The 133,113-nt window shown below is 43.7% G+C and overlaps 2 protein-coding genes and 2 pseudogenes across 12 annotated transcripts; all 4 read left to right on the top strand.

Moving 5' to 3' along the window:
• The first annotated feature begins 16,596 nt into the window (after positions 1 to 16,596).
• On the top strand, positions 16,597 to 23,562 carry LOC103227369 (putative golgin subfamily A member 8G; annotated as a pseudogene).
• A 68-nt stretch (positions 23,563 to 23,630) lies between these two features.
• LOC140708548 (golgin subfamily A member 2-like) lies at positions 23,631 to 24,475 on the top strand (annotated as a pseudogene).
• A 9,483-nt stretch (positions 24,476 to 33,958) lies between these two features.
• Positions 33,959 to 42,137, top strand: GGCT (gamma-glutamylcyclotransferase). Its single transcript, XM_007981720.3, has 4 exons — positions 33,959 to 34,220; positions 38,077 to 38,222; positions 39,846 to 39,981; positions 41,527 to 42,137. The coding sequence occupies exons 1-4, from the start codon at positions 34,080 to 34,082 to the stop codon at positions 41,668 to 41,670; spliced, it is 567 nt and encodes a 188-aa protein (XP_007979911.1). The 5' UTR covers positions 33,959 to 34,079; the 3' UTR covers positions 41,671 to 42,137.
• Positions 42,138 to 55,167: 13,030 nt separating this feature from the next.
• Positions 55,168 to 106,366, top strand: NOD1 (nucleotide binding oligomerization domain containing 1). 11 transcript variants are annotated; one of them, XM_073008999.1, is made up of 16 exons: positions 55,170 to 55,567; positions 57,713 to 57,820; positions 74,482 to 74,629; positions 74,713 to 74,906; positions 75,276 to 75,364; positions 77,503 to 77,824; positions 79,244 to 79,418; positions 81,542 to 83,366; positions 86,189 to 86,272; positions 87,516 to 87,599; positions 88,339 to 88,422; positions 90,824 to 90,907; positions 92,407 to 92,490; positions 95,680 to 95,763; positions 100,723 to 100,806; positions 105,183 to 106,366. In XM_073008999.1, exons 6-16 carry the CDS (start codon positions 77,624 to 77,626, stop codon positions 105,253 to 105,255), a joined length of 2,862 nt encoding a protein of 953 aa, XP_072865100.1. In that variant the 5' UTR covers positions 55,170 to 55,567; positions 57,713 to 57,820; positions 74,482 to 74,629; positions 74,713 to 74,906; positions 75,276 to 75,364; positions 77,503 to 77,623; the 3' UTR covers positions 105,256 to 106,366. The 11 variants fall into 11 exon arrangements, 10 of the variants coding, with proteins under 10 accessions (XP_072865108.1, XP_072865104.1, XP_072865105.1 ...); XM_073009003.1 differs by lacking the exon at positions 57,713 to 57,820 and having other exon boundaries at positions 55,169 to 55,567; positions 92,407 to 92,487; XM_073009004.1 differs by lacking the exon at positions 57,713 to 57,820 and having other exon boundaries at positions 55,169 to 55,567; positions 87,516 to 87,551.
• The last annotated feature ends 26,747 nt before the right edge of the window (positions 106,367 to 133,113 follow it).

Here is a 133,113-nt window from a genome sequence, read left to right on the forward strand (position 1 = left end):
GAGACCCTGGACCCTGCACCAGATTGAAGGGAACAGGAAGTGCTCTGCCCTCCCCAAAGCAGGAAAACAAGAGTTTGGCCCTTGTAAATTTCCATGCCACATCAGCATCATCCTCAATTTCCTGGAACATTATAGCAATGAATTTGTAGTTATAGTTGATGTCCTCTGATTCCACTTCAGAAAGTCCAAATATAGCCCAGAATAGTGTCTTAAAACTCTGTTGTGAAGGCTCCATTTTGTTTTGCACCAATGTAGTAGGAGTAGAGGTTGAATATTCCCATCATAAAGGCCACAAACACCACAATGAACACATTCCTTGAGTGCTCATTAAATCTGTTTTTCTCTAGCAGAGGCAGGTTAACCATGAAACTGAAGCTTCAAGATGACTTTACTTGCCCTATGCAAAGCAGCCCATGATTTATTTTTTCTGGGGACTACTGACAACCCGGCCTGTGCGTCAACCTGTAAGCATCCAACAGCCGGTCTACTGTACAAATAGGTCTTTTGTCAGACACTTGATTAACCCAATATACAGCCTTTCTTGTTGGATTAGTTGGATTAGCCTCCTGTTCTTTTCACTGTGCTGCTTCCCAGCTTTATGTCAACAACTGAAAAATTCTTTCTCCTAGGGAAGCAGACCACGGAGTTGAGGAACTAATAACTAATTGAATTTCTCCAGCATAATCAGAACCAATCATTCCTGCATGCACAGTGACACCTCTAGATCTTTCTTTTTTTTTTTTAATTATACTTTAAGTTCTAGGGTACATGTGCACAACGTGCAGGTTTGTTACATAGGTATACATGTGCCATGTTGGTATGCTGCACCTCTTAACTCATCATTTACATTAGGTGTATCTCCTAATGCTATCCCTCCCCCTCCCTCCACCCCACGACAGGCCCCGGTGTGTGATGTTCCCCACCCTGTGTCCAAGTGTTCTCATTGTTCAATTCCCACCTGTGAGTGAGAACATGCAGTGTTTGGTTTTCTGTCCTTGTGATAGTTTGCTCAGAATGATGGTTTCCAGCTTCATCCATGTCCCTACAAAGGACGTGAACTCATCCTTTTTTATGGCTGCATAGTATTCCATGGTGTATATGTGCCACATTTTCTTAATCCAGTCTATCATTGATGGACATTTGGGTTGGTTCCAAGTCTTTGCTATTGTGAATAGTGCCACAATAAACATACATGTGTATGTGTCTTTATAGCAGCATGATGTATAATCCTTTGGGTATATACCCAGTAATGGGATGGCTGGGTCAAATGGTATTTCTAGTACTAGATCCTTGAGGAATCGCCACACTGTCTTCCACAATGGTTGAACTAGTTTACAGTCCCACCAACAGTGTGAAAGTGTTCCTATTTCTCCACATCCTCTCAAGCATCTGTTGTTTCCTGACTTTTTAATGATTGCCATTTGTGTGAGATGGTATCTCATTGTGGTTTTGATTTGCATTTCTCTGATGCCAGTGATGATGAGCATTTTTTTATGTGTCTTTTGGCTGCATAAATGTCTTCTTTTGAGAAGTGTCTGTTCATATCCTTTGCCCACTTTTTGATGGGGTTGTTTGATTTTTTCTTGTAAATTTGTGTAAGTTCTTTGTAGATTCTGGGTATTAGCCCTTTGTCAGATGGATGGATTGTAAAAATTTTCTCCCATTCTGTAGGTTGCCTGTTCACTCTGACAGTAGTTTCTTTTGCTGTGCTGAAGCTCTTTAGTTTAATTAGATCCCATTTGTCAATTTTGGCTTTTGTTGCCATTGCTTTTGGTGTTTTAGTCATGAAGTCCTTGCCCATGCCTATGTCCTGAATGGTATTGCCTAGGTTTTCTTCTAGGGTTTTTATGGTTTTAGGTCTAACATTTAAGTCTTTAATTCATCTTGAATTAATTTTTGTATAATGTGTAAGGAAGGAATCCAATTTCAGCTTTCTACATATGGCTAGCCAGTTTTCCCAGCACCATTTGTTAAATAGGGAATCCTTTCCCCATTTCTTGTTTTTGTCAGGTTTGTCAAAGATCAGATGGTTGTAGATGTGTGGTATTATTTCTGAGGGCTCTGTTCTGTTCCATTGATCTTTATCTCTGTTTTGGTACCAGTACCATACTGTTTTGATTACTGTAGCCTTGTAGTATAGTTTGAAGTCAGGTAGCATGATGCCTCCAACTTTATTCTTTTGGCTTAGGATTGTCTTGGCAATGTGGGCTCTTTTTTGGTTCCATATGAACTTTAAAGTAGTTTTTTCCAATTCTGTGAAGAAAGTCATTGGTAGCTTGATGGGGATAGCATGGAATCTATAAATTACCTTGGGCAGTATGGCCATTTGCATTATATTGATTCTTTCTATCCATGAGCATGGAATGTTCTTCCATTTGTTTGTGTCCTCTTTTATTTCGTTGAGCAGTGGTTTGTATTTCTCCTGGAAGAGGTCCTTCACATCCCTTGTAAGTTGGATTCCTAGGTATTTTATTCTCTTTGAAGCAATTGTGAATGGGAGTTCACTCGTGATTTGGCTCTCTGTTTGTCTGTTATTGGTGTATAGGAATGCTTGTGATTTTTGTACATTGATTTTGTATGCTGAGACATTGCTGAAGTTGCTTATCAGCTTAAGGAGATTTTGGGCTGAGATGATGGGATTTTCTAAATATACAATCATGTCATCTGCAAACAGAGACAATTTGACTTCCTCTTTTCCTAATTGAATAATCTTTATTTCTTTCTCCTGCCTGATTTTCCTGGCCAGAACTTCCAACAGTATGTTGAATAGGAGTGGTGAGAGAGGGCATCCCTGTCTTGTGCCGGTTTTCAAAGGGAATGCTTCCAGGTTTTGCCCATTCGGTATAATATTGGCTGCAGGTTTGTAATAAATAACTCTTATTATTTTGAGATATGTCCCATCAATACCTAGTTTATTGAGAGTTTTTAGCATGAAGGGCTGTTGAATTTTGTCAAAGGCCTTTTCTGCATCTATTGAGAAAATCATGTGGTTTTTGTCTTTGGTTCTGTTTATATGATGGATTACATTGATTGATTTGCATATGTTGAACCAGCCTTGCATCCCAGGGATGAAGTCAACCTGATCGTGGTGGATAACCTTTGAGATGTGCTGCTGGATTCAGTTTTCCAGTATTTTATTGAGGATTTTTGCACTGATGTTCATCAGGGATATTGGTCTAAAATTCTTTTTTTGTTGTTGTTGTCTCTCTGCCAGATTTTGGTGTCAGGATGATGCTGGCCTCATAAAATGAGTTAGGGAGGATTCCCACTTTATCTATTGGTTGGAATAGTTTCAGAAGGAATTGTACCAGCTCCTCCTTGTACCTCTGGTAGAATTTGGCTGTGAATCCATCTGGTCCTGGACTGTTTTTTTTGGTAGGCTATTAATTATTGCCTCAATTTTAGAGCCTGTTATTAGTCTATTCAGGGATTCAACTTCTTCCTGGTTTAGTTTTGGCAGGGTGTGTGTGTCCAGGAATTTATCCATTTCTTCTAGATTTTCTAGTTTATTTGCATAGAGGTGTTTATAGTATTCTCTGATGGTAGTTTGTATTTCTGTGGGATCAGTGGTGATATCCCCTTTATTATTTTTAATGCATCTATTTGATTCTTCTCTCTTTTCTTCTTTATTAGTCTTGCTAGCAGTCTATCAATTTTGTCGATCTTTTCAAAAAACCAGCTCCTGGATTCATTGATTTTTTTGAAGGGTTTTTTGTGTCTCTGTCTCCTTCAGTTCTGCTCTGATCTTAGTTAACTATTTGTTGCCTTCTGCTAGCTTTTGAATGTGTTTGCTCTTGCTTCTCTGGTTCTTTTAATTGTGATGTTAGGATGTCAGTTTTAGATCTTTCCTGCTTTCTCTTGTGGGTGTTTAGTGCTATGAATTTCCCTCTACACACTGCTTTAAATGTGTCCCAGAGATTCTGGTATGTTGCGTCTTTGTTCTCATTGGTTTCAAAGAACATCTTTATTTCTGGCTTCATTTCGTTATGTACCCAGTAGTCATTCAGGAGCAGTTTGTTCAGTTTCCATGTAGTTGAGAAGTTTTGAATGGGTTTCTTAATCCTGAGTTCTAGTTTGATTGCACTGGTCTGAAAGACAGTTAGAATTTCTGTTCTTTTGCATTTGCTGAGGAGTGCTTTACTTCCAACTATGTGGTCAATTTTGGAATAAGTGCAATGTGGTGCTGAGAAGGATGTACAGTCTGTCAATTTTGGGTGGAGAGTTCTATAGATGTCTATTAGGTCTGCTTGGTGAAGAGCTGAGTTCAATTCCTGGGTATCCTTGTTAACTTTCTGTCTCATTGATCTGTCTAATGTTGACAGTGGGGTGTTAATGTCTCCCGTTATTATTGTGTGGGAGTCTAAGTCTCTTTGTATGTTTCTAAGGGCTTGCTTTATGAATCTAGGTGCCCCTGTATTGGGTGCATATATATTTAGGATAGTTTGTTCTTATTGTTGAACTGATCCCTTTACCATTATGTAATGGCCTTCTTTGTCTCTTTTGATCTTTGTTGATTTAAAGTCTGTTTTTTTCAGAGACTAGGATTGCAACCCCTGCTTTTTTTTGTTTTCCATTTGCTTGGTAGATCTTTCTCCCACCCTTTATTTTGAGTCTATGTATGTCTCTGCACATGAGATGGGTTTCCTGAATACAGTGCACTGATGGGTCTTGACTCTTTATCCAATTTGCCCGTCTGTGTCTTTTAATTGGAGCATTTAGTCCATTTACATTTAAGGTTAATATTGTTATATGTGAATTTGATTCTGTGATTATGATGTTAGCTGGTTATTTTGCTCGTTAGTTGATGCAATTTCTTCCTAGCCTCGATGGTCTTTACAATTTGGCATGTTTTTACAGTGGCTGATACCAGTTGTTCCTTTCCATGTTTAGTGCTTCCCTCAGGAGCTCTTGTAAAGCAGGCCTGGTGGTGACAAAATCTCTCAGCATTTGTTTGTCTGTAAAGGATTTTATTTCTCCTTCACTTATGAAGCTTAGTTTAACTCGATATGAAATTCTGGGTTAAAAATTCTTTCCTTTAAGAATGTCGAATATTGGCCCCCACTCTCTTCTGGCTTGGAGAGTTTCTGCTGAGAGATCCGCTGTTAGTCTGATGGGCTTCCCTTTGTGGGTAATGCAAGCTTTCTCTCTGGCTGTCCTTAACTTTTTTCCTTCATTTCAACTTTGGTGAGTCTGACAATTATGTGTCTTGGAGTTGCTCTTCTCAAGGAGTATCTTTGTGGTGTTCTCTGTATTTCCTGAATTTGAATGTTGGCCTACCTTGCTAGGTTGGGGAAGTTCTCCTGGATAATATCCTGAACAGTGTTTTCCAACTTGGTTCCATTCTCCCCGTCACTTTCTGGTACAACAATCAGAAGTAGATTTGGTCTTTTCACATGGTCTCATATTTCTTGGAGGCTTTGTTCATTTCTTTTTACTCTTTTTTCTCTAAGCTTCTTTTCTTGCTTCATTTTATTCATTTGATCTTCAATCACTGATACCCTTTCTTCCACTTGATTGAATCAGCTACTGAAGTTTGGGCATGCATCACATAGTTTTTGTGCCATGTTTTTCAGCTCCATCAGGTCATTTAAGGTCTTCTCCAAACTGTTTATTCTAGTTAGCCATTCGTCTAATCTTTTTTCAAGGTTTTTAGCTTCTTGCAATGGGTTTGAACATCCTCCTTTAGCTCAGAGAAGTTTGTTATTACTGATCATCTGAAGCCTGCTTCTCTCAACTTGTCAAAGTCATTCTCCATCCAGCTTTGTTTCGTTGCTGGTGAGGAGCTACGTTCCCTTGGAGAAGAAGAGGCACTCTGATTTTTAGAATTTTCAGCTTTTCTGCTCTGGTTTCTCCCTATCTTTGTGGTTTTATCTACCTTTGATCTTTGATGATGGTGACGTACAGATGGGGTTTTGGTGTCAGTGTCCTTTCTGTTTGTTAGTTTTCCTTCTAACAGTCAGGACCCTCAGCTGCAAGTCTGTTGGAGTTTGCTGGAGTCCACTCCAGACCCTGTTTGCCTGAGCATCACCAGCGGAGGCTGCAGAACAGCAAATATTGCAGAACAGTAAATGTTGCTGCCTGATCTTTCCTCTGGAAGCTTCATCTCAGAGGGGCACCCAGCTGTATGAGGTGTCAGTCGGCCCCTACTGGGAGGTGTCTCCTTGGGGGTCAGAGACCCACTTGAGGAGGCAGTCTGTCTATTCTCAGATCTCAAACTCCGTGCTGGGAGAACCACTACTCACTTCAAAGCTGTCAGACAGGGACGTTTAAGTCTGCAGAAGTTTTTGCTGCCTTTTGTTCAGCTATGCCCTGCCCCAGAGCTGGAGTCTACAGAGGCAGGCAGGCCTCCTTGAGCTGCAGTGGGCTTCACCCAGTTCGAGCTTCCTGGCTACTTTGTTTACCTACTCAAGCCTCAGCAATGGTGGACGCCCCTCCCACCACCTCGCTGCTGCCTTGCAGTTTGATCGCAGACTGCTGTGCTAGCAGTGAGTGAGTCTCCATGGGTGTGGGACCCTCCTAGCCAGGTGTGAGATACAATCTTCTGGTATGTCATTTGCTAAGACCATTGGAAAAGTGCAGTATTCGGGTGGGAGTGTCCTGATTTTCCAGGTACCATCTGTCATGGCTTCCCTTGGCTAGGAAAGGGAATTCCCCAACCCCTTGTGCTTCCCTGGTGAGGTGATGCCCCACCCTGCTCCATGGGCTGCACCCACTGTCCGACAAGCCCCAGTGAGATGAACCCAGTACCTCAGTTGGAAATGCAGAAATCACTCGTCTTCTGCATCACTCACACTGGGAGCTATAGACTGGAGCTCTTCCTATTCAGTCATCTTCAAACCTCTCTAGATCTTTCAAGTAATAGACCAACTGTTCCTGAGGGCAAGGGTCCCCCAACTCCCACGAGGACCCCCTCTGGCAGCTCCCCAGGAAGCAGGGAAATGGAAACTGTGCTGCAAAGCTCCACAGCAGCACTGCCCGCCATGGCGGCAGACAATTGTTGCCATTTGTAAGGGCACTGGCTATGCCATACATGCCTTGGTTTATTGAGGTGCTCTCTGAATAAACAAGCCTCAGATTCCACTGGGTCTTAGTGCTACCAATTGCTCCAGGTTTTAATGTTGTAACTACAGGAGTGGAAAGTTTTGGAGCTAATTCATTTTCTTGCCCATTAAGGGAAGAGAGAGGAGGTGGCCATTCACTTAATTCAGCAGGGGGAGCCGATGGGCTAGTAAAACTTTTTTTTTTTCATTTTCCCTTTCTTTTCTTTAATTTCCTCCATTTCCTGTTCCTCACATTCACAATCTGAATTTAGTTCTTTATACTCGTCCTCCTCTTCCTCATCTGAATCTGCCTTATCATCTATTTGAAATGGCTCAGGAGTTGCTTTTATTAGCGTCCACAATGACCAGATGGAGACTGGAATTTTTACTCCATCTTTATACACTTCTTTAAAATCTCTGCCAATTCTCTCCCATTCCTCCAACTCCGTAGTCCCTTGTTCTGGGAACCATGGCAAAACTGCTTTACTGCACTAAAGAGTGAGTGACAACAAATTCTGAGTACTAACTTTCACTCCCCCTCTTCGTAATAAATGTCTTAAGACATTTAAATAAGCAGAATGACTGCTTTCACTTTGTCCCATTGTTACCCTGGTTCTTCCAAGCGCCCAACTTTCCCACTGAAATTCTTTTAGATGTCCTTGGGTATCCTTTGACGAAGTGTCCTCCATTTTCACATGCTCTAGCATTCCTTCATTGGGATCTTTTTTGCCTCACACTGAGCAGCCAGAAATGTTGGGGTGATCAGACCCAACACCAGGTCGTGGGGGTGACAAAGTCCAGCAGAGTCAAAGGATTGAGAAATAGACAGTTTGAGAGAGAAAGGTGGGACACCAGGGGGCCATCACCATCGTGGAGGCTGTGAAGGCCCTGAGTGCTTGGGAGCCCAAGCTATTTATTGGTAATCCAACAAAGAAACAGGTGGTGAGAATGTGGAGGTCGAAAGGACACGTTGCATTAAGCACATGATTTACAGCTGTGATGGTTTAGCATTCATATGGAACATGTTCTGCTACTTGAGATAATGGGAGTAGGAGCCGAGGAAGGCTAGAAGCAAAGAGCCAGCAAGCCTAGATACATTCTAGAGGACATGTCAGACATGCAAGCCCTGCCTCAGTTTCTCCCAACACTCAGCTTTTTCCCAACAATTGTCTTAGCAAAAACTCAGACTCTGTTCTCCTCAAACCTTCCTTTTAGTTTTCAAGCTGTATTTCAGAAGTAAAATAATATAATTACATTTAAAAGCTGAAAATAGATTATTTTTACCCTAGCAACACTACCTGAGGTACTATCAAAAGCTCCATCCAGAGGAGGGTCAAGAACACGGAAATAAAAGAAAAGAACACCTCTATTCGATAGCAGCATTGTTCACAACAGCCAAGAGGTGGAAGCAACCCAGTGTCCACCATGGATGAATGGATAAGCAAAACGTGTCATGTACATACAGCAACATGTTATTCAGCCTTAAAAAAGAAGAAAACTCTGGGCTGGGTGAAGTGGCTCACGTCTGTAATCTCAGCAGTTTGGGAGGCCAAGGCAGGTGGATCAGGAGCTCGAGACCAGTCTGGCCAACATGGCGAAACCCCATCTCTAATAAAAATACAAAAATTAGTTGGGTGTGGTGCTGTGTGCCTATAGTCTACTTGGGAGGCTGAGGCAGGAGAATGGCTTGAACCTAGGAGGCGGAGGTTGCAGTGAGCAGAGATCATGCCACTGCACTCCAGCCTGGACAACAGAGCGAGACTCTGTCTCAAAAAAAAAAGAGGAAGAGGAAGAGAAGAGGAAGAGGAAGAGGAAGAAGAAGAAGAAGAAGAAGAAGAAGAAGAAGGAGGAGGAGGAGGAGGAGGAGGAGGAGGAGGAGGAGGAGGAGGAGGAGGAAGAGGAGGAGGAGGAGAAGAAGAAGGAGAAGAAGAAGAAAACTGTGACACATGCTACATGCTATACCATGGAGGAACATTGACATGACGTTAAGTGAAATAAGCCAGTCACAAAAAGACAAATACTATGTGATTTCTCTTATATGAGATGTCTATAGTAATCAAATTCATAGAGACAGGAAGCAGAATGGTGATTTGCCAAGGGCTATGGGGAGAGAGGCAGGGAGAGTTGTTGTTTAATGGATAAGAGTTTCAGATTTGTTAAGATGACAGAGTTCTGGAGAGGGACGGTGGTCACCACATTGTACAGCAACGTGAATGTGCTGAACACTACTGACTTGTACACTTAAGAATGGTTACAATGGTAAATTTTATGTGTATTTTATCCCAATTAAACAAAATTGTAGCCAAGCGTGGTGGCTCACATCTGTAATCACAGAACTTTGGGAGGCCAAAGCAGGTGGATCACTTGAGCCCAGGAGTATGAGACTAACCTGGGCAGCATAGTGAGATCCCATATCTATCACAAAAAAAAAAAAAAAAAAAAAAATTAGCCAGGTGTGATGGTATTCACTTGTAGTCCCAGCTATTCAGGGGACTGAGGCAGAAGAATCATTTGAGACTGGGAAGTTAAGGCTGAAGCCAGCCACGATTGCATCACTGCACTCTAGCCTGGGTGACAGAGCAAGACCCTGTCTAAAGAAAAAAGGGGGCTGGGAGCGGTGCCTCACGCCTGTAATCCCAGCACTTTGGGAGACTGAGGTGGGTGGATCACCTGAGGTCAGGAGTTCGAGACCAGCCTGGCCAACATGGTGAAACCCCGTCTTTAATAAAAACACAAAAATTAGCCTCACGTGATGGCACATGCCTGTAATCCTAGCTACTGAGGAGGCTGAGGCAGAAGAATTGCTTGAACCTGGGAGGTGGAGGTTGCAGTGAGCCTGATTTCCCACCAATGCACTCCAGCCTGGATGACAAGAAAGAAAAGAAAAGAAAAGAAAAGAAAACAAAAGAAAAGAAAAGGAAAAGACAGGACAAAATTTTAAAGCAGCAATATTTAAATATGTAAGTATTCAAGCAACATTCAAATCGTATCTTCCTACACAAGTTTGAGTAGAAAAGCTCTCCCCACCCCCACTGTCTTCACCCCTACCCCTTAGGGTTTGCTCTGGATAAGGGGAGAACAAATCTTCATAGTGTCACTTTCTTCTTAATCTGGACTTGTAAGAAAACACAGTTGTGTTTAAGAATATGAACTGCAAATGAAAACCAGCTTTCCAAGCTCCTCCTCATTCTCTGTGTGATCAGCGAGGCACAGGGTGAGGATTAGGTGGTTTGGAGGGTGCCGACGAGGACTCCAAAATGGCAAACAGGAAGACCCCAGACAGGGTCAGGAAGTGGAGAAAAGTGCAAGTAAAATTCTTCATAGTGAGGTACAGCGAAGAGGGTGATTCTTCCAATCATGTGGGAAAAGTGAGTTTTTTTATGGCAAAGGAACCTTATTTCCAATTATGCTGCTTTAGGAAAATGTTCCTCTTCCTTGACACAGATTCCCGCTGCACCATCCCGGAGCATTGTCTGTGCATGTGAGCTCTACGTGTGGGCTTCTGTCCAAGGGTTATCCTCGTGGGACTGGGAGACTGTCCGCGAAAGGAAGGGCTGTGACTTCGCTTTGCCCTGTGTGAGAGAGCTGGAAGGACCCCACCCTGGGGTGTCTGTGCCCACCCTGGACCTCTGTTGGAGCTCCTCGGTGACATTCTAAACTAAAGTCCCGCTCTGGGAAAGGGATTCCTGCACGTTGCTGGGCTCCACTACGGGCTGTTCAGGGTATAGGGATGGAGGCCAGGAGAAGGCCCGCCTGTTAGGGAGGGCTGTATGCTTCCCTCACACGGGCCATGGAATCGAAGAGAGCCAAATTCGAAAAACCCAAAGCAAGGCTGAACTTAGCTATGCCTGTCAGAGAACTTTCACCAAGTATTTGATGTTTTTCCTCCTTTGATTCGGGGAACCATATCTGGCATTCAGTTTAAAGGTACTTTTTCTATTGTGGAAATAAATGAAGATGTACCAAATGAAATCAAGCAAAGCCTATTTATTGAGAGCCTGCTCTAACAAGGGAGTCACACGCCATCGCTTGTATTTTGGAAGAGATGCGAAAGCAGGCAGAGGAGTGGGAAAGCTTCCTAACGGAAGAAAGGGGTGGCTTTACCAAACCCCAGAGCCACAGCTTCTTGCACTACCCTGCACTGTCCTCTATTGTCTCTGTCCTCAGGTCATCTTTGTATGAGAGCTGAAACAAGACCGAGGGTCACCTTATTTTACCTTAGCTTGGGACATGTGCGGAGTGACAGAGTTTTCACTATTGTGTGTCTATCCAGGAGCCACCTTGAAAGCTCCACAAGTATTAATTTGGGGATTACTAGCAAGTAAGCAAATTTGCAAATACCGGATTCACAAATAATGAGGGTCAACTGTATTTGTAAGTGACTGCTAGGACCTGTTTCATGGTAATCCCTTCCCCCAAGAGTGTGGAATGTTTCTTTAGCTTCTTTGATAGTTTATTTATTCATTCATGTCTTTATTAAATACTTACTATAAGCCGGGCTCTGCTTTAATCTGTGATGAACAAATTAGAGATTAAGGTCCTGCCCTGTGGATTTTGTATTAGAGTAAGAAAGACAGTTAGCTAAGTCTGGACCTCAGGGGGTGAGGCCCAGTTTGGAATTATAGATTCACTTGACCAAGGTGAAACCTGGTGTGCCACCTCCTACTTCACGTCCCCAGACATACTTCCAGAACATTTCTGTTCTATTCTTGTGTACAAACTCTTCCTTTTGAGCCTCTCTCCATTGATGCATGTCAACCTCTACTTGTCTTTTGTTGATTTTGAGGCCACTTGCCCATGATACTGGAAGGATATTGAAGAAGAATCATACTGACCTGGTTCTGCTACCTACCAACTGAGTTACTTTGGTCAAGCTCTTGGACTTCTGAGACTGTTTCCTAATTTCAGAAGTGGTGATACAATGTGTGCCTGGTGTGTTGCAAGGAAGAGGCACACACATATCACCTTTGGTGGTGAGGGCCGAATGTTAACTTGGATGGAAAGTCATCCAAGCAGCCATATTGTCTCTGGCCCTAGTACTTTCAAAACCTCACAGAGCATTAATTTAGCAGTATTTAGGATAGGATTTGAGTTCTGAAGACCTATAGTGTGGTTATTTGTTCATATGGCTGTTTTCCATACTAGATCATGAGCTCCATGAGGGCAGGGTCTACAGTTTCATCTTTCTATCCTAGGCATTCAGTTCAGTGCCTGATACATAGTAATAGAGGCACAAATGTTTCAAAAGTTGAGGAATTTTCAACTCTTCCTGAAAGAATAGGAAGATATAAAGGCTTCTCAGAAACGGTATTATTTAAGTTTTTTGTTGTTTTTTTTGTTTGTTTTTGTTTTTGTTTTTGTTGGAAATGAAGTCTCACTCTGTCACCCAAGATGGAGTGTAATGGCACGATCTCAGCTCACTGCAACCTCCGCCTCCCAGGTTCAAGCAATTCTCCTGCCTCAGCCTCCCAAGTAGCTGAGATTACAGGCATCCGCCACCACGCCCAGCTATTTTTTGTATTTTTAGCAGAGATGGGGTTTCACCATGTTGGGAAGGCTGGTCTTGAACTACTGACCTCAGGTGATCCGCCTACCTTGGCCTCCCAAAGTGCTGGGATTAGCTCCTCCTCATTAAATGCCCAGCCTATTTAAGCTGATTCTTTAAGGGTGAGTAGAAATTTTTTCCAGGTGAATAAAACCTTGAGACATTATTCTAAGCAGAGACCAGCAGGTGCAAAGACACAGGGATATAGAGATGTTGAAGTTTACCAAACACTGCTAGATGAAGAAAACAAAAAGGAAACAATCAAAATCAAAACTTAAAATTAAAAATCACCTAAAAAAAAAAAACTATGAATGGGCTTGGCAAGAAGTCACATCGCAATTGCGTTATCTGTAACCGTAGACAGTAATGGATGGAAGTTTTAGGGAAAAAACATAACATTCTCAGGTTGTTGGCAGAGTATCTAGAACAATTTAGAAATACAGGTATTGAATTCTGGGAATAATTACACTGTAGTGAAATCATTTCCTTGTCTGCGTATGAAGCATGTATGTGTCACACATTTTTCAAGGTGCTGAAAATCAGACTCTTCTCAAGGAGCTCATGAGCAATCAAGGGAGATGGATGGGTGAGCAACTGATTATCATACGAAAGTGAGGTAATAGAGATATGACTAAAATGGTATCTAAAGAAGAAAAAGGAATTATTCATAATATATGGAGTGCTGAGGAAAGATTTCAGAAATGAAGCCAGCCGGGCTTGATGGCTCACACTTATAATACCAGCACTTTGGGAGGTGGAAGTGGGAGGATCCAGGAGGATCTAGGAGTTCAAGACCAGCCTGGTCAACAGAGCAAGACCCTGCCATCTCTATATTTGAAAAACAAATAAATATTTTTTAGTGAAGTGTTATTTGAGCACTCTGGAGCACCATACAAATATAGGACAGACTGAAGGAATGTATGCAGCTTAATTTAACATTTTTTGAAATTTTATATTGCAGAAGTAGTACATATTTACTGTTGTGAAATTAGAAAGAATTGATAGGCAAGGAGGGTGGTCTGGAAAGTACTCCATAGATCTACCATACTGAGACAATGCTTAATGCTTTGATGGATTTATTTATTTTACACTTTCTATGCATATGAGTGTATTGTATACATATGTATGCATGGTTAAATAGAAATGGTTCTCCTTTGTGTTCCGTTTATCCATTTATTGTTATGAATGAACCCCAAAGAGTATGTTTGCTTTGCCCGAGGGAGTCTTTTGCTACATACTGCTGTACATAATGAAAACTAAAAAAGGGGCTAACTTTTCAGCCTCATGATCTTGTGGTGATTCAAACAGAGGCTTCATCAAAGGCAGATTCAGAAATGAACTTGGTGTGTGTAGGTGGTTATGCTTGGCATTATTGTTTGTGATAGTATGATAGGGATGATTTTAGTAAGATAGGGATGTTATCAGTGTCTGCCAAAAGGGAAGTGGTTAAGTAAACTGTGGTACATCCAAATGATGCATACTGCGCAGCTGAAAAGAAGAATGAGAAAGACCTCTGTACTCATGTAGAAGAACTTGGATATATTGTGTGTGTGTGTTAAAAAGAAGAGGAAATTGTATCATATGGATGGTATGCTACTTTTTGTGCTGAAAGAGTAGAGTAAGAATATACATGTGTATTTGCAAAGATAAATTCTGAAAAGATATATAAGAAACCAATTAAAAGCGTTTGGCTGTGGAAGGAGAATAAGACTGTGAATGGGATTTTGCCACATACTTTTATAGTTAGATTTTAAAATTTTCTGGACTATGTATTTGTACACATGGCCCTTTTAAAAATAAGTGAATGAAGGAATGAAGTAGGATTATGAGAAAGAGATAAGAAAAAAGGATCTAAGGAGCTGCCCAACTTTTTAGTACCCAGTGAATATTAATACATAACAATAGCAGCAAAAATTGGAAGAGTAGCCCCAGTAAGGTAAGGAGTCAGTCTTTCCTTTGTCTTTTCCTCAATTTCATATATTAAAAAAATACTCTGAGAACAATAAAACAATTTGAAATATAAACGTCTTCAGAGCTCTTAAAATAAAAGGAAGATGGGGCAGCTTTATGTAGTGCACTTTCCAAAAATGGGCTTGTTTCCCTCAAGAGGCAGGGATGGGGCCTACATGGGATACCTACGGGAGAAAATATAAGAAAAAGAAAAGAATTTTAAATACAAATAAATGAAAATAACACTTCTCCCTGATTATAAAGGAAATCACATTCTTTTTGTGATAATTTGGATGACAAATATTAAGAAAAATCTTTAATTTGCCACTCAAAACATTCTGGTTTGTTGCTTTTTATACTTTTTTATGCATGTAAACATTTTAAAAAGTAGAATCATAATAGTCTTTTGTCACTTACTAAATTTTGGGCATATTTCTGTGGCAGTAAATATATCCTGGCATCATCATTTTTAATAGCTGGATGTATATTAAGTTAATCATTGCCACCACAGAGGTGAATTTTCTTATATATACATTTTAATGGACTCGAGCAAGCATTTTTGGACTGAATTCATAGAAGTAGAATTTCTGGAGGGTAATAATTTTTAGGGTCTTTAATAGAAATTTTCAAATTTTATCCTCCAGGAAAAGTGGCTCAGTTTATACTCCCACCACGAGGGACAGAGCTCCAGCTTCCCCCTTCCATTTGTCATCTTTGCTGGCTTTATACAGAAAATATCATTGTTTTCATGACATTTCCTTGATATCTAGTGCTTTTGAATCTTTTTTATATACCTATTGGCCATTTTGTGAGAAATGCCTGTTTCTCCATATCCCATTTTCTGTTGAAAATCATTTGGTTTTTTTCTGAGTAATTTAAAAGATTTCTTTATAGGCTAAGGATACAAACCTTTTATTTGTCATTGAGGTTACAAAAACTCCCAGCCTTGTGTGAAATTCAGGTAACAAGCAGTACACAGTGACATAACACAATTCTTGGTTTTCATGATTGCAAGTCATAGCCAAGTATCAAGTGAGAAATTCAGTTTCATTTGCAAGGCTTAGAGAAGCCAGGTGATTCTAGAAAAATGGGCCTTCTATTTGTTTTAAATTGTTAAAGACCTTTGAGTGCTTATTAAAATGAAAGCTTTTAAAATTTATTTTGTATTTTATTTATTTTGAGATGGAGTCTCACTCTGTCACCCAGGCTGGAGTGCAATGGCATGAGCTTGGCTCACTGCAACCTCCGTCTCCCAGGTTCAAGTGATTCTCCTGCCTCAGCCTCCCAAATAGCTGGGATTATAGGCACCCACCACCACACCTGGCTAGTTTTTGTATTTTTAGTAGAGACTGGGTTTCACCACGTTGGCCAGGCTGGTCTCAAACTCCTGACCTCAGGTGATCCACCCACCTTGGGCTCCCAAAGTGCTGGGATTACAGGTGTGAGCCACTGGACCTGGCCCAAAAATTTTGTGTTTTTACAGATATTAGACATGTTTCTTGTTTAAGAAAAAAATATCTTAACAATAATGTAGGAAAATAAGAGAAATGTTTTTCCAAAAAAGAGAAATCAGTGTGATTATTTTATCTTATTGGAATGTTGGATAATATAGTCTACTTCATTAATCATCAAGCGTGCTATAGATTTTCCATTTTTATAGGATCTGTATCTCAGTTAAGGTAATATGGGTAATTTTTGCACTGTATTTAAAGATGAAAAATACAGGCCAAAATCATAGACCTTGCATAGAAGCTGGGTAATGAAGATAGCTCTGGAAGAACACATAGATACACATACACAGACACACACAGATATATATATATATATATATATATATATATATCACACATATATTTTTTAAAGTTTTAAAGCTTTTAAAGCAAAAGCTGGTCCCTTCCCTCTCCCAGAGTGGGTGGGGACAGCAGTTTCATGGGCAGCTTTCCTTGTGAGCCACAGGTCCCCCTGGACACACTGCTGCCTGGCCATGCCCCCTTTCCCTTTCATCTTTCTCATTGACCAATGGGCTTGGAGCATTAAGGCCACGCCCCTATTCTGCATTCTACTGGGGCCCTGGTTACACCTCCTCTGGCTCAGTCACACAGCTGCCTGGTAGGTGACTGGAGGCGTTGATCAGTGCTGGCTGGGATTTCGCTGATGTTGCCCCAACCCTGCCTCTCTCCCCACCCCATGATGGCAGAAGAAACTTGACAGAGCAAACTGGCCATAGCCAAGAAAAAGGTAAAAACGCACCACAACCCAGTCACAGATCCCCTCCAATGACAAGACCGCTGCCAGAGTCCACACAACTCCTGAGGCACACCGGACTGGGCCCCCAACCCTGGTGCCTCTGGGCTCCCCCCACCAAAGTCTTGTCAATCAGCCCCGTCCCTTCAGCAAGCAGCGCAGTCCCTGCCCTCACCAATCACCCCAGGGTGACTTTGGGTAGGTGACTCCTGGGGCTTCCCGCTCCATTACTGTGCCCTCACCTCCTGCGCCCCAAACTCGACCACCCTAGGCTCTTTGGGCTTGTGTCTCCGAGGACCTGGGTACCCCAGCCCCAGGTCCTGTCCTCACCAGTTGTCCCTGCATGACTTTGGGCTGGTGACTCCTGGGGCTCCCTGCTGCAGACTCTGCCCTCCCCTCCTACTACATCATGGTCAACCTCCCTGGGCTCTTTGTGCTGGCATCTCCAAGGACCTGGGTCCCAACCCTGTGTTTCCCTCCCCCATTGTGGAGCAGTGACTTGGACAACGCACTGATGTGGTCCCTCCCCGCAACCAGGAGGAGTGGAATGTAGTGATGTCACAATCTGCCTAGGAACTGTCATTACTGCAAGACTGGTCTTTGATCTTACAACCCAGTCCCCTAAGTGTTGTCACCCCATTTCTGGTTCCTCTGGTCACAACACAAATTTCCAGCTGGAAGGGGAATGGAGACTATGGGACCTAGGAAGAAGAGGTTTCAGGCTGCCTTACTCCCTTAACATAGACATCGACAGTGGGAAAAACCTACACTTCCCCCAAGAGCTCAAAACATTGACAGTATCTCTAGGTGGCAATGGGAGAATGGGTTGGTTTGGTTTTCTCCCAGGCTTCTACTGTCCAGGGAGATCTTAACATTTTCTTCTGAGTTCTCCACCTCATATTCTAATTCTCCATGGTTCTAGGACCAGACTGCCCTTCAGTCAGTGGTCTCTGACGTGAGATTTGCTCATCTTCTGTGGAATAGATCTTGGGAAGCTGAACTTGACAGCTTGAATCTTCCTCATCTCAACCTGGGGTACTTTGAGTGCCACAGGATAAATGTGGGACATCTTTCTGAAGCTTCGGTTTCCCTTGATTCTCTTGAGATCAAGAGAAAAACATTAATGTACTTAAGGATAACAGTCACATAGGTTTCTAAGAGTATACCAGACTTCTCTCTGAAATGAGGCTTGGGTTGTCCTCTTTCTGATAAATACCCAGATTTATCAGAAAGGCTGCCTTCTGCCATGAGGACACATTGATATAAAAGTTTGAGAGGTACTGGTGCACTTCTTCACACTAACAGATGTGTGAGGATGTATGACTCTAAACCACATGGCATACAGTTCCTGCCTACTTAATGTTTAGTTTTCTACCTCTGCCTCTGGTTTTGGTCCCTGGCAGCTGCTGATTCTTGGCAAAACCACAGAGCTTGGAGTCAGAAGACTGGGTTCCAAAGTTCCAGTATCACCTTTTTCTTTTTCTTTTTCTTTTTTCTTTTTTCTAGCCATGATATCAATCCCTCTCAGTCACTAAATGATTGTGACAACACCTTGTACAGTTGTTGGTATCATTAAATCAGATGGTGTATAAGAGTATTTTGTAAAAACTGTAAAGGAGGATGTGGCTGTAGGAGTTGATAGTTCTCATGAGTATTACTGCTCTTCTTTCCCACAGTTAAAAGAATATGGGCATAGAAACAGCCCTGGTGTTCCATCAGGAGCAAAGAGGAACAGGAAAACAAATGGCAGTATTCCTGAGACAGCCACTTCTGGTGGTTGCCACTCACCTGAGGATGTGAGTCTTGGCTGGCCAGGCTCCTGGGGACAGGGGGCCCAAGGGGCAGTAGAGGGTAATTGTTAAAATTGTGGATGGACTGTTGGGTACTGGTTAAGAATTCTGGGTTTGGCAGGGCACGGTGGCTCACACCTGTTATCCCAGCACTTTGGGAGACTGAGGCAGGTGGATCATGAGGTCAGGAGATTGAGACCATCCTGACTAACACGGTGAAACACTGTCTCCACTAAAAATACAAAATAATTATCTGGGCATGGTGGCGGGCACCTGTAGTCCCAGCTACTCGGGAGGCTGAGGCAGAAGAATGGTGTGAACCTGGGAAGTGGAGCTAGCAGTGAGCTGAAATTGCACCACTGCACTCCAACCTGGGAGACAGAGCAAGACTGAATCTAAAAAAAAAAAAAAAAAAGGGAATCCTGGGTTTGAATCCTGCCTCTCTGTCTGCTAGGGATATGATTTGCCTCTCTGTCTGCTAGGGATATGATTTAGGGCAAGTTTCTTGAGCTCTTTGGGCCTCTCTTTTTACATCTGTATAATAGAGGTGGAATTGTTTGACTTCCATTTGTGAAGTTTAAATGAGATTTGCTATTGTTTTTATGTTAATCCCTAGTACATGGCCTGCTGTAAACACCCAGGATACCCAGATATGGTCTTTGATGTTTGATTTTCCTCATCCCCAGTCACAAGGGGAAGCCAGGACAATGAGAAGAGCCACTTGCCATCAGGAGTCACTGAAAGGGCCCGAGGGTGGGATGGTGGGGAGATAAGAACCATGAGAGAAGTTGGCATAAAGGAATTATGGGACAAAGCATCCAAGATAGGCAGAAAAGAAAATGTTGCCAGTTGATGGGGAAGTAAGGAAGTCAGAGGGCTTAGACACTGAGGGGGACAGAATATCTCCATGTTCACTCTCATCTCCTGTTGTCAGCAACAGGTATCCATGGAAGGACCCTACATCACCTGCTATCCTGAAGGATCTGGAGGTAAGAGGCTCTGGGTGGAGGTGCAGTGACTCTGTAGGCCAACCCTCCAACCTCCTCCCACAGCGGGGAATGGGTGCCCCTCTGCCAGCTGAGACAGCCCACACACCCCTCAGCCTTAATGATTGTTCTCTCTACCTCTCCCCCTACTCCTCCTCCACCTCCTCCTCTCTGCATGAGCCTCAGAGCCTGTGCCAAGAACTAGCAGTAGTCCTGGACTCAAGGTCCATAAAAATCAGTTAACTGAATAACACCATAACATTTTTGGTACAAGTCCAGTGGGGCCCCCTGATTCCATGCTGCCAATCCTGGGCTCCAGTTTCCCCTTGGGACCCTGAAGAAAGGGGCTGGGGGCCCCTGGTGCCAAGGACAAATAGGGAGTTGGGGCGCCCAGGCCTCACCTGGAGGGACCCCAGAGCATGCAGCATGGCTTTTCTTTTGCTGCCCTCTTTGCTGACTCTCTCTTCTCCAGACACCCCTGCTTGAGTCCTTGCTACACACGCCCTGAGGTTGTTGCCTCGCGGGGAAGTGCTAGCCTGACTGGTTGTCAGGGGCCCCATATTTCTGCCATGACTCAGTCCCTAATTTGCTCTTTGATTCTGGACAAGCCACCTCTCCTTTTTGGGTTCATGTTTCCAGAGGAGGTAGTGAGTATCAAAGGTCTCTGTTAGCTCTGAGAGTCCAAGATTTAAAGGCCCCCTAGAATGGAAACCTCAGGGACAAGGGCTCCTGTCTGTCCTTTCCCGTCCTATATCTGCTGTGAAGAACCATAGCTGGCCCATACATTCTCAGTAAATATTTATTGAATGAACACACTTTTCTAAATCACAAGCTGGCAGAAGGGAGGGCCTTTCTCAAACTCCATCTCTAGAGGTTTATGTTACTGTCCTCTCAAGAGATTCCAGATTCAGACTGAGTTCTGTGGCTGTGGGCGAAAACCAACAAAGACCCAAATCCTCTGTCCTTGGGAGCTTGAGGAGAATTTACCAGTTCATGTTCCCATTATGTCTGAGAACTTTGCCTTTAAAATCCATTCCTGGCCCCTGCCTACCGCTTCCTGGTCTGGGGAATAGAGTTGAGGGGGCTACCCTCTGTCACTTTAATTTGATTCTCCCCACAGAAACAACAGAAGAAACAAGTGGAACATCAGCTGGAAGAAGTAATGTGATTTATTTGTTTCCTCACGACATGACTGCTGGGTTTGGGGGGCACTCAGATGTAAAGGCCCCAGTCTCGTCTCGCCCACTCCCAGCTTGGGGAAGAAGGTTCACCCCTCAGATTCCACCCCATCCCCATCCCCATCCCCACAGAGTCTCTGATAACCTGGTCCCATGGGTGGGCCTGTCCTGGGGCACTGGTGGCATTCCAGGGGCATGTCTCTTGCTGTGCCATCTCTGCCTCCCCCTGGTAAGAGCTCTGCCTTCTTCTCCCTATAGGAAAAGAAGGCAAACAATGAGAAACAAAGCTGAAAGGGAGCTAGAGGTGAGTGGGGGGTGTGAAGTGTTCTGTCCTCCGGAGAATGTTTCTTTCCTTCTCTTTCAGCACTTGCTTGGTTTTTCTCCCAAAGATTCAAATCCAGAGATTGAATATACAGAAAGAAAAACTAAACACAGACCCGTATCACATGAAACGTTCTCTCAGATACTTTGAAGGTGGGAATCTGGGCATCCTGTCATCCTTCGATTTGGCACTTTGGCAGGTCTTTAGGGAGAGTCCTTTAGGCCCCATCTCAACTCTCTCATTACAGAAGAGTCCAAAGATCTGGCCGGCCCCCTGCAATATACATTGCAGTGTACAGGAGAGTTAGAGAAGCCTCTCTCTGCTGTCACTGCTACACAGGAGAAGAAGGAGACCAGTGTGAGTTCAACCCCTTGCCCCATCCCCTGGGAGCCCGCTTCGCAGATGGAGGAGTGAGCCTAAAGGTCCCTTCTGCAGGATGGAGTGTCCTGCCCAGAAGGCAGTATGGCTATTTCTCGCTGCTTTTGTGTATGGTTGTTAGAGGCAGCCTGGGGCTGTGTCAGCTGCTGTGGGTGAGTTGGGGGGCACTGTGGGGAGAGAGCACTGGACGCAGAGCTTGTAGGTCAAGTGTCTGCCCTGTCCTTACCTGACCATGGTCTTGACCAAGTCCTAGGTGGGGTATTGGGTACATGCACTGTGAAGATACAGAAGAGTACCTTTAGTATGTTACCATTTATGTAGAGAGAGGAAAAGTGTGTGTGTGTGTGTGTGTACATACTATGATAATATACGTAAAACATGTCTGCAAGTGTTCATAAAAAATTCGGGAGAGAGCAACAGGGTGATTGGGAGATACTTCCCTTCTGTACCTTCTGAGTTTTGGACTATGTGAATGTATCATCCTTTCAAAAAGTGAACAAAAGATTAATTTTCCCCTTCCTGTCTGTGCCCCCATCCCCAGCAAGAAAAATGAGCTTAGAGAATTGCATAGACCTGGGTGTTCAAATCCCAGCTCGGCCTAAGTGATCTAAACAAGCACTTAACCTCAAATACTCCATGTTTTTTCATCTACACAATAGAGGTAATCATAGTAACTGTCTCCTATGGTGGTTGCAAGGATTAAATGGGATTGCTAGCATGGTACCTGGTGAAGCACTCCATAAAGGTTCAGACAGTGGTAATAATAACAGTAACAACAATAGCAATAGTATCTGATCTCTCTGGGCCTCTGTTAGCCAGCTGTAAATTTGATCTCTTTTCCTGTCCCTTCCAACTTAACTGAGTTCTTTTAAAAACCAGACCATGGGCTTGGAAATGCCTTGATCTTTACTGACCGAGTTGTATATTGAGCCTAGCCCTAGCCCTTTTAAGGGGCACTCTGTGGAATGGCCCAGGCTCCCCAGATCGAAACTTCTCACTCTTCACCATCCAGGTCTCGAGCCGCAGTAAAGCACTTATTGAGTGGCAGTTAGAGCAGTCCATACAGGAGAAGGCACAGCTGAAAGCACACCTGACATGGGTGAGGTTTTGCAGAGGGCGGTATGTGGAAGGAAGATGACCCCAGGTGGCCAGGAGCAGGTGAGGACCAGTGACAGCCCTTCCTAACTTCTGTGCCCATTCTTGCAGTTGAAGGAGTTGCTTAAACAAGTCCAGCTAGAGAGAGATCAATATGCTCAACATATAAAAGGAGAGAGGGCCCGGTGGCAGCAGAGGATGAGGAAAATGTCACAGGAGGTGAGATCTGACCCTTCAGTGCACCCACCCCGCCCCGCCCCCCCCCCCCCCACTTAGATAGGTCACTGGATTGTTCTGGGCATCTGTAAAATGGGAATAGTACAGCCAGAGGTGGTCATGGGTCTAGGCTTTGTGGAGGTGGGGGCAGAGAGGGAGATGGTAGCCTGTCCAGCCACCAGCCCCTCTCTCCAGGCCCCTTTGCCCCTGTGCTTTGGGCAGGTTCGCACATTGAAGAAGGAGAAGAAGCATGATATGCAGTAGAAGGAGAAGAAGCATGATATGCAGAAGAAGGAGAAGAAGCATGATATGCATCAGCTACAGAAGTTGGAGAGGAGCTTGTCCAAACTCAAAAACCAGATGGGTAAGATAGGGCTAGTGTGACCTGGGAGCAGGACTGGCATCAGAGGGTCCTGGGGGTAGCTTAGAATGCCCCAGGGAGGTGGGTGGATGGAAGGGCTTTGAGGCAGAGGGAAAGAGGTCTGTGCCAGGAGACGGCAAGTCTTGTCATCTACATGAGCCTCAGTGCCCCTATCAGCAAAGAGGGCCCATTGTCAGCCACCCACAGGGCTCTCTATCTGAAAGTGGCTTGGAAGATTGGCTACCATCTGGGTGTGAGGAATCATTAGCAGTGAGGCCAAATTTGGGGAGCCTGAGAGGAGCTGTGCACCAAGAGGAGGGTTTTGTTTTTGTTTTTGTTTTTGATTTTGTTTTGAGAATCCAGAGGCACTTATTGTCGGCTTCCTTTCTCAGCTGAACCCCTGCCCCCGGAGCTCCCAGCAGTGCCCTCTGAGGTGGTGGGACTGTGGGTGGTATAGTAACATCTTGGTTCTTAAAAGTAAAAATAAAGAACAGCAGCTCATTTCTCTCTGGGGAGGGGCTGGCTCAGGGTTACACAGTGAGGGTGGAGGCAGAGGTGGGCCCACAGTACCTCCTTTATTGGGTTGTCTGGGGACCCCTCTGGTCACCCGCCACCAGGAGGTGGAGGAGGGCATCTGGACAGTGAGGAAGAGGAGGCACCTTGTCCCATGCCGAGTGTCCCGGAGGACCTGGAGAGCTGGGAGGCCACGGTGAGCCTGACTCCCCCTGCACCCATTTTGCCACCTTCCTCTGTGGTTCCTCCAAGACCCCTTTATGCTCTTAGTTTCCCTGTCTTCTGATTTCTCTGGACCCTCACCCCTTCCGGGAGCCAGTGGTCACACACCATTTAACCTGTGACCAACAGGTGCACTCTCTGAGGCCCCAAGGGAAGGGACTGTACTCCACCTCTCTGCCCCATTTGTTCTGTATATGCCCCTACAAGAATGCTTACATCTTGCCCTCAGGTGGCATTTTTCAAGTCCGCTGGAGCCAGTGCCCAGGAGGAGCAGGCACAGTTACGAGAGCAGGTGAAAGAGCAGACGGTGTGCTGCCAGCGCCTGGTTCACCTGGTGGCCTCGGCCCAGAAGGAGCCAGAGGCAGCAGTCCCAGCCCCAGGGACGGGGGCAAGTCTGTGAGTGGGGAGACCCACCAGGCCCTGCAGGAAGTCATGGAGAAGCTGGAGGTGAGTGAGTCCTGGCATGGGCCAAGAAGCGCAGGGGTGGGGCAGGTCGCTGCCGAGATGCGATCCCATTATGTTGACTCCAGAGTGGCTTTATGGAACTCCTGGAGGAGAAGGCAGACCTGAGTGAGCTGGTGGAGAAACAAGAACTTCAATCCATCCAGTACTGGAGAGAGAGATGCCAGCAGTGAGTGGGAGGCCAGGGCACGGCAGGGGTCTTGCCAGTTGCCTAGGCTGGTGTCAGACTCCTCAAGTAATCCTTCTGCCTCGGCCTCCTAAAGTGCCAGGATTATAGGCATGAGCCACTACACGCCGCCTGGAGTTTTTTTAAAAGTGCTTCATTTAAGTGTATGTCTCTAAGAAAATTTAATAATTGATTAAATATTGTTGAATAGACTGAAAACACAACATCCAAGCACATTAATTAAACAAATAATGCAAGCATAGCTCTCACACTCCATAAATGTTTTCTAGGTGTCATTCCAAAACCACTCTTTTTAGAGGATCTTTAAGAAAATGCTTGGCTGTCATCTAACAATTATACAAGATATTAAGAATTTACTGAGTTTACAGCTCTTTCTATGAAGGAAAGAATGAAGTCTACACCCAAGAGAAACACTGGAATTTTCATTTAAGTAAATCTGTATTCTCGTTTAAAATGTTACTAGTGCTCTTGTCGGCAATAGACACATGAAGCAAAATTTTCCTTTTACATTTGAATTTCAACTGCATTTAAAGTGTTATAAATACTATGAATACATAAGCTAAGGGAATGAATGTATTAACTCTGATGCAATTTGTCAGGTTTTAACAGTAGCGAATCTTGGGATCGGTACATCCCAATCCAGTATAGCTATGGTAAATGACATATAGATCGCTGAATTGTATTTCCAGGACTTTTCAAAAGTGACTATTAAGGTTGGCCATGGGATCTAGCAAGTTATTGTCTTAGAAGACTTGCAGCCTTCTCCTAAACCAGACTGGGAAAATTCTGGTTCTTCTATTCACTGACATCTCAAAGGGCAAAGAGGGAGGCACCATGAGATTCTGCAGTTGCAGGCCTCTCAGGATGAGACTGTATTTTTCCATACAGCAAGGCTGATTTGATCTGGCCTAATTCTCTGATTGATGTGCTGAGAGGCAGGACTACTTGGGAATGTATTCACTGTGCCTGATTTCTCTCTGGGCAATTTATTTGGCCATCAATCTTTTTATCCTCTTGACATTCAATTTCTAGATATTGGCCCAAATTCCATAAGATAGAAATTTTTGTTCTGAATTTTAATAATACATGTATTTTAATTAATAGTATATTTTAAAATAAAATACAACAAAAAGAAAAAAAAGACAAAAAAGAAACCTAAGAATATATGCTCAAAAGTGCCAAAAATACAAAAGAAGACAGAATTTTTAAAATAAAAGCTTTTTGTTCGACTTGCTGCTCTTCTTCCCAATTCCTCAATTCTATTTCTTTTCCTATAGGTGATCATGGCTAACATTTTGGTATTTGTCTTTCCAAAGTGTATAGTTATAGATCTGAATAGAAATGTAGATACAGAGATATCAAAGATGAGCATGGGCCAAGCACTCAACAATAAACTACGTTGGGTCTACTTTTCAAAGTTACTCTCAAAACAAGAATACAGATTGTTAAACATACTGGAATTTTAATACATTCTTTTTTTTTCCTCCAGAATATTTTTGATTTCATATATTCTGGCATGTTTCCTGCCATGTGGCAAATCATAAGCTGAAAGAGATATAAATATAAATAACACTATGTCTAACAAAATTTGTTCAGTATATGCTAAAGCATTAGTATAAATGTCTACATCTTAAGTCAGAGCTAAAGAACAAGTTTCTCTCAGTAAATCAAGGAAAGCTAGGGGAAAAGACCATAGAGAAAAAGGATATGGGTGCCTGTATGAAGCAGGGGAGGTTTTTGACTCTGGTTCAGCTAATTAGCAAATATGTATCATTCATGTGTGCTGTGGTAGGCACTGTAGTATGCATAAATAGAAGGTGTGGTCTTTGCCTCCAAAGGGCTTACCATCTCCTGAGAAATCCAACTAGTCAGACAGGAGAGACTCAGATAATGAAGGCTTGTGTAAGAGCCTGAATTTGATAAAGTAATGAACAAAAGACAGCCTCTACAGGTTTTTATAGATACGAGTGAGATGATAAAATCAAATTTAAACAATGTGTCTTCACACCCTTCTGGCCTTTCATTTCCATTCCATGAGTGCCACCCGGGCTTAGGCTTCCATGACTGCCTATTTGCAGTGACCTTGTATTCAGCACTCTGCCATCTCTCCCACTACTTCCTCCCAAGCCATCCTGAACACAGCCACATGTTTGATTTTCCAATGGTACACAAGGGAACGTCTCTGTTCAAAAGCCAAAAATGACTCTTCTTTGGTCACCAAATAGTCCGAACTTTTCGGTGCGAAACTCAAGACCCTCCCAGAAACGATGTTAATCTCCTTCCAGACTGTCTCCCATTTCCTAATATTAACTCCTTGCTCTGTTGAAATTGAAGCCATTTCCCAAAGCCACCTCTGTGATGTCCTTATGTGATTCCCGCCCTCTTCTTGTCCTCACCTGCAACCCCATCTCCATAGAAAAGCAGTCAGAAAAACCACCTCAGAAACTGTTGCAGTAATCCAGGAGTGAGATGAGGATAGGAGGGAGAGGCTAAGCGTGTGGGGATGAGGAGGAGGGTGGCACACAGGAAGTAGCCACAGACCTCATTGACTGATGGCAGATAGGGTGTGAAGGAGAGAGGCGAGTCAAAGGTAACTCATTTTCTGTTTTAGGCAACAAATACAAGTCTTTCTCAATAACTGCTCATCCCACATCCTTGTGGCTATTAGAGGTTGATATTTATTTCATACTGCCCATAAACCTGGGACCATATATAATTAATGATGATTTCTCTGTATTCTAGATCACAAATATATATATATATGTGTGTGTGTGTGTGTGTGTGTGTGTGTGTACCTTAATGCAGGCATAACCAAATACTTTGGGAGCCAGATGTCTTTAAGATACACTCTAAAATATTATTGTGGAATTAGATACAGTGCTTTCCGCATAAACCATTAATAGATACATTGAGTAAGAATCTTTATTCCATTCCCAGTGTGATTTGGAGTGTAAGACTTAGGAAAGTGCCTGTGAAACCCACAGTGAGAAATTCTACTGGGTCTTGACAGCTGGAGTGGGCACTCAAATGTGCCCAGGACTGTTTCTCTCACTCCCTTCTCTGCTTGAGCTGTGGTTTGCTTTCTCCTTCTCTGTAGCTCAGATCATCTTCCTCCACTTCTCAGCCCACACGTCTAAGATGACTGGGACCAGCTCTGAGTGTTTCAAATGTGTAGGTGCTCAGAGAGAGAGGGCCCCAACCCTCTTAGACTCAGGTACACATTCTCAAGGAAGAAAACTGGAACCAGCAGAAATATCAGATCCCTATGTTCCCTGACCAGTGCTGCCTTCTCTAGAAGGAAAACCTACCAAGAAGAAAAATTACAGCTGGAAAGTTGTTTGGTAAGCATGGAATCACCTATTTAATCTCTCAGCAAGTCTCAACTGCTCTACCATAAAAAAAAAAAAGCAACCCAAATCCATCCTTTTCCCAGCTTCACTCCCTAGTCCAAAGCCACCATCCACTCTTGTGAAAACCTCTGCAGCACACTGTCTTTCTTTTTCTCTTTTCTTTTCTTTTCTTTTCTTTTCTTTTGTTTTGTTTTGTTTTGTTTTGTTTTGTTTTCTTTCTTTTTGAGACGGACTCTCGCTCTGTCGCCCAGGCTGGAGTACCGTGGCGCCATCTCGGCTCACTGCAAGCTCCGCCTCCTGGGTTCACGCCATTCTCCTGCCTCAGCCTCCCGAGTAGCTGGGACTACAGGCGCCCGCCACCTCGCCCGGCTAGTTTTTTGTATTTTTAGTAGAGACGGGGTTTCACCATGTTAGCCGGGATTGTCTCCATCTCCTGACCTCGTGATCCGCCCACCTCAGTCTCCCAAAGTGCCGGGATTACAGGCGTGAGCCACCGCGCCCGGCCCCGTCTTTGCTTATTTCTTAACTCTCATTTTTATCCCCTTATAATTGATTCTCCACTCAGCATGCAGAATTATTCCTTTGAAATTCAGATCATATTCCTACCTAAACCACCCCCAATAGTTTGTGATCTCTTAGAATCCAGATTCCTTAACATGGCCTCAAGGGCCCACATGACCCGGCCCCTGCCTATCTCTCTACCTCCTCTCCCACTGCTCCTGTTTTTGTTCCTTCCACTCTAATCACTTGACCTCCTGACCTCAATCATGCTAATAAACTCATGCCTCATGTGGATTTATTTTCCTAGTGGAAGAAAATGCATTGATCTGTGAACACAAATACATGGTTTATCTGTTACAGTTCTCATTGCACATCAACAAACTGACTTTCTGATGTGTACATCCATCTCTTATGAGTCGGCTTAGTGTGAATCTGCCCCCTCTGGCAGTACCGACAAGATTGTGTTTCTCAGCCCACAGAGGTAAGACACAGACTCATGAGACCCAGTCTCTGTCTATACCACTAGAGTTCTACTGCCCCTGAATGGCATTGCCTGCACAGGTAGCTGGCCCTCCTCAGCAGACACACAGCCTTTGTACCATACAACTCTTCAGACTTGCTATGATGTACAAATGTCTTTCCTTGAAATGCTCTTCTGAAAATGGTAAATGCTAAAACTGATTACAGTGCTATTGAAAGTGGATGAGCAAGTTGATCTGCTGAGATGTGAAAACAAATTCTATTTTAATTTTTAATCTAAAATATTAGAAAGAATTTTGCTTTCCTATACTTTGCTATATTTAGTAAATAAACACTAATATAAGAATTTTGCTTTACTATAACAGTAGAACCCTCAGTTAACCAGGCAGTCATCATCTGTCACATAAAAGCTATCCTGAGGAGGAATGGCAGTGCCTCCCCTGGGGAAGAGGCTGATGGTGGCTCTGGCTCTCAGTCAGTCACTTTCCTTATCTCAGTATTTACTGTCATTTATCTGTGCTTAGCTAAACAGATTTATAAAGAATTAACTCTCACAAAACAGGAACATAAAAGATTTCTGCAAAGAATTGGACAGGCACTCCTGTTAAAATTGCAAGCAGAAGAAAAGAAAAAAAGAAAGGGACAGAGTCGACATTTCTCATACTTCTGGTACAAGCTCCTCATCATATTCACTGTGGTGTAAAAATAATGGTGATCTAGTAACATCTGACAAGGCCAGCCAAAATGATACATATAAGAATTTAGTCCTCCACCTAAGAGGGCTATTAGCAATACAAATTTCCATCTACTGTAACTTGTAATTAACTTTGACCTATATGTGTATTTCCCTTGAGATTGGCCAATGATTGATTGAAACTACCACAATTAATGACAGATAAAACAGCTTTTTTTATTTTAAAATTTCTATTTTGTGGGTATTATAGAATGTATTTTATATATTAACATACACATAATTATATACTATTATAATCATATATTAATATTAACATATAATTGTGTGTGTTCAAAAATGTTTAATGGCACAGTCAAAAAACTTTAAAGCCCACTGGATTAAAAGATGGCATTTGGGGTCCAGCACGATGGCTCAAGTCTGTAACCTCAGCACTTTGGGTGGCTGACGTGAGGGGATCGCTTGAGCCCAGGAGATCAAGACCAGCCATGGGCAACATGGCAAAATCCCATCTCGACAAAAAATACAAAAATTAGCCAGGCGTGTCGCACCTGGAGCCCCAGCTGCTCAAGAAACTGGTGAGAAGATCACTTGAGCCTGCAAGGTCGACGCTGCAGTGAACCATGATTGCACCACTGCACTCCAGCCTGGGAGACACAGCAAGGCCTTGTTTCAAAAAATAAGAATAAAAGATGACATTAAGAAGAAATCTGATCTCATTATCTTTATTATCAAGTGATTGAAGGCTATAATCATTATTTCATAATCTTGTAGATAATGATTGTACTTGAAAGTGGGCTGTTAATAACTAGATATATCTAGAGCACCAAGGTTTTACAATTGTTAAAGATTTGACTTAGAGTCAGACTGCATGGCTGAATCTCTGCTTCAGTCATTGCTAACTACAACCTGGGGCAAGTTAGTTGACCTACTATGCCTGTTTCCTCACTGTAAAAGGAGAATAATATCAGTACTTTCCATATAGGACTATTTTCAGGATTAAATGAGCTAATACATTTAAGAATTTAGGCCAGTGCCTGGCATTTAAGAAGTGCTCAATGAATGTTAACTAATATTAACCAAGCTTTGGTTAAATTTGAAAAAACAAACACAAAAACACAACTAACTTTGTTACCTACTGCCCCTTGCTGGCCAACCTGGGTTAGTACACTGAAGTCTATGTGGGGAAGCTAAATAAGTGCTTGGAGTAACAAAAGATTTTCAGTGTTGAGGGTAATATCAATGCTAAGCTTATGAATATTTTTGCAAAATAGCCTTGAGAAAAATCAATTGTCATGAAATTAAGTAATTAGCAAGAAGTATAGGAAGAGAAATTAAATATCTGTAACAATAATTAAATAATAAGCACATTTAGATTCTTAAGAGCAATTGAAAAGCAAGACATTTTAAATTGCAGTGCTCTGAAATAGGACCCTTGAGAATTTATAGGGCAATAGAACATGATTCGTCAAGAAAAGCAACTTGCTGCCTGAAATGACCAAGTATGTGTTTCAAGTTCTGCCTAGATGTTTGAGGGGTGGGAGGAGGTATTATCTTCCTATTCGCAGATTATATAATAATAATAATGCTATTGCTTATTGAGTGCTCACTATATGGCAAGGGCTTTCCATATATCACTTTTTTCCTTGTTCTTTTTTTAATATGAAAATATTCAAACATAATATAATGAACATCCGTGTACATAACTCCATTTAACATTTAACACTTTCTATATTTTTTGTTCTGAATTATCTTAAAATATAGATATCAAATATTTCAACCCTATATATGCCAGTGTGCAAGTCTAAAAATAGAGACATTTTTCTACTGAAGCACAATACCATTATCACACCTAATAACAATTGCCTAATATCATCTAATGCCCTAGTGAAAACTCAAATGTCTTCAGTTGTCCCCGAAATATCTTTTGTATCTGGCTTATTAAACCAGAATCAACAGAGGACAAGCCATGCATTTGGTTATTATGTTTGTTTGTTTGTTTGCTTATTTATTTATCTTTTGAGATGGAGTCTCGTTCTGTTGCCAGGCTGGAGTGCAATGGCGTGATCTTGGCTCACTGCAACTTCCGCCTCCCAGGTTCAAGCGATTCTTCTGCCTCAGCCTCCCGAGTAGCTGGCACTACAGGCATGCACCACCAGGCCCAGCTAATTTTTATATTTTTAGTAGAGACAGGGTTTCGCCATGTTGGCCAGGAAGGTCTCCATTTCTTGACATTGTGATCTGCCCGCCTCCACCTCCCAAAGTGCTGGGATTACAGGCATGAACCATCACACCCGGCCATGTTTTTAAAATTTCTTTTAATCTAGAGCAGCCATCCTTCAGTCCTGCTTTTTTTTTTTTTAATGACACTGACTTATTGAAGAGACTGGGCCACGTGTTCAGTAGGGTGTTCCACCATTTATTCTAGGTTTTTCTGGTTGTTTCCTCTTGATGTCATTTTATTCTTCTATTCTTGCAGTTCCTGAGACAGGAAGATAGATTTCAAGGCTTAATGATGTTAAGGTTAAAATTTTTTGGAAACAATACTTCAAAGATGATGCTGAGCTTCGTACTGCATCAGATTGGGAGACATTTAATGTCAGGCTGGGTCACTTTTATGGTGATAAGATGTATCTGGGTTAAGGTAGGAGGGGCAAGATTTCCCTGTGTTGTAAAAATGTAATCAATAGTAGGCCGGTCGCGGTGGTTCACGCCTGTAATCCCAACACTTTGGGAGGTCGAGGCGGGCAGATCACGAGGTCAGCCGATCGAGACCTTCCTGGCCAATATGGTGAAACCCCGTCTCTACTAAAAATACGAGGGTTCCTGTAGTCCCAACTACTCGGGAGGCTGAGGCTGGAGAATGGCGTGAATGCGGGAGGCGGAGCTTGCAGTGAGCCGAGATCGAGCCACTGCACTTCAGTCTTGAGACAGTAAGACTCTGTCTCCAAAAAAAAAAAAAAAAAAAAATTGTAACCGGCAGTAATCCCTGGGGGAATAATTTGGCCTCAACTGAATATCCTGTTCCTTATCACCTTTTCATCAAATGATATCATTGATGATCCTGGCATGAATCAATTATGAAATTCCATTATTCATTTATGATTACTTAGTTGGCATACTTTTGTAAAGAGAACTGTTCCCTCATCAACTGGTGCTCATCTATCAACTGTATTTCGGTTAGCCCGAAATACAGCTGCTACTAGAAAGGCGAATACCTGTTTGTTTTCTTAAATTATCATTTTGCAGAGTAAAGAGTTAGTGTAATAGTCATCACCAATAGTGTGGCAAATGAAGTTAATTTTTTAAAATTTGGATTACTCTTTGGGGGCAGTGACTTTTTTATGTTTAAAGTTTACAATCACTTTTCAGTTTGCGTCATTGTTATTTTTGATTCTCAAATTGTTCTAATTTTGGCCAGTTGGCGACTTCAGGCTGGCTCCCATGTCCTTTTAGAAGGACCTTGTTCGTCTTGAGAGTCGTCCTGACTTGCTGACACAAGTTGTCCTCATTCACTCCCAGCTTCTGACCTGGCATCAGTCATTTCTCGAAGGAGCGCTTGGTACCTTTTAGTGGGGGGTGGCATTTAGAGATTAATAGCTGGGTGTCAAGGATAGACAATGCTCCTATACACTTCATATTCATATTTTCATTCAAAAATTAACAATATAGGTTTTTAAAAAATACACTCAGGATGTGTGGTGAGGGGGAGGGGGAAACCAAACATAATATAGGGGTTTCTACTGTGATCCTAACTTATATTATGATCCCAATTTTTAAAAAGAGGAAACGGAGACCAGTGGTGCCCAAGGTTACTTGGCTAGTAACTGGCAGCATCGGAATTTAAGCCCAGGCATGTTACTTCCATCAGGGAAGGGAGTCCCAGGGCTCCAGCAGGCGCGGGTCTGTGGAGAGGGGTCAGGTTGATGACCAGGGCTCGGGGTGCGGGAACCAGCAGAAAGGGTTAACGGACCGTCCTGCCTGACTCCTCTAGGCCAGGAAGGCAGGACAGGGCGAGTTGCCGGGTGAGGGAGCCGTCGATGGAGTGGCCAGGGCCGCTGTTTCGCCTCAGATCTGACCAGAACTCCCTAAGGCGCAGAAAGCACCAAAGAACCACACGCGCGCAGCCTTGAGCAGAGAAACCAGTCATGCGCCGAGACCTTCAGCGGGTGCGCATCCGACCCGACCCGCCCGTGAGGAGTGCTTGCCCACCCCCCAATCAGAGAATCAGAGGAAGCCTTGAGCAAGGAGGGGCGGGACATCACTGGATCCTGTCTAATGAGGAGCCAGCGCCGGGTCGCTTCGGGACAGAGTATTTCTGAGTCTCAGCGGAAGGCGGAGAGAAGGCCGTGGGGATGGCCAATCAAAGGGGGCGACTCAGGTAGGTGGGGACTGGCAGCCAATCAGGAGAGCGCTCCCTCCTGACCGGCCCACGCTTCCCGCCAGTCCCCTAACCCTGAGGCTGCGGCGCGGCTGTCACTGCGCGGGAGTAGTGGGCCGCAGTGCTGCGCTCTCTGGCCGCTCCTTACAGCTCTGCTCCAGGCTCCCGTGCAGACGTGTAGTGGGACATGGCGAACTCGGGCTGCAAGGAGGTCCCGGGTCCGGATGAGGAGAGTTTCCTGTACTTTGCCTACGGCAGCAACCTGCTGACCGAGAGGATCCACCTCCGAAACCCCTCGGCGGCGTTCTTCTGTGTGGCCCGCCTGCAGGTGAGTGCCCCCGCCCGCGCTACCCACTCCGGGGCCGGGGGCACACGTGGCCGATCGGGTCAGGCATGCAGTTCTTCCTGATGAGGGTAGTAGGACGAGGCTTCAGCCTCCTGGGCGGGTCCACCTCCTCCGCTGGGCCCACTGCCCGGCGCTGCCCCGGCCACGGTGCCCTCTCAGGCTGCCCGGAGCTTTCCCCCTCCTGGCCTGTGCACCGGCTGCTCGGTCTGCACCGATTTGGCCTCTCGTCCACTAACTTAACAGTGCATTCAGTGGGTACTTCTGAGGAGCCTTCTTTGACCCGGGTCTGGGAATTGGTTGCTTTCTGCTCTGTACATACCTTTGTTACAGCACTTCTCACCTCGCATTGTGAAAATCCGTTTACCTGCCTTTCACTCCTCCTCTGAGAGGTCCTGAAAGCTAGGACCATGTCTTATTCGTAATAGTGCTGTGCTCAGTTAGGTCAAGGGCCTGGATGAACTATAACCAGTGTTGGTAAATCATTGCTCTTCAGCCCAGTCCATTCATTCACTTAGCACATATTCTTCCAGCACTTAACACTAGGGGTATAAACATGATTGAGTAAAGTGACTGTTTTGAGGAACTCTCAGCCTGTGGGAGAGAGGTGCCATAGAGTACGTACAAAACTTTTTGATAGCATCGAACGAGACAAACATGATCTCTGCTAACCTCGTCAGAGTTCTTAGTTGCAAGCAACAGAAACTGGCTGATTTAAGCAAAAAAAAAAAAAAAAAAAAAAAAAAAAGAATGTATTGAAAGGCTATTGGAGAGCTCACAGAATGACCAGGAAGGCAGGAGTACAAAGCTGACAAAACAGACAGGCATAAAGGGAGGCGCAGCAACTGTAATACAGGGGGCATCACACAACAGAACCAGCCCAGGGAGCCTCTTCTGCGCCACTGCTGAACTTGGTAAGCATGGATGCTGTATTGTCTACCACCACCACCACCTGCCCGGGACGCTGCCTGCCTCTGTACATCCCTGCAGTTCCTGAAACCCGAATGTGTCGGCCACTCTGGAGTCCCTGCTGTCTTGGGCACTAGCTTCTAATTGAAAGCCCCAGAATGTCTTGATTGGCTAAGTTTTGGCCACAAACCCATGCTATGACTTTAAGCAAAACTGAGAGAACCAACTTCTGGCCTTTGAAGCCTCAAAAATGGGAGTCAGGCTCTGGTACTCCCTATTCCCAAACTCGTAAAGTAGGGAATTTCCCAACTGTAGGAAGGGAGTCCAAATGCTTATAGTCAGGGCAGGGGGAAGAGATATCAAACAAGGGATTGTTCGGTTACAGGTATATGGTCCATCTTTAAAAGGGGGCATGCAAAGTGAAATGGGGTGTATGACCAGGGTACCTGACCTAACCAGGATGCTCAGGAAAGCCCTGCCTGAAAATGTGACTTTTAAGCTGAGACCTGAATGATTGCAGAGGTGGAAGCACACAAAACAGGGGACAGCATCTTCTGCAAAGGGCCTGAAGAAAGAGGAGGCTGGATCTTTCGGTCAGTGTGGCTGGAGGTTAGTAAGGGGAATGTGGCAAGAAGACTGGGGAGATGTGGAAGGGCCACATCTTCCAAGACCTCAGAAGCCAAATAAGACACACTGCAGAACTAAAGCACATGAAAGATCAGATTTCTATCTCCCAAAGCTCATTCTGGTCACATGGAAAATAGATTTGAAGGAGGGAAGAGTGGATATGGAGAGTTCAGGAAGTTTTTACAGCAATTTTTGCCAAAGATAATGAATGGCATCTTGAACTAGGGTGGTAGCAGGGCAGGGTCGATGGATTTGAGAACTAATTTGGAGATAACATTGTTAAAGCATAGTGATTGAGTGTGAAGAGAATATCAAAGATGACTCAGGTTTTTGGCAGCAGATAGGTGTAGGTGATGTTTGCAGAGAGAAGAAGAAAATCCAGTTGGGGAGGAGAAAATTTTAAGTTCAGTTTGAACGTTTTGAATTTGAAATGCTTGCTAAACAGTCAAGTGAACAGAATAATATTAGCGAACATTTATTGAGTGCTTACTGTGTGCTAGGCCCTGTTCTAAGCACTTCTTCTGAAGCTCAGATGAGAGATCTAGTCTGGGTTTAAAGATGATCAGAATATTTGAAGTCATTGTAGGGGATGAGAATGTCTTGGGCAAATTGCCAAATGAATAGAGAAAATGGCCTAGATCATGGGTGTCTAACCTTTTGGCTTCCCTGGGCCACATTGGAAGAAGAAAAATTGTCTTGGGCCACAAGTAAAATACACTAAAACTAACAATAGCTGATGAGCTTAAACAAACAAACACAAAAGCCCATGCCTAATTTTCGTGATGTCCGCCACCACAGGTAAGCAAAAAAATTCTTGCATTCAAAGGGTTGGACACCCGTGGCCTAGACTAAGCCTTGAGCAACTACAACATTTAAAAATCAGGTAATGGAGGAGGAGTTGGCAAAGGGAATTGAGATCAAGGAATAGCCTGAAAATCAGGAAAGAGGCAGATCAGGCGAAGATGGTTACCTATGTTCTACTGAGAAGTGGAACAAGATGAGGAATGAAAATTGTTTATTGCATTTAGCAATACACAACCAGTTAGTGTGAATTGTAACTTTTATCAGATCTCCTGGTGTCCTGCCAGAGACACGTGGTCCTAGAAGAACATCTCTTATGCTGAATAAAGGTACTGGTCACTCCAGCCAACCCTATGCCTGAGATGTCTGACACGTTTTTCGAGAAAATACAAGTGACAGGGGTAAAATATAAACCTGAAAAGGATCCTAGAAGTATCACTTAGTTTAACCTTTTAAATTTGTCTATAAGGAAACTAAGCTCTGGAAAGATGGAAAGAAATCTTCCTAGGCCAAATAAGCCATATAAGGATTCTGTTTTTTATTTGTTTTGTTTTTATTTTTTATTTTGTTTTTTCACGTAAGGATTTTTAATCTTCCCCAGGACTCTATCCCCTACTTGCCCACCTCTGTGAGGAAAGAAGTTAAACTAGAAACCTAGTTTCATTACTTACTAGTTCCAAGACCTTAGGCAGGTTGCTTGATCTTTCTAACCCACAGTGTTTATTGCTATAAAATGGGTATAAGAAAGTTGTTAGCAAAATAAAAGGGAATGGTCCGTATAATGCCAATAGCACTGAGTACAAAAGGATCCACCCACCACGGCCTCCCAAAATGTTGGGATTACAGACATAAGCAACTGCACCTGGCCCCCAAAACACACTCTTTTATCCACACCTTTGGGCATGCTCATCCCCTGCTTAAATGTCCTTCCCATTCGCAGTTAGTGTTAGCTGCTCTTATGATTACTGTAGATAAATTAGTATAATTCATGAGTATTAGTGTTCATAAGTACACAAATCATTCATCCTCAAATGCCAGGTCTCTCAGGGCAAATTTGGTGATATATGTTGGTAGGATACTCTACAGACATAAAAGAAGAGAGAATATTATAACCCACATGTAGCCATCACCCAGCTTGTCTCTAAGTAAAAATTTATGTGTATGTAAGAAGACTGGGAAGTAATTTGCAAAAATGAAAACAGTTGTGTTAAGGCATTGGGGTTATGGGATATTTTTTTTTCCTTAAACTTTTTGTTTTTGTTAAGATGTCTGTACATATTCAGTATATGTTTCATTTTTAAAGAAAAATACAAAAAAAATAGTCCTTGGGATCTGGGTCCTTGTCTGTTTAACTTTATATTTTCCACAGCTTCTTAGACATAGAAGGAACTCTGTTTATTGAATGTTTTAATTGCATGGAGTTCAAGGTAAATCCTTTTTATTTTGAGGAGGGAAATTTGGGTTCAAGTGGATATTGATCATATCACTTTGATTTCCTTTGTAGGATTTTAAGCTTGACTTTGGCAATTCCCAAGGCAAAACAAGTCAAACTTGGCATGGAGGGATAGCCACCATTTTTCAAAGTCCTGGCGATGAAGTGTGGGGAGTAGTATGGAAAATGAACAAAAGCAATTTAAATTCTCTGGATGAGTAGGTGGCTTCTAATTATAAGTTAAACAATAACTAATTCAGAAAGCAGATTATATGTGAGGATGTGTATCTGTGTGTTAGTTTTTCAAAACCACATACTACAGACATATTCATTATACTTTTAGAGTCAACGTAAAAGGCATGATAATGTGAGTTTGCTAAAAAGTCTAGAAGGGCTACACTTTCTGATAAAGATTTAGGGGGATGTTTGTAATCTCTTACGTAAAAGATAGAAGCCCTTATTTTTCATTCTATTGTCTTTTATAATTTTTCTTTGTAGTTTCATACTGTGAAAAGGCATGAAGATTTCTGTAATTGTTACATATTTTTGTTGATTTTGAAAGTTACTTGAATTCAGTTTTTAAAGAACAATTTTTTAAGATGGCAGGTGAATCAGTAAATAAGTAATACTTTGTAAAAGCATTTGACAACATGTTAGAAATGCTTTGATACTTTTTATAACTAGAGCTGTCAGAGTTGTGTGGCAGAGCATTTCATATAAAGAAAAGATGCAGAAGAGGCCTTGAGAAGAGAGGGTTATCTGACATGCTGGATACTTTACCTCACTTGTGAAGGAGAATGAGCCATCCTCTCTACCTTTTTTCTAGGTGGATATTCTCTTGCTGTCAGAACACCATCCATTTTTTGTAGCCCAAAGAACAATGTTTCAGGGGTATAAAGATGAAAAACAAACAAACAAACTGCATTGAAGCCTCTTTTAGGACAAGATAAATATGGAGAGTTATGTTAGGACTATAACAAGTAATATTATGTCTCAGGCCTTCTAATTGAAATGCTAAGCTAAGCTTACTTTTTTTTTTTTTTTTTTTTTTGAGATGGAGCTTCGCTCTTGTTGCCCAGGCTGGAGTGCAATGGCACGATCTCGTGCTCACCCCAACCTCCGCCTCCCAGGTTCAAGCGATTCTCCCACCTCAGCCTCCCGAGTAGCAGGGATTACAGGCATGTGCCACTGTGCCGGGCTAATTTTGTGTGTGTTTGTGTGTTTTTTAGTAGAGACGGGGTTTCTCCATGTTGGTCAGACTGGCCTCGAACTCCTGACCTCAGGTGATCGCCTGCTTTGGCCTCCCAAAGTGCTGGGATTACAGGTGTGAGCCACTGCACCTGCTCTTTTTTTTTTTTTTTTTCTTTTTGAGATGGAGTCTTGCTGTCTCCCAGCCTGGATTGCCCCAGTGTAATCTCAGCTCACTGCAACCTCCACCTCCCGGGTTCAAGTGATTCTCCAGCCTCAGCCTATTGAGTAGCTGGGATTACAGGTGTCCACCACCGCACCTGGCTAATTTTCATATTTTAGTGGATATGGCATTTCACCATGTTGGCCAGGCTGGTCTTGAACTCCTGACCTCAAGTGATCCACCTGCCTCTGGCTCCCAAAGTGCTGGGATTACAGGTGTGAGCCACCGCACCCAGCCTAAATGCAAGGCTTACTTTTAATGTGGTAAATTCATATTTTTTTTTTATCCCAAATACATAGGGAGCAAGTATGTTCATATGTAGTTAAATGTTTAATCCCATACCCCGTCTTGACTATTATAAAAAGACCTTACCCGGTGAGCTAAATTGGCTAGGTCAAATATGGTTAAAATTTGGCTGTTTTGGTTTCAGGCAAGAAGGGGTTAAAAGTGGAATGTATGTTGTAATAGAAGTTAAAGTTGCAACTCAAGAAGGAAGAGAAATAACCTGTCGAAGTTATCTGATGACAAATTACGAAAGTGCTCCGCCATCCCCACAGTATAAAAAGGTAAGCTATTTACAGACTGATGGTGATTACTTTTTAAATTTCACTGAGAGAAACTAAAGAATATATTGTTTTTAAAAGACTTTAGGCCTGACGTGGTGGCTCACACCTGTAATGCCACCACTTTGGGAGGCTGGGGCGGGCAGATCACCTGAGGTCAGGAGTTTGAGACCAGCCTAGCCAACGTGGTGAAACCTCGTCTCTACTAAAAATACAAAAACTAGCAGGCTGTGGTGGCGGGCACCTGTAATCCCAGCTACTTGGGAGGCTGAGGCATAAGAATAGCTTGAACCACGGAGGTGGAGGTTGCAGTGAGCTGAGATCAGGTGATAGTGAGATGCTCTCAAAAAAATTTTTAAAAAAGAAATAAAAGGCTTTGTATGTTTTAAATTCTGCATAAATATTTATTTTAATAAAAATGTCTTTAAATATAAAAATGATAGTTATTTACCTAATGTACAGATTCAAAAATATTATGTGTAATGATTGAATTATGTTTTTAAAACTATTTATTAAAAAAAAATTTTTAGAAATGTATGTGAGTCAGAATTCTAGACATTTATTTTCTTCCTTTCTTTCTCTCTCTCTATTTCTTTCTTTTGCCTGGCAATAAATTTTTGCTTCATTTTTATGAGGTAGGCATGTATTGAAGTAGAAAAGAATATTTATGAGTGTATTGTAACAGATTTAGTATCTCTCTCGTGCTCGCTCTCTCTCTATATATGTGTGTGTATGTGTGTGTGTGTGTGTGTGTGTATATATATGCTTTTGTAATGTTTTTCTCCCCATAACACAGTATTTTATGAATACCAAGATTCATTTTTATAGGGGAAAAACCATACTTTCTACTGCTGAAATGTTTGTCATCCCTAGATGGAGAAAGAAACATCACACTGCCTTTCAGAATCAGGGAAATCACCCCTGCAAGCACAAGACAAGAATGTGGGATAGAGACCCCAACATTCCTGTTCAGAACCCAAGCTTAGCTGTCTGTTGGCAGGCCAATCAGGTCATGGCACCTGTAATAGGCAATCTGGTTCCTAGGCCTCGTCTGGAATTTTCTAGTATGGAACCTAGAGAAATTAACCTGGTATAGATCTTGAAAGTATCACTGAACACAGTTGCCATTTATTCCCCCATGTCTAATTCAGAGCAAGGGTAAACTCTGGCATTATAACCAAAACTGCTCTCTGTAAACTTTAAATGTTTTTTGAAGAATGGTATTTTTTTTTTCTTAAAAGGCCATACAAATTCTATATAAATATTTTTGTCTTAATATTAAAATATTTAAAATCACATATTGAGAAAGTTGATATTCCATGAGGACGCTTCATTTGGCTTTGAAAACTCCATAGGCATTCATGCTCAGCGTGAGAGGAATGATGGTATTCTATTTGTTATGTAACTGTTTATCCTAGAGTTATCTGAAAGCTAGTATTTCATACCTTGAGAAGGCAAATAAAGCTGTGGTATGGTACATTAGATTATATTCCTAACTAAAGGGTTTTTTTGTTTGTTTGTTTGTTTGTTTGTTTTAACCATTTCCAGATTATTTGCATGGGTGCAAAAGAAAATGGTTTGCCGCTGGAGTATCAAGAGAAGTTAAAAGCAATAGAACCAAATGACTATACAGGAAAGGTCGCAGAAGAAATAGAGGACATCATCAAAAAGGGGGAAACACAAACTCTTTAGAACATAACAGAATATATCTAAGGGTACTCTATGTGCTAATATAAAATATTTTTAACACTTGAGAACAGGGATCTGGGGGATCTCCATGTTTGATCCATTTGCGGCAGTGCGCTGAAGGAGTATCTTACTTGGGTGATTCCTTGTTTTCAGACTATAAAAAGAAACTGGGATAGGAGTTAGACAATTTAAAAGGGGCGTATGAGGGCCTGAAATGTGTGACAAGTGAATGTGAGTACCCCTTCTGTAAACACTGAAAGCTATTCTCTTGAATTGATATTAAGTGTCTCCTTGCTCTGGTAAAAGATAGATTTGTAGCTCGCTTGATGATGGTGCTGGCGAATTGCTCTGCTCTGAGATTTTAAAAAATCAGCTTAATGAGAGTAATCTGCAGAGAACTGATAATAACATTTTGAAAATTGGAAAGATGGTATACTGTTTTTAGAGGAATAAATGTATTTGTGGTTTAACCTGTTGTCTCTACTAAAGTACTTCATTTCATTATGTTGTTAAATCATCACACATGCTGGGTCTGGTCTTGGCCATGCAGCATCTGTAGTAGAGTAGTATTGTACAGACTCTGGAGCCAAATAGCCAAGGATCAATTGTCTGTGCCACCGTTTATTCTCTGTGTCTCAGTTTCTTCACATATAAAGTGAGGATAACCAAAACGTCTACATCTTAGGATTATTTTGAGGATTAAATGAGTATATATATATATATATATATATATATATATATATATATATATATGAAATCTTAGGATAGAAAGTGGCATATAGTAAGTATTAGCAATTCTTATTTTATTGAAGAATTAAATTTGTCCAGGGCCATCTTTGGAAAATGATTTTAAAGTAGGAAAGTCAGTACTATGAAGAAAAAAATGTGGGGTGGCAGAGGCACTTGGATTCTTGGCTTTTCAAGAAATAGTGACCTTAAATTTATGTACTGAATAAGTGAAGAAAAGAAGAGTCATGCATATTAGTTATCAAAAATTCTCTGTGTCTCTGTGGAATGCAGTGAGCTGTGCCTTCTGAGCTGGAATGAGGCTGAACTAGTTGCAGGAGTATAAAATAAAAATGTGTTCTCTTATGAAAAATGTAAAAGGAATTTTCAGGCTACAGCTGCAATTCTGTAGTGAGGCTGTCATAGACTATAGGTTAGACCATATTTCACAGCTATCACAGTTCACTATTTCCCATATATCCTCTCCCATATTCTAGTTTTCTCCTTGTTCTTAATTCCTCCCAAGAAAACCAAGTTTGTCAGTGAGCAAGAAGAACCCACTTACAAGGCTTATAGTAGTATAGTGAACAAGGCTCAGTTTTGCTGTAGATACTAAGAATTGAATATTATTTTAATAATCTCTCACATAAATGACAACTTTGGTTAAAGAATTCAAAATGCTAACAATAAAAACCTTCATGTCTGCCTTTTAAGAAAAATCTGGGGCTGGGCACGGTGGCTTACACCTATAATCCAGCACTCTGGGAGGCAGACGTGGGAGGATCACTTGAGGATAGGAGCTCAAGACCAGCCTGGGCAACACAGCAAAAACTCGTCTCTACAAAAAAGTTAAAAAATTAGGTATGGTGGCACATACTTGTAGTCCCAGCTACTCAGGAGGCTAAGTTGGGAGGATCACTTGAGCCTAGGAGTTCGAGGCTGCAGCGAGCTATGATTGTGCCACTGGATTCCAGCTTGGGCAACAGAGCAAGACCCTGTCTAAAAAAAAAGATGAAGAAAGAAAAGTCTAATAATCATGAGAAATACTGTTTTTTAAAATTGTTTTCAAGGTAATATTTAAAATGCAAATGTTATATGTAGGAGGTTTCCCTTTCTACCAGTGATTTTAGCCCTCTAAACACAATACTCACAGATTCTGTATACACTATAACAAATAGTTTTTGAAAACCACGTCTGGACTTGCAAGGAAATAAGGAAAATCTTCAGGGTGTACCAATTCCTCCTCCACAAAAAGAAGAAAGATGAACTGTGAGCTGAAAGGACAAAGTACTGGTAAACAAATGATCCTGATGTTCTTGGGCACAAATGCCAATAATAGCTCCGGATTTGAACTACTAACCCTGGAGCACCCTTGCTGCAGGACAGGAAAACTGAACCTGAAGACTCTGTATGAAGCCAGGACCCTTAAAGAGAACTAAAATCGTCCTCAGTTGGTAGCCCCCAGCGGCTCCCGGCAGAAACAGAAGCAAATCCTCTCTGGAGAAAGCTTAAATTTAAGTTCTCAGGACTGCCCTTAAAAATGTAAAAGATAATCAGGAAAACGATACATCATGAATGAGAGCAGAAAAAAACTGATTTGTTAAGAAAAAACACATTTAGATCCCCAAGGTTTTAAGATACTGAAATGATTGGCTGGGCACGGTGGCACACGCCTGTAACCCCAGCACTTTGGGAGGCCGAGGCGGGCGGATCATGAGGTCAGGAGATTGAGACCATCCTGGCTAACACGGTGAAACCCCATCTCTACTAAAAAAATCAAAAAAAAAAAAAAAAAAAAACATTAGCCGGGTGTGGTGGTGGGCGCCTGTAGTCCCAGCTACTAGGGAGGCTGAGGCAGGAGAATGGTGTGAACCCAGGAGGTGGAGCTTTCAGTGAGCCGAGTCCGTGCCACAGCACTCCAGCCTGGGCAACAGAGCAAGCCTCCGTCTCAGGGAAAAAAAAAAAAGATATTGAAACTATTTAAAACAATATGAAGTAAGTATGTATGGAGACTGGCTTCTGTGAAGATGGAATAGGTATGATTTTCCCTATTCCTCTAGTTAAGAGCAACTAAAATCCTTGAACATTATATATAAAACAAACAGAAGAAGATTCTGAAAGGTGGAGAGAGGACAGACTATTCAGGGATCTCAGGACCCAAGGCACAACATGATGCTGAATTCTCAGTTTTCTTTTGCTTCATATATCTCGTACTTGCAACTTAAGAAATCAGCAACTTGAAAGCACCAATGAGCACAGACACACACACACCCCAAAAGAAAAGCCTGCTCTCGTCAAAGAACCAGGAAAAGGACAACCTAGTATGACAAAGATTTTAGAGAATAATCAGTCTATTCCAGTTATACCACAGAAAAAATTGTGGATGCCAGTCTCCACTCATGCCAGCAAAGGTCATGAGGAGAGCCTAGACTTCCACACTTGCCAGGCTATAATGAAGAACCCTAACCTCACCACCACCAGGTAGGGTCAGAAAAAGCTAAGTAGGGAGACTTCTGGCCATAACAAGACTCCCTCCCTCAAGATGTTGGTGGAAACCATGTGGGGAGCCTGGGCTTATACCACTATCTGGCAGTAATAGTGCCCCTGGCCCTTCCTGCTGGGTTGGGATCAAAGTTCAAGTAAAGAGTCAGGATATTCACTACCTCTCAGTGGTAACTAAGCCACTTTTTTTGTGGTGTTGGTGGAGGTCACATGGGAAGCAGTAACAAAGCATTCCCACTCCCAGCCAAGAAGGTATCATTAGAGAACTAGTGGGCAATTGAAAGTTCTACCCCTCCCACCGCTACTGTTACTCCTAAGTAACAAGGTGCATTCCACCCACCCCGCCCACTTTGGTGACAACAGAAACTGAGTGGGAAACCTGAACTTCTACCCGCACCTGGCAGAATTGAAGCAGTGCCCCCTCACTTTCTCCCGCTGAAGTGGTTTCAGAGTAAGCCAGCTAAAATAGTAAATTTAAATAAGATGTAGAATCTCATAACAATCTCCAAAATGCCCAGGTTTCGACTGAAAAATCACTCATTTCAACAACCAGAAAGGTCTCAAATTAAATGAAAAAAGACAATCAGTAGATGCCAAAACTGAGACAACATTAGAACTATCTGACAAAGATTTTAAAGCAGCCATCATAAAAATATTTCAGTGAGCAATGAGGAACATGTTTGAAACAAATGAAAATATAGAAAGTCTTGGCAAAGAAATAGAAGACATAAAGAAGAACCAAATGGAAATTTTAGAACTGAAAAAATATAATAACTGAAACTATAGACTCAACAGATGGGCTCAACAACAGAATGGAGGGGGCAGAGGGAAGAATCAGGGAACTGGGAAGATAGAGCAACAGAAATTATCCAATTTGAACAATAGACATAAAATATACTTGAGGAAAAATAAAACTATGACAGCCTCAGGGACCTGTGGTACTACAGTAGAAGATCTAATGCTTGTGTTATGGGAGCCTCACCAGAAGAGAAAGGGCAGGCTGAGAAAGTACCCAAATAAATAAGGACTAAAATGTCTCTCAAGTTTGGCAAAAGACATAAACCTACAGATTCAAGAAATGGAGTGAACCCCTAACATAAAGAAATTCACACCAAGTCATATCATAGTTAAACTTCTGAAAACTAAAGACAGAAAAATTCTTAAGAACAGCAAGAAATGACACCTTACCTTTAGGAAAAAAAACTATTCGAATGACACCAGATTACTCGTCACAAACTGTGGTAGCCCAAAGGAAGTGGCACATTTTTCAAGTGCTGAAAGAAAAGAACCATCAACTAAGAATCCAGTAAAAATAGCCTTTGAGAATGAAGGAGAAATCAAGACATTCTCAGAAAAGGGAAAACTAATAAAATTTGTTGCCAGAAACTTTCCCTAAAAGAATGGCTGGAGGCTGTTCTCTAAACAGAGAGAAAATAATAAATGCAGGAACACTGGAACATCAGAAAGGAAAAAATGATCATTGTGAGCAAAAATATGGGTAAATACAATAGACTTTACTTCTCTTGAGTTTCTTTAAATATGTTTGATTGCTGAAGGAGAAATTATAACACTAATGGTTCTAAATATATGTAGAGGTAATATTTTAAATGATTATAAAAGGGGAGGGCTCAGGGAAATAAGTTTTCTGCATTTTATTTGAACTGGTAAAACGATGATACCAGTAGACTGAAAAATTATGTATATATACTACCTAGAACAAACACTAAAAAAGTATACAAATAGATATACTCAAAAACACAACAAATAAATCAAAATGGAATTCCAAAACAATGTTCAAGTAACCCACAGGAAGGCAGGGATAAGAAAAGAGAGAAATTAAAAACAGAACAAACAACATATAACATGAAATGGTGGGCTTAAACCCTAACATATTAATAATTACATTAAATGTAAATGGTTTAAATACACAAGGTAAAAGACAGACATTGGCAGAGTGGACTAAAAATCATGACCCAAATTTATGCTGTCCACAGGAAACTTACTTCAACTAGAACAATATAAGCAATTTGGAAGTAAAAATGATGGAAAAAATATACAATGCAAACATTAACCAAAGGAAAAAACAAGTGGCTATACTAACATCAGATAAAGTAAATTTTAGAGCAAAGAAAATCACCAGCGACAGGGAAGGATATATGGTAACCCCTACCAATTCATTTAATGAAACTTGCATTATCTTGATACCAAAATCAGAGATAATACAAACACAATTAAACAAAAATAAGCCAATGGATCAATATCTCTATAGATGCAAAAATCCTTATCAATATATAAGAAAATAGAATTCAGGAGTGAACAAAAACAATTATACATTATAACCAGGTGGGGTTTATTCCAGAGATACAATGCTGGTTCAATACTTGAAAATCAATCAAAATAAGCCACTTTCTTTTAACAGGCTAAAGAATAAAGTTATATGATCATATCAATTAGTGCAGGAAAAGCATTTGGCATAATTCAACACCCATGCATGATAAAAATTCTCAGAAAAATAGGAATAAAGGGGAATTTCATTAACTTTATTAACATCATCTATAAATTACCTAGAGCTAACATTATATTAATACATAATAATAAAAGACTGAATGCTTTCTACCTAAAATTGAGAACAAGATGAGAATGTTTACTCTCACCAGTCTTTTTTTTTTTTTTTTTTTTTTTTTTTTTGAGACACTCTGTTGCCCAGTCTGGAGTGCAGTAGCACAATCATAGCTCACTGTAGCCATAAACTCCTGGACTTAAGCAATCCTTTTGCATCAGCCTCCTGAGTAGCTGGGACTACAGGTGCACACCACCACACCTGGCTAATTTAAAAAAATTTTTGTAGAGAGGGGTCTCACTATGTTGCCTACATTGGTCTCAATCTTCTGGTCTCAAGCAGTCCTCCTGCCTCAGCCTCCCAAAGGAGTGGGATTACAGGCTTGAGACACTGCACCCAGCCTGCTGTTACCCATTTTATTCAACATAGTGCTGGAAGTTCTAGCCAGTGCAATAAGGTAAGAAAGGGAAATAAAAAGCAAACAAATCAGAAAGGAATACATGAAACCATCCCTATTTTCAGATGACATTATTATCTATGTAGAAAATCCCAAAGAATCTACAAAACATATCCCCTTAGAACCAGTAAGTTCAGCAGCATCATGGGATACAATATAAACACAAAAAATCAATTGTATTCCTATATATTAGAAATGAATACATGGACACCAAATTTTAAAATGCATTACCATTTACAATTGCATTTTGATTGTATATTTACTTATAAGATGAAATTCACGTCACATAACAAAATTAATTTTAAAGTAAACAATACAGTATCATTTAATAAATTCACAGTATTGTGCAACCACGACCTCTACCTACTCCAAAAATATTTTCATCACCCCTAAAGGAAACCACATACCCATTAAGCAGTTACTGCCCATTTCTCCTTTCCCCAGACCCTGGAAACTACTAATCTGTTTTTTGTCTCTATGGATTTAGGTATCCTGGGTATTTAACATAAATGGAACCATACAATATGTGACCTTGTGTATGGTGTCTCTCACTTAGCATAGTATCTTCAAGCTCCATCCACATTGTATCATGTATCAGTACTTCATTCCTTTTTATGGTTGAATAATATTCTGCTTTATGGGTATATCATAAATTGCTTATCCATTCATCTATTGATGGACATTTAGATTATTGTCACCCTTGATCATTGTGAATAGTGCTGCTCTAAACATTTATGTACATATGTTTGTTTGAGTACCTTTTTTCAATTATAGATTCATACCAAGGAGTAGATTGCTGGGCTATATGGTAATTATATGTTTAACTGTTTGAGGAACTCCCAAAATGTTTCCCACATTGGCTGAACCATTTTACATTCCTACCAGCAATATATACAATTGCTTTAATAAAAAAAAAAGAAATACCTAAGTGTAACTCTTACAAAACATGTGCAGGACTTGTATGCTAAAAATTATAAAACACTGATGAAAGAACTCAAAGAAGATCTAAATAAATGGAAAGGCATGTCATGTTCATGGATTGGAAGACTCAACATAGCAGAGATGTCAATTCTCCCCCAGATTGATATGCAGGTTTAACAAAATTACTCTCAAAATACCAGAATAATTATTTTTCTAAAATGTATATGAAAAGTAAAGGGAACTAAAACCATTTTGAAAAAGAAGAATAAATTGAGAGGGATCACTCTACCCAATTTCAAGATTTTATGTTATTAGCATGGAGATAAACACATAGATCGATGGAACAGAACAGATAATCTAGAAATAGACCAACACAAATATTCTCACCTGGTTTTTTGGAAAGGTTCAAAGGGAATTTAATGGAGGAGGGACAGTCTTTTCAACAAACAGTGTCAGAGCAGCAATTAGACAGCCATAGTCGAAGGAAAAAGAAGAAAATAACCTTGACCTACGTCTCATGCCTTATACAAAAATTACCTCAAAGTGGATCTTGGGTTTAAATGTCTGACATAAAACTATAAAACTCCTAGTAAAAAAATAATAAATAAATAAATATAGTCAAAAATCTTTGCAATCTAGGGCTTGGCAAAGAGTTCTTAGATTTGACACCAAAAACATGATCCATAAAGGGAGAAATGGACAAATTAGACTTCACTAAAACCCAAACCAAAACCAAAAACAAACAAACAAAAAAAACCTTTGCTCTGTGAAAGACACTAAGAGAACAAAAAGACAAGCTAGGAGTGGGAGAAAACATTCACACACCAAATATAGAACTCTAAAAACTCAACAGTAAAAAAGTAAACAATCCAATCAGAAAAGAAGGCAAAGAGGCTAGGCATGGTGGTTCACGCCTGTAGTCCCAGCATTTTAGGAGGCCAAGGCAGGAGGATCACTTGAACCTAGGAGGTGGAGGCTGCAGTAAGCCATGATCATACCACTGCACTCCAACCTGGGTGACAGAGTGAGACCCAGTCTCAAAAAATAAAAAACAAAACCAAAAAAAATGAAGAAAACCCACGAAGTTACATTTCACCCAAGAGAAGACACAGCAAATAAGTGCATGAAAAGATGTTCAACATCATTATTAGCAGATTAAAACCACAATAATGTATCAGTAGCTCTATACATATATCAGAATGGCTAAAACCAAAAATTATGACAGCACCAAATGCAGGTGAGTATGCTGTGAAGTTGGATCCTCATACATTGCTGGTGGAATGTAAAATAGTACAGTCATTCTGGGAAAAGTTTGTAAGTTTCTCAACCCAACAGTTGCACTTCTGAACATTTCCCAGGGAAATGAAAACTTATGTTCACACATCAACTTGTATATGAATGCCTATAGTGGTCTTATTCATAATAGTCCAAATCTGGAGATAATGCAGATGTCTTTCAACAAACTGTGGTAATTCATACCAAGCAATACTACTTAACAATAAAAAGGAAAGAACTATTGACACATGCAACAGCCTGAATGAATCTTCAAAGAATTATGCTGATGGAAAACAACTATTCCAAAATGTTACATAATGTATGGTTCCATTTATGTATGATTCTTGAAATGATAAAACTGTAGAAATGGATAACAGACAGTGGTTGCCAAGAGTTAAGCAGAGGATGAGGTTGTATAAAGAGCAACATGAAGGAGCTTTGTGGTGATGGAAATGATCTATATCTTGACGGTATTAAAGTCTATCTTCTGGTTGTTATATTGTATTATAACTTTGCAAGATGTTACCACTGAGGAAAATTGGGTTAGGATACATGGATTTCTCTTTCTTGCAACTGTACGTGAATTTATAGTGATCTCAAAAAAGTTTAAAAACAAACCAAATATATATATGATGGAATACTATTTGTCCATAAAAAGAATGAGATACTGTCATTTGCAGCAACATGGATGGAACTGGAGGTCATTATGTTAAGTGAAATAAGCCAGGTACAGAAAGACAGATACTGCATGTTCTCACTTACATGTGGGAGCTAAAAATAAGTTAGTCTCATGGAGGTAGAGGGTAGAATAGCATGAGAGTTACCACAGGCTGGGAATGTGGGAAGGACAGCTGGGGTGATAAAGAGACATAGGTTAATGTGTACAAAAATAGAGTTAGAGAGAAGGAGTAAGTTCTAATGTATCAGAGTGGAGTGACTATAGTTATTGATAATGTATTTTATATTTCATAAGAGCTAGAAGAGAGGACTTGAAATGTTCCCAATACATAGAAATAATGAATACTCGGCTGAGTGTGGTAGCTCAAGGCTATAATCCCAGCACTTTGGGAGGCTGAGGCATGTTGCAGGAAGTCAGGCACCCTGAATGGAGGGACCAGCTGGAGCCGCAGCAGAGGAACATAAATTGTGAAGATTTAGTTTTAATATGGACACATATCAGTTCCCAAAATTAATACTTTTATAATGTTTTATGCCTGTCTTTACTGCAATCTCTGAATATAAATTGTGAAGATTTCATGGACATTTATCAGTTCCCAAATAATACTCTTATAATTTCTTATGCCTGTCTTACTTTAAGCTCTTAATCCTGTTATCTTCATAAGCTGAGAATGTATGTCACCTCAGGACCACTATTATGTCAATTGATCATAAAACATGTGTGTTTGAACAATATGAAATCAGTGCACCTTGAAAAACAACAGAATAATAGCGATTTTCAGGGAACAAGGCAAGACAACCATAAGGTCTGACTGCCTGTGGGATCGGGCAGAATAGAGCCATATTTTTCTTCTTGCAGAGAGCCTATAAACGGATGTGCAGGTAGGGAAGATATCATTGAGATAAGGACTGAAATATGCCCCGGTCTCTTGCAGTACCCTCAGGCTTATTAGGGTGGGAAAAAAAACCCACCCCGGTGAATTTGAGGTCAGATCGGTTCTCTGCCCTCGAACTCTGTTTTCTGTTATTTAAGATGTTTATCAAGACAATACAGGCACAGCTGAACATAGACCCTTATCAGGAGTTTTTTATTTTGCCCTTTGCCTTGTGATCTCTATTGGCCTCAGAAGCATGAGATCTTTGTTCTCCTTTTTGCCCATTGTCGCATGTAATCTTTGTGACCTACTCCCTGCTCGTACACTCGCTCCTCTTTTAAAGTCCTTAATAAAAACCTGCTGGTTTTGCAGCTCAGTTGGGCATCATGGTCCTACTGATATGTGATGTCACCTCCAGAGGCCCAGCTGTAAAATTCCTCTCTTTGTACTCTTTCTCTTTATTTCTCAGCTGGCTGACACTTAGGGAAAATAGGAAGAACCTACATTAAAATACTGGGGGTGGGTTCCCCCGATAGAGGTGGGTGGATCACCTGAGGTCAGGAGTTCAAGAGCAACCTGGCCAACATGGTGAAACCCTGTCTCAACTAAAAATACAAAAAAATAGCTGAGCATGGTAGCGGGCACCTGTAATCCCAGCTACTTTGGGAGGCTGAGGCAGGAGAATTGCTTGAACCTGTGAGACAAAGGTTGCAGTGAGCCAAGATCGTGCCACTGCACTCCAGCCTGGGTGACAAAAGTGAAACTCTCTCTCAAAAAAAAAAAAAAAAAAAGTAAAGAAAGAAAGAAATGATAAATACTTAAGGTGGTAGACACTCCAAATACCCTGACTTGATTATTACAATCTATGCTTGTAACAAAATATCACATGTACCCCATAAAAATACAAACATTATGTCTCAATAATAAACTTTTTTAAAAGCAAAAACAACTATGAAATAGTTTTTAAATTATAAAATCAACAAAGAAAAGGAGAGTATTAAAAATGACCAAGAAAGCTAGAAATAGACCAAAAAAAAAAAATCTAAAAAACCTAGAAAATAAAGATATTATTGTTAAAATTAAAAACTTAAATAGATGGTGTGTTACTTTCCTACTACTGCTATAACAAAATACCATAAATTTAGTGTCTTAAATAATACAAATTTATTATCTTAGGGTTCTGGAGGCCAGCATTCCAAAAGGGGTCTCACTGGGCTAAAATCATAGTGTTGGCAGGACTGCATTCCTTCTGGAGGGTCTGTGGGAGAATCCATTTCCTTGTCTTTTGCAGCACTAGAGGCCACCTGCATTCCTTGGCTCAGTCTCATTCATCCATCTTCAAAACCAGCAATGTTGGCCGAGTCCTTCTCAGGCTGCCATCTCTCTGGTTCTTCCTCTTCTGCCTCATTCTTCCACTTTTTAGTTCCCTTGTGATTACATCGGGCCCACCTCAATAACCCAGGATAATCCCTCCATCTAGGTCAGCTGATTAGCAATCTTAATTCCACCTGCAACCTTAGTGCCCCTTTGCCATATTCACAGCTTCCAGGGGTAGGATGTGGACATCATTGGGGGGAGATTACTCTGCCTGCCATAGACAGGTTAAAAAACAGATTCAAACATCTACGAAATAATTACTGAGTCAAAAGACAGAACTGAAGTGACTCAGAATGCAGCCAGAGAAACAGGATAAGGAAAATAGAATGAGAAGTTACTACATGGAAGGTAGAGTTCAGAATCCTAGAGGAAAAGGAAAAGTAAATGTCTAATTTTTCTACCATAGGCTCATATAAGGATAGACTGGAGGAATTAGTATCTGTGAAGGAAAATAAATCTTGGAGCCCCAAAATCACCAAGCTAAAGGGAAAAGTCAAGTTGGGGTCTGCTTAGGGCAAACCTGCCTCCCCATTCTATTCAAAATCATCCCTCTGGTCACTGAGATAAATGCGTATCTGATTGGCTCCTTCGGAAAGGCTGATCAGAAACTCAAAAGGATACAACGTTTGTCTCTCACCTACCTGTGACCTGGAAGACCTCCCTGCTTGAGTTGTCCCACCTTTCCAGACTGAACCAATGTTCATGTTACATACATTGATTGATGTCTCATGTGTCCCTAAAATGTATAAAACCAAACTGTGCTCTGACCACCTGGGGCACATGTCAGGACCTCCTGATGTTGTGTCAGGGGTGAGCAGCCTCAACCTTGGCAAAATAAACTTTCTAAGTTAACTGAGACTGCCTCAGATATTTGGGGTTCACATATCCTAGCCATCATTCCAGTTCTTACTGTCACACACGTCCATGTGAAGAGATCACCAAACATGCTTTGTGAGCAATAAAGTTTTTTAAGTAAAGGGAGTTAGGGGTGAGGCCTTTTTTTTTTTTTTTTTTTTTTTTTTTTTTTGAGATGAGTCTTGCTCTGTCGCCCAGGCTGGAGTGCAGTGGCGCGATCTTGGTTCACTGCAAGCTCTGCCTCCCAGGTGCCTGCCATTCTCCTGCCTCAGCCTCCAGAGCAGCTGGGACTACAGGTGCCTGCCACCTCACTGGGCTAATTTTTTGTATTTTTTAGTAGAGACGGGGTTTCACCGTGTTAGCCAGGATGGTCTCCGTCTCCTGACCTCGTGATCTGCCAGCCTTGGCCTCCAAAAGTGCTGGGATCACAGGCGTGAGCCACCACGCCCTGCCAGGGTGGGGCAGTTTTATAGGATTTGGGTGGGTAGTGGAAAATTACTGTCAAAGGGGGTTGTTCTCTGGCAGGCAAGGGCGGGGGTCACAGGGTGCCCGGTGGGGGAGCTTCTGAGCCAGGAGAAGTAATTTCACAAGGTAATGTCATCAGTTAAGGCAGGAACCAGCCATTTTCACTTCCTTTGTGATTCTTCAGTTGCTTCAGGCCATCTGGATGTATAAGTGCAGGCTTGGACTCAGAGGCCTGACCTTACAAGTTGGCACATTGATCCTATCAACTTTACGTTTGCAGTTTCACATTTGATTTAAGAACATACTTTCTCTTTCTCAGAAAGCAGCCTCTGATGGGAATTTTAATACTCACAAACATTAGTGACTACACGATTGAATGTACTTCTTCAGTGTGAATAAGTGACAACTTACTATAGCATCGATATCCTTTATGGACACGTTCCCCATTCAAAACGTTTTAAACTATTTTATTGGGGACATTTACCAGCACGTTAAAAACTCCTTTACAATTTATTACAGCATATGCATAGAACATAAAATGTGCACTGCCAAGAACAAATTTAAGGATAGGAAGAAAAGCTTAGATTTTTTAAAAAGTATAAATTGAAATGTATGCAGTGTTATTCAAATTTGATTACACTAAGCTCGATTTCCTCAGGACCACGTGTCACCTATTAACAAGTTTCCCTATCATGTCCAGGCATTGGCTCTGGTTGCAGGTGCTGGGTAGGCACTTGTAGGGGGACGGGCCTGGCACGATGACACCACGAATTCCCAAGTGTGTCACCTCTGGGCGAACTTGGGCCTGTTCACTCGGCCTTGCGCGGTGGCATCGGCTGCTCACCCTCTCGCACCGGGCGCCCCTCTGCGTGCAGCTTCTCTCGCCCCCCGCGCCCGACCCGGACTAGCGGCAACAGCAACACGGTGGGACCCTGCCTTGACCGCCCCCGCCCGACCGCGGCCTCTCCCAGCAGCCGGCAGGCTCTTGGGCGCGCCGACAGAGGGGCGCGGCTGAGGCTGTTGTCGCGGCCAGTTCCCGTTCCGGGCCCGCGAGGCGGCCGCCCTGGTCCTGCCCCTCCCTCGCGCAACTGCGGCCCAGCGCCCTCCCGGGCCACGGCGCTCCCCGGCCCCGGCGCCCCCGGACCACGGCGCTCTCTGGGCTCTTCTCTAGCTCTCAGCGGCTGCGAAGTCTGTAAACCTGGTGGCCAAGTAAGTCTCAGCGGCTGGGGATTCGCGCGGGGCAGACGCTTCTGGGATCCTGGGCGCTGCGAGCAAGGAGGCGCAGGGAGGCGGGATCTGCGTGCGGGCGGAACGCCGCGCGGCTCTGGAGGAGCTCTGGGTGGAACCAACCGGAGACACCCGCGAGTTTGAAGAATGTAACGAAAGTTGAGAGGGATGAACTTCACCGTCAGCGGAATCGTTTATCCCATTGTGGTCGAAGGCAGGGGTTCTCAATCGTGCCAGCATCTTGGAACCACCTGGGGAGCTTTTAAAATCCAGATGTCTAGGCTGCACCCTAGATCAATTCCGTCAGAATTTCACAGAGTCAGACCCGGGACTCCGTATCTTTTAAAAGCTCCCCAAGTGATTCCAGTGTGCAGCCAGCGTTGGAGGGTTTGTGACCAAAGGCTGGAAGGGCAGACAGGGGCCTTCATGGAGTCTTCATGGAGTCCCGCCTGCAGACGGGACAGCTGCTCCCAGTGTCCTGCTTGGTCCTGGAGACAGGGTGAGAACTTCCCTTTGGTTTCAAGCTCCACAAAGTAAGGAAATGAGACAATGCTTGGCAAGGTCGCCTGAATATCACATTCAAAAAAGCCTCCAATGTGCGCAGTGGTTTTAGCACATTGTGAAAAACATAGGAAATGACAGATGATGATGTCCCATTGGCTCTGCATTCTAGGAAACGTTTCGGTTGTTGGTGTTTGAAATTAAGTCTGGGGAAGCTAGTAAACCCATGGCCTTGATGACTTCTGGCCTTTCTGCTTTAAGGGTGAAGCCAGGGCTGGGCGCGGTGGCTCACGCCTGTAATCTCAGCACTTTGGGAGGCCAAGGCGGGCGGATCACCTGAGGTCGGGAGTTCAAGACCAGCCTGGCCCAACATGGTGAAACTCTGTCTCGACTTAAAAAAATAAAAATAAAAATAATTAACTGGGCGTGGTGGCACATGCCTGTAATCACAGCTACTCGGGAGGCTGAGGCAGGAGAGTATCTTGAACCCGGGAGGCAGAGGTTGCAGTGAACCAAGATCGCACCATTACACTCCAGCCTGGGCAACAAGAGCGAAACTCCGTCAAAAACAAACAAACAACAACAACAAAAAAAGTGAAACCAGAAGCCATGCTTGCCAAAGAGTCGAGTTTGTTCTCCCTCGAAGCCCCTGTTGAAGATTGAACTATCACTTTCAGGGAAGAGTAAAAGAGTAACTCCACGATGCATCTTAGAGAGGAGTGGATACCCTGTTCTCACCTGGGCGTAGATGCCAGGGGCCAGGTAGCTGAAATCCAGGCAAGCCAGGCATTGACAAAGTACAGACTTCTACCGAATATGCCAGACAGATAAGCAAGCTATGTTTAAAACAAACGGCAGAGTGGTAGAAGAGGGGTCTTTCAAAGATTGTAAGAAGAGTAGGTTTTATTTTTGTGGAGTGGAGAAATAAGTTCACACTTTGGAACCCATCAAATCTGGGTCCAAATTCGGATTCTGTCACTTCTATGCTGTGACTTTGGGCAAGTTCCTTGACCTCTCCAAGCCCCTGTTTTCCCACCTGTAAAATGAAGAGCGCCTCTCTCCTGAGGCTAGCATAGTTCGGCGAGATGATGTGCATCACACACCTGGAAGGTTGTGGCGCTGGCAGGTGCTTGGCAGGTGCTTGGCAGGTGCTCTGGCAGGGGTAGTTATTAGACACTGGAGTGGCAGTTTGTGCCTGTCAATTGTTTACTTAGTACAGCCACTATGAGGGAGAATGTTTGTCTATAAAATGTCCCCTTCAACGCTCCATTCCTTCTCTCACCCTGCTGCCCAGCTCAGGGCCTTAGCAGGCTTTAAGTCTGGAATCTTAGGCTGCAAATCCCCTCACTCCCCCAGGGCATATTAATGGCTCTGGAATACAGTTTTACTGCATGTGATAGAAATGAATGTTTTGACACACACACACACACAAACTGTGCTTAATTTTGAGACTTCCTCCCTTCTGTTGCCACATATATATCTTTTAAATGGCTTTCCAAGAAAGCTGGGCTGTGGACAGGGTCTCAGAATTAGTGTATGTGCACATACACGCATGTTGCTCCCTACTGGCAACATCCTCAGACCACACCCTTGATGTTCCTGTTTTGCTCCTGACTCTTGGCCTAGGGACAGTGAATCTTTCTTCAATGACCAAGGACAGTCAGGGATCTGAGGAAGAGAGAACCCAAATTCTACAATTGCTGATGCCTGCGTCCCAGCTGGAACTTTACCCTGGTACGTGCTCTGTGCATCATGGACGGTCACTTTGATCCTAACAGCAGCGCTTTTTTTTTCTAGTGTATGTGTGATCACTGATGTTTGCTTACACAAGACTATCAAAGTCTTATCTCTCATTCAAAGAAAAGGATTCAATATTTGCTCAAAATCTAAGATGTGAACGTAGGATTTAAGGTTTAAGTTACTAGTTTCTTCTATCATTCTTATTATTGGGGGGATTTGTTTTAGGTGAGAAGAAATTAGAAAAGGTAAAATGTGTACTGATGCTGAATTTTTGTCATGCAGAGGCTCTAGGTATTTTGCAAGTTTTCAAAAGTCCTGTTTTCTTTTATCTTCTGGGGACACTCAGTTGCATGTCACACAAAGGGCCTTCTTTGATTTACCCAAAAGGTCTGAACTGGTTTCTAGAAAAACTCTTTAGTGCATCAAATACTTGTTGAGGGCAAGTGTTGTTTCTAAACTTGACTCTTGTGGTGAGAGGTGAGTAGTCACTGGCATGTCAGTTAGTTGACGTTTTTTACCCACACTAGAAAGTTCATCCAAGCAAGACTTCCTGGCTTGAACTCTTATTTAAACATGTGTTTTATCTGGAAGTGGCACAGACCAAACTGTGGGCAAAGATTCCTGTGCAGAGTTGGCCAAGGCAAGCATGCCACCACCTCTTCCCTTTGCCATCCTCCCTGTCTCTGGAGCCATTGAGCCAACTGGGGATGATGCCACTCTGAAGGGATCCTACCTTGGTCCTCTAATGCGGCAGAGTTCCCTGATGAGGCATGTCCTTAGAACCAACAAGGCAATTTTGCATTATACTGTATGGAAATTAAAAGTTACTCTCTAGTAAACTGCCACTTTAGAATTTGTTTTACTGAAGTGTCCTTTTCCTCCAAATTATAGAGCACTGTAGTAAGGGCCCAGATAATTGCAAAGTGAATACCAGATTAGTGCCAGGTTTTGGTAGATTAAGATTTTAATAAAGCACGAACATCTACCATGATTATGTTTGTTTCAGAAAGTTGATGTCCCTTGACCTTCTGTTCTGTCATTGCCGCCATACAGGTTAGGGTCAGAATTGGGAGAATGTAGTCACTTGGTAGATATTTTCAGAGCCACCTGCAACTGGGCCTGGCAGTCACATATTGCTAAGTAAACTCCTTACATGGTAGCAGAGCCAAGAGCAGATGATGATTTACTTTGGAGAGTATTCTTGTTCTAATTCCCAAAAGATTAAAGGTCTAATGAGTAAGAACTTCCCCTGCTTCTTGTAACACATGCCCAGATTTCTGCCTATGACCTCAAAACCAAACCTTCTTGGAAGGAATTCGGGGAAAGCTAGGCTTTTTTGGCAGGGGATATCCTAACTCCTTACAAGACAGGCCCCTTCAGTGAGTGGGTCATTCCTGGACTCCATTTAACAAAGCTAGTGTTTATTCTTTTGTTTTGTGAGACGGAGTCTCACTCTGTCGCGCAGGTTGGAGTGCAGTGGCGCCATCTTGGCTCACTGCAAGCTCCGCCTCCCGGGTTCACGCCATTCTCCTGCCTCAGCCTCCCGAGTAGCTGGGACTACAGGCACGCGCCACCATGCCAGGCTAATTTTTTTTGTATTTTTAGTAGAGACGGGGTTTCACCATGTTAGCCAGGATGGTCTCAATCTCCTGACCTCGTGATCCACCCGCCTCAGCCTCCCAAAGTGCTGGGATTACAGGCGTGAGCCACCGTGCCCGGCCTAGTGTTTCATACTTAATATGAAAACAGGCATGTTGATGATTTCAAATAGAGATGTTGGATCTATAACGTATACCAGACATGTGGGGCTGAAATGGAAGAAACAATGGGTTTTGGAGTCAGAACCAGGATCAAGTTCCTATTTTATTACTTAATTCAGGGGTCCCCAATCCCTAGGCCATGGACCAGTACCAGTCGGTGGCCTGTTAGGAACTGGGCCACACAGCAGGAGGTGAGCAGCAGCGAGCTAGCATTACCGTCTGAGCTCTGCCTCCTGCCAGATCAGCGGCGGCATCAGATTCTCATACGAGGGGAACCGTATTGTGAACTGCACATGGGAGGGATCTAGGCTGCGCATTCCTTATCAGAATCTAATGCCTGATGATCTGAGGTGGAACCGTTTCATCCTGAAACCATCTCCTGCATACCCCCACTCGCCCACCATCTGTGGAAAAATTGTCTTCCACAAAACCAGTTCCTCGTGCCAAAAAGGTTGGGGATCGCTGCCTTAACTGTGACCTTCGCCAACATACTTAACCACTTCAGCTCCGTGTCCTGCTTTGTAAAATAGTTACAATAATGCCTTTCTTGTTGGGTAGTTTTCAGTATTTGATGAGCTAATCTATGTAAAGTGCTTAGCACATCACTCACCTTCTAGTAAGTCATGATTATGATGATAAAGAGTATGATGATTGCTTTGGTTCCAGGGCTGGTCTTTCCTTCTCCTAGCTGTGTGACTTCAGATAAGGTTTTTAATCCTCTTGAGCCTTGGCTTTTGAATCTGTAAAATGGGCTAACTCTATCTATCTGGAAAGATTGCTTTGAGGCTTGGTTTGATTACATGAAATGATGACAGGCCTGATCTGGTAGACCCTAAATAAGAATAGCATTTACATAGACTTCCTGTGTCCCACACTGGTCTAAGAGTTTAGAGTTTTTGTTGTTTGTTTTTTAGCATATTTTATCTTCCCAGTGACCCTGTGCAGTGGTTATCATTTGCCCTGTTTTATAGAGGAGACAACTGAGGCTCAACAAGATTAAATAACTAGCCCAAAGTCTATCCCAGGACTTGAAGCAAAGTCCCTGTTCTTAACTACTGCCCCAGCTGCTCAGTGAGTACCCCAGCCCCTGCTTATTCTACCTACCTCCTGAAGCCCACCACCTGCCATTAATAGTCAGATGTGCTTATGCTCTGTGTAGGGCCGTATTTCTGGAAAACAGAGCCCCTGCTTCCAAAGAGCAGCTTACTTAGGAAGTGAAAGTGGAGGCTCACTCCTCCTGTCGCCTCCTCCCACTTCCAGATAACCTTAAACCTCATCCATTGCTTAGGCTGGTTAATCTAATATCGACTGAAAAAAAAAAATCTGACACTGGTATTGACTAACATTATTAGAGTGGGTTACAATGTTAGTTTTGAGATAAATGTCATCTTGATGCACTGAGATTGTTAGTCTTTGTGTCATAAAACATGCCTTCACCCAGACAGATGTGGGGGGTATTTGGAAGACAGAAACCAGGCCTAGGAGATCCCAGGTTGAGACTCCGGTGGACAGCAACAGTATTGAAAACAATATTACATCGAAGGTACAGTGGTCTGTTCTAAGTACACCACCTTTTTTGACATTCCTTACTCATCCTCCCTCTCCTTTACCCCAGTGGCTTTGGCCTCTTCTTGAGTTCTGGCAATCTTCCCTGAGGTCTGGGTAAGTGTAATTTGGGGGCCCAGAAAGGCAAATTCTCTGTTGAGTGAGGTGTGGCTGCTTTAGCATTCCTGATAATGAGGTAGTAATTGTTTTTCTGACTTTCTGTGGTTGTGAAGTGCTCTGCTGGCCCCCCACCCTGGTGTGGAAGGCTGTTAGAAAGCTATTTGTAGCTCTTGGTTCCTCCTGGCATTTTGGGGCTTCAATTCTGCAACATGTTAATTCAACAAATATTATCAGAAAATCTTGCTGGTGCCAGGAGTCTACTAAGTACTTGGATTACAGCAATGAATGAAACAGACCCAGCCTCTGACCATATGGAATTTGTAGGCTGGGGGGTGGAGAGGATGTCCTAGTCAGCTTGGGTTGCTAAAACTATCATAGACTGGAGGGCTTAAGCAACAAACATTTATCTCTCACACTTCTGCAGGCTGGAAGTGTGAGACCTGTTTGCCAGCATGGGAGTTTGGTGAGGACCCTCTTCCTGGTTTGTGAAAGAGGTCCCTCATGTCTCTTGCTATAAGGGCACTAATCCCATCATTGGGGCTCCACCTCCCTGACCTCATTTAAACCTATTCACCTCCCAACAGCCCTATCTGTAAACACCATCAAACTGGGGGTCCTCCCTCACCATGTGAACTTTGGAGGGACATAAACAACAGTCCATAAGTGGGAGGTTAGGGCAGTAAGCACACAAGTAAATACATAATTATAACTTGTGGAAAGTGCTTTAAGTGAAAACAACAGCATGTCATGAGACAGGAGATCAGAGCGGAACTAGAATTAGGAGAGTCTGGGGATACCTCTCAAGGAATGAGCCTTTTCAACTAGGACTTGGGATGGAAAAAAGAGTGAAATCATGCTGGATGCAGGGAACAGCGGGTTCAAAGACCCAGAGGTGGGAGTGTTGAGTGGCTGGTGTGGTAAGGCCCAAGCCCAGGAGGGTACAGAGCTAAATAATGAGACATACTCAGGCCAAGCAGGGCCTCCTGGGCTGGGTAAGGATTTGGGGTTTTATTCTAAAGTGCAGAGGGAAACTTTGGAGGAATTTTCCCTCCTGACTTTTCCCTGTCATTCATAATATACAAGAAAAAGATCATTAACCACCTCTGTTTATTCAGATAATGAACAATCTCTACTTCTTAAGCTATATAAACCTTGTCTTAGTGTATAAAACAATTCTGGAGAGTATGGTTTTCAATCTCCAGATGAGGGAACTGAGGCTCAAAACAAAGTGAAAGAAGACAGAAACAGGATTTGGAGCCAGGTCTGCCCAGCCCACAACACCTGTTCCGTAGTTTTCTGGGACAGATGAGTGTAAATGGGTGTGGGCCTCCTAGGCACCCAGCGTCCTTCATCCGGAACTTCAGTGGATGGACTAGGGTGGAGTCCGGTCCTTCCTGGCTCTTTGGAAACAGGAACAAAAGACCCCGCAGAGTGGAGGGAGGTTGGGCATGTGTGGGTCAGGGGTTCAGAATCTGCAGGCACCAAATGTCAGGGACCCCTGACTATGGGAAGGGCTGTCAGTTTTTCATGCTAGTCTGTTCTGCTCCTCCTAGCTATTGCCCAGAAGTCCCAAAGCGGGTGCCTTCCCGGCTCTGTTCACCTTTGAAAATCTGAATTCGTCATTTGCGTGCACTTGGGAGGCCCAGGGTTTGGAAAAAAGAAATTCGTTATTGGGAGCTTTCAGGTCACAGGAAAAGCCTCCACTGTGTGGAGCCCACATCCTTGGCACCGCATGCTGACTGCTTCCAGGCATCTGCACTGACCCTGTTTCTCCTTCCCTGCCATGAAGCGGTCATAAGGTGGCAGAGCCAGATGTGTTGCAGGCCAGGTGTATCTTGGCTGGTTGGGCGGGCCTTCTGCTTAACATGGACCCTCACTTAGTGAGGGAAGAGAGCAGTCCGGGCCCAGGGGGTGCCGTGTCTGGGGCAGATACTTTAGGGGTTATGGCTCTGTCATCTTCTCAACCTCTTAGTGCCACTCAGGGTCACCACACGTAAATCCCTGGGTACTGTCCCATTTAGCTCTGTGACAGGTTTGTGTCCTAGATGCTTGCTGACTGTGTATACATGTTCAGTGGGGTGAATAAAAGTCTTCGACTAAGCATTTTGGCCAGCGATCAGCAGAGTGTTTATTTGCTGCGGGCCCAGTTTCAACTCCCACTTCGGTGGTGACTAATATATTTTGTTCTTGTGGAGTGCTTTTCATTTGATGAGCCCCAGACACTTTCTGTGTCAGTCCTAAATGCCATATCCAGATGTCCTCCAGCTTCCAGATCGGCCACTTCGGTGGCACTTTCCTCTGCATAAACACTTCAGCCCTCTCACAGAGTGGAGTTCCGGGAAACCGGTTTCCACTTCAAGGCTCCATTGTTTTCTGTTGGCTTTCTTCGTTAAGATATTTTTCCTCACTGGCCCCTCAGAGATGAATATCAAGTGCAGTGTTTTTGGAAACTTTGTTTTTCATAGCCTGCATAAAACCAAGAAAATACCAAGCAGTAGGTGATTAAGTACCAAGTCGCACAGGCAATGCTTTTGAGATTGACAGCTGGGCTCTGGTTAACCTTTTAAAGACAGCAGCAAAGGGAAATGCCTTAGAGCAATAGAAAATATTGGTGATGGAAAATTGAATTTATTCACCAATAAACTTGGTAAGTGGCATTCCCTAAGTGAGCCTGCGAATTATGAAAATCCACATATCAGTGGACATGATGAAGCACCTGCTATTCGCAGTGTACCGGGCCAGATTCATTCATTCGACGGTTCCTATCTAGCACCCTCTATGTGCTGGAGATAGGGTGACTCACCAGATGGACACTCTCCCTCGTCGTCAGTGCTGGCCTTGAAGATGACAGATGGAAATGCTGGCCTAGGCTGCCCTCTTGTAGGTCACAGCCAGTGCTTACTATGTGACCAGTGTTGTTCTAAATACCGTACATATGTGTATTAACTCATTGCATGCTCACAGAGATCCCTACATGCGGTAGGTGCAGTTATTATCTGTACTTACAGAGAAGAAAACAGAAGCACAGGAGAGAGCATTATTTGTCCAAGTCACATAGCTGGTGATTGGAACCAGATCACCTGGCTTTAGAGTCTGTGCCCTTCACTGCCACTACCAACCACTGTGAAAGGGAAATAATCAACTTAGGACACAAAGTTTCACGCGCTCTGAAGCAGGTGGGGATAGAATACCATGGGGCCTCCCAGCAGAAAGAGATGGGCTTAGGGGAGAAACAGAGTAAGGTGGGAACCCTACCCTTTTCCCAATCTGACAGGTGACATCCCCCTTTGGGGGGATGGAGGAAATGTTTGGCTACTGAGGGGGCTACTCCGGCCAGAAGTAAACAAAAGAAGCAACTGTCTCGGGGCCAGGAGACTTGGATGCTAGTTTTGATTGATCCAGACAAGTTCAGGGCCCTGCCCAGGGCCTCCGTTTTCTCATCTCTAAAATAGGTGGCTTGGACAACATTCTGTTTGACTTCTGGAGCCCAGGATTTCAGCAGAGAGGGGAGGAGCTGGCTCTCTGTGCACTCTGAACAGAGTTTCCTGACCAGAAGATGTTTGGCTCTGAGAGATGTGGGGGCAGGCATTGGACTTCCCAGAAGGCCCTGGCAGCTGTGAAAGGACGTATGCATTCCACTGTGGTCCCACCCCAAATGCTGACGTTGGCTGTGTCTGCATTCCTTTCTTTGTAGGCAGGGTGGCAGTGTCTGTGTGTCTGGAGCTCACACTATAAGGCACTTTGTATGAGAGACAGAGGGAGCTAGAGGGAGGGAAGAGGGAGTAGGGAGGGGAAGGAAGCCAGGAGGGAGAAAGGAGATACCGAGAGGGACTGACTTCCATCTGCTTTCAAATTCTGAGGGATTAAGTGCTTTCAGATACTTAAAGTCAATGGGTGTTAATGGAGTTAAAAAGCTTCCAGTAATAATTGTAGCTTCATCCATCTGCTAAATTTTCTCCAGAGTCGGCTGTCTATAGTATTCTGGTATGGCAGAGGCATACATGACCAGGCTTGTTTTCCAGGTTAAGTTCCTTAAGAAATTGTAAACCAAGCAAGAAAAACAAACAGACAACAACAAAACACAGATTGTTGTGGATTGTGCAGCAGGAAAAGTAGGACCCTGTTTGAGCTGACCAAGCGTGTGTATTCTCCATACAGCCCTGTCGAAGCTGTGTAAAATGTGTTCGGTGCTGGCTCCTGCCAGATGCTGTTGGCATGGCTTCATCTGCCCAGCTGGCTGTTGGGTACCTTGCAGAATGATGAAGCCTGTTGTTCACGTCATCACCACAACCCTGAACATCCAAGCAGTGCATGTCAACAAGTAGAGTAGAATTATCTTCTTTACTTGTAAAACTGTGGAGCCTGTGGATTAAATTCACCAAAATGAATCATATTCAAGAGAAGTCATTTCCCAAAGGAGAATTCAGATGTGGTCCCCACATTCATGGATATATGTGGTCCCCACACTCATGGATATATGTGTGCAAGTTATGCTTGGGGTTGGTGGAGCCCACTCTAATTGACATTTACAATCTGGGTTATATCACCTCTGAGGTAGGCAGGCACCTATGTGAGGAATGATGGCTTTAACTTAGTTCATTCAATAAATGAATATCAGTTATCTATTCCTAATGTCCAGGATGGTGGTGGGCAGAGTGTCTTAGAAGCCCATATTGTGTATAGCAGGTTGTGACTTTACCAGAGATGGCATTTGCTGGTTAAACTTTAGTGATAGGATGTGTTTTTAACAGAACGGGAAAGATTCCGAGCTAATTTTCTTGGTAATAATAGCCATTTGGGTTGGGGAGCTGATACTGGGTGGGAAAATGTGAGGCCCCTTGGACATCATCCATTTGCTGCTGAGAAATCAGAATTAAAACATCACCTGGTGTCAGAATGTTCCAGAAGGCAGTTGAGCTACTAATGTGTAAAGTGTTCAGAGGTATGCGTTATATGAAAAAAAAGAGGAAATACAAGACAAAGGAAATGAAACGTTTGGCAATCATTGAGTATTTCTTCAATAAGGTATTTCTTGTGGCTCTGGGATTTTAAAAATCCACTGGAAAGCCAGTATTGTTGACTTTTGCTCTGTACTATTTTTGTGGGGACTGATTATTTTTCACTTTATATTCCTTATTTCTGACTAGGCTTAATGGTAACACCCTAAGTTGATGGCCTTCTACTAAATTTAAAACAAAATACAGGCCGGGAGCGGTGGCTCACTCCTGTAATCTTAGCACTTTGGGAGGTTGAGGCAGGTGGATCACCTGAGGTCAGGAGTTCAAAACCAGCCTGGCCAACGTGGTGAAACCCTGTCTCTACTAAAAATACAAAAATTAGCCGGGTGTGGTGGCAGGTGCCTGTAATCCCAGCTACTCAGGAGGCTGAGGCAGAAGAATCACTTGAACCCATGAGGCGGAGGTTGCAGTGAACCGAGATTGCACCATTGCACTCCAGCCTGGGCGACAAGAGTGAAACTCCATCTCAAAACAAACAAACAAAAATAACAACAACAACAAAAAAACTGTTCCTATCCACAATCCCATCAGATTTACTGTGATACGTTTGCCAAACAGGAAGAGCTTTTTATTTATGTACAGGTGCACAGAAAGTCTTAACATCTCATCTGAGTTTGTTTGGTCTTAATGAACCATCGTTTAGTTTAATGAGACCCAGCATTTTTTCTCTAGGGCAGATGGGCCCTTTGAGTTGAAAGTCACAGTTCCTCAAAAGAAGACAGTCGCTGAGAATGTTGTGCTGGCCTGCCTGGAGATGTCCTGAGATGCCCTCATGAGGAAAAGGCTCAAAATATTTTAATCATGCAGATGTATAGCCTTCTTATTAAAAAAAAATTATGAATAACAGTACTACCCAATTCCTGGTGTCCTCTACCTTTCCAGAAGTAATTTTTATTCTCACACCGTGTGTCTTCTCACAGGTAGTTTTCTTGGCGTTTACATTCACGGATGTATGCCTATGGAAAATGTGGAGTGCTTTGTGTATTTGGAAGGCAGGGGATGTGGGCAAGCCATATAAATGTTATTATACTTTATATTTCTTTCTGCAACTTGCATTTTTCAATTGACAGGATGTCTTGAGGATCTTTCTATGTCAGTACATACAGCTCCACCATATTCTTTTTCATCACTGGTCTGCTTGGCTTTTATGGGTACCCACCCAATAATTCTAACAGAAATGATGGCTGTGGTTCTGTGGGGCCAAGTGAGGGGTGGAGTGAGGTGTCAGGACCAGGGATCCAACACGAGTTGGGAGAAGGTGAATGATGTAACTTCAGGACAAAGAAGGTGCATGTTCTGCCTATTTTTCTTCCTAGTGAAGTAATATCTCCCTATGTAGATGACTGCTAAGTCTGAGTTAGACAGGGAATGGTGTTATATTTTATCTTAAATTTTAATTCCATAAATATTTACAGTATCTGAAAAAAGGTTATAGTGACTTTTCTGTGCTAAGAGGGGTCCTTTACTGTAGTGGGCTCAAACAACCAAGGTTTTTTGTTTTGTTTATTTTTTAAGAAACAGGAGTCTCACTTGTCACCCAGGCTGGAGTACAGTGGTGTGATCATAGCTCACTGTAGCCTTGAACTCTGAACTTCTGGGCTCAAGTCATCCTCCTGCCTCGGCCTCCTGAGTCGTTAGGGCCATAGGCATGCACCGCCACGCCTGGCTGTCAAACAATCAAAGTTGATTTCTTTCTCATATCTTATGTCCATTGCGAGTTGGCAAGAGCTACTCATTGTGGTTATTTGTGGGCCTGAGCTGATGGAGCTGCCCCCGTCTTGTGCTAATCATAGTGCCAGAAGCAAAAAAAAAAAAAAAAAAAAATTGCACATTGATAAATTATGCAGTGATGCCTAAAAGCCTCCTACCCAAAGCAACGCGTTCCACTTCTGCTCATGATTCGTGAGTTAAAGCCTGTAACTTCAAGGGGGTAGGGAAGTGTAATCCTACCAGGTGTCTAGGAGAAGAACCTGAACTGTTTGATGAGCAGAATACTTCTACCACTGTGCTGGTTTTCAAGGAAGGGGTGGGAAAATCTTTGAAAACTCTCCTATGACCCATAAAGTTATATCCTAGAAGCCAGTCCTTTCTGTGTACATAAAATCACTGGCCTTTACCTGTGGCCGCCAAGGTGGCAGAGAGCAGAGCTGTTTGGGAACTCACTTCAAGAAGTGGTCAGAGCTTGAGGAGGGAGGGTCAGGACAGGAGCAGAGGAGGATGGCGTGGTACTGGGCCAGGTTCCATATGACCTGGATGCCAGCAAAGCTAGCCTTGGTTTTGCTTATGCTTGTATTTGTTTCCAACCTATATAGCAAGTATCCCAGTAGAAAAACTTACAGAATGGCCTAACTACACAGAGCTCACTGGTGAAGAACACTGGGTTGTAACTCTTAAGATAGCATCTGCTACATTGCTAAAGAATGTTTTACAACAGAGCTTAGATCTGTTAGGAATCTTAGCTGCTACTGTTGCAACACCAGTTTGTGGAAAGCTGTGTTATTTATTTTGAAATATAAACATTAAACAAAAGAGCAAATAATGATTCCCAACAATTGGGTGCCTAAAACAAGAGTGAAATCATGAGGCCAGCGTGGATGATGGGAAATGACTTTCTTGAGGTTTCTGTTCTCAGTCTGGCCCCATCAGTTGGGATGGAGTCCAGTCTTGTCTGCTCATCCTGGAAGGAAGGCCCTCATAGTCACACTGGAGCAGGGAAACCTCTGCTGGGTGATTCTGCACAGCATGAAGCTCCAGCTAAATGGATCATGTTTGCTAGTGTTTTTTAGGCTGCAGAGAACAGGGGCACACTAGGCTTTCTATGTTCATGGGGGTTTATTATAAAGATACACAAAATAAGGGAAGCTGTGGCTGGTGGCCTCAGCTGTGGGCAGTCAAACCCACACGTACTGTGGGTTTTTGAGACTCAGCATCTCTCTAAATGGCTCAAATTTAAACTCCCTGAGAGAGGAGCTCTAACCGGGTCTCCCTGTCACCTACCATTACAGAGGGCTGCAGTGGAGCAGACACCTCTGTGATCGTGCTGGCTGGAGCCCAAGGAAGCTCTTGAGAGCCACAGCACCCCCCTGTCTCTCTCTGCTCATTTCTTCTTCCACACATTCACCATACTTGTGATTCCTTGTTCTGTGTCTGTCAGTCCTGCCCGGTTGTAAACTCTGTGAGGGCAGGGAGCTACTTGACCTCTGTGTGCCTCAGTTTCCTCATGTGTAAATTGGTGGTAACAATGAGCCCTGCCATCTAGGGTTGTTGCAAGGATTGAGACGATAGAAATTAGTAAATGATTCGCTCATTACTGAGTGCCAGCCCTGGCCTAGGCATTTTGTGCATATTAACTCACTTAATCCTTACAGCAACATTTTGAGGTAGGAACTCTCACCTTGAGGCAATCACGGCACAGAAAAGATGGCTAACTTGCTAACAAGTGATGATCCTTATAATGAGTGATCTTATAATAAAGTCCCACTAACAGACATAACCTGAGAGTGCCCCTGTTCCCCACAGTCTAAAATCACCAGCAAACACGGTCCATTTAACAGGAACTTCCCTCTAATTTGTTCATGAGTCAGAATTTGAACACTGCTGTCTCTAGAGATCCCAGACACCACGGATGTAACCCTTATGTTGTCCTGCCTCTCACCATGTGTATAAAGCCTTAACATCCATGCTGATGCCCTAGTAAAACACTTGGTGTTAGCTATTATCAGACTAGGCCCTGCTGGAGCCCTTGCACAGCGCAGGGCCAGACATGAGGACGTGCTCAGTGGATCTCTGTAGAAGGAATGAACAAGGCTGCAACCTCATGGAGTTGTCCTACCACTCTCTGCCCCTGCCCACCCCATCGCAGCTATCCTGTGGGTCACACTGATGGGAGAGCACTGTCATGTGACTCGCAGCTGGCAGAGGCTGCTGGGCAAGGTGTCCAGGTTTGCTGTACAGGTCAGGCAGGCAGGGCCGGGCCGAGGAAAGGGAGACCATTTGCCATTATCTTTGAGCCTCTCTTTGGCACGTGGAATTTCTCAGATGCAGAGCTTTAAAGCAGCAGAGTGGCAGGTGAGTTCTTACCCTTCTTTATGAAAGAAAAACCAGGGAAAGCAAAGCATTCTGCTTTCTAGAAGCCCGGTCATCTGGAAGCCAGCTTCTGCAGCTCAAAAGAAGGCCTTAGCAGTTACAAAGAAACGCAAGATCATGGTGTGAAGCCAAACATGGAAAAAGTCAGTGTAGGCGCAAATGCACGCAGAGAAAAGCTGAGAGGAAGTGCTCCAAAATGAGAATAGTGGTTACTGCATATGGGTAATAGGGAACTTAATTTATTTCTCTAAATTTTTTTTTTTTGCATTTCCCAAGTTTTCTACAGAGAGCAGGTATTGTTTTATACTTACAGAAAAAGTTATTAAAACATAGAAAGGTACATGTAGAGAACATCTTTATAATTTTTTTTTTTTTAATCTTAGTATCTCAGTTATAAGAAATGCACATCTCCTCTCAGAGTCCCCTGGGACAGGGCAAGGAAAGAAAGAAGCCTGGGGTGAGAGTGACACTGAGCCTGGGGTGAAAGTGACACTGAGTGTGTGTGTATCTGTGGTTTCTCTGGGGCCACCCGATGATTCAGGGACAGAGTCCTGGCTGCTCTCCAGGAGGTGAGACTCCTTTCGAGGTCAATCATTTCCTGATGGGTCCTGGTGGCCTCACGAGATATTAATATAGTACAGTTTGGTCAGTACCCATTTCTGTTTCCCAGCTTATTAACACTTCCTATTGCTCATCACTTTTGTTTTTGTCTTGGGATCATTTTTCTTCTACCTGAAAAACTCTATTTAGTATTTATTTTAGTGCAGATATGGTAGCAACAAAGTCTCAGTTTTTACCTGGAAAAACTTTATTTTGCCTTTGCTTAAAAGAAAATCAGTTTCATGGAAGTGTAATTTCATACAATAACATTCACAGATTTCAAGCATATGGGTTGCTGACTTTTGACAAGTTATAGGTATCTATATGTATATTCATACATACAGACACACATATGTGACTGTATAAAAGGGAGAGAGCAAGCACTGCAATCAAGACACAAAACATTTCTGTCTCCCCAGAAATGACCCTTATTCCTCTTTGCAGTCAATTTCTCCCCTGCTCCCATCTGCCCCCTGCCTCAGGAAACCATTGATCTGATTTCTAGATCAGATTTTCAGAATCACATGAATGAAATCTTTTTTCTGAGATGGAGTCTCACTCTGTCACCCAGGCTGGAGTGCAATGGCACAATCTTGGCTCACCGCAACCTCCACCTCCCAGATTCAACCAGTTCTCCTGCCTCATCCTCCCTGGTAGCTGGAATTACAGGTATGCACCACCATACCCTGCTAATTTTTATATTTTTCAAGGAGACAGGGTTTCACAATGTTGGCCAGGCTGGTCTCGAACTCCTGGCCTCAAGTGATCCACCTTCCTTAGCCTCCCAAAGTGCTGGGATTACAAGTGTGAGTCACTGCACCCAGCCCTATGTACCCTTTTGAGCCTGGCTTCTCTTACTCAGCGTAGTATCTGTGACACTCATTCATGATGTATTCTTGTTTCATTGGCATTTATTGTTGAATTGTGTTCTACTGTTTGAATATACTATACTTTGTCAATCCATTCACCAGCAGTTGTCCTCTGTGTGAGCCACAAGTTATTCTATTATAACCAGGACTGGAAGTCCCTTGTTTTTTTTTTTAAAAAAAAAAAAAACAGTAAAAAAAAAACAAAAAACAAAAAACAAAACAACAAAAAACCCATCAGAACCCCTGATTCTTTTCAAAAGGCGGGTTTCTAGAAGGGGAAGTTACTAAATAGAAAGTTTTCAGAGTCTGTTGACACATACTATGTCAAAGGACTTTCCAGAGACTTCCACAGATTTACATTTCCACCAGTGGTATAGGAGAGTCCTGACTCACCAAACATCAACAGCATTTTTGTATCTTACTCTCTGATCTTTGCAAGAATGCAAAGCTGCCAAATTGTATGCAGCAGTGAAGGGAATTTTACATTGAGTATAAACCAGTAGGTCCAGTATGTATTTTCTTCCTGAGTTTGCAGAATTTTCAGTGACCTCACGTCTTTAACCTCTGTCTCACTGAGTTGCTGATGAAACTGATCTGAAAAGCCAATTAAGATCATTCCTGGCCGGGCGCGGTGGCTCACGCCTGTAATTCCAGCACTTTGGGAGGCCAAGGTTGGTGGATCATGAGGTCAGGAGATCAAGACCATCCTGGCTAACACGGTGAAACCCCATCTCTACTAAAAATACAAAAAATTAGCAGGGCGTGGTGGCGGGCACCTGTAGTCCCAGCTACTGGGGAGGCTGAGGCAGGAGAATGGCGTGAACCCGGGAGGCGGAGCTTGCAGTGAGCTGAGATCGTGCCACTGCACCCCAGCCTGGGCGACAGAGCGAGACTCCGTCTCAACAACAACAACAACAAAGATCATTCCTGGCATCAGTATTTTAAATGGAAGAACAGCAGGCAGGAACTCTGACATCTCACCACCCTAGCTTTTAGTGATTGCCCTGGAGTGGTGCTGTCCACTTAAGTAACCCCTGGCCACATGTGGCTCTTGAGCACTGGAAATGTGGTTGATCCAAATTGAGATGTGAGGTTAAAACACATGCCAGGTTTCCAAGCCTTAGTATGAAGAAAAAGAATGTAAACTATCTCATTAATAAATTTTGTGTTGATGGGCTGGGTGCAGCGGCTCTCACCTGTAATTTCAGCACTTTGGGAGGCCGAGGTGGGAGGATCACTTGAGGCCAGGAGTTCAAGACCAGCCTGGGCAATATGATGAAACCCTGTCTCTACTAAAAATACAAAAATTAGCCAGGTGTGGGGGTGTGTACCTGTAATCCCAGCTACTTGGGAGGCTGAGGCAGGAGAATTGCTTGAACCCGGGAGGTGGAGGTTGCAGTGAGCTGAGATCACACCACTGCACTCCAGCCTGGGCAACAGAGTGAGTGAGACTTCATATTAAAATAATAACAATAATAATAAATACATAAATTTTGTATGGATGACATAAATTTTGTATGGATGACATAAATTTTGTATGGATGATATACTGAAATATTTTGAGTGTATTAGAATTAAAATATATCATTGAAATTGATATATCACCTGTCCATTTTTACTTTTATTAATGTGGCTACTAGAAAGTTTTAAATTACTGGGAAGCTGTGTCATATTTCAATTCATCAGAACTGCTCTGTGGTCTTCTTTTTCCCTTTGAAGATCCGCCATCCTGCAATCCCTGCTTCCTTTTCACCAGAGCAGCTTCCCTGAATCTTCTCCTGGAGGCTCTGCAGACCTTTTATTTAGTTTGGAAGATCACATTGCAGGATGGGACTGGGGCACTGGTTTCTGTGAGGAGCCTGGAGTGGTGAATTGTCCCTGGGATTCCCTTACCCTGGGAACTAACCCTCTCTGAGGGCAGAAAGCTAGAAAGAAGAGGAGTTGGGAGGAGATGCCTGTGCAAGCCCCAGCTCCCTTCAGGGCTCCCTCATCGCCCACAGGCTCTACCCCCACCTGCCTTTGCCTTAGGAGATGGCTTTTGGTGGTGGACTCACCCTCCTCTGATCTCTGTTTCATTTTTCCAATTGGTGATCCATCTTTTGTTCTGCAGTGCGTCCTTTTTTCTGGCTGCCTCCATTAGCTTGGTTTTTTTCTTTGTGTATTCCCTGGAGCTGCCTTACCAGGATCTCCAACTTCAGTCCCCATTGGTCTGTACCACTGGCCTGGGAAAGCCCCACTGAGGAGAGCAGACCCAGCTCCCAGATACCTGGTCCTGGTCCAACCTTGGTCTTTTTGCCTGGAAGAGAGAACCAGACCCTCTTCATCAACTGGACCACCCCTTTACCAAGTAAAGAAAGGAAAGGATTGCCTGCCAGGGCCAGCAGATCTCTGGCTCTTTGGTGTTTCTGGTAATAAGTGCCCATGAACTTTAAATTGATCTCCAGTCTCCCATGGTATGGTTTTGGTCTACCCTTAGATTCTGTTTACCAGGACTGAGTTCAGTTTCTCTGCTTTCCTTTCCAACATCCATACCGTGTTAAGTTCTTGCTGAATTGAGCTAACTCTGCACACTTGATTAAATCTTAAGCCAGGGCTCTAGAAATGATAAAGCAGCCTCCTTGCCAGATGGCTGTCATATAATATATTGCTTTATTTAGGTGATTGTAAGTCAGGAGACTTTCCTTCAGTTTCTGCCTTTGATGGCAAGAGGTGGAGATACCTGTCTATGGCGGCGATTACAGAAAACATCTGGGAAGACAAGTCGCTGTTTTTATGGGAATCGTAGGCTTGGAAGAGACAGAAGCAGTGAGTAAAATGGGCCCCTCGTGGGAGGCGGGCAAAGGTCGGGAAAGGAGGGATGAAGGAAGTTGTGCAATACCCCTTCCCAGCTTTCTAAAAAATGGAGCATGACGTTGAAAAACGCTAAATCATGAAGTGAGAAGCGACTTCTTTCCAGTTTTCCCTCAGCCTTGTGATGATCTTAAAGAGAAAGTCTCAATTCTGTGCTACTGTGTCTTTAACATCTCTCAGATGCTTCCGAGAGAAAACAGGCCCCAACCGCAGCAGGACTAGCTGGAATACGGTAATATTGTTGTATTTCTGATGAATTAACTTTTGTGTTACTTTCTATGCATTGCAAAGGATTTTTTTTTTCCTGTTTCTAATGGTGACATAACATTCCTTTAAAATTATTAGCATTTTCAAAACTCAATTGAAAACAAAAAGTTAAGCAAATAAAGTATGGGTGTGTCTCAATTATGGCAAGAACAACCAAAAAGTGACTATGGTGGGGATGTTGAACGTTTAGAAAACACTGTCCTAAAAGAAGAAGGTACAGAGAGTAGTCTGATATCTGGGAATACTAGATTTTAAAATTATTCTCTTGCCAATTTTATTCATTCATTCACCATGTGCCACAATAATTTTTTTAAGTCTTTGTTCGATTTTGCAGATTCCAGAAAGAAATTGGAAATTGAAGATTTAAAGAATGTTGTTTTAAAATATTCTAACTTCAGAGAATGATGCCAGGAACTTAAAAAGGTATTATTAACTGCTCATTTAAATTTAATATTGTCAACTGGTATGCTTTAAATGAGCCAATTCTTTAAAGCTAAGGATCCTAAAGTGGGTCATAGAATTGACTGCCATGGAAAATAGCCGGGCGTGGTGGCTCACGCCTGTAATCCAAACAATTTGGGTGGCCGAGGCAGGCAGATCACTTGAGGTCAGGAGTTCAAGACCAGCTTGGCCAACATGGTGAAACCCTGTCTCTACTAAAAATACAAAAATTAGCTGGGTGTGGTGACACACACCTGTAGTTCTAGCTATTCGGGTGGCTGATGCAGGGTAATTGCTTGAGCTCGGGAGGCAGATGTTGCAGTGAGCCAAGATTGTGCCACTGCACTCCAGCCTGGGCCACACAGTGGGACTCTGCCAAAAAAAAAAAAAAAAAGAAAAAGAAAAAAAGAAAAAGGAGAAAAGGCTGGATTAGCATTTAATAACTTTTATTGGAACAATAACCAATATTTTCATCCCTTTAAATTTTTTTGGTGAGGATCTCTTGCCCTTCTGTTGCTGATAATTTTAAATTGTACTCTTTCCTGCTCTATCATTTGGGTTCTAAAAAGAAAGCTATTGCATGGGGTCTGGCATTTGATAGGTTAAAAAAAGAAAACATGGAAGCGTGTCAAAGAGCAGGAGACTCATGTGCCCTTGGTGGAAAAAAAATTGAAAACCACTGGACCTGAATGTTAACGGATGTGGCTTGTGAAACATATTAATGATGTTGATAGTGTTAAAAGATCTATGAACTTTTTTTTTGAACTACAAAAAAACTTTTTTTTTAAACTCTTTCTCTGAAATGCATGGGTTTTCCTGCCTAGACAAACGACAAAGTGGCCAATTCCAGGCCTTTCCGTTTCCAAGATCATTTTACACATGCAAGTATGCCTGGACAAGAAGAGGCTGAAGGGTCTTCTATGGGATTTAAAAAAAAAATTATTATTATTATTTGCTGTTATTGTTACAAGGAAGGTAGTGAGTTCAATTTTGGGATAACTCAGATAAACCCAAGTGTTTTTTAATGCCCAAATAAAATAGCTTGGGTCCCTGTTCCTACCCAGACAAGAAACTCAGCACTTGTTTTCAAGGGTTTCCAGAGAGATGCCTCTCTTGGGAATCTAATCCCGGGAACTCCGTGCTGGCTCTCCCTCTTCCTCCTGCACCTCTGCCCTCCCTCTGTCCCGCTTCATGCCACATGGGGCCATTGCTTCTCCCTCCTTCCCCAGGGTGCTTGTGTATAATAGACTTTGCTGAAGGTCAAGGACACGGGGGAAGAGGTTATAGCACAAACCAAAATGGGCAACAGTGACTGAGACATCACTGTCCACCGGTTCCTTGGCTCTGGCTACCACAGGAGACTTCATGCTGTTGTCTCTCTCCTTAGGCTATTTTGTGCTGAGACCCTGTCTCCCACCAAACCCCACAGGCCCTTCTTTCCCAGTTCTGGGCCTGTTCCCTGCTTGGGGAATGCAGAAACCTCCAAGCCCTGTTAGCCTTATTATGTAAAATAATACACCTTTCCATCTCTATCTCAGTCTAAGGTCGAAGCACACTTTTGCTTTATAGTAAGAATGAAGAAGTTTTGATTTAAAAATAAAAAAGGGTTAGCTATCTCTGGTCACCTACTCTAGTGATGTAACCCTCAAGCGCAAACAATTAAATTATGATTTTTTTTTTCTTTAATGCATCTAAGATAAAAGTTTTGTTGCAGACAGGACCTTGCTCTGTAACCCAGGCTTGAGTGCAGTGCTGTGATAACAGCTCACTGCAGCCTTGAACTCCTGTGCTCATGTGATCCTCCTGCCTTAGCCTCCCCAATAGCTAGGACTACAGGTGTGCGCCACCATGCCTGGCTAATTTTTTTTATTTTTTGAGAGATGGGGGTCTCACTATGTTGCACAGGCTCGTCTCAAATTACTGGCCTTACTTCAAGCTATCTGCCCATCTCAGCCTCCCAAAGCACTGGGATTACAGTCATGAGCCAACTTGCCTGGCCAGATAAAGGTCTTAAGCATGGCTCCTTCCTGCTCTAGGTAGAGAAACCCAGGACCAGTGGGAGGTGGGGTGGGCTCTTTCTGTAGCTTTTGCTTTGCTGATGATGTCATTGGTCTCTTCAGGGGATGCACAGAGTAGCAGGGGCCCTGGAGGGCAGGGCCTGAATCCTGATTGCCCTACTGCTGGGAGGACACACACAGCTGAAGATGAATTTCGGAAAAGTAGCCACTTGCTACTTTAACTATGGAAGAGCAGGGCCACAGTGAGATGGAAATAATCCCATCAGAGTCTCACCCCCACATTCAATTACTGAAAAGCAACCGGGAACTTCTGGTCACTCGCATCCGCAACACTCAGTGTCTGGTGGACAACTTACTGAAGAATGACTACTTCTCCACCGAAGACGCCGAGATTGTGTGTGCCTGCCCCACCCAGCCTGACAAGGTGCCCCGGGGACAGGGACGGGCATGGGCATTGTGTGGACCCCGGGAGCTGGAAGAGGCCTCTCCCTGCTGATCTGAGTGAAGAGCGTGGGAGTTTAGTCCAGGGGGCAGGGCTGCACTTTGGGGTACTAATAGCACACAAATGCCTGGGTTAGCAGGTTGCACAATCAGGTCTTTCACTCCTGTGTTTGTGTCTGGAGCAAACCCTGACATCTCAGTTCTCATTGCTGTGTGTATTGGTTCCCAGACACTTCATTTTTGGATCCTCTTTAAATTAGGAGGGAAAAAGAACATAAGCATAAAAGCATCTGCAGCAGCGATGTTCGTTCAGTGCCTCTGAAGACTGGAGGGTGCTCACTGCTGGGTGAGACTCGGAGGGGGACTGCCTCAGGTTCAGGAATGATGACATCCCATGGTGGGTCCACAGCGAAGGATCTTCCCCGCTCCACTGTGGGGCGCCTTAACAGCCCTTACTTTCACTGAAGTTTTACGTTATCTCCTGAAAAATAAAATAGAGACCACAAATTCCTTCTTGGTTAGAGGAATGACACAACCCGTTTATGACATGACCCCGCTGGGATTCAGAAGAGACCAGGACTGTTTCTGGGGGAAGCAGTAGCACACTCGTGTGCTTTGTTATCTTCTCTTGATTTATTTTGCTGCATTTTTAACAAGAAAAAAAAAGCCGTTTTTAACATATGGCCTGTCACCCTCCTGCTATGTGGCCGGGTGCCCACCTCATTATGACCAAGGGGTAGCTCTCCCCCTCCACTCTCATTCCTGCACGGCAGTTGTGTCAGGTTAAGAGGGACAAGGAGAAAGCTGGGCCCCATGGCTCACGCCTGTAATCCCAGCACTTTGGGAGGCCGAGGCAGATGGATCACCTGAGGTCAGGAGTTTGAGACTAGCCTGGCCAACATGGTGAAACCCCGTCTCTAATAAAAATACAAAAATTAGCGGGTGTGGTGGCAGGTGCCTGTAATCCCAGCCACTTGGGAGGCTGAGTCAGGAGAATCCCTTGAACCTAGGAGGTGGAGGTTGCAGTGAACCAAGATTGTGCCATTGCACTCCAGCCTGGGTAACAGAGCGAGACTCTGTCTCAAAAAAAAAAAAAAAAAAAAAAAAAAGAGGGAAAAGGAGGAAGAGAGAGAATTCCATAGCTACTTGTCTATCCTTTTTGTTTTTCGGCTCGTGGAAGCCTCCTGGTTCCTTTGAGCTGGGTGGTTTTATTTCTTGCTCAGGAGGTCATTTTTCAGATTTTAGGGCTCCAACATGTTGACTGTCACAGCAGCTGGGGGGATGGCATAGCTACCGGCTGTAGTAAGAACTCAGAGCCCTGCCCTGAGCCTGCCTGAGGGTCCTTATGGTAGGAAGATACCTCTCATGCCGCCCCATGCCCTCATGCTTGTGTCGCCTCCAGGTCCGCAAAATTCTGGACCTGGTACAGAGCAAGGGCGAAGAGGTATCCGAGTTCTTCCTCTACTTGCTCCAGCAACTTGCAGATGCTTACGTGGACCTCAGGCCTTGGCTGCTGGAGATCGGCTTCTCCCCTTCCCTGCTCGTTCAGAGCAAAGTCGTGGTCAACACTGACCCAGGTAGGAGTCAGCCCCAGCGAGACCGCAGGCACCAGTGCAAGCAGGGCCCTGGGGTTTGGTAATGGCTGGGCAGCCCTGAGTGCCACCTCAGGAAGCAGGCCCAGGTGCTACTTTGATTTTAGAAAGGAACAGCGGAACCCTGTCACCCAAGTGCAGCCCAGGTGGCTGCTATTGAACTGCCCACACCTCGATGGGCTGGTTTATAGAAGGGCCTGTGGAAGTGTGGGAATGGCCTCTGTTCTAACCGCTTGCATTCTTCCTATTCTGACATATGTAGACATTTTAATGGTTGCACAAATTCAAGGTTGTATTTTTTTTCTTTAAAAAAAATCTTTAGCTGGACATGGTAGCACACACCTGTAGTTCCAGCTACTCAGGTGGCTGAGGCAAGAGGACTGCTTGAGCCCAGGAGTCTGAGGCTGCAGCGAGCTGTGATTGTGCCCCTACACTTCAGCCTGGGTGACAGAGTGAGACCCTGTCTCTGAAAAAGGAAAGAAAAAAATTAAAAAGCCTTGCCAGTTTTGATTCTAAGCAAGGTATTCTGTCACCCTTGGGTGCCAGTCCTTATTTCCAAAGCACCATGGGAGACCCCATTAGTTAATTGATTCGTTCAATAAGTATTTTTTGCTGTACCCATTACATGCCAAGACCCTACCCTGTGCTGAATGTCAGGGAGACAGTGGTGAGCAAACACAGATAGGGTTCCTGCCCTCAGGGAGCTTCAAGTCTGCTGGAAGAGACCGCCAGTCAGCAATCTCACAAATGTGCCCTTGCAAATGGCAGTCAGCACAGCGGCCAGTCCAAGGCACATGAGAAGATATCATTGGGGCCAGGATCTGCTCTGGGGCAGGAGTCTTCTTTCTCTGCTTTTGAACTCTCCACTTTGAGACAGCTGTTGGTAACATACCAGCACCAAGGACCCAAATCCTGCCTTTTAAAGAATCCAGTATGTCATTGGAAACAGAAGCACAAGACAGGTGTGTGCTTAGGGGAAACAAGGCCAGCCGGCCGAGTGTCAGGGCTAGGCTCCGGCTTCCACGGCCCCTGCAGGTGCCTGCCAGCCACTGCCAGCTTCTGACTCTTGTCTGCTCCTTCCTGCTTTCCCTTGTTTCCTTCCCCCATGAAAAAAAAAAAAAAAAAAAAAAAAAAAGGAAAATGTTCCCATGAGGAATCATTCTTTTGAAAGACTTCTCTGTTGGTTCTGTTAGCCAGCTACTTTATTAGCTTTTAAAGTGTAATTCACTCTACAAGCAGCCTCACACAAAAGACTACATATTGTATGATTCTGTTTATATGAAAGGTCCAGAAAAGGTAAATCTATAGACAAAGCATATCAGTAGTCGCCTACGGCCCAGGGATTGGCTGCAAATAGGCTCCAGAAAACTGGGAAAATGGTGATGATCTAGAACTGGACTGTGGTGAGGTTTGCACAACTTTGTAAACTTACTAAAAATTATTGACGAATATATAACACTCCCTAACACTTTGGGTGGCCGAGGCGGGCAGATCGCTTGAGCCCAGGAGTTTGTGACCAGGCTGGGCAACATGGCGAGACCCCATCTCTACAAAAAACACAAAAATTAGTTGGGCGTGGTGGCATATGCCTGTGGTCCCGGCTACTTGGGAGGCTGAGGTGGGAGGATTGCTTGAGCCTGGGAGTTTGAGACTGCAGTAAGCTATGATTGGGCCACTGCACCCTAGCCTGAGTGACAGAGCAGGACCCTATCTCTAACAACAAAAAAGCGGTGTTGGTGGAGGAGGGCCAGCATGGCCATCTGACCTGGCCCTCAAGTGCGAGGGGCTTCAGCGTTTAACTGCAGTTCAATGATGACACCATGCAGAGGAATAAGGGTGGCCTATCTCAGACACTGATCCCAGTCGAAGTCTGTCACCTTCTCTCTGGCTAAATCTGAGGTCAAGCAGAGGGATGGAAGCCCAGGGACCTCAGGGTCAGGAATGCTGGCTCTGTGACGCTCCCCAGGTCTGCATCTGAGGAGTGGCTGCGCTGGCCTCAGGGTCCAGGTTGTGAATTTTGTTTATGCACTCGCCTCTCCTCTTTGAGACCTCCCTGTTTGATGCTGTTTCTGCCTCTCTCCTTCTCACTCTGCTGCCGTGCCCTCCAGTGAGCAGGTACACCCAGCAGCTGCGACACCACCTGGGCCGTGACTCCAAGTTCATGCTGTGCTATGCCCAAAAGGAGGAGCTGCTGCTGGAGGAGATCTACATGGACACCATCATGGAGCTGGTCGGCTTCAGCAATGAGAGCCTGGGCAGCCTGGACAGCCTGGCCTGCCTCCTGGACCACACCACCGGCATCCTCAATGAGCAGGGCGAGACCATCTTCATCTTGGGCGATGCTGGGGTGGGCAAGTCCATGCTGCTGCAGCGGCTGCAGAGCCTCTGGGCCACGGGCCGGCTAGACGCAGGGGTCAAATTCTTCTTTCACTTTCGCTGCCGCATGTTCAGCTGCTTCAGGGAAAGTGACAGGCTGTGTCTGCAGGACTTGCTCTTCAAGCACTACTGCTACCCGGAGCAGGACCCTGAGGAGGTGTTCGCCTTTCTGCTGCGCTTCCCCCATGTGGCCCTCTTCACCTTTGACGGCCTGGACGAGCTGCACTCGGACTTGGACCTGAGCCGCGTGCCTGACAGCTCCTGCCCCTGGGAGCCTGCCCACCCCCTCGTCCTGCTGGCCAACCTGCTCAGCGGGAAGCTGCTCAAGGGGGCTAGCAAGCTGCTCACGGCCCGCACAGGCATCGAGGTCCCGCGCCAGTTCCTGCGGAAGAAGGTGCTTCTCCGGGGCTTCTCCCCCAGCCACCTGCGTGCCTATGCCAGGAAGATGTTCCCCGAGCGGGCTCTGCAGGACCACCTGCTGAGCCAGCTGGAGGCCAACCCCAACCTCTGCAGCCTGTGCTCTGTACCCCTCTTCTGCTGGATCATCTTCCGGTGCTTCCAGCACTTCCGTGCCGCCTTCGAAGGCTCACCACAGCTGCCCAACTGCATGATGACCCTGACGGACGTCTTCCTGCTGGTCACTGAGGTCCACCTGAACAGGATGCAGCCCAGCAGCCTGGTGCAGCGGAACACACGCAGCCCGGTGGAGACCCTCCGCGCCGGCCGGGACACTCTGTGCTCGCTGGGGCAGGTGGCCCACCGGGGCATGGAGAGGAGCCTCTTTGTCTTCACCCAGGAGGAGGTGCAGGCCTCCGGGCTGCAGGAGGGAGACATGCAGCTGGGCTTCCTGCGGGCTTTGCCGGAGCTGGGCCCCGGGGGCGACCAGCAGTCCTATGAGTTTTTCCATCTCACCCTCCAGGCCTTCTTTACAGCCTTTTTCCTTGTGCTGGACGACAAGGTGGGCACTCGGGAGCTGCTCAGGTTCTTCCAGGAGTGGATGCCCCCTGGGGGGGCAGCGGCCGCATCCTGCTATCCTCCCTTCCTCCCGTTCCAGTGCCTGCGGGGCATCGGTCCATCACGGGAAGACCTCTTCAAGAACAAGGATCACTTCCAGTTCACCAACCTCTTCCTGTGTGGGCTGTTGTCCAAAGCCAAACAGAAGCTCTTGCGGCACCTGGTGCCCGCGGCAGCCCTGAGGAGGAAGCGCAAAGCCCTGTGGGCACACCTGTTTTCCAGCCTGCGGGGCTATCTGAAGAGCCTGCCCCGAGTTCAGGTCGAAAGCTTCAACCAGGTGCAGGCCATGCCCACGTTCATCTGGATGCTGCGCTGCATCTATGAGACGCAGAGCCAGAAGGTGGGGCAGCTGGCGGCCAGGGGCATCTGCGCCAACTACCTCAAGCTGACCTACTGCAATGCTTGCTCGGCTGACTGCAGCGCCCTGTCCTTCGTCCTGCATCACTTCCCCAAGCGGCTGGCCCTAGACCTGGACAACAACAATCTCAACGACTACGGCGTGCGGGAGCTGCGGCCCTGCTTCAGCCGCCTCACCGTTATCAGGTGAGGCCGCCAGGCAAGGGGAGCAGCAGGTGGGCCTGGCGGGACAGGTTCAGGGGGCACCAGGATCCTGTAGGACTCACGACCAGGGGCCTTGGAATGTCCAGACCTTTTCTCTCTCAGCGGGGCGGAGGGCAAGGTGCAAAGCTTCGGGGCAGGTGGACCTGGATCAGCCACAGCTGGGTGCCCTTGAAGAAAGTGCTTAACTCTCAGAGCCTCCGTGCCCTCATCTGGAAAAAGAAAATGCTCACAATCCTGTCAATTATGGCCACAAGAACCAATGTTAATTGAGAATGGGTGAAGTGCATTACAAATATCACCAATGGAGTGCTCTTTACAACCCTATAACTTAGGTACTGTTACTGTCTCTATTTTGGCAGATGAGGAAGTGGAGGCACAGAGAAGTTAATAGCTTGCTTTAGGTCACACAGCTCAGACATGGTAGTGCCAGAATGCATAAAGAACCTTCCTTTTAAGATTAATGTAAGGCTCCGAGATAGCCCTCAAAACGTTTCTGGAATATGGGAGCTTTTATTATTGCAAAGAAAGCAGACCTTGTGCCAGTTGGCATTGGTGACTTTCTGTGATCAAAGTCAGCAGCCCTTCGCACTGCTAGAGATCTCAGCTAAAATGCTAACTCGTGGTTGTTTTCCTGTTCCATAGTTTAGGGGAAACAGAGGCCAGTCTGTTTTCTTCTATTAGCATTTCCTGTGTAAAATAAACCTTGTAAATTTCTACAGGGGGTTAAATTCGCCATTACTTGACTCATGCATTTCTGAAGAGCAGTAGGCATTTAGAACTGACTCCCAGTGCCTGTCACACCAGTGTCAGAGTGTAAATTGCATGGGGACATGGGGTGCAGGGGGCCGAAGGCTGCCCTAGCCTGGGAATTAGAAAACCTGCAGTCTGTTCTCTGTACTCTCAGCCAGTGACTCTCCCTCTGTAGCCCTAGGCAGTCTCACACTCAGTGCTACCCTCTGTCCATCTTGTTTTTTGCCCCCGCCCCAGATGGAGTCCTGCTCTGTTGCCCAGGCTGGAGTACGGTGGTGCAATCTCAGCTCACTGAAACCTTCACCTCCCGGGTTCAAGCGATTCTCTCGCCTCAGCCTCGCGAGTAGCTGGGATTACAGGCACACGCCACCATGTCCGGCTAAGGTTTTTGTATTTTTAGTAGGATGGGTTTCCCCTTGTTGGCCAGGCTGGTCTCGAAATCCTGACCTTGGGTGATCCGCCCGCCTCGGCCTCCCAAAGTGCTATGGTTACAGGCGTGAGCCGCCGCGCCCGGCCCCTCTGTCCATCTTTTAAATGGGAAACTCTACACTAGTGTGGTAGCCCTGCCCTTCCTACTGTCCCCAGGTGAAGCTTTCCTTCACACCAGTGAGAGAAAAAGCAGCTTGTAGGAAAGCAGAGGGTGTGAGTAACCACGGGAAGCACACTCAGCTCTCTGGCTGCGTCAGTTAGGATTAATTTTAGCTGAGAGAGAAAACCCCAAATCTTGGTGACTTACAAACTTATTTCTCTCATGTAAAAGTCTAGAGGTAGGTAGTTCAGGACTGCTATGGAATCTCCATGACCCTCCGGAGCCCAGGCTCTCTTCTGCCTTGCTGCTCTGCCATCCTCACTACCTGGCTTTCACATCTTGGTCCAAGAGGGCTGCTCAGACTCCAGCCATCTAGTCGACACTCTGGCTCTCAGTAAGAAGGAAGGGCAAAGATTGAGGGCATGCCTCAAAGTTTTAAGAACACCTCTTGGCTATTACTAATTATACTGCTGCTTCGATTTCAGAACTTAATAGTATGGGCAATAGTATTTCAGAACTTAATCAGATGGGCCCAGCTAAAAGATGGGGGAATCTATTCCTAAGAAAGTATAGATATTGGGAATGTCCAGTAGCCTGTGCCATCTTGGGCTGGCCATGCCGTGTACATGCACACTATTTCCCAGCCCAAGCTGGGGATTCTGAGGGGAAGGGTCCAGAGTGTCTGACTTGATCATTTTGATGTGGCCTAAAAATCAAGCTTTTAATTGTTCAGCATTTTACTTGTTATCAAGGTCAGCTTGTGGGTCTAACTGGGACCATGGCTTGTGTTTGTAAGTAAAGGTTTGTTGGAACACAGCCATACCCATTTATTTACTTACTGGCTGCTTCACACTACACAGTTGAGTAGTTGTGACAGAGACCACAGGGCCCACAGAGCCTAAAATATTTGCTGTCCGACACTTTACAGAATGACATGAACAGTCTCCTTAGACAAAAGGACCCATAGCCTTTTCCAGAGACAAGTCAGGGTTAGCCCATGTGTTTCTGGATGGGGGGAGGCTGTTGGCATTTTGGGTGCAACAGTTCTTGTGAGACCTGTCCAGCATTTTGCAGGACACCTCACATCACTGGCCCTGCCCACAAGATGACAGGGCACTCCCTCCTCCAGTCACAACCACTAAAAGCAGCCCCTGATGTTTCCAAACCCATGCCCTCCACCACATGAGAACCAGGTACAGGGTCTGGCTAACACATAGGCCACACGCAAAGGGTGGATGTCAGAGGTGGCTGGCCTCACGTGTCCTCCCTGTGTCCCTCATGGTCATGTGAGGAGCCAGGGGCTGTGCTGCAGCCTCACCTATGGGCTGGTGCAGGACGGGTCTGGTGGCCCCACATTGGCCAGGCTTTGTAAGGGGCTATTTGGCTGGTTACTGCAGTCATTCTCCAGGGCCGTCTATACTGGGGAAAACTCCAGGGCCTGAAGGTTTCTGGATCTTTGTAAGATTAATGATCCTTCATAATGAGTGCCTACCCTGACTTGTAATTTTTTTGCTGTTTGTTTCAGACTCAGTGTAAACCAGATCACTGACGGTGGGGTAAAGGTGCTAAGCGAAGAGCTGACCAAATACAAAATTGTGACATATTTGGGGTATGTCTTTCTCCAGAACACTGGGCTAACTACCTAGTAATAATACAGAGCTGCAGGGAATTCACATTCCTGTGGGTCTCTGGATGATCCGCATGGATGGCCCAGGGCTGGGGAGGGCGCTGGCCCAGGAGTTGAGAGTCCTGGGTTCTCTTTGTGGCTGGGCCAGTCATGAAGTCTTGCTGAGCCTCAGCCTCCTAACCTATAAAATTGGGATCCCAGTATAGGCAAGAAGGTTTACAACTTGTTATTGGGGGATGCAAAGAGAATATAAGGGGATATGTTGAATAAATGTTAGAATCCTGTTTACATATTAGTCTGGACTATTTTGGGTCCAGAATCCCTCATCCAGAGCCTTTGGGGCAAGACCCGAAAGGGATTCTGAGTGCATGCTGCGGCCTGATGTGGCCACATGGGTCTACGGCAGTGCCCCATTTTCAAACACTCATATTTCTCTCGCAGAATGGATGAAACAGTCAAACCAAGTGTGGTAAGAAAGACTATAAATAGCTCCACATCAGTTGCCAAAAGAATTGTGAGAAACTCTGGGCGTTCAGAGCCTTTGAGGTTTTGGAGCCTGAGACAAGGGATTGCGGGCCAGCCCCACACCACTGGTGGCTCTGCAAGCTGGAGCAGTTGTTCAGTTTCTTGGGGCCTCAGTGGCCTTCAATGTGAATGAGGACATGGATGCAAACGACCCCAGGCCACACTCGGCTCCAGGGCTCTGTGTGGCTGTGGAACCCTGGAAGCCTGAGCTTAGCTGCCTTTCAACTTCCATCTGCTGTATTATTGAATTGGCATTGAGTGGTGAGATGGCTGAAAGGTAGACATCAAGAAGTTTCAATATTCAGCATCTTTTCTTCTCAAGTTGCTGAATGTAATCTTAGTTGTAAATACCCACCACCTGCCAGTCACTGCACACTCATGCACCAGGGCTTTGCGTTATGTCCTAAGATCCTCAGAACCACCCTGCAAGGGGGCTATCATCATTACCCCTGTATTACAGATGGAGAAACTGGGGCACAGAGAGGTGAGGTGACTTGTCTCAGGCCATAAAGCTGGGGAAAGTAGTGGAGCTGGATTGAACCTGGGCTGTGAGACCTCAGAGCCCTGAACTCTGGTGCCTGTGTGTTCCCCTTTCAACCCAGACTTTGGAAATCAGTAGACAGCACGTGCTTCAAAAAATAGGGGCTATTAAAATGACATCAGGAGCCAGAAAGTCTCATGGCTGTGCTTTCTCTTGAAGTTTATACAACAACCAGATCACCGATGTCGGAGCCAGGTACGTCACCAAAATCCTGGATGAATGCAAAGGCCTCACACACCTTAAGTAAGTGGGGTAGACACCAGGTTCCTTAGTATCTTCTCTTGGTCACCCCCTTCTGTTGTTCAAAGATTACATGTCACGATAAAGAGCTTTCATCCTAAAGCCTTCCACTTGTCCCAGGGCCATGATGATCAAATAAGGATACCTCTGTGTGATCCGTGAGGCTTGGATTCTGGAAGGGCCACCTGTCGTTGGTAGGGGGAAAGGTTGGCATTTTGATTTCAGTAACTACTGGCCCAAAGAAAGGACTAACTCTCACCCTTTCTGGTGGTCTTTTTGCCCCAAGGGAGTTTCCTGTCTGGTTGCAAGAGCTTGGGCCCTTGCCCTGCTGTAGATGTGCCCTGCCCAGAGGGTGACAGTGTGCTAGGTTTGGAGCCTCTGGTCCTGCCCTGACAGTGGCCACATACCTTAACCCTTGGCAGTCAAAGTGGGACCTCTCAGGTCTCCCAAGGGAAGTCAGTGATGCTGCTGAGGTCACTTAAGAGGACCTTAGGGAGGGCTCGGGTCCCTGAGCTTTTGCACAGACTGTGGGCCATCTCCTGGAGAGGAACCCTAACTGACTGTCCTCAGGGCTTCAGGTCCCTCCCTGACAGGAGGCCCAGGACATGGCTCCTGTGGATCCCAGAAGAAAGTGCACAGTTCCCAAGATGGGGCTGAAAGGGGCTCTGTGCTGGGGAGGAGGGTGGCCCACGTTGGAACCCCTGCATAGCTGGAGGCTGACTGTGTGTGACTCTCTCTGCAGACTGGGAAAAAACAAAATAACGAGTGAAGGAGGGAAGTGTCTCGCCCTGGCTGTGAAGAACAGCAAATCAATCTCTGACGTTGGGTGAGTAGAAGGGGGCGGAAGTATGTGGTACAACCTGCTGTGTGTGTATATGGGCCCCTGCTGTTCTTTTCACACATCAGTCTACCAGAAGGACCGTTGGGGCTCGCTATCGGGGAGAGACAGTGGAGAGCTTTCACCATGCTGCAAAACTGAAACCATGCCCATTAAGCAATAACTCCCTGCTCCCCTCTCCCCTGCCCCTTGCAGCCACCCTTCTACTTACTCTCTCTATGGTTTTGACTACTTTTCCTCATGTAAGTGGAATCATACAGTATTTGCCTTTTGGGGATGGCTGATTTCACTAGCATCATGTCCTCAAGGTTCATCCATGTTGAAGCATGGGACAGGGTTTCCTTTTTTTTTTTTTTTTTTTTTTTTTTTTTGGCAGAGTCTCACTCTGTTGCCCGGGCTGGAGTGCAGTGGCATGATCTCGGCTCACTGCAACCTCTACCTTCTGGGTTCAAGCAGTTCTCCCACCTCAGCCACACAAGTAGCTGGGATTACATGCACCCGCCACCGATCCCAGCTAATTTTTGTATTTTTAGTAGAGGCAGGGTTTCACCACATTGGCCAGGCTGGTCTCAAACTCCTGACCTCAAACGATCCACCCACCTTGGTCTCCTGATATGTTGGGCTTATAGGCGTGAGCCACCATGCCCGGCCAGGATTTCCTTCTTTTTTAAGGCTGAGTAATATTCCATTGTGTGGCTTTGCCACGTTTTGTTTACTCATTCTCCAAGAACAGACACTGGCTTGCTTCTATGCTTTGGCTATTGTGAATAATGCTGCTGTGCACATGGGCATACAAATATCTCTTCAAGGGACTGCCTTCAATTCTTTTGGGCATATATCCAGCAGTGGGATTGCTGGATCCCGTGGTAATTTTTAATTTTTTGAAGAATCATCATAGTGTTTTCCACAGCAGCAGCACCAGTTTACGTTCCCACCAACAGTGCATTCCAGTTTCTCCACATCCTTGCCAACACTTGCTATTTTCTCTTTTTGACAGTACCCATCCTAATGAGTGTGAGGTAGTGTCTTATTGTGGTTTTGATTCTTGAGGCTTTTTAAAGCTTTTTGTATCATTTTAATTTTTATTGGATTATAAAAGGAACACAGGTAATTTTATTTGGAAACTATGAAAAATAATACAAATGATCTTCTCAGAAAATAATTCTTGTTAACATTTAAGCTCAGTTAAGCTCTCTCACTTTCTCTTTCTTCCTCTCTCTCTTTGTACTACTTTAAAAATATATAGTAGGGGTCAGACTGTATGTACAGAGTTTTATCCTTGCTTTTTCACTTCATCTCATGCCTTGAGTAGCTTTCCACTTTATTAAAAATGTGATGCCATTCAATTGTATAGTAAATACATATATTTAAGCAAAACACTGAAAACGCTTATTCTGGGTTCCAACAAGCCATTCCTGGAATGGTGTAAGCAGGTAGTTTGCTTGGTGCGAACGTGTTGTTGAGGCAGCTGCCATTGTGTTGTGAGTGGGCCACACGAACTTGCTTTGTTGTGTGTCAACAGTGCATGCTGATCCTATTGGGAACAACCAACACTTTGTGCGAACCACACACTGTTTTAAGTGCTTTGCATCTGTTCACTCAATGAATCCTCACAACAACTCCACGAGGGAATGCTCTAATTATCCCCATTTTATAGACGAGAGACTGAGATCCAAGAGACTACGTAATTTCCCGAAGTCCGCACAGGTAGCAGATGGCAGAGCCAGGTCAGGAGACCACCATCTTACCATGCAGACTGTTTTAGCCAGAGCCTCTCTGGATTTGCTGTAGGGGAGAGAATACAGCTTTATTGCTGCAGCTCTCCACCAAGATGGCCACAGCCGCAGAGCTTAGTTGGGTAACGTCCTCTTTATGTGACAGGAACATTGCTGATAGGGTTTCTGAAGGTATTTCATGCTCTTTGTCTCCTGGAAGACCATGTCTTCGGGAATGTCTCTGACCCTGCCCAGAGTTGAGCAGTTGCTGGGAACCCAGCACCTGCACATGGCCTTCCCTCCAGGCCTCTGCGAACCTCTGTTCTCCACAGGAGACATCCAAGTGCTTCGTCTCATGAGTTCAGGCTCCCAGGCTGACAGCTCTCTGAAGCTCACGGTGAGGCTCGGTCTCTAACTGTGCTACTTGCCGATGGCCTCTGTTCACAAGGCTTCACCTGCTCTTCGGTCTTGCATCACTCCTTGAATTTGAAATCCAGAACAGCCCACTCAGAGGCCAGCGTGAGGAATTAAGTGTCCAGGCCACAGATCCAGGGACTGGGCACAAACATCTGTCTGTTGAGTAGGAACTGAGCTGTGGCCATTGGCAAAAAAGGAGGGGTGAGCGTGGCTGTTTTTGGGGGAGCTAACATTCACTATCTTGTCTCCTCCCTCAGGATGTGGGGCAATCAAGTTGGGGATGAAGGAGCAAAAGCCTTCGCAGAGGCTCTGCGGAACCACCCCAGCTTGACCACCCTGAGGTAACTGCGGCCCTGCTGTCTCCAGGGGCCAACCTGGTCCCTCCTAGCTGCTCTAGGTTTGCTGGGGAAGAGTGATTGGCACTCCTAATAGAAGAGGGATTTGCATGTGTGATTTTCCTTACTCTTGTCAAACCTTTTTTGATGCATAAGAGGCCATCTAGTACGGCACATTCTTCTCTTTCTTTAACTTTAAGTTCTGGGATACATGTAGAGGATGTGCAGGTTTGTTACATAGGCAAACGTGTGCCATGGTGGTTTGCTGCACCTGTCAACCTGTCATCTAGGTTTTAAGCTCTGTGTGCATTAGGTATTTGTCCTAATGCTCCCCCTCCCCTTACCCCACCCGCTGACCGGCCGGGGTGTGTGATGTTCCCCTCCCTGTGTCCTTGTGTTCTCATTGTTCAACTCCCACTTATGAGTGAGAACATGTAGTGTTTGGTTTTCTGTTCCTGTGTTAGTTTGCTGAGGATGATGGCTTCCAGCTTCATCCATGTCCCAGCAAGGGACATGATCTCATTCTTTTTTTTTTAATATGACTGCAATGGAATACTTCCATGATGTATATGTGCCACATTTTCTTTATCCAGTCTGTGATTGAAGGGCATTTGGGTTGGTTCCAAGTCTTTCCTATGTAAATAGTGCTGCAATAAACATACGTGTGCATGTGTCTTTAGAGAAGAATGAAGTATAATCCTTTGGGTATATACCCAGTAATGGGATTGCTGGGTCAAATGGTATTTCTGGTTCTAGATCCTTGAGGAATCACCTTAAGTATTTATTCAGCTCAGTGAATTCTGCATGTGTCCCACAGCAGCCAACCACCCCCACCATCAAGACAGAGGACATTTCCAGCCCCTCAGCCATCCCTGCATGCCCCTTGCTGGTAGAGGGAGGGTTTCCTAAGTGCAGATAAAACTTAATAAGATGCTGGCCAGCAGGTTCCTGCCCCTTCCTTGTCCTCAGGATGATGCTAGAAAAGAGGGACTCTTCCTCTCTATAAACAGGGATGCTTCCACCCAGCCCCCGCTTAGGCTGCTGGCCAAATCTTGAGGCCTTGGTATGTCCAAGGCTCTGCTGCTGTCCTTTCTACCACTGAAAAAGAGTCCAAGAAGGTGGGGGCAGTAGCAGAAGAGACTTCACCAGGTCTCGCAGATGGGGTCCCTTGATGGGGCCAGCCTTTAGAAGCACAGCTTACCAGGCCTCTCCAGCCTCCTGCCCATGTGCGGAAACCTGAGGCACCGGCCCCAGCCCACCGTTGTGTGAGCAGGCTGTGCTGATGGCCCGTTTTTCGTCCGGCCTCCCCTTGTGCTCTCTGTGTGGGCTCTGGGGCAGCAACGCCTGGGCACTGCTGCTGCAGCTGAGCACTTCTGCGTCCTGCCCCGAGTGAGTCTGGGCTGGGGCCATGACCAGGCAGAGGCTTCCCAGCTGTTCTGATGTTGAAGCTAAGATTGAATGTAGATATGTCTCTAATAATTCACCCCAAGCATGTTCCTTCCTAGTCTTGCGTCCAACGGCGTCTCCACAGAAGGAGGAAAGAGTCTCGCGAGGGCCCTGCAGCAGAACACGTCTCTAGAAATACTGTGGTAATAGCTCAAGTCATTTCATTTGTTTGTTTGTTTTTCTGAGATAGGGTCTCGCTTTGTCGTCCAGGCTTGAGTGCCTTGGCGCAATCTCGGCTCACTGCAGCCTCGACCTCCCAGGCTCATTCGAACCTCCCGCCTTGGCCTCCCGAGTAGCTGAGACTATAGGCATGCACCACCACGGCCTGTTAATTTTAAAATTTTTTGTAGAGATGGGATTTTCCTGTAACCCAGACTGGTCTTGAACTCCTGGGCTCAAGCAGTTCTCCCGCCCTGGCCTCTCAAAGCCCTGGAATTGCAGGTGTGAGCCACTGCACCTGGCACAGAGTCATTTTGGAGTGTTCGGGTCTCAGGAATTATCCCAGGGGCTGCAGATGGCCTGGAATCTTAACGGAAAAGATGTCCCCCTATTGGAAAGGCTCTAGGCCTTTCAGTTAAGTTGATAACTTAATTTCCTCCTAGAGAAGAAAATAGCCACTTCCACAAGCATAAACAGGTACAGGAGGGGAAAGTGGGCTCCAGGAGCCTGGGTCTGAGGCCTTGGCCTTCTAGGCCCCAGGAGAACCAGAAGGCTGGCCACGCAAGCTATCCAGGTATCCTCAGATACCTTCAGATGTGCTTGGCAGAGGCCAACTTCCATGCACTTGGCTCAAAATTTTCTCCCTTCTTCCTCTTCACCTGCCTCCCCCAGGCAGCCTCCTCCTTCCCCAGGTCTTCACATCGAGGTTTGGCCTTTGTGCTCCATCCAGCTCACCTGAAGCCCACAGTCCTCTGAAGGCTTTCACCTGTCACCTGAAGCCCACAGTCCTCGCTCCCTCTCTGCACTCCAGGGCACTTACTAAATGGATGTGGCCTCCTAAGGGTGTTTTTTGTTGGTGTTCCCTTTTTTATGGTCACTTAATGTTTTATTTTGCTTTATTTGAATTTTATTTACATCCCTGTATCATAAATTCCATGCAGGTGGCTGGGTGCAGTGACTTACGCCTGTAATCCCAGCACTTTGGGAGGCTGAGGTGGGAGGATTGCTTGAGGCCAAGAGTTCGAGACCAGCCTGAACAATATAGCAAGACCCTCTATCTACCAAAAAGAAAAAAAAAAAGGAAAGAAAAAAATTCCTTACAGGTTAGGTGAGGGAGCTGTATTACACCCCTCCCTATCATCTACTCAGGGCCCAGTGCTCATCTGATCTTGCTAAATTACTGAGAATAATGACAATGTCATCTTTAGGAGAGAGTTTTGACACTAGGCCTGCTGGCCAGTAAGTGCATTTTAAATTCTTTCCCCTCAAAAAATCATTTAACATTTTGAAAAGTAATATATGGTTTTTGGAAAAAATGTAGGACATTAAAGGAGGACGTGAAAGTACCTCCTAAAGTTCCTGCTAAAAGGAGGAAGTGAAAGTACCTCCCTTCGTGTTTTCCAAAATAACCTTTCCTTTCTAGCCTTTTGTTCTATATATGTTCAAAGATATGCAAAATAGAATAGCATTCAACCAGTGGCTCTAAAAATATCATAATCACAGATTACACATATTTTACATGTGTCCTTTAGGGTTTCTCAATCTTGATGCTGTTGACATTTTGGCCCAAGTGATTCTTTGTTACAGTAGGGCTGTCCTGTGTAGGAGGTTTAGCAGCATCTCTGCCCTGTACCTCCCAGTGGTGAGGATCAAAATGCCTCCAGACATGGCCAGGTGCCCCATGGAGAGCGAAATCACACGGATAGCAGTAATGTCAACACCTAGAAGCCCTCAAGTGCTGACTGCATGCCATGTGTTATTGTACACCTTTTCCCTGTGTTAACTCACTCAGCCTCACAGTCACTCTATACGATCTATACTATTAACATTCACCAGGGAGAAAACTCAGACCCAAAGAACTTAAGCCCCTTGCCCAAGGTCACCCTGCTCGTGGGTGATACAAACCTGCCCAGGCTGAGTCCGGAGCAGGTTTCAATGCTGTGTTCTTCTCCCTCCTCATTCTACCTCATTCTCCCTACTAGCTGCACATCATCCATTGAATAGATGTCACAATGTATTTCATCAGTTGTTTCTGATTTAAATTTGTTCAGATTTTACATTAGGGTAATACCACAATGCATGCTGCAATGTGTAATGCTTTGTGTATATATCCTTGCATACTGTAGGGTAAATTTCTGGAAGTCTAATTGTCTTAAAATGAAACACATTTAAAATTTGGACAGGCACATCCAAACTGCCCTTCAAGGAATGATTTTTTTTAAATGTTCTTTCTGTTCTATTCTTCTTCCTAATGATTCTTTCATCCACTGGCACAAGTGGGTCCTACCCTATTTACACTGAGGAGCTTTGGTGCTTTATCCAGACCACTTCTGGTTCTAAGGGTCATTGAGAGGCTTCCTGAACTGTTAAGTCACTTAACTTGGGTCCCTCACAAGTTAACTAAGAGCAAAGCACTGAACACATTTTAATGTGCAGTCAGTGGCTGTTTCAGGTCTTCAAACTGACTTGGAATAACACACTGTCAGTGGTGTTCAAGGGACCTTGGGACTAGAGGAGACCTGAGAAGCAGGCAGTGGGCCCCCATCTTTGTTTTCTGTGGGCCCCCATCTTCCATGAAATCTGAGGGCTCAGCAAAAGTGGGGAGGGAAGGTGGGCTCCTCTACAGGTAGCCGGGCTGAGAAACAGGAGCCTGGGTACAGGATTTGCATTAGAAATGAGTCCCATTGGCCGGGGGCGGTGGCTCACGCCTGTAATCCCAGCACTTTGGGAGGCCAAGGCGGGCGGATCACAAGGTCAGGAGATCGAGACCATGGCGAAACCCCGTCTCTACTAAAAAATAGAAAAAAATTAGCCGGGCGCAGTGGCGGGCGCCTGTAGTCCCAGCTACTCGGGAGGCTGAGGTAGGAGAATGGCGTGAACCCGGGAGGCGGAGCTTGCAGTGAGCCGAGATTGCGCCACTGCACTCCAGCCTGGGCGACAGAGCGATACTCCGTCTCAAAAAAAAAAAAAAAAAAAAAAAAAAAGAAATGAGTCCCATTGACCTTCCGTGCGGCTGACAGGCTGGGCTTGGAGCCTGGCTGTTTTCTGGGTTCTCAGAGTGATCATCTGCGTAGCTGGAGAGCCTTGGGCTGGGTTCCTGCTCCTGTGAACTCTAGAGCAATGTCTGCCAAGTAGGCTCTCTTGAGTAAATACTTCCTTTTTTTTTCCCCTAGGTTGACCCAAAATGAACTCGACGATGAAGTGGCAGAGAGTTTGGCAGAAATGTTGAAAGTCAACCAGACGTTAAAGCATTTATGGTAACTCAGAGAGCCTTAGAATTTCAGACTGTGTTGCTTTTCAAAAGTATTTTTTGAGATAAAATTTACATACTGTAAAATTCACTCTCTTAAAGTATACAATTCAGAGGCTTTTAGTGCAACCATCACCACCTAATTCTAGAACATTTTTACTTCCCCTCCCCACTCCAAAAAGCCCCTGTATCCATTAAGCAGTCACTCCCTATCTTTCTCCTTCCAGACCCTGGCAACCACTAATCCGCTTTCTGTCTCTATGGATTTGCCTACTCTGGGCATTTCATATAAATGGAATCAAGCAATATGTGACCTTTTGTCTCTGTGTTCTAGCATGTTTCATTCCTTTTTATGGCTAAATGATAATTCACTCTAAGGAAATTTTACAGTTTATTAATCAGTTGATGGGACATTTGGGTTGTTACTACTTTTTGACTATTATGCATAATGCTACTGTGAACACTCCTGTTCATGCTTTTGGGTGAACATATGTTTTTATCTCTTTTGGGAATATATCTGGGAACAGAATTTCTGGGTCATAGGCAATCCTGTAACTTTTTGAGGAACCACCAAACTGTTTTCTAAAGTGGATATACTATTTTACATTCTCACCAGCAATGTATGTGGGTTCCAATTTCTCCACATCCTCACCAACACTTGTTATTGTCCATCTTTTAAAATCTAGTTATACTAGTAGGTGTGACGTAATATTGTGGTTTTGATTTGCATTTCCCTGATGACAACAATGTTGAATGTCTTTTTATGTGCCTACTGGGCATCTGTATTGCTTCTTTGGAGAAATGTCTGCATATCCTTTGCCTATTTTAAAATTGGGTTTGTCTTTTTATTGCTGAGTTATAGGGTTTCTCTATATATTCTGGGTGCTAGACCTTTACTAGATACAGGTTTTGCAAGTATTTTCTTTCTTTCTGTGGAGTTTTTCCTCTTTCTTGATAGTGACCTTTGAAGGACAAAAGTTTTTCACTTTTTTTTTTTTTTTTTTTTTTTTTTTTTTGAGATGGAGTCTTGCTCTTGTCACCCAAGCTGGAATGCAGTGGCACAATCTCAGCTCTCTGCAACCTCCACCTCCTGGGTTCAAGCGATTCTTCTGCCTCAGCCTCCTGAGTAGTTGGGATTAGAGGCATGAGCCACCACGCCTGTCTCGTTTTGTATTTTTAGTAGAGATGGGGTTTCACCATTTAAGCCCAGGCTGGTCTCGAACTCCTGACCTCAGGTGATCCGCCTGCCTCAGCCTCCCAAAGTGCTGGGATTATAGGCAAGAAGCCACTGCACCCTGCCAATAGTTTTTAATTTTGATGAAGTCCAATTTATCTATTTTTTTTCTTTGGTTGCTTGTGCTTTCAGTGTCTTATCTAAGAAATGATCGCCTAATCCAAGATCACAAAGATCTCCACACAAGTTTTCTGTTCAGTGTTATAATTGTTTCCCCTCACATATAGGTCTGCAATCCATTTTGAGTCGATTTTTTGTCTATAGTGTAAAGTGAGGGTTAGCCTCATTCTCTTGCACGTGGATATCCAGCTGTCCCGGCAGCACCACGTGTTGAACAGATTATCTTTTCCTATTGAATGGCCCTGACACCCTTGTCAAAAATCAATTGACCATAGATGTATGAGTTTATTTCTGAATTCTCTGTTCTGGTCCATTGATTTATATGTCTCTCCTATGCCAGAACCATTGCTGTAGCTTTGTAGTACATTTTGAAATCAGGAGATGTGAGTTCTACTTTGTTCTTCTTTCTCAAGATTGTTTAGACCATTCCAGGTTCTTTGCATTTCTTATGAATTCAGACTTGCCTTGTCAATTTCTGCAAAAAGACTAGACTCTGCTACATATTGGTTTTTCTTTGCTTTTTAGCTTGCAAAATTATTTGATCCCATTCCCTAAGTGCAGGCCAGCCTCTCTAGGGAGAGCAGAGCTAGGACAGGGCCAGAAAGATGGTCTTGGCTGCTTTGTGCATTCCTAACCTGCACTGGCCCTAGTGAAGGCAGCCCGAGTGGGTGGATGTGCCTGGACACTGCAGGCTTTTTAGGGGCATTAGGTGCTCTCCTTCCTGGCCTCCTGCCAAGTCTTGGTTGGAGGCTGCTTTTCCTGCCTTCAACAAAGCCTAAGTGGTGACTGGAAAACAGCAGAGTGTTACTGAATACAGAACTCGGGGCCCACTTCCTGGTTCTATTTTTGTCCCTTTTGAAAGGGAAGATCATCACCTCTGCCACTGAACGCAGGGGCCCTAGCCCTTGTGGGGTGTGGCTGGGAGCACCAGGTCCTGGCTACAGCCCAGCCACCAGTGGTCCTGTGTGCTTGGGCATAAAATTTAATAAATGGTGCTGGGAAAATTGGCTAGCCATAAGTAGAAAGCTGAAACTGGATCCTTTCCTTACTCCTTATACGAAAATTAATTCAAGATGGATTAGAGACTTAAATGTTAGACCTAATACCATAAAAATCCTAGAGGAAAACCTAGGTAGTACCATTCAGGACATAGGCATGGGCAAAGACTTCATGTCTAAAACACCAAAAGCAACGGCAGCAAAAGCCAAAATTGACAAATGGGATCTCATTAAACTAAAGAGCTTCTGCACAGCAAAAGAAACTACCATCAGAGTGAACAGGCAACCTACAGAATGGGAGAAAATTTTTGCAATCTACTCATCTGACAAAGGGCTAATATCCAGAACCTACAAAGAACTCAAACAAATTTACAAGAAAAAAACAAACAACCCCATCCAAAAGTGGGCAAAGGATATGAACAGACATTTCTCAAAAGAAGACATTCATACAGCCAACAGACACATGAAAAAATGCTCATCATCACTGGCCATCAGAGAAATGCAAATCAAAACCACAATGAGATACCATCTCACACCAGTTAGAATGGCGATCATTCAAAAGTCAGGAAACAACAGGTGCTGGAGAGGATGTGGAGAAATAGGAACACTTTTACACTGTTGGTGGGAGTGTAAACTAGTTCAACCATTATGGAAAACAGTATGGCGATTCCTCAAGGATCTAGAACTAGATGTACCATATGACCCAGCCATCCCATTACTGGGTATATACCCAAAGGATTATAAATTATGCTGCTATAAAGACACATGCACACGTATGTTTATTGCAGCACTATTCACAATAGCAAAGACTTGGAATCAACCCAAATGTCCATCAGTGACAGATTGGATTAAGAAAATGTGGCACATATACACCATGGAATACTATGCAGCCATAAAAAAGGATGAGTTTGTGTCCTTTGGAGGGACATGGATGCAGCTGGAAACCATCATTCTCAGCAAACTATCACAAGAACAGAAAACCAAACACCGCATGTTCTCACTCATAGGTGGGAACTGAACAATGAGATCACTTGGACTCGGGAAGGGGAACATCACACACCGGGGCCTATCATGGGGAGGGGGGAGGGGGGAGGGATTGCATTGGGAGTTATACCTGATGTAAATGACGAGTTGATGGGTGCAGCACACCAACATGGCACAAGTATACATATGTAGCAAACCTGCACGTTGTGCACATGTACCCTACAACTCGAAGTCTAATAATAATAAATTAATTAAAAAAAAAAAAAAAAGACCTTTAAATAAAAAAAAAAAAAAAAAAAAGAGTGACAAGAGCTCCCTTCCCCTGGACACTGTGCCTAATACACACCCTCCTCTTGAAATCTCACACATCCAGTAGATGGGGGGCACTCTGATAGTTATTCTCATTTTACAGATGACACAACTGAGGCACAGACAGATACGTTTATTTCTTCAAGGTTCTGTAGCTGAAAGGTGAGGAGGGAGAGTTTAAGAGTAGCTGCAACTGCTCTGCAATACTGCCTCTCTCGAGGGAGTCCTCTTCACTCACGACAGCATAGGGCCCTCGTCTTCCTGGTAAGGGCTTCCTTCTTGGGTTAGTGCCAGGATTTCTAGGGGTCAGGTTTAGCAGGAGCCTATTCTACAAACAGCCAGGAGCGGGGAATGACTCTGTGATGAAGTGGAGACACCACAGCCTCTTGATGCATTTATTTCCTGGTTGAGTTGGAAGCATAGCCGCCCAGGGGAGCATTTCAGGAGAGGCCCGGCTTCCTAGAGATTGCTGAAACCTTTGTTTCATTTGAATCACTGCTACCCAGAACAATGGGGTGCATTCTCAGAGGCCCCATTATTAAAGCTTTTCCATTGAGCCCCATGAGAACTGTTCATGAGAACTATTTCATGGCAGCATAACTGTTTCTCCCCGCTCCCTCTTGCATGTTGGTAACCTGTTAACTTTAAAACCTGCCTTGCCTTTCCCTTGCTACCTGGAAGGAGACGTCAGACTTCCTGTTCCCATGATGTGTTTCTTAGAATTTGTCGTTCAGATTGGTGGTCTCCAAAATATATCTACATATTGAAACGGAGTCTCACTCTGTCACCTGGAGTGCATTGGCGCGATCTTGGCTCACTGCAACCTCCACCTCCTGGTTCAAGCAATTCTCCTGCCTCAGCCTCCCGAGTAGCTGGGACTACAGGCATGTGCCACCATGCCCAGCTAATTTTTTTGTATTTTTAATAGAGACAGGTTGGCCAGGATGGTATCGATCTCCTGACCTCGTCATCCACCCACGTTGGCCACCCAAAGTGCTGGGATTACAGGCGTGAGCCACCACACCCGGCCCCGTATATTTTGATTACGCACCTCTGCAATGAAAAATGCAAACACACGCATCTGTTCATGTATTACATTATGTTCACTATAAAAACAAACAGAAAATTTAAAAAATGTCAAGCTATCCTTTACTCTAGTGGATCTGATCTAGACACTTTTAGCCAGTACAAAGTCACATAGACTCGGTTCTTCCCCTGACCAACTTGTCTCTTATCCCAACACACCCTTACAACTCTCTCACGAAGGGGTCAAATTTGATCCAGTATTATGGATTTTATACAAGGTATGTTCTTCTTTCAGGCTTATCCAGAATCAGATCACAGCTAAGGGGACTGCCCAGCTGGCAGATGCGTTACAGAGCAACACTGGCATAACAGAGATTTGGTAAGATCCCAGCGTTTGTCACCGTAATAACACCAGTGACTGTTTACTCACCACCACTGACTGTGTGCAAGGCACGATGCGGGGTGGTTTCTGTTTATTCCTCCAGCAACCCTGCGTAGTAGTGGTATTACCTCTGTTTTACAGATGTAGACAGAGGCCCAGGGCAGTGAAATAAAGTTGCCCAAGGTCACCACAAGAGCTGGAATTCAGCCCAGAATGCCTGATTCCATAGTCTGTGCTCTCCTGCCCTGGGCCCCTGCCCCCATCTACCTTCATTGGGTGGGAGCGGGGAAGTGGCCAATGAAATGATTTCCTAGTGGAAGTAAATCACCCTGGGACTCAGTGATTGAGAGATGGATGTGTTGGCCAGGAGTTTGGAGCTCGTTCTTCCCCTTTTCTGGGCTCCGTGAGACATTTCCAGGCTGACTTGAACCGACTTATGCTCTTTATCTACTTCTTTTTTCTGCTTTGAGAACTTCCTTATGCGAAAAGAAGAAAAAAAGTTTGCTTTACTGTGACATTGAGTGCCATGCCACTTCTTTCTTGCCTTCCATAAGGCACAGACACTTCCCACTCAGCAGCTCCCTTAGCAACTTAATTGCCTGGGTGAGGTGGGACTGGGTGGATGCTGGGAGAGGGGCCTTGTATTAGTCTGTTCTCATGCTGCTAATAAAGACATACCCGAGACTGGGTCATTTATAAAAGTGAGAGGATTAATTGACTCACAGTTCTACATAGCTGGAGAGGCCTTACCATCCCATGGCAAAAAGCGAATGAAGAGCAAAGTCACATCTTACATGGCAGTGGGCAAAAGAGCTTGTGCAGGGGAACTCTACATTATAAAACCATCAGATCTCATGAAACTTCACTACCATGAGAACAGTATGTGGGAAACTGCCCCCATGATTCAATTATCTCCACCTGGCCTGTCCTTGACACGTGGGGATTATTATAATTCAAGGTGAGATTTGACTGGGGACACAGCCAAACCAAGTCAATCCTGTAGCACATGCATGGTGTCCAATAGAAACAACGGTCTCCATGCTTGTGCACCTGCTTCATGCCAGGCCCTATGTTAGGGGCTGGAGATGCGGCAATTAATGTGACCAAAGTGCTGGCTGACCCAACCTGAGCATGGAGGGCCCAGGATACTTCAACCCAGACTCGTAAATGCTCTGGAAACTTGTTTTGAACCTCAGAGCCTGAGACAGCCCTTCCCAATGTGAAGCTTCAACCCACGTGGAGACTGGCAGAAGGCAGAGCCAGTTTCTGGTAAGAACACAGAAGCTCCTGAGCCCACTGTGGCTTCTCTAAGCTCCAAGGGGCAGTCTCACCATGGACCCAAACCCTCAGCTCAGGTGCCCATTCCTCATTAACTATGTCCTCCTTTCATGACTGGGGAGAATTTCATAGCCAATTAAAAACAAAAAACAAAAAACGGCTCCTTGGCCAACGTAGGCTCCTCATACAATGTTTTTTAAACTTTGCTTTAGAACTTGTTTGGAGCTTGTCATAAAATCAGATCAGTTTGGTGAGTTGCAACCAACAATATTTAAAAAGAAAGCAGAACAGAACAGAATATCAGGATGCAATGTGCATGGTGCAGAAGTATTTCATTCATCTTAGTTCATGCTTGCATGTGAGTGGGTGTGTGTTTGCATAAGCGTTGGTTCACAATGTAAAATGTAATTCTTATTTGGGGTTGTAGACAAAAGGTTTTTTTTTTTTTTGACTAACACTGTTGGCTAGGCGTGGTAGCTCATGCCTGTGATACCAGTGCTTTGAGAGGCCAAAATGGGCAGATGTCTTGAGCACAGGAGTTTGAGACCAGCCTGGGCAACATGCAAAACCCTGTCACTACAAAAATTAGCCCGACATGGTGCTATGCGCCTGTAGTCCCAGCTACTGAGGAAGCTGGTGTGGGAGGATGGATGCTTGGGAGGTCAAGGCTGCAGTGAGCCAGGATCATGCCACTGCAGTCCAGCCTGGGTGCTTTTTGTCTCAAAAAACAAACAAGAAAGAAAAAAAAACACCATCATAGAGAACAGAGCCCAGATCCAACCAGACACCGTGGCCTGTGTGCCTGCGAGGCCCAGCCTGCCCAGCAGCCTGGGAAGCACCGGAGGGTGCTGGAACTGTTTGCATGGGGCTTTGCCCTCAGGTCACTCCATTTCTGCTGAGTCTTATGTTTTGAGGACAGCAGGCAGAGCGGGAGAGGAAGGAGACTGCCAGACTACAGACCAGTTTGCAGAGCAGTCGGCTTCCACTTTTCTCTGCAGCTGGTCAGGCGGGTAGTAAAGACCTACAGTTGCTTTAAATTCTGTCAAGTTTCAAAATCTGCATTGTGTCCCTCTTGAGGGCCACCATTCCCACACAAGGAACCATTTGAGTAGGGCCGGGAGCCTTCAGCTTCAAGGCCTACACTTGTGTCAGGGTGGAGAGGGGAACTGGCCATCAATTCAGAGAGGGCAGGACAGGCGGCCTGGATCCTGGTCTTGGGAATGTCTTCACTTAGGTCCCTGGCTTGTTCTGGGAGCCTCCAGAGCATGCTCCTGTGTGTGTGACTCCATGGAACTGGGCTCTGAGAAGGCCGTGGCTTTGTTGGCCCTGCCAGGGACTGCCACACCAGGCCACAGGGCTGTGGTCGAGCTGGCCGGGGAGCCAGATTCAGGGAGCAGCTCTGCTTGGAGCCAGCACTTACAGAGTGAGTCTTCTCCTTGGACTTGTTATCTGTTCTGACACTTATTTCCACCTCATTCCTTTCTGGAAATAACTTGGAAGTCTGAAGTCCCTTGGTGAGTTCTGCCTTTAAGAACAGAAATTAGAGGTGTAGAATGAACACTATAAATTATAGAAATGTATCCCACTCCAGTATAACAGCTTTCTGTGAGGCTACCTCCAGACTGTGGCTCTGGGAGGGTGGGGCCTGAGTCAAGGTCATTGCTCCAGTCCTAGGGACTAGCACCGTGTCTTCATTTATTCCTTGAATAACGAAATGCTTGAGCATCAGGGACTGTGCTAGCACCAAAAATCCAGTGGTGAACAACATGGCTTCATGGGTTCACTGTCTAGAAAGCGAGATGCACATTAAAGAAAAAGAAAATCATTTGCGTAATTATTTAATTACAACTGTGATGAGTACTATCACAAAGGGGAAGGCCAAGAGGGAACCTGATTTAGATGAGGTTACAGGGAAGGCCTCTCTGAGGAAGCAGCACTTACACTAAGCCATGAAGGATGAATGGGAGCTAGACAGCTGAGGTGAGTAGGGAACAGCATGTGCAAAGGGTCTGGGGCAGGAGGGCGTGTGAAGAACTGCCAGAAGCTGCTGTGCCCTGGGGTTCAGACGGTGTGGAAGAGGAGACTACAGGAGGCTAAGGAGATAGACAGGGACTGGACCATAAAAGATCTGTGGGTCATGATACGCGTTTTGGTCTTTATCCTAAAAGTGATGGAAAGTCGGTGAACAGTTTGAAGCAGGAGAGGAATGTGATCAGATCTGCATTGCAAAAAGACCAATTCTTGGCTCTTCCAGGAAACTGGACTGGAGAAGGCCAGAGTACGTGGAAATGACCTGTCAGTAGAACATTGTACTGATCCAGGGAAGAGATGATGGGTGCTCAGACCAAGACGGTCGGCTGAAGATAGAGAGAGGTTCCAGGGAGGCATTCTAGATGCTTAGGAATTAGGACAGAACTTTGTGATACAAGGAACATGGGGATGAGAAGGAAGGTGTCCAGGTTGACCCCCAGGTTACTAACCTGCACAGTAACCTGTGAGAGTGGTCCATACACTAAGCCAGGCGACCCTAGGACGTGTGGCTACTTTGAGGTGCGGGGGAGAGGTCCAAGTGAGGATGCCAAGCAGGTAACTGCCTCCACTGACAGATGAACAAGGCTGTGGCATTGATGAGATCAGCTGGGGAAAAGGGCTTAGCCCCAAGCCTGGAGGAATTCTCAGATGTCGAGGTCACATGGAGGAGAGTATAGGAAAGGAAACGGAAGTAGAGTGCTCGGATGCGGGAGAAAAATCAGGGCATATAACCAAGCCAAGGGGAGGGAGTGCTTTAAGAAGGAGGGAGAGGAGAGGTTAGGACAGCCAAAATCCTGTGAGGGCCAAGAAAGCCAAGACCTGGAAAATGTCATTAAATTCAGGCTTATGGAGGCTACAGGTGACCTTAGTGAGACTCAGTGAACAAAGCGATGGCAGCTGGAGAGGATCCATGCTAATATGAAGGAACTATCTGAAAAGGGTATATTCCTTAATTTCAGGGTTGTGTGATGCACGAGTGTGTGCTATGAACACACCTTGGGAATGAGTGTGCCAGAGTCCTTAACATTTTATCTGTGTACTTTTGTCTTCCTCCTTTTCAACAGCCTAAATGGGAACCTGATAAAACCAGAGGAGGCCAAAGTCTATGAAGATGAGAAGCGGATTATCTGTTTCTGAGAGGATGCTTTCCTGTGCGTAGGGTTTTTGCCCAGAACCTCACCAGCCAATGCCACTCCGGGCAGTCTTTTGTGTCAGTGTCTTAAAGGGGCCTGCGGAGGCGGGACTATCAGGAGTCCACTGCCTCCATGATGCAAGCCAGCTTCCTGTGCAGAAGGTCTGGTTGGCAAACTCCCTAAGTACCCGTTACAATTCTGCAGAAAAAGAATGTGTCTTGTGAGCTGTTGTAGTTACAGTAAATACACTGTGAAGAGACTTTATTGACTATTATAATTATTTTTATCTGAAGCTAGAGGAATAAAGCCGTGAGCCGAACAGGAGGCCAGCCTCAGCTCATTCCAACGCCTGCCATAGGGACCAGCGGGATCAAGTTGGTCACTGCTGTTTTCATTGAAGAGTTGAGGATGTGGCACAAAGTTGGTGCCAGGCTTCTTGAATAAAAGGTGTTTGATGGATAAGTATTATACCTAAAATATTTTCTTCCTTCTCAGCACTTTCCCATGTATTGATACTGGTCCCATTTCACAGCTGGAGACACTGGGGTATATGCAGTGTGGGATTTGACTCCTCCAGGATTTTGTGGAAAGTTAGTGTCAAGGAAAGGACGCACCACAGGCTTTTAATTTTAATCCTGGAGTTTCACTGTCTGCTGGCGAAGATCAGAGAATGCCCTCTTAGCTCTTAGCTGGTCTAAGAAGAATGACGATGCCTTCAAAATGCTGCTTCCACTCAGGGCTTCTCTGCTAGGCTACCCTCCTCTGGAAGGCTGAGTACCGTGGGCTATAGTGTCTGGCCTCGGGAAGAATTGATTCTGTCCCCACAAAGAAACAGGGCATGGCTTGCCTTTGTGGCCCTGGCATCCAAATGGCTGCTTTTGTCTCCCTTACCTCGTGAAGAGAGGAAGTCTCATCCTGCCTCCCGAGCAGTTGAAGGGTGACTAAACTGGCGCCAAGACTTGGGGGATCAGCTGGGAACTGGGCCAGCAGAGCATGTTGGACACGCCCCACCATGGTGGGCTTGTGGTGGCTGCTCATGAGGGTGGGGGTAATATTACTAGATCACTTGTCCTCTTGCCAGCTCATTTGTTAATAAAATACTGAAAACACTCTTACGGTTGAGTCTGGAGTTTTTGAAGGGACTCAGCCTGGTAAGCACTCTTTGACTCCTGAACCCCATGCTGACTCACTCCGCAGAGGGGAAGGGGCTCTGGGGCAATGTGCTGTGAGGAGAGCCTGACAAAGGCCAGAGGCGTTACCAGTTTGATCCTTCACAGGCCTCTCTGCCTACCAAGAGACAGGAAGAGGCTGCGGCAGCCTCTGAAGTCTCTCCATCTGGCCTCTGAATCTCTTCAGGTGGCTTCTCAGAGGAAATAACTTGTGAGTAGGGGGTGGCTGGTGCCAGGACAGGCCAAGTGAGCCAAAGTTCATGCCTTCATCACCATGCCATGGTAGGGCCAGCAGGCCAGGTTCGACGTCCACTACCTTCCTCAGCTGTTCACTGCTGAGTGGAGGACCCAGGTAGGCCTGTGGCAAGAAGCACCGAGCTGCCAGGGGCAGCACATGACAGGGGAAGGCGTGCAGGGCCTCCAGTGGTCCACCTCTGAGTTCTTAGAGTCCAAGCCTGGCTTTGTAGAGCAGCCTCTTAGGAAGGGGACCGTTGCAGGGGGAAATCCTGTACAGTTAAGCAACTACATGGTGGCAGTTCCCTTAAAGGCTCAATTTTGGTGGTTCCTACCATGTCCCTCCCAACCCCAGACCTGAGCATTCACCTAATAATCACCCCAAGGCAGCAACTCTCTTCTTTCTGCAGAATCTGGGCGGCAAATATGCCCAGAAAGAACAAGGGAATGAGTATGGCCCACTGAAGGTCAAAGGGGGAATGCCACAGACCTCAGACTCGCCAAGTCTTACCACGAAGTTCACTTCTTAGCAGACGAAATTCACATTTGATTAAACTGTTCAAACTAAACCCTTGAGAGTCTAAAATTTACTCAGAAACTACCAAATGTTATTGCTTCTAGAGACTATCAAAATTAAAACTGCTGCCTCTAGGGAATTAGAGTTTGTGTGGTATTGACTTAAATTCTATTTGGAAATACTTTGATCGTCCGGATGGCAAATGGTAGATTTTCTTTTTTTTTTTTTTTGAGACGGAGTCTCGCTCTGTCGCCCAGGCTGGAGTGCAGTGACGTGATCTTGGTTCACTGCAAGCTCTGCCTCCTGGGTTCACGCCATTCTCCTGCCTCAGCCTCCGAGTAGCTGGGACTACACTACAGGCACCCGCCACCACGCCAGGCTAATTTTTGTATTTTTTAGTAGAGACGGGGTTTCACCATGTTAGCCAGGATGGTCTTGATCTGACCTCGTGATCCACCCGCCTTGGCCTCCCAAAGTGCTGGGATTACAGGCGTGAGCCACCGTGCCCAACTGGCAAGTGGTAGATTTTCTATTCCTCCTGTAAAACTGGGATCAGGCTCCTAATTTGATGGAAGGGTTCTCTTGTTAGAAACAGCTGAGCTTCTGAGCAGACACATGGAGACTCTTCCTACTCAAGAAAAAGACAACTGAAAAAAAAATTCTGTAAACGACGGCTATGACTCTTTCTTTCTACAGGACATCTTGGTTGATTTTGGGAAAGAAGCTTCAGCTCCCATATTTCATACCTGCACTTGTGTCAGGTCCATGCTGATATGGAACTTCTTTAAAAAGCCATGTGGAGTCACTGTGTGGCCATGTGGTATTAGCTCTCTGGAGTGCCCAGCTGTGTGGCTTTGGGGCAGTCTAAGATGGCCAGAATCTTGATTTCCTCCTTGAAAAAACTGACAGAATCTGACTCAAAAGGTTGTTGAGAGGATTAAACGAGTCATGGAAAGTAGCTGGCACAGAGCCTGGCACAGGGTCCTGTTCAACGTTTGGCAGTTACTCTCAAGCAAGTGGGTCTCATTTCTGCTCACCGTGGGACTCCCAAGTTATCCCCTTCTCACTCGTAGGCTCAGGGAACTTTCCAGCTAGGTCAAATACAGGACTAGGAGTTCTCAAAGTAAAACACCAAAATATTCAACATCAAGCTTCCTGCAATATCCTACCTTTGTCAGTGAAAAGCGTTAACTGTTAGTTTTCATTATTATTACCAAAGAGCATACTGCCATTTAAGTGTCAACTCACTGAACACAGGGGGCACCTGTGTCTTCACTGCACAACAGAGCAGAGCAGGAGCTGGCACCCCCCCATGGAGCCAGGCCCATGAGCTTTTGCCAAGTGGGAAGGAGCTTTCTGCTCATCCATATTTTGATTCACTTCCAGGCGGACCACAGGTCTGTTTCCAGTAACCAATTGCTTCCTTACAAGAAAAAAACCTTGCGCTAGAGCTGAAAGGCAAAGCCATGACCATTAACCCAAGTCCATGAAGAAGAATTTTATGAAAGTAGAATGGCATTGTGAGGAGGCTGAGACTCATGTTACCAAGGGACATCCCAGCACTACCCACTCAACCTTAAAATGGAATGAACTGCACCCAAGACCAGCTTGAGACTCTTAGAGACATTAAGTACTGAAAAGGTTATAGGCCCTTCTGACCTATAATAAAAATATTTAGTGTATTCTAAAGTAAGTGCAAAGCTGTTAAACAAGTTTCTAATTTTTCCCATGACTACTCGGGTGCTTTTTCAGGCCAATAACAAATATTAAAGTGTCTCAATTTTTTCCTGAACTTTTTTCTGTTATAAAGTGCATTTATTTTTGTTGTCAAAGTAGTGTCATTACCCAGTGTAGTGCCTGTGTGACCTAAGTAAATTTCTTCCCCACTTTAACTTTGGTTATCTTTACGAAACAGGATGTCTGCGGTTAAAAGCTCCTCATCATGACCAAACCAGTTAAGAATGGTGGGATCCAAGATGGCAGCTCACTTGACGTCTGAAGAACCTCTAACTTCATTATAATCTAATTTCCATGCTAAATGACACTCCCCCCAGTGCCAAGACAGCAGACAATCACCATGACAATGGCCAGAAGAAACCATAAAAGGACAAAAAAGGGGGACAAAAATTCTGGTTCTAAGAAGTTATCTACCTAATTCCCAGAAAAGACATGAATATTTTCCCCCTTGCTTTTAATTCCCCAACCCCTTCATTAAAGATGCTCCATATCTGTGACTTCCTGGCTCACATCAGGGATATCCTATATTTGTGATTTCTTGGCTGTCATAGGGGGATGCCCTATCGCTCACGGGCTGAGAAGTTGATTTATGAGCCAGGTTCCCACATCTCAATTCTATGGGCATCAAATAAAGCCTGCACTGCTAGATGCATGCTTTCAATTTTGTGTATTGGCTTTGTGGCACCAAATAGGAAAATACTCCATTTTAGGGGGGATTGGCCTTGTCAATAATGTCATAAAGGGAAAAATTTAATGTTTATAATAACACAACACTAACACAGCTATTTTAATTTTTGTATGTAATCTTCCATGCTTTGCCTACTTTGAGACATCTTTTTACATAGCTATAATCACAGAGTACATTAGCAGTGATTTTTGTCATTTTCCCACATTGTTAGTCTTTATAATTATTAATATATTCTACCAGTTTCAGAATTTGCTTAATAATATTCCAGATATTCAGGTTAGACCTTCAAGTTTCCAGGCTGACTGTGGTGGTGGTCCCTATAGACAATATTTCTGTGGAATTAAAACATTCTTTATAGTGATTTCTTTGGAATAAGATTATCAAGGCAAAGATTCCTGCTATTAGTTAGCCAGGTATGGTGATGTATAACTGTGGTCCCAGCTACTCCAGAGGCTGAGATGGGAGGACCGCTTGAACCCAGGAGGTCAAGTCTGTAAGTGAGCCTGGGTGACAGAGACCCTATCTCAAAATAAAAACAAAAACAAAAACAAAAACAAAAAACCCCAGATCCTTGCTATGAAGTGTTATTTTTTAACCTACGTCAAGGGTGTAATAAGTTTGGAAGCAAGTGAAAATTAGAGACCAATGTAATGTGAAGCCAGCAGTGTCTCCTTTGAATAGAATAAAACTCCCTGCCCTAACCCTCACAATCACACCAGACCAGTGTTCAGGCACTGCCCACACACATACATGTGCTATGCCAATGACTGACTGCAGGGAAGAATAAATGAACATATCAGCATCTGTTTTAAAGTGGCACTGTTGAAGATAACCACTTACTAGTGAGCAAGTGTCAGAATCTTAAAAATCAGTTTTCCTTGATTTAAAACCTTTTTATTTATAAATATGTGTATGTGTCCTTGCTTTGCCTAAACAAACCCAGCTTGTCTAAACCCATGAACATCAGGCCAAATAAAAACTTCTTCCTCCCAATGACCCTGTGAAGTAGAATTATTTCCTGAATGAAGAAACTGAGGACTAATAATATGAATATGTATCTTATTAATCAGGATTTGTATAAAAATAAAAAAAGCAACACAAAACTCTTCAGGGAAGGGATCTAGGCAAATGCAGAATGTTTTGCCTGGCAATATCTACGTTTTCAATCTCCTCATTCTCCCAGTGAGGAAACTGGTGTCAGAGAGAAAAAGATACTCACTCAAGGTCACTTTAACTACTGGTAGAACCAGAACTAGAACACAGGTCTTCTGTCTGGTTTTATTTTCCCTCTCTTCTGATAGGGTTTGTGACCTTCAGTTCACTCTGCAACTGACCACCTTTCTGCCAAATCTATTACCTAGTGACACAGGATTTTTTTCTTGGCCACTTTGCAACCTGGGGACCTCTAGCTGGAGATGCCCCACCTGGGCCTTGTTCAGTCATGCTACCTGCTGCAGGAGATGGCCTGCCTGGGACAAGTCTGGCTTGTGCACTGGTTCCCGAGGGCTTGTCCCATTCCCAAGAAGAATGAGGATATGCTGACAATCGGAGAGTTAGCAAGGCAAGGAGTTTGAGTGATGAAACAGTTTTCAGTGGAGAGGGGATACAGGGGTGATCCCCCTACCTGAAGGTGGGAAAGCCCCCCCACTGTGACTGAGTCTGGGGCTTTTATGGACTCAGAATGGGAAAGGGGCAGGTCATAGGTAATATTGGAAAAGGCAACATTCGATTGGTTAAAAGGCATTATTCAGAAAGAATCAATTAGGAGGCCGGGCGTGGTGGCTCACGCCTGTAATCCCAACACTTTGGGAGGCCGAGGCGGGCGGATCATGAGGTCAGGAGATCGAGACCATCCTGGCTAACACGGTGAAACCCCGTCTCTACTAAAAATACAAAAAATTAGCCAGGCGTGGTGGAGGGCGCCTGTAGTCCCAGCTACTGGGAGTCTGAGGCAGGAGAATGGCGTGAACCCGGGAGGCGGAGCTTGCAGTGAGCTGAGATCGTGCCACTGCACTCCAGCCTGGGAGACAAAGTAAGACTCCTTCTCAAAAAAAAAAAAAAAAAGAATCAATCAGGAAAGGGTGGGCAAACAGGAACAGAAGTTCTCACTCTGGGTTGTGGGTTTCATCAGGGACTAGCAATCCAGTCTTTCACCCCTCAGGCCGTTTTTTGGCTTTAAGGTGGAGTTTCACCTGGGACCTGCCCCATTTGCCTAGGCATTTGGCTGCCTCCTGTCACTATCACTGGTTCCAGTCTGCTAGGGCAAGTTAAGCAAGATGGAGCTCTTTCCCCAAGGACACAGATGGCGAATGTTCCTTCAGGAAGCCTGATCTTTTCTCCTATATCCAGGTGCTAAAAGTTGCAGGACTCTGGGGTCATGTCTCATGGCTGGAGTCACAGGCCGGGAGCACCCTGCAGAATGGCAGGTGACATCTTGACTCTACAGAGCCAACAGCCCGGGAGCACCCTGCAGAATGGCAGGTGACATCTTGGCTCTACAGAGCCAATAGCTTCATCACTGGCTACAGATCCTCCATCCCCCAACCATGAGACTGGAACAAAGGAAGTTAAGTGGGTGCATTCCAGAGAAGTAGAGAAGGTTGCAATTGAGTGACTTTCATCACAAGAGGGCAGCATGTGTCCAGTAATTAATCCATTATGTAAGCGGCCAAAGGATTCAACTGTGCATGGGGTCTGGTGACTGGCACATTGTTATATTTACATAAGACTCAAACCAAAGTACATTGTGTTAAAAACAATTTTAAGCCCCTTCATTCATGAGTTCAAAGATATCAATAAGTGCAAGAGTCGGCTGAGGGCACATTAAAAGAACACTATTGTGGCAAGTTCTCTGGAGACTGAGGATCTGGGTTCAAATCCTGGTGCTACCAGAAGCCGTGTGACCTTGGACGAATGACTTAGCTTTTCTGTATCTGAGCTCCCCATCCATAAGAGTTTATAAAACAGTGCTCTCCTTGCAGAATTGTCTGGTTGTGAGTAAATGAATTAATAGGTGTAAAGCACTTTAAACAGTCCCCGGTAGCAACTCCTATTACCTAATGAGATCTTTTTCCTCCAGCACTGCCTTAATGAACATCAGGGATAGGGCAAGAAAAAAAAGGAGACTCTGCCAGGCCATCCTTCCTAACTTTAAGAGCCCCTCCACGACACTGCCATTTTCAAACTGATAGCAAAGTCCGGTCTTTTAAGTCCAGAGACCAGAAGTCATTTCCAAGGCTGAATACCTGTGGGACTGGAACTAACTATTAACTATTGTCTATACTTGAAATTGTCTTCAGTCTTATTCTGTTAAGGAGCCACGTGTCCCAGTGAACACATATCCAGAAACATAGATTAGGAAAGTCATAAACCGATTTGCATTTTGATTTGATTTCATAGATGTTAGAGTGTATCATCTGGCTTTCCACACTAAAATCATATGATTGAAGGTTCTTTCTTTGATGTCAGAATGTGGTTCTCTGTCCAGCACTCCTTTCATTCACTGATGAACATTGCTCCTGATTCCCCTGCCTGTAGTAAAAATGAATGAGCATGCTGGAGAGAAGACTAGGAAGGAGGGAGATGAGAACAGAACAGAAAGGGAGGAAGGAAGTAGGCGGGCTAATTCCTGGAATCTTAGCTTCCACCCTCTATTGCCACCATCCTACTGGTGTGTCCGGGGACTGGCCTGGTGCCTGAGGCCATCAGCTACATCCCGAGCACACTGACATTTCCTGGAGCCAGTAAGCTCATCGCCTGCCGAACAGCTGTGGGGACAGCTCAGCTGCCCACTGCTGCCTTCAGATTCCCAACTGGATATTCATTAGGTGATGTGTAAGATCTTCTTCCTTCTGCTGAGAAAATGCACTTAGCTTGTTTCCAATTCACTTTCCCAGGAGGACTCACTGGTGGTCAAAACTCTTTCACTTGAATCCTCTCATCCATTGCTTCTCATTATCACCCCTGTAAGGAGATATTTTAGATATTTTCCCCAATCTCTCTCCCATCCTGAAATTTTAATACCACTGATACACTGTGTTTGTTTATGTACAATTGCAGCCCTCTGAAGGCCACAAACCATCGAATATCTAAGTTCCTTTTTGTCTCCCAAGAATCAATTTTGCCCCTGTGGGGATGATAAAGCTCTTGCTGAAAATCTCATCAAACCCTAGATAAGTCTTCTCACACTTGCTGTCTTCAAGAACCTTTCTATCACCCTCTCTTTCTGTGAACAGCGATTTGCTTTCTGCACATTATTCAACTTTCAATACATCTTAATAGTTACAAACTTAACATTCTTATTCTCTTTTCACTCTATCCTAAAGACAGTTTTATCTATGTGAAAGAACAGTGCTTATGTTAGGAGAAGCAGCGCTGTTTGTGAAAGGGGAACAGGCCCTCCTAGCGGGGACAGTTGTTGTCTGAAGCTTTCTGGTCCCAGCTGCTTCAGAGATCATTTCTGCAACATGTCCTGAATTACTGCCACCTGGCCTTTGGGGAGAACTTGAGGCTAACTTTGGCATTGCTGCTGTGCCAACTTCCCTTTCTCACTTTCCAGTTCCCCCTCCTGAACTCCCCCTCTAAGAGACCCAGGGATACCCAGAATTCCCTTTTAAAATAGCACCCAGGCCTCTGCCACTCCGGCTGCCTACTTCCCACATCAGCCCACCCCATGCCTCATTGCTGAGCTTCGCTAGGTGTTGGGGACATCAGACTCATTCAGGTAATTCAGAATAAAATGCAACTGTTTCACAGGACTATCCACGTCAGATAGCTTAATAGCAGAAGAGGAGCTGGCTGATGCAAAAACTTTACTTAGAAACACAAAGGATGAGAAATTTCAGGTCAAGATAATCTTCAGTTCTCCTCAATTGTCTTCCCCAGAGTTCCAGAATCATTCCAGAGTATGGTTGGCATTTCTGAAAGGGTTTGATCCCTGCAACACCTTAAGCAGAGCTCAAAGTCCATCCACTTTCTATCTGTCCAACCATCCATTTGTTTCACAAATAAATACTGAACATCTGCTTTAGGCCAGGTACTGTGCTAGCTGATAGGAAATGGTTAGTGTCATGTCTGAACTTTTCACCCTACTTGCAAGTTAGTAAGTTAGACTGTTACTGTTTTGTGGATGCTGGCACAGGGCGCGAGCCTCCTGGGTCGGAAGCTCAAGACTTTATGATCCACAGAACGGTAGACAACATGAGCACGATCATGTCTGCATCAGCCGCTGTGCCCCGTAGTCCACGAAGACCGTGTGCTGGGGCACAGGTGGATGCTACGCATACAGTGGCTTTGCATGGCAGCTGAAAAACACTGAGCTTGAGGAACCTGCCATTTTATAGCAAGCAGCAGCAAGTCTGCTTTCTGAACTGGAGGGAGCTACTACTTTATCCTCAAGGTTGTCTGCCGCAAACACAATGTCTGCTGAGAAGCAGCCTGAGTAGAGTGGTCAGGACCTCGCCTTGTGTGCATACCCAGCAAAAATGTGCTGGATGCTCAGGACTCAGGGCAGATCACCTCTCTCAACAGTGAACTAAAAACACACAGAGACCCTACCCTCGCAGCATGTACAGTCTAGCGGGGAAGATGGATGTATTTATTCAAATCACCAAGCGGATAACTGCCAAACTGCAACCATGATGAGTACCCGAAGAGAGGTGCAAGGGCTTTCAGGGCCTATCATAGGTGTACTGATCTCCCTTGGAATCAAGGACACGATCTGCAGGGAGGACAGTGAGGTTCAGTAAATGAACAGCATGGGCCAAGGCCCCATGGCTCTGAGGAGCCTGGCCATGAAAACTGGAGCACAGAACTCAAGGAGGAGCACGGCATAGGTAGAGCTGGGAAATACAAGGTAGGGGCCCACCCCAAGAGAGGCCAGTGTTTTTTAAACTGTATACTGTGACCTGCTAGGAGGTTGTGAAAGCAATGTGGTATACGCCCAATCTCTGTTTTTAAAAAATGAAACAGAATAGAATATCAGAGTCCACCACAGAGTAGCACCAAGAAGCAGTGACAAGCACGGGTCTGGACCCAGACTGCCATTCATTAACTGTACAACCTCAGACAAGCAACTGAACTTCTCTGTGCCCAAGTGGCCTTAGCTTTAAAGTGGTCATAAGAACATGTGCATCACATGGGTTCTTACGCGGACTAGAGACGAGTTACTACTCACAGCACACCAAGAACAGTGTCTGGCAATCAGTAACTGCCATGCAAGTATTTGTTAATCAAATAAAGGGTAAGTATTGTCTTATGATACTTTTATAAAATATACATCAAGTGTACTGAGTTTCAATATAAACTGTATTTCTTATTGTGAGTAAAGGTCAGCAAGTTTAAGGATTTTGGTCTTTCACAGAAATGCGAAGCCCCTGAACGATTTTATCAGACAGGAGTGGCACCATCAGGTTTACATTCTGAAAAGATGGCTTTGGCTGCAGTATGAAGAATGGGTTAAGGACCTCATGAGACAACCAGGTGGAAGGCTCTCGCAGAAGTTGAGGCAGAGATGATGGTGGCTTATGGGCAGGACTGAGAAACAGCCACAGGGACTCATGGGCACTGATATTGCGTGCAGAGATCTTGAGAGCTGTTTTGTGCATTCTGTGGCTGGGTCTTCGATTAGTGGAGAAAATTTTGTGATGGCATCTGAATCCACCCGGAACGTCAGTGCTTGTATTGGTCACAGCTTTTCTGGTGGCAAATAACAAAACCCTTCTCTGGGTATCTTAAACAAATGGGGGCATTTGTAGGACAAATCTACTGGAGGCTAGCACACCAGCATGGAAAATGTGGTGGGGCAGGAACCAAGATAGTTCTGGAAGGCTAAGAAATACACGAAGCAGGATCAACACAGCCAGAACTCCACTGATACATTCATGAATGACTTCTAATGGTACCTTCTTGGTTTTACTCTCACTATGCAAAGTTATTGGCAGACACAGCCAATCAACCAAGGTCAGGTCACAGGCAATGCTTCAGCTGCTAGGAGACAGAGAGAGGGAGGACGTTAGCCCCTTTGTCTTTCACAGTGGGAGCTGGGGCACTGTCAACCACCCAGATGACTCATGGTGGAAGATTTTCCCAGAATAGAAAGGGGCACAACGGGAATGGGCGAAGGATGGCACAGGGGGTAGTGATGGTACAGGGAGTCAAGGATGATTCACAGGCTTTTGGATTGTGGGGTCATTCTGAAACTACTAGAAAAGAACTGGATGTTGTTTGGAGGGAAAGTTGAGTGAAGAGGAAGCACAGGGTCGGTGTGGACATAAATTGAGTTTGAGGTGCCCGTGAGATAAACAGCTGGAGATACACAGGACTGGGGCTTAACGGAGAGGCCCAAGGTAGAGAAACAAGTTTGGGACTCAACAGGATATAGATGGTATTGAAGACATGGTCAAAGATGAGGCCAACCTAGGGCAAGAGTAGAGTGAGAAAAGACAAAGCACGGAGTCTTGAGGAATTCTGTCACTTAAAGACAAGGTAAAGGAGGATAACTCTTCAAAGGAAACTAAGACAAGGCCAGAAAGGTTGAAGGAAAAGCAGAGGGATGGTGGTGTGGTATTGAGAAGAAGTCAATCACCAGTAATGCCCATGGATTTAGTGACAGGAAGATCATGGGTCACCCTCATAAGAGCTGTTTTCATGAATTAATGCAAGGAAGCCAGACTGAAAAGGATTGAGAAATAACTGGAAGATGAGGATATCCTTCAAGAAATACAATGTGGGCTGGGGCGTAGTGGCTCATGTCTGTAATCCCGGCACTTTGGGGGCTGAGGCGGGTGGATCACCTGAGGTCAGGAGTTCAACCCCAGCAAGACTAACATGGTGAAATCCAGTCTCTACTAAAAATATAAAAATTGGCTGGGCGTGGTTGTGGGTGCCTGTAATCCCAGCTACTCAGGAGGCTGAGGAAGGAGAATCTCTTGAACCTGGGAGGCAGAGGTTGCAATGACCAAGATCGTGCCATTGCACTCCAGCCTGGGTGGTGACAGAGCAAGACTCTGTCTCAAAAAAAAAAAAAAAAAAAAAAGGAAAGAAAGAAATATGATGTGAGGGGGACAGGACATGACAGTAGCTCAGAGGGGATATGGAGTCTAGGGAGGGTTAGTGCATCTGACTTAAAACAAAGGGAGCTCAATGTTAATGGCAAAGGTGAAACTGGGTTCATTTCTTTAAATCCCAGTTCTACTAACCTAAATGTATGATGTATTGGTAAAATATTTTATTCTCATATATAGACCTGAAAAGTAAAAAATAAATGATTATCAGATATTATTAAATAGAACTTGATTCAGGGGTTATGAAAACAGTCTCAGAGTGGGACTCTGGTATTAAATATGTGACTAAGATGTCGTATATATGTAAATGATTTGCCTAACTCTTGTACATATGGCAGATTGCTGCAGTAAATAGTCCCCAAAAAATCATACTCCCCTCTACACAGGTGACTCACACTGGATAATGGCACATTGGCAAACACGATGCAAGTAGGAGCTTGAGACGTACTTGCAGATTGGGGTTTGCCCTCTCTTGCTGCTGGGAACACTTCCACCAACATGTGAAAAATCTCAGGCAGGCCTGCTGGAGACACACGGTCCAGTTGGCACCTATTTCCAGACATGTGAGTGAGGCAATGCTGGACCAACTAGCCCCCAGCTGCCCACCTGCTCACTGTAGCCACATGAACAAGCAGGGGCAAGAGCCCAAATTTCTGACCCACAGAATCATGAGTTAATTTAAGACTGTGGTTTTAAGTCGCTAAATGTTGGGGGTAGTTTGTTACTCAGTAAAAGATAATTGAAACAGTACATAAAAGTTAAGGAAGGCTAACTGCTGTAATAATAAATAGAATGCTAAATACACAATGGCTTAAACACAATAGAAGTTCATCTCTTGCTCATGTGAACAGTCCAAAGAGGTTTCAGATTGGTGGCAGCGGGGCTCTGTCCCATACAGTCACTCAGAGAATCAGGATGTCAGTCTTTCCCATCACCAATGAGTGGTTCCCAAGGTCACCTTGGGCATCATCAGCCCGACAGCAAAAGCAGAGAGAGCAAAGAGGACAGCCAATGGGAAGTTTTATTGGGCCCAGCCAAGAAATATGCCACGTCTTCTACTCACACTCCATAGGCCAGGACCCAATCACATGACCAAGCCTAAGTGCCATGAAGGAGTAGTTGCGTGCCTAGGAAGATGAGGAAACAATATGATGAACAGCAGGTACTACAGAATTGTACTGGCTTTTTTAGAAAATAAAAATCACGTTTGTTAGATGCAGCATGGCATAGTGGGAACAGGCTGAGGGCCAGAAAGATCTGGGTGAGATTTTGGTTCCACACTTGTTAACTGTTTAACCTGGAAATAATACCTAATCCAGGTAGACCTTCATTTCTTTATCTACAAGATATGGAAATACTTTTTTATTGGGTTATTGTGAAATTAGTGTAGTTTAACCTCTACACTTGGTAGAGTGCTAAGTACATGATCGGTGTTCAATAAACAGTAGTCACTGGCATTAACTAAATTGAACGGTATGATAAACAAATAAACAAATATGGAGAGAAGAGTAACACTAAGCTGTCCAGATAGCAGTAATATTAGTCATGATGCTTCCAAATTAAAATTACTGAAGTCCAACTCAGTGTAATCAAAAAAGAGGGGATTTATTAGAATGATACAAAGAGATGAGGTGACTCTCAACATCAAAGGGAGACCTGTGGACTGGAACCCCTTTCAGGACTTCAGAGACTCAGTCTTTTTTTGTTTGTTTCTCCTGTTCTATGTCCACTTATATTCTTTGCTTCATTCTCCCCATTTAGACATACCTTTTGCCTCCAGAACTGCTAATTTTAAAATGTGTGATAATGGTATTGTAGTTATGTTTTTAAAGAGTCCCTTTCTTGTAGAGATACACATTGAAGCAGTTATGGATGAGATAATATCAAGCTTTTGCTTTAAAGTAATACATTTTAATATATTTGGGGATGGAGAGCGCAGACGACAAGATTGGCCATGGGTTGGTAATTGTGGAAGTTAGGGGACAGGTGTGGCATTTCACTACATAGCCCTCTGTAGGGTTCTGCATCTGCGGATTCAAATCAGATCAAAAGTGTAGTTAGGTCTATGACAGTTGTGTCTATACTGAGCATGTACAGATTTTTTTTTCTTGTCATTATTCCTTAAACAATACAATATGACAACTATTTACATAGCATTTACTTGGTTTTAGGTACTACAAGTAATCTAGAGATGATTTAAAGTATGTGGGAGGATGTGCATGGGTTATATGCAAATACTCTACCATTTTATAGCAGGGACTTAAGTGTCAGCAGGCTTTGGTACTCACAGGGGGTCCTCAGACCAATCCCTCACAGATATTGAGGGATGACTGAACCATCCTCTCTACTTTCGTATATATTTCAAATTACCCATTAAAAAAATAAAAACAAAGGCCCAACATTCATCTCGTCTTGGCTTAGCAGTTCAAGAAAAGAAACAAATCAGGTTGGTCCATCTTATGTCAATATTTTAGCTGTGATTTTCTGCCTTGGTGAAAGTTTTATGTAGTTAAAAGGTAAAAGTGATCAGCATTTTCGTCCATTTGGGTATGACGTTTCTGGATTTTAAGAGAAATGAGTAAAATGATATACAGAAATCAGGACTTGACAGAGTTGAACTCACTACAATCTTTTCATGACCACTTTGCTAGAATGTTTTTCCCATTTTTCTTACATAACCTTATGAAAGGCAGAGCTATTTTGGCATTGTTTTCCTCAAGCACCATTGTATTTAATAGAGTCTCAGGAGAGACAAATTCAGAGAAAAAGGCACAAGGACTGCAAAAGTTATGGATCTATTTTCTAGTGATAGAGATAATAAGCTTTCAGAATAGTCATGTGTATACCGAATGTATCTAGTCACAATGTCCAATACATCAGAGATCTTCTGGCCGGCAGCCCAAAAGAAAGAGAAAGAGGTTGAGAACTAGTTACTATTGCTTTCTTGTATGATATATTTTCTAAAGGGAAAAAAGCTCTCTGTTTCTCTTTATTACACTCAAGGTGTGCATAGGTTTTGTAATCATGTTGTTTGAACTGGTTGATCTCATGTATTTTGTTGATCACACAAAAAATAAGGATCAAGGGGAAGAAGGTATTGATAACCTTAGAAATAAAGCCTAGGGGCTGGGTGCAGTGGCTCACGCCTGTAATCCCAACACTTTGGGAGGCCAAGGCGGCAGATCATGAGGTCGGGAGTTCGAGACCAGTGTGGGCAACATAGTGAAACCCTATCTCTACTAAAAATACAAAAAATTAGCCGGGTGTGGTAGTGTGCACTTGTAATCCCAGCTACTCGGGAGGCTGAGACAGGAGAATCGCATGAACCCGGGAGGCAGAGGTTGCAGTGAGCCAAGATCATGCCACTGCACTCTAGCCTGGGTGACAGAGTGAGACTCCATCTCAAAAAAGAAAAAAAAAAAAAGAAAAAGAAAAAGAAAGCTTAGGGATATAGGGAGCCAGAATTCCTTGGCTATAACCTAGTCTTTGCTCTTTGGCCAAAATAAACAAAAAGTATATTTGGAATTTAATTTTTATAATTAGACATCTTTGCTAATCAGTCTCAATTGTTATATCCAAATCAGACTTTTAATTTTCACAGATGTGCCAAATTGTCTGTTCCAAAGATGGGCATCACAATACATCCCATTGCATGTGTTTCTCTTGCTATGCAACACTGACACTCCTTCCTTCAGGTGGTAGAGTCTGTCTTCTCCTCGTGCTCCTACGAAGATCTTCATGTCCTCCTTAACCAGCAGGGGATGGTGGAAGTGACTCTGTGTGACTTGTGAGACAAGATCCTAAAAGTGATGCACTTCTGCCTTGTTCTCTTGGGATAGCTGCTCTTGGAACCCAGCCATTGCAGTGAGGAAGTCAAGTAGCTCCATGGACATGCCATGTGTAGGTGTTCCGGCAAACAGCCCCAGCTGAGGTTCCAATTGACGGTCAACGTCAATCACCTGACGAGAATGAATCTTCCAGCCCTGACCTGCTGAGTCATCGCCAACTCCAGCTGATACTATAAGGAGCAAAGATGAGCTGTTCTGCCAATTAAGCCCAAATTGCAGATTTTTGAATAAAATAAATGACTGTTATCATTTTAAGCCACTAAGTTAGGAGTGCTTTGTTATGCAGCAAAAAATAATTAGAAGAACAAATATGACATTATTAAATTAGTAATGCTTTTGACTTTTAGTATGGGGGGGATAAGTAAAATGTTGAATAAATATGATAAAAGTGGATTTTTTCTGAAGCAGAGGGATGAATTAGCCATACATGCAGCAACATAAGTCGATTTTAATATACAGTGAAGAACTAATCATCGGAATGCTATACAGGCCGTTTTTCCACTGCTATTAGGCCGTTTTTCCACTGCTATAAAAAAAATACCTGAGACTGAGAAAAAAAAAACAAAAACCCTGAGAAGGGGTTTAATTGGCTCACAGTTCTGCAGGTTGTACAGGAAGCATGGTGCTGGCCTCTGCTTGGCTTCCGGAGAGGCGTTAGGGAACTTTTACTCACGGCAGAAGGCAAAGCAGGAGCAGGCATGTCACATAGTGAAAACAGAAGCAACAGAGGGTGAGAGGAAAGATGCCTCGCACCTTTAAACAGCCAGATCTTGCTAGAACTACCACAAAGACAACACCAAGGGGATAGTGCTAAACCATTCATAGAACTCTGCTCCCATGATCCAGTCACCTCCCACCAGGCTCTACCTCCAACACTGGGAACTACAATTCAACATGAGGTTTAGAGGGTATGACATCCAAACTATATCAGACAATAACCATTTATAAACATGTAAAAAATTTCTCAAAGGAATCTTAGGTATTTTTGAAAGATTCATAAAAATCTAATTCAATGTATAGAAGGTAGATCAGAAGGACATATGTTAAATACACTAGGGTATGTAGTTAAGTAAGTATAGGATTGGGAATGGGAATAAAGGGAGAAAATTTTTAAAAATCAAAAACAAGAGAGTGTTATGTAATTTCCAGACTTGATTGCCATTTCCTTCTAAGTCACACAGCTAAAATTTATTTCCCAGCCTTCTGTGCAGTTAGGTGCAGCCATATGATTTAGTTCTAACTTTTGGAATGTGGGCAGAGGAGATGTGTGTTATCTCTAAGCCAAGCCCCTCAGCAAGGAAAAATGGCCTTGGCAACTAACAAATAGATACCAAGATGGACCACATCCCATCCTGGGTCATATAAAACAAACCTTCACAAATTTAAAAGAACTGAAATAATAAACAATATATTATCTGTTCATAATGAATCTAACTAGAAATCAATAACAGAAAGATACCAGGAAAATCACAAAACAATTAGAAATTAAGCCACTTTTAAATACTTCAGTGGTCAAAGAGAAAGTCTCAAAGGAAATGTAAAAATACACTGAAGGGAATGAAAATACAACCTATAAAAATCTTTGGGATGCAGTTAACGCAGTTCACTTTTAGAGGAATTGATAAATTTAACACTAAATGCTTATATTGGAAGATGGTCTCAGATCCGTAACAAAGCTTCCACCTCAAGAAACTACAAGAGGAAGAGCAAAATGAACCCAAAGCAAGTAGGAGGAAGGAATAAACATAAGAGTAAAAAGTCAATGAAATTGAAAACAGAAAAACAACGGCGGAAATAAAAACAAAAGCTTATTATTTGAAAAGATCAGTAACATTGATCAACCTTAAGCAAGGCTGACAAAAGATGGGGAGAAGAAGAGAAGGGGGAAGGGAAGAGAAGAGGAGAGGAGGGGAGACAGGAGGTTAAGAAGGGGGAAAGTGCAAGAAAGACATAAATGATCAATATTGGTAATGAAAGAAGGAACACTATTACAGACCCAGCAGACATTATAGGATAATGAAGGAATAAGATAAACAACTCTATGCACATAAATTTGACAATTTAGATGATATGGACCAATTCTAAACTATAAAAACACCCAAGATAACAGATAACTTGAATTGTCTCATAACTACAAAAAAAATTGAATTAACAGTTTAAAACCTTTTGATAAAGAAATCTCCAGGCCCAGATGGTATCATTGCTGAACTGTAACAAACACTAAAAGAATAACAGTAACTTTATACCATCTCTTCTGGGAAACAGGGAAGGGAACAACTAATAAGTGAGTTAACAGGGTTGCAGGATACCAAGTTCACACACACACACACACACAAATGGATCTTATTTCTATACACTAGCAACAAATGTGTTGAATCTGAAATTAGAAACACAAAACCCTTTATACATTTGCTCCAAAAAAAATGAGATAACTTCAATCTAAATAGAACAAACTATGCATAGGATTTGTATGGAGAAAATTATACAACTCTAATGAAGAAAATCTTAAAAGACCTAAGTAAATACAGAAACAAACTGTGTTTATGGACTGAAAGATGATTCAACATATTGAAGATGTCAATTCCCCCCAAATTGATCCAGAGGCTTAATACCGTTTTTATCAAAACCTCAGAAGGACTTTTTGTAGATATGAGAATTTTTTAAAATTTACATGGAAGCATAAAAAACACAAAAGAAAGAAATAAATGCTGGTGTAATCACACTATCTAGTCTTCTAATACTATACAGTGACAGCAATTAAGGCAATGAAGTCCTGGGAGAGGGACAGATATGCAGATCAAAGGAACAGAATAGTGTGTCCAGAAATAGAGCCACACGAGTGTGGCCAACTGATTTTAACAAAAGGGCAAAACCAATTCAAAGGAGAAAAGATTTTTTCAACAAATGGTGTTAGAGTAACTGTACATTCTTGGTCATAAAAACAAACCTAAACCTAAACCACACAGCTAATACAAACATTAACTCAAAATGGATCACAGATCCAAATGTGAAGAGTGAAACCATAAATCTTTTAAATATTAATAGGCTAGGATTAGGTGGAGTTCTTAGACACGATGACCATAAAAGAAAAACATCAATAAAGTTGACTTTTACAAAACCAAATCCTTTTGCTCCTGAGAAGGGCCATGTTAAGAGGATGAAAATACAAGGTACAGACTGGGAGAAAACATTTCCAATTTGCAGTTCTGACAAGGGGCCTATAGCCAGAATATATAAATAACTCTATAAATGCAACAGTAAGAAAACAAAAAATCCAATTAGAAAACATACAAAACCAGACACTTTACTAAAGAGGATATTCAAATGGTATGTGGTATTCAATGTTAAACACAGAGTCGTTTAACACTGTAGCTACTAAAAAATGCAAATTAAAGTCATGATGATATAACCACTATACACCTATTAGAATAATATGTAGAAAAAAAACCCCAAAACTCCACAACACTGTTAGTGAGGATGGAGAACAACTAGAACTCTCATATCCTGATGGTAGGAATATAAAATGGTACTCTGAAAAAGAGTTCAGTAGTTTCTTACAACGCTAAACATAGACTTGCCATAAGCCTTCTGGGTATTTATCCTACAGAAATAAAAACACATTTCCACACAAAAATCTACACAAATGGTTATAGCAACTGTATTTATAATAGCTGAAAGCTAGAAATAACCACAATGTCCTACAATAAGTGAATGGATAAGCAGTGGTTCGTTCATACAATGGTATACTACTCAGCCATAAAAAAGAAACTACTGGCCGGGCGCGGTGGCTCAAGCCTGTAATCCCAGCACTTTGGGAGGCCGAGACGGGCGGATCACGAGCTCAGGAGATCGAAACCATCCTTGCTAACCCGGTGAAACCCCGTCTCTACTAAAAAATACAAAAAAACTAGCCGGGCGAGGTGGCGGGCGCCTGTAGTCCCAGCTGCTCAGGAGGCTGAGGCAGGAGAATGGTGTGAACCCGGGAGGCGGAGCTTGCAGTGAGCTGAGATCGCGCCACTGCACTCCAGCCTGGGCGACAGAGCGAGACTCCGTCTCAAAAAAAAAAAAAAAAAAAAAAAAGGAACTACTGATGCATGTGACAAGCCGAAAGACTCCCAAGGATACTTGCTGAGTACAAAAAAAACAAAAAACAAAAAACAAAACAAAACAAAAAACAATTTTAAAAGGCTATATGTATTGTATGATGCCATTTACCTAACACTACTGAAATGGCCAAATGATAGTGATGGAGAACACATCAGTGGTTGCTGGGGGGTCACATCTGTGAAGGTATGATTATAAAACTGCAGCATAAGAGACTTGGTGGTGATAGAATATTTTGTATGCTGATTATGGCAGTAGTTACCATGCATCTGTAACATAATTAAATTTCATATAAATATACACTGGAAAAATACATGTAACAAAATTCAAATAAAGTCTGCGGTGTAGTTAACAGCATTAATCAATGTCCATTACTTAGTACTGATAATGTATCAGGGTTACCTAAGATCTTGTCATTGGGGCATCTGGCGAATCCTGGGTAAAGGCACACAGGAATCGGTGGTATTGGCTTTTACAATTCTTTATGAGTATAGTTTATTTTAAAATACAGCTTAAATATAATCCAGACTTTTACTCTTCCCTAGAAGACTGTATTTAGGCCAATAAAATAAGAAAAACTTAAAATCTGCCTCGCTTGCTGATCCACCCAAATACTGTTCCACATTTTTCTGTATCTCTCATCTTCCCTCCTCCTCCTCCTCCACCCTCTGAAATATACAGTCTAACTCAAAGTCCCTTAAAATGGCAGTCTCCATATGAAGAAGAACCCAAGTATTTCCCAATACGTCCATGTCTAATGCAGGCTGTATTCAGAACTTTGTGCCACAGCTAAGGATTCCTGAATCCTGTCCCAGCCCACCCACTCCACAACCTTCTTGACCTCTGTCAAGCAGCTCATCTTTTTGTGGGTCCGGGATACAAAAACTTCATACTGTGAATTTAAAGTTACTGGAAAATGGTTCCATTCTAGTCAAGACGAGAAAGAACCAGAAGCCTCTGAGTGATTATAAAAGGGGTCACCAAAGGGGTACTGCAGCATCCAAATTCCAACGATCCACTTAGCCCATGAAGATAAGTATCTTTAATAATAGGACAGAAACAAACTCTTCAAATTGACATGGGCAATACTGTGAATCCCACAATTGTATTTTTAAGATTCAATTTTTCAGAACTGTAGCATTTTCAGGTGGTAGGTTAACTTTTGCCTGGTCTGACCTGCCCATAGCTGGCTGTCATTTTCCCCCTTCTACTTCTCTATCTCCTGCTCTTAGAAAAACATGTGAATTGATAAAAAATTATTATGACGTTATTTACATATTCATACAGTACAGATAAAATTCAAATGCTTTTTAAAAAATTGTCAAGTTTTACTGGCATTGGTTCTGTAAATTTTTCTTCCTAAAACTAATACAGGAGAAAAAAGTTAACTGTTAGTTTGAATGATGGTCTTGGTTACTAGGTTATAAGACACAAAAAGCAGGAAACTTAAAAACTTTTGACATGACTTAAAATTTTGGTTTATGAATACATAGTTTCATCATGTATCAAAATTGGAATGAGTTCTATTACAACAGTTCATGTAACATTTCTGATCATATCCCTTTGGACAAATTGAAATGATTTGAGTTTCAAAACAGCTCTATATTGTCTCACTGAATTTACCATCATGTAAAAACATTAGTACAAAGTGCTAGTTTGTACAAGAATTGGATTTAATGTTTTTAGGATTTAAAATCTCTAAAATTCTTGCACTGGTTTATGGGTCAAATAGATTTAATCATGTGAAATTCTTATTAATGCTGCAAACCATAAAGACTTAATATGAGTTTTAGTTTCCAGATCCATAGTTAACTTTACAAATTTAGATTAATATTAAAGAGTTAATAAACAATATTTAGATACTTTGACAATTTCTAAGAAAAATATACAAAACTGGTCATGAAACCTGGTTTTATACTTGTCCCCTATTTTTATACATTATAATTATAGGATGAATAAAGAGAAACTAAGTGCAAATGCCTTTGGATAATATTATTTTTACTGTCTTAAGATTTATAAAAGATATAAAATATATACTAATGGAGAAAAAAATTAGACAGTTTTTGGTGTATATATTCCAGTTCTCTGTGTTTAGAGGAAATGAGTTATTTTCATTGAGGTAGTAACTGACAGAACAGTTAAGATAGTAACATTATTACTATTATAAGATAGTTATAAAATAATACACTTCCTACATATGGGATAACAAATGTGGCTTATCTGTTTATTAGAGAAACTTAATTTGATTAAGATGGTAAATTCAGTAATATATATTATTTTACTTAATATGTTCATAAAGGTAATTGTATTTTAAAGTTGAATTACAACTTCAAATGTATTACATTATTTACATATTACATTAAACAAATATTTAGGAAGGTACATTAATGGAAGAAAAATCCTTCAGAGCAAATCATTATTTGGATGATAGAAAAAAAGAGTCAAATTCAAATTAGGATTCTCTTCCTGTAAAATGACCAATCTCATTCTATCCCCAGAGTTTCTTTTCAAAAATAAAAGTATGAAATCTCTAGCACACTCTTCATTTTAACACGAAGTTCTTTTTTGAAAAAAATTAAATTTCTTATCACCATCATTCTTACTGTTGCTATGTGTTCATGATATTATAAAATTTTTTTTACAGTTAGTACTTCTTACTTATGTTCATATTTTGTCTGCTTGTTAACTCTTATTCTGCCTTTTCTAACTTGAGAATAATAAAATTGCCAATGTGTGGTTTACAACTAAATGTTCTTCAGGTATCCTAGAATGGCCACAAGGCAACCCTGAGATTTGCCTCTTGATAGCCTTGGGTGTGATGGCATGTATGAAAATGGCTCCTCAACTATTACTGCTCTATTCAGTTAACCTCAACTTTTCTAAGACTTTTTTTTTTTTTGAAAATAATCATAACACACTTCTCAGACTTTTCTGTGAAAATAAATGAACATACCAGAAGCCATTTTTTACACACAGGGCAGGGGGTGGGATGAGGAGGAAGCTAAGAAATAATTAATTTTTTTGGTATTTCCAAATTTTAATTGCCTTAAAACTTATGAAAAAGCTCTTTTTAGTTGTCTAAACATAGAATAATAAAATCTGAGAAATCACATGAGAAATTTTAAAGTCATTTAATATCAGAAAATAAAAACCCCTTTGAGTCTTGATGAAATGGACCTTTTCAGGAGATCTTAAGCTCTTGAGTCTTAATCCTCTGGAAGGAGATGAGCAGATGAAGGCTGCTATAACCCAAGACCCTCAGATTGAAGAGACGGTGACACAAAGTAGACGGTGTCTACCTGACACAGAAGAACAAGATTAATTTTCTGATAGCTCTGTTTTTCTTTATTTTTCCCATCTTACTGCTAATCCTTTTTTTTTTATACTTTTAAACATTTCCTTACTTTAAATAAATATATATATTTTTTATTATTACTATACTTTAAGTTCTAGGGTACATGTGCATAACGTGCAGGTTTGTTACATATGTATACTTGTGCCATGTTGGTGTGCTGCACCCATCAACTCGTCAGCACCCATCAATTTGTCATTTGCATCATGTATAACTCCCAATGCCATCCCTCCCCGCTTCCCCCTCCCCATAATAGGCCCCGGTGTGTGATGTTCCCCTTCCCGAGTCCAAGTGATCTCATTGTTCAAGTCCCACCTATGAGTGAGAACATGCGGTGTTTGGTTTTCTGTTCGTGTGATAAATTTGCTGAGAATGATGGTTCCCAGCTGCATCCATGTCCCTACAAAGGACACGAACTCATCCTTTTTTATGGCTGCATAGTATTCTATGGTGTATATGTGCCACATTTTCTTAATCCAGTCTGTCACTGATGGACATTTGGGTTGATTCCAAGTCTTTGCTATTGTGAATAGTGCTGCAATAAACATATGTGTGCATGTGTCTTTATAGCAGCATGATTTATAATCCTTTGGGTATATACCCAGTAATGGGATGGCTGGGTCATATGGTATTTCTAGTTCTAGATCCTTGAGGAATCGCCATACTGTTTTCCACAATGGTTGAACCAGTTTACAATCCCACCAACAGTGTAAAAGTGTTCCTATTTCTCCACATCCTCTCCAGCACCTGTTGTTTCCTGACTTTTTAATGATTGCCATTCTAACTGGTGTGAGATGGTATCTCATTGTGGTTTTGATTTGCATTTCTCTGATGGCCAGTGACGGCGAGCATTTTTTCATGTGCCTGTTGGCTGTGTGCATGTCTTCTTTTGAGAAATGTCTATTCATATCCTTTGCCCACTTTTTGATGGGGTTGTTTTCTTCTCGTAAATTTGAGTTCTTTGTAGGTTCTGGATATTAGCCCTTTGTCAGATGAGTAGATTGCAAAGATTTTCTCCCATTCTGTAGGTTGCCTGTTCACTCTGATGGTAGTTTCTTTTGCTGTGCAGAAACTCTAGTTTAATTAGATCCCATTTGTCAATTATGGCTTTTGTTGTGGTTGCTTTTGGTGTTTTAGACATGAAGTCCTTGCCCATGCCTATGTCCTGAATGGTATTACCTAGGTTTTCTTCTAGGGTTTTTATGGTTTTAGGTCTAACATTTAAGTCTCTAATCCATCTTGAACTAATTTTCATGTAAGGAGTAAGGAAAGGATCCAGTTTCAGCTTTCTACTTAAGGCTAGCCAATTTTCCCAGCACCATTTATTAAATAGGGAATCCTTTCCCCATTTCTTGTTTTTGTCAGGTCTGTCAAAGATCAGATGGTGTAGATGTGTGGTATTATTTCTGAGGGCTCTGTTCTGTTCCATTGGTCTATTTCTCTCTTTTGGTACAAGTACCATGCTGTTTTGGTTACTGTAGCCTTGCAGTACAAAGTCAGGTAGCGTGATGCCTCCAGCTTTGTTCTTTTGACTTAGGATTGTCTTGGCAATGCGAGGTCTTTTTTGGTTCCATATGAACTTTAAAGCAGTTTTTTCCAATTCTGTGAAGAAAGTCATTGGTAGCTTAATGGGGATGGCATTGAATCTATAGATTACCTTATGTTATTGTACTGTGGTGCCCCTAGCAAGCACCCAAAGCCTTCGCAGATTGTGTTTACATGTTCGCACTGTTATAATTTCATTCTCCCATGATCCTTCTACGCCATGTAAAAAAGGCAAGTTCTCATTTGTTCTTCTTGGTCTGTAGCTCCTGCTCTATAAATCTAAATCAATTATGGCTGGATTTTTTTTTTTTTTTTTTTTTTGAGACAGAGTCTTGCTCTGTCACCCAGGCTGGAGTGCACTAGCATGATCTCGGCTCACTGCAACCTTCGCCTCCAGGTTCAAGTGATTCTCCTGCCTCAGCCTCCCGAGTAGCTGGGATTACAGGTGCGTGCCACCATGCCCAACTGATTTTTATATTTTTGGTAGAGATGGGGTTTCTCCATGTTGCCCAGGCTGGTCTTGAACTCTGACCTAAGGTTATCTGTCTGCCTCGGCCTCCCGAAGTGCTGGGATTACAGGCATTGGACTGTTTTTATCTATGACCTGATCTCACTGATAAAAATTAACAGCTGTTACTTTAAATAACTTAGACGGCTGATTTTCTTCTACAGGTCCCTTCCCATATTCTAAGCTTCCTCATGTTTGTTAGCCCCAACCTTCAGACTTTTAAAACTTGGAACCTAACCCAAAGTCAACAAAATACTTCTGCTGAAAACATTTTAGCACAGCTTACTAGGAGTGGAAACAAATACTGGGGCTAGCCTTGTGGTCATGGTCAGATGGTTCTTTTCAGATTTGTCAGTCTGATTTGCAAGAACTGTTTACATTCACTCAGGAAATCTGCCCACCTCAAGGCACAAGTAGTTGGCTCATACCTATTGTGATGTATGTTACTGTATTAATCTGTTCTCACACTGCTAATAAAGACATACTCAAGACTGGGTAATTTATAAAGGAAAGAGGCTTAATGGATTCACAGTTCCAAATGGTTGGGGAGGCCTCACAATCAATGGCAGAAGGCAAGGAGAAGCAAAGTCACATTTTACATGGCAGCAGGCAAGAGGGCATGTACAGGAGAACTCCACTTCATAAAACCATCAGATCTCATGAGATTTATTCACTAACACGAGAATAGCACGGGAAAGACTTGCCCCCATGAATGAATTACCTCCCACCGGGTCCCTCTCATGACATGTGGGGATTATTACAATTCAAGGTGAGATTTGGGTGGGGTCACAGACCCAAACCATACCATTTACACTCCCAATACAGATGACCCCACATTCCTACATGTCTTCTTTTCAACTAACAAATCTAAATTTGAGAAATGCAGCTAAAGCAACAGATTATAGAGGAAACTTTATAGCATTCTATACAAACTCTTTCGGAAAATGAAAGAGGAGAGAACACTTCCCAACTTTCTTAATGAACCCTCCATTACCCTGACACCAAAACCAAAGATACTGCAAGAAAATAACAGACCATGTCCTTCACAGACATAAATGTAAAAAATCTTCAACAAAATGTTAGCAAATTGAATCCATAAATACATAAAAAGTTGGGTCAACATTCAAAAATTAATCAAGGAAGTCATCGTATCAGCTGATTAGAAAAAGAAAAATTATATGATCATTTCATCTGATGGGGGGGAAAAAACATTAGCCAAAATTCAATATCCAGTCATAACAAATCCTCTTAGCAAAAGACTGAATGCTTTCCCTTTAAGTTCGAGAACAAGCAAGGTTCTCGGCTGTTAGTAGTGAGATCTATTCATATTTGCTAATGTAATAAGGGAGAAGTGAGAGAGGGAAGGGGAGAGAAGGGACAGATGCGGAAAGTGACACATGAAGGGAAGGAGGAGCAAACAATAAAAAGAAAAAATAAGAAAATAAAAGGTAAAGAGATTAGAAAGGAATAAACAGTTTCTATCTGTGGACAACATAATTGTCTATGCAGAAAATTTCAGACAATCTATTTTAAAAAAAGCTACTAGAACAAGTGAGTTTAGGAAGATCACAGGATACAAAAGGAAATATACAAAAATCAATTGTTTTCATATAATAGCAGTGAACTGAATATTAAAAACTTTAAAACAGTATTATTTACAATAGCACTAAAAATTACAAATACTCAAGTATAAACCTATCGAATTATGTAAAAGATCCGTATATTGAAAACCATAAAACACTGATGAAAGAAACTTTAAAATACTGAAATAGGCTGGGCGTGGTGGCTCACACCTGTAATCTCAGCACTTTGGGAAGCTGAGGTGGGTGGATCACAAGGTCAGGAGTTCGAGACCAGCCTGACCAACATGGTGAAACCCTGTCTCAGCTAAAAATACAAAAATTATCTGGGTGTGGTGGCACGTGTCTGTAATCCCAGCTACTCAGGAGGCTGAGGCAGGAGAATCACTTGAACCCAGGAGGCGCATGTTGCAGTGAGCCAAGGTCGTACCATCGCACTCCAGCCTGGGCGACAGAGCGAGACTCTGTCTCAAAACAACAACAACAACAAACCCCCCAAAAACAACAACTGAAATAA

The sequence above is a fragment of the Chlorocebus sabaeus genome, chromosome 21 (genome assembly GCF_047675955.1).
Source record: "Chlorocebus sabaeus isolate Y175 chromosome 21, mChlSab1.0.hap1, whole genome shotgun sequence".
NCBI lineage: Eukaryota > Metazoa > Chordata > Mammalia > Primates > Cercopithecidae > Chlorocebus > Chlorocebus sabaeus.

Coding starts and splice junctions, on each gene's coding strand:
- NOD1 (XM_073008999.1), top strand. CDS start 77,624: ATGGAAGAGCAGGGCCACAGTGAGATGGAAATAATCCCATCAGAGTCT. Junction 87,600..88,338: donor AAAGGCCTCACACACCTTAA/GTAAGTGGGGTA, acceptor CTCTCTCTGCAG/ACTGGGAAAAAACAAAATAA. Junction 100,807..105,182: donor ACTGGCATAACAGAGATTTG/GTAAGATCCCAG, acceptor CCTTTTCAACAG/CCTAAATGGGAACCTGATAA.
- GGCT (XM_007981720.3), top strand. CDS start 34,080: ATGGCGAACTCGGGCTGCAAGGAGGTCCCGGGTCCGGATGAGGAGAGT. Junction 34,221..38,076: donor TCTGTGTGGCCCGCCTGCAG/GTGAGTGCCCCC, acceptor TTTCCTTTGTAG/GATTTTAAGCTTGACTTTGG. Junction 38,223..39,845: donor AATTTAAATTCTCTGGATGA/GTAGGTGGCTTC, acceptor TTTTGGTTTCAG/GCAAGAAGGGGTTAAAAGTG.